This window comes from Daktulosphaira vitifoliae, unplaced genomic scaffold (assembly GCF_025091365.1).
Source record: "Daktulosphaira vitifoliae isolate Bord-2020 unplaced genomic scaffold, ASM2509136v1 Scaffold_1, whole genome shotgun sequence".
In the NCBI taxonomy this organism is placed as follows: domain Eukaryota; kingdom Metazoa; phylum Arthropoda; class Insecta; order Hemiptera; family Phylloxeridae; genus Daktulosphaira; species Daktulosphaira vitifoliae.
In genome coordinates, this window is record NW_026099572.1 from 40,960,638 (window position 1) to 41,084,363 (window position 123,726).

Genomic DNA, 123,726 nt, shown 5'->3' on the forward strand with positions numbered 1-123,726 from the left:
GAATAATTATTTAAATTTGAATTGTTCTATAAGAATTTTTTGGGATAAAGATAGAAGCTATTTTTACCAATTTCTAATAAATACTGTTTTCCAGTCTTTGTAGTGGCTTAAATAATTTATATTTATGCATAGTTTTATGCATTTTTATGTTAATTCATAAAAACTATAATAGAATAAAATTTAATTTTTGTTTCATAATTAATAAAATATATTTAACATTGAAATAACATTTATATACATTTAATTTTATGTTATGTATAAATATATATTTGTTTGAAATAAAAATCATGAATTAATAAAATTAAAAATATTACAATTATTTGAGCATAATATTTCTTTAAATAACTTTAACATATATAAAAACATTTACCCTAGTAGGACTATAGCAGAGGGTGTGGTAATCGTGTAAAATTCCAATACAGACAAATTATTGAACCCCATAAATATTTCATTTTAGACAATTATTATTCTCATTAAACCAGCATATTTGCAAAATTTCACAGCTTGTTTAATTATTACTACAGGTGGAATATAATAGTTATTATTCATAACTGTTGCAATGCTTTATAGGAATAATCTCATACCCAGGGAATTTGTATATAATAAATGACGATTTTTCTGTTTTTTAACTTTCCGGTTAAACACAATATGTGTGAATATATTTTATTTAAGAATATTGAGCAACCAGGGCCGTTCCAAAGTTAAAAAAAAAAGAGGAATAAAAAAATCATTTTTGATCATAAAACAATTTTTTTTAAATTGTGCGACCTTTTTTAATAATTATTTTTTAATTGCATTTTCTTATGTTTAAATTATCGACTAAAACAATTAAATTTTATTTGGTGAGTTCCAAGACATATAGCATCATAGTTTATAAAGTAAAAAAAAATAATGCATTAAAAAAAAAATATTTAGTATTTCAAATGAAAATAAATATAAATAGTATTTAAAAAGTATTCAAAATATATTTTTGTAAAATTATTTAAAAATATTCAGAATAATAATTTTATGTTCAAATAATATTATTTTAGGAACAAATGCATTTTACCACCCCATTTTTTTTTTAAACGTGTATTTTTCAATGCTTTTTTCAAAAGTGTTTGAAAAAATTGTCGGAAAAAATTGGTTCAAAAGTTATAGCTTTTTAAAGTTGAAACGTCAAAAACTAAAAATAGCTCAAAAATTGTTTTTTTTTTGTTAATTTTTGGGATTTTTTCTCATGATACTATTGTGAAAGTATAATGACGTAATTATTACATAATATCCTCATTCTAAAAATCCTAAAACCAAAATTATCTATAAAAATAAGGATTTTCCAAAATTTTTTTTCAAGACTACGCACATCAAATTTACGCAATACGAAATAAAAATAACAAGAAACTTAATTAATTCAATTTGAGCAAAAAAAAATACCACGATGTGGTGTTTTACATAGAATTGTTAATTCAATAAAATAAAAGTTTTTACTGTTTATTATGTACACCAATTAACACTTGTTGTAAACAAAAAAAAAATACTATTACATTAGATATTGTTGATATTAGTTAAGTTGTTGAGGTATCAAAATATACTTACTAATATCTTAATGTTATAATGTTGAGTTATACAAACCCATTTAAATATAAGTTGTGGTCACCTACGCCTGCCGGCTCCGGTGACCGATTTGAGCCCCTTCGGGATTCTCATGGGATGGGGGCTCACGCCCCCAAACCCCCAGAGGATAGAAGTCCAAGCCCAAACCCAACCTATTTAAACCCATACGACTGAAATTCTCAGTGAACCAATAAGTATAAAACCTTGATGTTAAAATGGTGATATAATATTGAAAAAATAGATCAAAAAAAAAATTAAATTTATTTACTTCAACACTACCTTAACACGTTTAATGTACTCATAAATACTCTTAAATTTACTATTCCTCGGTAACTACATCATCGAGAATACTTTTTATAGTTAATTAATGAAAATTATCAAAAAAAAACAGCAGTATATAACAAAATTTGTATATGATTATTGAAATCTTTGAAAGCTCATAACTTTTAAACTAGACTTCGCCGACAAAAATTTTTTATATATTCTTAGTCGGTATGAAAAACTAAATTTATTTAAAAAAAAAAATTTGAAAAATCTCGATGGGGTGGTAAAATGCATTTAAGCCTTATTTTATTACAAGTATCTGAATACATTAGCAAGACTGACAATAATATTTTAAACAATAAATTTATTTTCACATTGAAAAACATGGATAATTAATGAATAAACACATTGAATAAAATGATTTATATTAAAAATTCTTTTATATTATTAAAAGTAATTAATCTATGGTATAACACGTTTATTATTATAATTTTCTGTAGCAAACTAATAGAAATTTATTTCAATTACTCAATAAGCTCTAAATACTCTCTCGTACTAATAAAATATTATTTATTTTGTTTCTTTCAATACATATATTACATCAAAAAATAAAGGAAGTAGTCCGACATGAATTTAAAACGTCTATTAAAATATTGTTACTGAAATAGCTATACGACTTAAACGAACTAGTAAGATATAGCTATAATAAATAAAGATAAAAAAATGTTGTCTTATTTAAGAATAAAAATAAAAATATATTATCAGGAAATGTTAATTATTATTTTAAAGACGAGCTGTAATACATTTGTAATTTATTGTTTGTATAACTACAACTATAACTATAAGTAAAATACTTGGAAAACTATTAGCTTAATTAAAAGTCTAAATATAATTTTGTATTTCATTAGTTGATTAGAGTGCACAAATCTATTGATGTTAATTTAATACATTTCTTTCATTGACTTAGTACCTATTTTGACGGAAGGGTTTATGATGGAACGACAACGGTATTTGCACAAATTATAAAGTGTGTTATTCAAGTTATTTAAGTGTGCAGTAATTGTACCCACGAGAACTTTAGAGAGGCTAGTCCTTTTAGAATCTCATAAACTTACTTACCCTTCTTTAGTTCTCATGGGTTCAATTATAGTTAATGGATGCAATATTAAACCATTATAAAATGCATTTTTAACAAATCTGTATACTCTTAACATCAAGACTACAGACCACCATATAATAACAGCAAAATTTATTATAAAGAATACAATATTCAGAACAAATTAAACATGTATAAAATAATGTATAATAATTAAATATTGAATGACACGTATAAAATGTTTGCATACAATTAAGTAATTTAATATTTAAATTATCTATGTTTTATCTTAATTTTGTTCATAAATTAGTAAGACACTAAAAAGTAATGTTAAAATAAGATATTAGTATTTCATAGAAACAAATTGTCATTTTCTTAAAATATGTCATTTATGCCGAAAACTCACTAAAAAATAATTACATTTACAGTTTAAAGCATTTTATAGGATTTTTCGTTTAGAATTGTCATAAGTGATCTATATGCTTGAACCCATTATAATTGTATTAACGTTTGGATATTTGTATCATAATTTATTTTTGTGTTACTTAGAAACTTTATCACAATTGAAATTTGCCTAAAATAACTGCTCATATATATTAGCTAGTTCAAATAACTTTCGTCCTTTATCCCTTTTTATATTATGAATTACATAAATCCCAATGTTTTGTATACTGCGACAGTTTACTTTATAATAACTTTATATAATATATGTGAACTACTATTTATGTTTTCTCAATTTATTCATTTAGTAATTTTATAGTAATAATATGCTAAACATTTTTAATAATGGAAACTAAATAAAATGTGTGTGATATGTTAATTTAGCAGAAATAGATAATGTGATTTTAAGCGATGGTCATTAAGTAACTTGACATTTGAAATGTATAGCTTTGATATATTTTCATTATCAAAAAATAATAAACTTAATAACTAATACCCAATAACACTTATTACATAATACACTAATTTCTCATTTTAATATTTGTTCAAAGTATTGAATGATTAGTATTTGTAGGTACAAGACATTTATTATCAAAATACCGTTACGTGTATAGTTTTTGTAAATTCATAGAAGTAACTCAACTATTAATGTAAACTATAAAATAAAATACCAATATAGAGAAACAAATGTTAGGGTATTTTAATTTAACTTGTCCACTTTAATGTATTTCAATAATTAAAAAAACCTCTTTTCTTTAATGTACTTTGTAATAAAAACCATAGTAACAAGCGAATCATGAATACACAGGAATTTCGGGATACACAAAATAATCCCTTGGGTTAAAAAAAGGCGAAGTGGAATTTATTTTATGGTTCTCTGCGCTAATCTTATCACTACAAACAATCTGCCGTGCTCAAATTTTCATTTTTATATTATATTATAATATTTTTGAATTACATTTATTTAATTCTTTTTGCACATTTTAGACCTCTTAAAAAACACTACGTATGTCAAAAGCAGACACGTCTTGAATAAAAATGTCCCATACTGAAATAATGAATTTTTTAATAGTGTTCTAATATTTGATTATTATATAAAATATAAAATATTTAATATATTTATAGGGTCTTTATAATTTTTACATCAACTTATTAATTAATCAATTTAATGATTTTGCTTTTAATTAAAAGATACTTGAGATTAAATAATGAACATCAAATAAGTCAATATACGAATAAAATACTAAACTAAAACTTATTAATACATTTAATATTATAAAATATAATTTTATTCTTTCACAAATTAATTGGACTAGATAAATTTATTAAAGCAATTTTTCTATTTCAGAGAAATCCAAAACTATATTGTAATAAATATATAATAGTCTTTAATAGTTCAAAAAATAGAACAAGTATAGAACAAGTTTATGTTATCTTTTAAGCTTGAAACATACTTAGGATAATGTACAATGAATAGTAAAAACGTTTATTTGTCGACTTCATTATTTTTCAGATATAGTTATTTGTAATAAAATCTAACATAATACTTCATATAAATAATTTGAGGATAAAAAAATATGTCTGAAGTACATGAATTATAATAAAGCTACAGTTATATAAGAATAATAATTAATTCTATTTTATTATTAATAAATTTTTATAATTATAAGAAAAAACTTTTAGTGTCTATACAATTTTTTGATAAGATAAAAATTAACATTATCAAAAAAATTTAATCTAATATATTCAATAATAATAATTTAATAAATTTAATTGCATAATTAATATTCTAATTCTTTAAACTTAATTAGCCAGTGATACTATTATATTACAACTTAGATAAAAGAACAAAAAAAAATTGAATTCATAATTTTTTTATGCTTAATTGATGTGGGTAATAACTTCTATTAAGTCTATTTATCTAGACTATATAAGTATTATCTAGGCATTATTATCCGCATCTACCTTATACCCTTATATTGAGTATTTTTCTTACAGTGTAATTGTAATTACAAAATTTACATAAGTTTTCAAATAGAAACTACAACTTTTATATTATTATTATTTTTTTTTTTTGTAAAATAATTCAATCGTTACAGTTATATCTTTGATGTGTACAAAATTACATATATCAATTTTATACTTCAATTTAGTACCGGACTAAGGCCAATATGGAATCCGGAGATCACTTACAAACCCAACCACCTACAAAGGTATAATCGCAATTAAAACAAAAAAAGAAGATTTCGCCATCCAAAAAAATATTTTTCAAAATAATAAGTATTCAATTCTAAATTGTCGAAGGAGTTTATTTATAAAAAAAGTGGCCAGCCCCCTAGGATTACTTTAGTTGCACTAGTAGTTAACTCTAACTGGTTCTGATAAGGTAGTTATTAGTTTTTATTTTTTTAAATTCAATTGTTGCTATGAAAACAAAAAATATAAAGTTGCCTTATGTTTTAAGGTATTATCACTCAAAATCACATTTTTTTTTTGTTTTATGTTATTATAAATAATAATATAAGAATATTTTTATAAAAATACTTTTATTTAAAATTAAAAATTAAAAAGTAAAAATAAAATTGGAATCCAGCAAAGTGGAGTTGTGGTATTTTTAGATTAGTAATGATTAATATCTGACAGTGATTAAAATCACTGTCGTAAAAAGATTAGATATATTTTTAAAAAAAATTATATATAACAAAAATTATACGGTTTTTGACTTAAGAGGACAATTATTCGGTAACCGGAAAAAATGTCAGAAGAAAAAAAATACTCGAGATCAGTGGTGAAAGTGAGAAAAACTAGATGGGGGAACTATAATTCCTAAAAAAACTATAAATGATATTGATTATTTCTTATAATACACATACTTTGTAAAAAAAAAAAATCTCAGTATAGGAATAGATTATTACATTATTATATTTTTTGTTATTTTATTAAAAATCAATTAGTAATGAATATTACTCAAAACATCACAAAGTCAAAATCAAAATTTTAATTTATTATGAAAACAAATGCATAACAGTCTTTTTAAATTTCAAATATACTATAACAGAAACAAGCTGAGAAAAAAATATTAATAGTAAACAATTTAGATAAAAATCTACATAAATATATATGATATAAAAATTATAGTAAAATAATTTATAAAATATTCAACAAACTAAAAATATATTAACAACTGTGAAAGGTTCTATTAATATAACAAATGTTTATATCACTTTAAATTTTTATTTTTATCACTTTATAACCCTTAATATAATTAGTCTTTTAGTTTTATGTGTAGTTATACATTAATTACATGGTTTTTTAATCTTACATTAAATAATTAAACTTTCGAATAATCCAAAAACAAACAAATAACAATAATGACGTCACAGCTGACCATGCTCCAAATACTTTATTTACCACGGTCCAATCATAAAATTTTTATCATTTGATATTTAAGTTGTTCTACAATTATTTTTATTTTTTAATAATTTTTAAAATTTTAATCATTCGAATAATTTTTTTATATTAACATTTTGTACTCTTCAGTACTTATAACTAATTCGTGCCCTCGGCATTTTGATATTTGACTTAAAGATAACACTAAATTGTACTCCAAATAAGGTGTCCTCTCCGTACACCACTGCTCGAAAATTAAAATACTATAGGAAAAAATGACTAAACCATAAAAATATAAATTATAAAACAAAAAACACTAGCCGTCACAATATATCATCTTGACAATTAAAGACCAAATATTTTGTGTATATTTCTACGCCCCAGTTCAAACTGCAATAACTAAAAAGAATCAAATTTTTCAGTATAATTATTAAAAAAAGATTTTTAATGTTACATTATGTAATGTAAAATTCAATTTTATAAACGTCTTCTTTTGGAATATAACTCGGCTATATTGAATTGGATTTATAAACATTAAATTTTAAATAATAAACTATCTATCTGAACTAATTACTATAAGCTATGAAATAATAACCATACCTAAATAATTTTATGTCTAATAGCTTCTAGAAATCGATATTTCGAATAGTTTTTCTTTTTTCAAGTATATTGTATTAGCTTTAAATGAATATAGGTTTGAGGAAGGTAGATTTTTTGGAATATTTTTAAAAAGTTATTCTAATATAAAGTGAAAATTTAAAATATCAGGAATGTTTTATGACAACATCATTTTTTTAGAACATTTCCCTTTATTACTGAGATTTAGAGGAATTTTTCTAAGTCACGGCGCTAATAGATTCATCTAGATATGTTTAGTGATATTTTGACGTATCGTTGAGGAAAATCAGTTAAGTAGGTAGTTCAGGTTGGCATACAGACAGTACATAAAAAAAAAACCCGGTAGAGTAAAACTAATAGCTTTCTTATCTACACGTCGAAGTTAAAAACAAAAAAATCATTTTTAAGGAACAATTACTTAATAGATATATTTTAACATAATAAGTAGTAAAAAGGTAAATAAATAAGAATGAAACAATAACTAATATTTCAAAATGTATTTATTCATTGATAGGATTAAAACTGACAAAAAGTAAAAAATATACGTTTAAAGTCATACTTGAATAGGTCCTCATAACCCGAGAAACTTGGGGAAAGTTCATCCTGAACCCCTTTTTCAATTAAAAAATACTAAAATTGTTGTATATGCAAATCTAGCGAAATAAATTATTTACCAATTTTTGGTATAATGATATTTTGGAACACAAGTGATATGTCTTATAGCTTTGTTGTAAAGCTAAGAACATATTTCAATTTAGGAGTTATTGGTCCTAACAAATTGATGATTATGTTAACAATAATTGTTATTATAATTGTAATTAAATTATTTAATTATACTAATATCTAAAATTGAAAAATTATACATAAGGTTATAAGGTGTCGATATAAAACGAAAATAATTTCACCTAATTTTATTTTAAATGTCATAAAATTTTAAAGAATATATCATAATTAATAATAACACTAGGTTGATCATAAACAGATCAAGCTTTCAGAAATCGCTATTTGAAATGAAGAAATCATATAGCAAATGACAAATATATATTTTGTCAGAATATGTATAAAAGTTTGAAATTAATGATTTTTATAAACTATATACTTCAGAAAAATTAATTTGTATATTATAGTTGATAGGACATAACTTAAAACATCTTCATCCAACTTAGATACTATCTCTATAAGCAATCAGTGGTTATGTGGAACAGTGTAAATAGTGATACAGGGTGGCGCAGGGGACCGGCGCATGGGGTTGATAACCATGCTGTGTGTTGGTTGCCCAATACAAAAACAGTGTGTTGCAAAATGATTCCTGTACGGTCGTTCGTCCGTTGGTTTCGGGTCGCTTCGACGTCGTGATAATCGCATGGACCCTCGGGGTGTTGTCGTATAGGTAACGTAAAGATAATTAATTAATTGTTGAATAATTATAAAAAAATAATCTATATTCTTAATAACTCGATAAATTGATAAAATACAACCAATTATAAGAGCGTCAATTTATATATTTACTCAAATATATGAATATTTTACAATTATTAAAATTATAAGACATAAAATATTGTACTAGTACAATGATTTACTAAATAGTTTAAGCTGTAAAATTCATATATTGAATGTTGAAAAATAATTTTATTTTTATTTTTTATTATATAGTTTAAAAAGAAGTATAAATATCAAATATTTAAATTTATTTTTAGTATCTTAACTATTTTATGTACATATATTTTTTTAAAGCGCTGTATGTTGAAAATAAAAATAGCAATTAATTATTAAACACTAATCACGTCATAATTTTATAAGTCAAAGTAAATAACGCAAAAGTGTTTACTAGTTATAGAAGTTAACAACATTCATAGAGATTTCTTTAAATATTTCAAGAGAGTCCAATTTTATTCATTATTTCCTTTGATTTGTCACTCTATTTTTAAAAGTTAAATTAAAACTTATATTATGTAAATAAAAAATTTTTTTTTTTATTTATATGACTTTTTTACTCAATAATGGTTCTTATAGTTAATTATGAGTATTTTTTAATTGTGTACATAAAAACAATTGTACAATTAAAGATGATAGGAAGACTTGGCTCCTAATAATTCAAGAATATTTTCTTTTTTTTTATTAATTTAAATATATTTTAATAACTTAAAACTCTGTTACTGGTAATCTTGAATTATTTTAGGAATTCGTAAAAATAAACGTTCTAATCATTCACTTCCCAACTCAATGTTCTCCAATGATAAGAATATTTTTGGTAGTGAGTATAACTATTTAAAATTAAAAGTATATTTAAATTAATGCTATAAATTTATTTTTAATTCTAAATAATATTAAGCACAACAAGTGATCAATTTTTATTATAAGATCTGCTATACGATAAAACTAATTGATTTGCTACATTTTTTTCGGATAATTTCAATTGGTCTTTAAACTTATCTAATATATTAGAAACAAATAATACATCTAGTATTCATTTTAATAAGTGTATATTAGAACTTAATAATGTATATATCGAAATTTGTGAAATAAATCATAAAACTTGCCTTGGTCTCAATAAAGTAAAAATATATTTTTTGTGCAATGCAAATTTGTTTTGGCTTTTTATTATATCTATACAATAAACCCTCAGCTGTCGATATTTTCCCTAACCAAACTTCTTATATTTCTCCACTTTTTAAGAATTAGGATTTGAACTTTGTTACTAATTATCACCCTATTTCAATTTTATTTATTATCTCTAAAATATTTGAGGGCATTTTATATAAGAAAATATTTCCATTGTTAAAAAATTGTTATAATTGATGAGTATTATGGTTTTATGCTAGTAAAGTCTATTAACAATCTCTTAATTTTTCAGTAGTATATAATGGATGAATTTAAACTAAATTTTCAAGTTGATAAAATGTATACTGATTATTAAAAAGCTTTTGATAAAATTCATCATTGTGTACTTGCTACCAAATTGTACCATTTAGGACTATGTATCCTTTATACTCCTAGCTCATCTTCTTTTTATCTGGTATGAAACAATATGAAAATCTTAACATCTCAATTTTATTTTACATCATATTTTATTTAATAAATATCCTCTAGAATATTTACTTATTCTTTTCAATATTTTTGTTAATAATAATTATCCTATCAACTTAAACATACTACTTGTTGCTGATGATATTGAACTATTTAAAGTTCTTTAGATTTCAGAAGATGCTGTACTTCTACAGATCGATTTTGAAAATTTTAATAATTAGTATAACGTAAATAAGTTACCTTTAAATGTGTTCAAATGTAAAGTAATTATTTTTTGAGAAAACAATCTTCATTATTTTACAAATATTATTTTAATAGTATTGAATTAGTTCTTGTTGATCACGTTAAAGATGTAGACGTTAACTTTGATCCTACTCTTGTATTTAATAAATATTATACTTTTATGCAAAATAAATCTTCCTCAATTTTGGGGTTCATAACGCGTAGTTGTATAAATTTTGATGAGATACTTGCTCTTAAATTACTTTACTGTGCATTTATTCGCTTAGTGTTTGATTACAACTTAGTCCATCCAAAATCGTTTCTTAAGAAAAATTTGATAGAAATGTAACGTCCAACGTTCTTCCCATTCATCCTATAAAACATTATTATTTCAATTTAAGCTTGATTTTTTAAAAGATAGAAGGAATAAATTAGGTATTTGTTTTTTTTCAAGTTATTAAATGGTTTTATTTACTGTCCGAATTCATTATTTAAATTAAACTTTTTTGTTCCTGACCGTACAAGCAGTTAGATAAACCAATACTTTTTATAAGCCCTTTCAGCGAATAATACATGATAATAATTTCTCTTTAATAAGACATATGCAAGTTTTAAATAATAATTATTAAATATTATGATAACCATTATTTGTAAACAATTTTTTTTAAATTCCGTAGTGAAAGATTTATAATTTTCTTAATGTCACAGTTTTAAATGAATCACTTAAAAATATAATAATTTTTAAAATAATTTTATTTTAAATTTTTTATATTTTCAACAATTATTTTTCATTTTTCGTGTAAGGTTGGACTTTGAAAAATTAAGTGTCATTATCCTTTAGGGACTATTAAAGAAACGTATGATAAAACTTAATTTATAGTAGATAACAAAAGTATATTCTACATGAATTATTCGGTCGTATTGAAATTTTACACGACCACATGCGATTGGCATGAACACGTACTTTAGTTGTTTCGTACTACAAAATCGATAACCAACATGGAATGTTGCTACTACACTATCATAAAATTTTATTGTGGATTTTGCAGCTGTGTACCTTGCGTGATATAAATGAATCGTCCAATTATCCATCTATATAAAACGTTTAGATAAACTATATTGACGTAGTTATATAACTACAACGTTTTCGTGACAGATATATGACGAATAAATGTTTTCAAACGGTCTTTGATTTAAAGGCCAAGAGTCCAATCAGATAATTTAATATAATAAGAATTGATCACTTATGAATAATTTTAAACAGATAATCTTTTCAAATGATAAAATAAATAGTTACAAATTTAAGAAAATCAATGTTTTAATGACAAAATATCATTAAATTATATACATTTTTTAAAAGGTGTAAAAATTCGTATTATAAACAAATAACATAAAAAAACTAGTACGAAATAGATTACATTTTCAATAAAATAATTACAAAAAAATCTAATGTAGAACATATTAAAAAGTATCTTATTTAAAGAATCCATGCTTCAAAATGTACAAATTCAAGTGTGTATACTTTAAATTTAATGTAAATTGAATTTGCCCTTGTCCTTTAAAATAAACAGAAAATTAATATGGCAACTCTCTTTTAGTACTAAATGCTATTCGAACAGTGAGGTTAACCACATTGTAATGGATATCATTAATGACCATTAAAGTACCAAGTACCTTTAAAATAAATTATTCCCATGGGAAATTTTCTATATTCCTATAACCTGAAAACTGTTATTAGTGTTTTAATGTAATAAATCTCGGCAGTTAATGAATCCGCGTTCAACCTAATAGTTCATACGCCGAGAAAGATACTTTTAAGTCAATTTTTATTAATAATCATTGAAGCTAGCAAAATAATAATAAAATGTTTATTCATTACTTTAAAGCTGATTTTTGTTATCAAGTTTTTATTGTACTATTTATCATTCGTTATACCTAATGTTTAATTCATATAACTAAAACATAAATTTATTTATTAAACTTATCGATTTATTATATTAATTTATTATTTGTCTATTAAAGTGGACATGAAAGAATAGGCACGATAATAGATATTTTTATTTTTAACTTTTAGTAATTTTTATTTGCTTCCATTACAATATTAAAATTTATATTTTGTCTAGTTCAATTAAATTATGTTACGTCTCTATTTTTTAGGTTTTATTTATACAGTTTTTTATGTTCTATTAACAGGTACAACAAAAAAAGACTAGAAAATGTTTTGCCCGTTCAGCTCAGGAGCTCCACCTAGAGCAAGCACAACGCTGACAGAACAACAGCCTTTGAATTTGAAGCATCTCAGTGAAGCTGTCAGAACTCTAACATCACCACCAGTAAGTTCAGTAATGACAGTATTTGCCAACAATAGGTTAGATAAAATAGGTTATCCGTTTTGCAAACAGCTATTTAGTCATTGTATGATATATAAATCGTTACACCTCAGATTCCCACATACAAATTCGACTTATTAATATGATATATTATTATGTGAAATGTGTCGGGTGTTTTGCAAAGTTAGATAGGATCAATTACTATTTATCGGGGTAAAATAACTTCAAGTGTAAATTCTATATTATTCAGAATAAAACACTAAGGGGGATTCAGCTTAAATTCTCAACAGTTTGTAATAATTTTTTTTGCACCTTTTTAGCTTTCTTAAAAATCCATCTCATTAATCCGTTAATACATAATAGTAAGCTCATATGAACAGAAATGATTAAAATTATTCCATGTCTATAGTATGGAATATGTTAAAATTTAATGTGTAACATGTATGTGATGTCTGATTTTTCTTTAAAAACTTGATTGCTTTTGAACAATATGAGAAAAATATAAGTTAAAAAATCTATAATTCTTTAAAACCAAATCTAAAAACAAAAAAAACAATCTTATGTTATTTTGTTAAGAACACTTTTATTTTCGATGCGAAAATAAAAAGTTTTTACTATGATGTGATTTTATTTATTTAATTCTTTTGTGTCTATCGCCACAAAATCCAACTTCTATTAGATCAATATTGTGAATCAATTTTAAATTAAATATTGTTTAAAGACTATATCAATAACATGGTACGTACCAACAAATGAGAAATTCGGTTAATCTTTGAACATTGTTTTAAAAGCCAATATATAAAACATAAAATATACCTTGAATTATACTAATGCGCCAAAAAATATCGGCTTAATAAAAATTATTGAAAAAAATAATTAATGATTTAAAAAATATATATTTAAATAGTTTAATGTTTTTGACAGCAATAAAAAATAGAAAAAATTATAATAAAAACTAAAATATGGTATTTTTGCGCATTCTCCGACAAATATATTGTTATAGTAATTATAATTACAAATTAGAACAATATCTCAGGTTTAATGAATCTATTTAACGTTATTTGAATTAAATTATATATATCTTAATAACTTTTTAAGTTAAAATTACTATCTTCTTCTTTTTCCCCGTCTTAATTCCAACTACTTGGGATCGGTTAAAATTACTATATATTAAAGGAAATATTTATCATATTTATAAATATTTTTCTAAAATATAATTTAAAAATAAAAAAAAAATTTTTATATTGTACTTGATTATTATATAGTTTAATTAATTATTATTACTTTATTTAGGAGAAAAATTTAAGTTGTTTTTTATTCAATTAAAGTAAACTTAAGTAAGCTGAGTATCTTTATTTTAAGATTTTAGTTTTTAAGAATCGAATTTGTGGCTGTGATTTTCGTATTAATCCCTCCCTTTCTAACCTTTTTGAATGATTTGAGATAATGCGGAGGGTGTAAGAAAATTCTTTTTTTATGTAAAATCTATTTTAGTATAAAATCCTGGATACTGATCTTAGCACTAGAAAAAAAATCCCATTTTTAATTAAATAGTGAAATTTGAGTAAACTTCCATGATTTTATAACTTTAGAAGAAACATAGAACACATATGCCTTTAAATATATTAAGTTAAATAAAAGATGTTTTCAAAGAAATAGTATTGTATAACAACATTTCGTGTTTGTTAGTAATATATAGGTCATCAAAATTGTATACATAAAAAAAACAATGAAAGTTTTTACATTAGGTAGTGTTTTTACGTTTCTTGGTACTTTTGAAAGAGACAATCAAGAAGAAAGAAAAATCTAATGATGATATATTTAATGGACAGGAATTTGAAAGAAACAAAACTATCATTATTATATATTGTTCTATGATGTTGCTTAGTCTACAGCAGTTATTCAAAATATAAACGAATACTTTAAAAACATGAGTGTCATTGTTTTAGTATGTCGTTTCCAAAAGTATAAAAGCCAAAGTAAAATGACTCAAAATAACATTTGTAGCTCAAATGGTAGATAAAAACGAATTTTATCTTGTCAGGTAGGTTGAAACAATACTATTGCTAATTATTATAACAACAACAAATATTTAAACCAATAGATATTTTTTTATTTTTTAATCATTATTATAAATAAATAAAAATATTGTATTTTTAGTTATCAGAAATTAATTTAGAGGTTATAAAATAATCATTGTTGTGAATCACTTATGTTTAAATAAAGTAGCAGTGGCTTACCTAGTTTAGTTGATAACGCGTTGTGCCTCAGTGCGTAGGTATCGGAGTTCAATTCCGTTGTGCTGGCTTATATCAGGTTTTCCGTCCTCTCTGGCACAAGCTTTTAAAGAGGGCGATAAACTTAATTAATGATAAATAAAAAATATATATATAGCACAAGCAAATGCGCTTTCTGTGTAAATGAAAGATGCACAATATTTATTTTTTGAGGAACGCGGTAGACTGTGCACAGCAGTTAATACGTAAACCTTCAATTTGCCGTGCTAAGTGGGCTAGGGGTAAGTAAACAAAGACAATAGAGATTACCTATCACGAGTCATGATGTACTTAACGGTAATAGTTACAACTGGTTCACTAGTTCTTTGTTGAAATGATATCTATCAAATAGTTTCTGAGAAAATAAGTATCATATATTTATTGATCACTCTGTATAAGGTTTCCTTATTTAGGTCTTATACTATACTCTAAACAATAGGGTAACCTTTAAAACGAATTAAAAGTATATATAAATCTTTTGAACCCCTCCCCAGGAAAATTATGAAAATCCAATACTGATTACATATATTTTAGTTCCATAACACTGTTGTATGCTCAGATTTTTGTCACACAAGAAATACACATGAGAATTTTGCTACTTCCCTTTTCAAAATTGTATCTTTTTAATGTAATGATTATTAGCCTGGTTATAATAATTTAAAAAGCCAAATACAATAGAGATATAGAAAAGTTGAGGCATTTTTTAGATTAATATTAATTGATACCCAACAGTGATTAAAATTACTGTTATAAATTATTTCTATAAGTATTCAAAACACATTAAAAAAAAATTGAATATGTCTAACATATTAATTCACATGGTTTTTGACTTACTCATACAGGATAAGTCACTAGAACGTTTTCTTTTATTACTCGTATAATATATATATAACAAGTTTTAATTTGAAACATATTAGAATAATGTAAGTATTTTGTTACTATGGAGAATATTATAAAATCAGCTAATTTTACCAAAAATGTATGTTTTTTGTATTTAGTTTCTAATAATTCTCAGAAATCAATAATTATTAAATTTAACAGTTTCTATGTTAATATATATTGTATTAGCTTCAATGTAATGTAGATTTGAAGAAGATAAATTTTTTTTAAAGAAAAAAATTTTGATATGATTTTTAAGCCTTCGCAGTACCATAGTTTATGATTGAATTTTCAAAACAACATTTGGTCAGTAAGGCAAATATTTGAAATCATATCAATAAAATTTTCGCAACAATCCATCCATTTTTTTTAAATTTATTTGATTATAAAATGGAAACTCAAAATATCAACATTAACCGTTTTATAATAACTGTAATTTTTTGAGTCATTTATCTTTATTACCAGGACTGGGGCAATTTTTCAAAGTTATGGAGCTTAAACTTATACATTTCGTGATATTTTGACGAATCGTTGAGTTTAATTGATCCAGTAAAACCGGGAGTAATGGCGTATACCGTCATAAAACAAAAGTATAACCAATAACTTCTTAGATACACATCGCAGCTAAAATGCTCTATTATATTTATGTATGCTTTGATTATTCAACTGATAAGTATATAAATCAAAATTATACAAGAACAACAAGTTTTTATAAGAATCGTTGAATTATAAAGCTATTAATTGGAATTTCACAGTTTTGATTCTAAGTGAAGAGATTATTACCTCTTTATATTCTTATACTTTATTTCATTTTTATAAAATGCTATTTATGTACCCTGAGTAAAGCGTACATAAGTTTATCGATTTCATGTTTTTATTTATTTACGATTTAACTTTAATATGTTTAACCAAAATAATTGCCACGTGTCATATGAAAAGCTTTTGTAAAATTTCTATAAGTTCGCTTATGAATTAATGGGACTATGTACATACATATAGTAGAAAAGACAGTTAAAAACTTTTCTGAAATGTTCGTTATTGTTAAGTTAACAAAAGGTAAGCGCGTCCCCGTCATAGAATAAAAGAATATGAACATTTTAAAGGAAATGAATGCAAGTAAAACGAGGGACTGTATACTAAAAAAATTACGACTGTGGTAGAAAATACAATTTTAAAACAAATATGTAGGTAGTTAGTTTAAATAATATTTGTTAAATTTATTAAATTTAGTTTAATGGATATAAGTTAATTAAATTATTCTACACTTATTGTGTAGAAAAATTACGCATTATAATATGTATACAATATGTGATTTACTTCTAAGAAAAATAACATATTTTACGAAGAAAAATTTTATGAGCCAATTACATTTTCTTCCACATTTAATATGTTAATCATTAACATACTGATTATAATGAATAAATTACTGCATTTTTAAACAATTTTTTATTTATGAGTTACAATTTTTAGTATTTTACTTTAGATATAATTCTTATCTTTATTTTCGACTAACAATTTGTAAGTACAACATTTTTATTAAAATAGTTATAATTTCGAAAATTTATTTTTTTGTTCATATTATTTTAGAACAATACACAATCATTTAAATCGCAATTTTAAGGTTCAAAGAAAAATGTAATTAGTTTAATAACTAGGATTTTATGTTTGATTGATTTTGTATGACTTGAACCTAATTAATCTATTCGTAGATCACGAGCACAGTGTCTATGTGTTTAAATGTGTTACGTAACCGTATTATTGTAATGGGATTAAGTTAAGTTGTTACATAAATTATCACATAAATATATAATTCTTAATAATTACTATGGTACTATTCATTTTTATTCATAATAACTGTAATATCCATAACTTGAATTATATTATTGTAAGAAAACACAGACTTTCTTAGAGTATCCATAATATTTTTATAGCCATAAAATAAATTAATAATGATTAGAAAAATTGTTTGAAAAGGTGTTCAAGTCAAATTTTGTCATTTCATATTATTTATTAACTTTACTGAAAACTTAAAACTGTAACGATAAATCTTAGTCAATCTAGAAATCAACTAAATAATATATTCTCTTTTCTACGCTATAAATTTCATAAAAAAAATTTGATGAGGTTAACCTAATTTATTTTAATCCACTAAGGGTCAAACAAAAAATGACACATTTAATGGTACGCTTTCCTGGTTGCATACGAGTCAGACAAGATAGGTAAACTGACGCATCGATCCAATTCTACCCTGAACATAAAACCGTTGACTATGACCATAATGATCATAATAATAATAATAACACAATCGAAAAATATAAAATCTATACAGAGTGATTCCTTAAGCAATCTACCCTTCTTTTTTCTTAAATACGGATTTTTTTCATAAAAACCATTATTTAACGAATAAGTCGGGGTCGTGATTAATAAATCTTCCTGTATATAAATTGACTATAAAAATGGTCTTAGTTTAGCACGCTTTGCACATAATTAGAACAATACAATAACATAATTCTAGCAATATTATTGTTAGCGTAGTATTTAGAGTGCATTAAAACTATTAAAACATGACAATATCTAACTGTAAGGTATAAAAGTAATCTTACATACAAGTAGCATAAAAAATGAGCACAAAAGATGACTGAAGACTTCCTGTGTATTAAATTATAAGACCGTTAGCAAAGGATCTTGGAGGTTTCTTTCACATGCTTTTCTGTGTCCGTTCAAACATGATGTTTTATTGCCATTGCATTAAAGATGGCGTCAGACCTGCTGCTTAGTAGACACTTTTTGAACGATTGTGTGCAATATATATCTGTCAGGTTGTGTTTTATTATTATTGTTATTTGTTATTATTATCATTATCACTCTAAGATGCACCTTTGAGATTTGCTGAGTGCTTTTACCGAGGTAATAACTATCATTAGTCTGACCGATACTATAATATATACTTCTCTAAACATATGGCTGCCAAAATGAATAGTTGCTTTAAGCGTATCATCTGGATTTAATACATTGTACGTGTATAGTGCTACTTATAATGATTTTCTACTGAATGTGTTCATAGACACAAACAAACTGCATTATTATAACCAGATCAATTAATAACCGTATAGAAGTAAATAACTAGAAGTATAATAACTTTATCATGGATTTAATTTAATTAAAATACCGATCATTTTTACGAAAAATTTAACTAAAAAACTTTTAAAATTTAAAAATAGTATAAAAATATAAAAAGTATGTTGAATCCAAGTATACTTCAGGAGGGGTACAGACATTCTTGATAATGCAGCAGCCATGATAAGATAGCTAGTGTTTTAAATTGAAACGAAATGTTTAACATCAGTACTATAATGCGATCCCATATTTAAAAAATAATAGAGTAAAATATAGAAAATGGCAAATGAATAAAAAATCACTAGAAGGTGATCGAAATACTGAGTGCCTAAAATTGTCGAAGTTGATAATTATAAAATTATTAATGATATGTTATAACTTGTTTAGATTTTTTAATATACATGAATTGCTATTTTCAAGAAAAATCGAAACCCTGTTGTTTCTTGTCTCATAAATTATATTTTTCTATTTTTTGTTTAGAAGCGTTATATTTTTAATGAAATACCAACACAAAATTTAGTTGGTAATTTTACATTAAAAATAACATTAAAGAATTCTTATTTCAGGACGAATTTCAATAATTATCAATCAAATTGAAATTACTAAAAACAATATATTTTCTGTAAATTTTCATTGTGAGTCATTTGTTTTACAAAATGTCTGTTAAAATTACAAATGCTTAGACACTTGATTCAGTGACACTTTAAATATGCTTATGTTAAAATCCATAGGAAATTTAGAACACAATTTATTATAAAGTAGAAATAAATGGTTTTATATAGCAAAATCTAAGTCTGTTATTATTTAATTAATTTATAAATTAATATTTATGTATGTTTCTTGTTGAACTTACTATAAGCTTGTAAACTTATTACTTATTGTATTAGTCTATTTAAATATAATTGAACTTTTAATTGTATTACTACTATTGTTTTCTTAATAGTCAAAGTCAACCTTTTCACTTGTAATTATAGGGGAGGTAAGAGTAATTTTTTTCTCGTCTATAATTAACTTATGGATATTATATTGATACATTTTATCATGAAAATCAGATATCAGAGCTAAATACAATACCTTTATATTAATTAATTTCTTTTAATATTTAGGAATTCTGTCATGTCATTTTTATAAAACACATTTAGCATTTTTTTATTTATTCATTTTGTATAAAACACTATAATAACTATAAAAACTATTTTTAATAAAGTGAAAAATGAGTTAAGTTTAATGAATAACCTATTAATATTTTAATATTAACATAATATATTTAAAAGTATTATCAATTTTATAATTGTTTAATACTTTAAAAAAAGTATATATAATGAATATACATTCCGATATTTGTACACTTTTAAAAAACTATTGTTTTCAAATATCTTATGAGAATATTATTTAAAAGTAGTAGATTATTATTTCTTTCGTAGTTTTATTATATCTCAGAGAATGTCCGCATATCTTAAAAGTACAATTCATCGTGCAATAATACCCTGAATTCCAGTAATGGTTTCTTGTTAGATTTTATTGATCCTCATTCCTGACATTTTACTTTATTCTTTTGATGATTATTATAGAACAAGATAAAGAGTTGTTTTTTTCTTTTTAGCCTACTTTAGTATTATTTCTTACAAGATGATTAATACAATCACACATTATCATAATATTTAACACAAACATTATTGTTTTTTTTAGTAGTAACGTAATTTTTTAGCTTCGATGCGAAACTGAAAAGGTATTGGTTTTACTATGATGTGATTTTTTTTTTTTTTTTTTGTCTGTTACCACTTTTTCTCAGCTCTCACCGAGCCGATTTATTTCAACAATATGTCAAAAGATCACAAATCGTATCTAGTCGAAGACATTACTCTCAAAAATTGAAAAAAATTCCCTCGTTCCCCGTAAACCTCCAAAAAATGACAACTTTTTCACAAAAAATTAACTTTTTCAACTTAACTTTAGAAAGTGTTCCGGAAACTCTGACACTTTTATATATATCTTAAATTAAAGCTAATGTAATATACTTTATCATGGAAAAAAATAATTTTGTTGTTTATTTTGTCTTCACGGTAAAAATGACTACTAAATGCTATTTTTGTGTGAAAATTCTTAATTTTATATTTTACATTTTTAACTTTATAATGCTATAACTTATTAAAAAATGTATAGATCAATACAATTTTTTATGAGAAATTATATTTATATCCGTCTTTCATTCGACATACTTTATCTTAATCAGAATATAAAGAAGGAAATAGCAGATCATGTAGCTTTTGGATTAATCCACCAATTTTTTTTAATTAAACACTATCTACAATGTAGATAGTGTTTAATTTAATGTAGATTCTACAGATTTGCATCGAAGCGTTTCTTATGATAGTGATTTTAATCATTGTTAGATTAAATCTACACTTGACCCAACTATACCACGTCCACAGTGTGCCGCAACCCCCCTGTAATGGGTTTTTTTTTAATTTCTTAAGCAAGAATTTAAACTACTAATAAAAATCAAAGAGAGTCGAGTTGACATAAATTATTAAGATTATAAAAATATTTAATTTTAAAAGGCCAAATTATAAAATTAAAATAATTAATTTGATTAAAATATACATTTTGTTCTACTTATGATTTTTCCTTTTGTAGAATCATGTAAATATTGATTAATTTATTCAATTAAATTACCATAATTTTATTGTAATATTGTTTACTTATTAAGGCTAAATTTATTTTAAGTAATAATTTTTCCAGTGATGTTAACAGAAATTAAATATACTCGTGGTTGTTTTTGTAATTAAAAAAAAAACAGAACAGTGGAATCATGGCATAGTTGAAACAATTATAGATTATATCTGACAGTGATTAACATCACTATTATAAAAAACAATTTCTCATTGTAGAACATTTGTAAACTGAATTGTTTTTAATTGTAGTAAATATCAATAGCTTAAATTTGATAGAAATTAAAAAACCTCAATAATTTTGGAATATTTTCAAAAATCGAGTTTAAAAAAAGGTGGTCTGCTTTAAACTCTATATTGTCTAAAAAATTAAAAATTATTTTTTACTATATACTCTATTAATATTTAATTAGTATCATTCTTTTTATAAGAAAGTTATAATTTCTAAAATTGAGGTTGTAATTTCGACCATGATTGATTCAATTAAATAAAAATCTGGTTCTTCTAGAGTATTGATCATTTAATTCGATCCAGTGAGAGCTAAAAATTTTCATGAACAGACATAAAAAAACTCATCATAGTGAAATCTATATATTTTCAGCTTTGCATCAAAGTTAAAATGATTGATTTATAATTAAAACTTCTGTAATTCAAAGTTTTCTATTAAAATTATCCATACTATAACATAATGTTTTAGCTTAATTTTACCCAAATTTTATTTCGAAAATTGATCAAATATTTAACTCATGAAAACATATTCATGTCTAAATTAAAAGCGAAACAACATTTCTCGTCAATAGTACTGTAAAAATATTATATTTTAGTATTTCCTGAATTTTGTTTTCTGAAGGTTAAACTAATTAACCGATGATATGTAAAAATGTATTGTTTGTCAGTGATGTCTAATAAGTAAAAATTTAAAAGCTTTTGTGGTTGTATTTCCTAATTACAAACTTCAAAACATGCAAGTGTAATATTTGGAGACTGAGCCTCGTTTCCATTTTCACCAGTGGATATGAAATTCTTCAACTCTACACTTACCAACTTTATTTTTTGATGAATTATGCAAAGTAATCCTGAATATTCGAGTATAAAGAATAAAATTTATTCCGTATTTAATAAACGTAAGTATATATTTTTTTATCAGTAAGATACCCTACGTGTTCATTTTTTGTGTACCCAATTAATTTTAATTTATATTATTTACAAGATTATATTTACGCAGACTTATCATTAAATTATAACTGAAATTACTTGAAAATAAAGATTAAAAATGTAATATTTCATGATAAATATTAATGATTCTTAATTTTTATTTCCAATAGAAGTATTAAATACATTTTATTTTGTATAAAAAAAATGTGGATTTTTTTGAACTTTATAACTTTAAATTATATAAAAAGATACATCTTAATTGAATTTCCTAATTTACGTCAAAATGAAAAAAAAAACAATTTTTTTAAAAAATCATCGAGATAAGTATGTATTTTTTTCAAGCATATACAATATACACTATAATTATCTATAAAATTGTAGGGTTTTTTATTTTCATTTTTAGAATACCAAACAGGTTATATTTGATAAAATATATTTTCAAAAAAACTTCATCAATTAGATTAAAATGTTTTTTTAATATCAATATATACTGAACTTTGGCTTTTATTATTTGTTTAGTATTTTGAAAAACTGTATATATATATATATAAGGAAGACTAATGTAAAACGATTCAATAAATGAGAAAAAAGTAAATTTAATTTTTAATTTTTTTTATTTATTAACTGAGTACATTAAAGATCTTTTATAATGTGAAACATTATAATGTTTTTTAAACATGTAAAGATTACAGTTTGTCAAAAAAAATATAGTAAATTCATGTTAATGTTCTTGAAAATATGATCGAATTTGCTATTATTTATAATTTTACAACCAAAAAATAAACCAAACTAACTGGTAATAGCTCTTAGTGCGTGAAAATATAAATAAATAAAGTTATTTATGGTTACGTACACACAATAAAGTTTGGTTAGATAAAGTATTTTTTATAAAGACTACTTGCCTCATTCTATATAACTAATATTTTTAAATTTTTATTAGACAGCAATAAGTTACGTTTTCTATACATGTACAATAATTATACTCAATTATTAACCGTTTTCACAAATATACATCACAAATATATTTACTTAATTTTGTACACTGATACACAGAATGATATTTTTTTCATAACCCGCTCAATTACTTACAGAATATAAATAATTTAAAGATTTTTTTTTTAAGTTACATATTCTTTTTGAATTATTAGCTATGTAATACTTTTTAAGTTAACCTCTTATGTATTATAAAGGTGTCTACTTTTTTTTCAAATGGGAACACATATTTTGAATTTAATACATAACTTTATTTATTTATTATATAAATATAAAACTTTTAAGTTTCAAATTTTTGAGTAAATACTCACAAATACAGGTAGCTAATTAGTTTTAAATGACATCACTATCACAGTCACGAAATGTTTATTGTCAATTATGACTATCAATATATATATATGCTTTCTGTATTGCCAGTTAGTGTATTTATAAGTTCACTATAATGTACCTTACTACTATTGATATTAAATATCGAAGTCATAAATAAACAATTAGCTATCTGTACTTGTAATGTCTGGTGTATTATACATATGCATTAACTCAAAAATGTGAAACTTAAAATTTTTATATTTAATAAATAGATAAAGTTATGTATTAAATTCAAATTTCATTTATTATGAAAATAAAATTTTAAATATTTTATTATTAAATTCAATATATGTATTCCCATTAAAAAAATAAAGTTGAGGCCCTCGTAATACATAAGGTATGAATTTAAAAAGTATTACATAGCTAATAATTTAAGTATAATATGTAACTCAAAGTAAAAAAAAAATGTTTAAAAAACTTTTATTCTGTAAGTAATTGAGCGGGTTATGATGAAAAAAATCAATCTGTTATCTAGAAAAGTTTTTACCAAACCATGGTATCATGAATAATAGATTAGGAAAATTAAAGTCTACAAGCTATAATTAAACTAGAGTGACGTATTTTTTTTTTCAACTGAGACAAAGGCTATCATGATTACCCAACTGTCATTAAAGTAGTTGTTTGTATTAAATATGAAAACTTATTGAACCCATCTCACAGACTAGAATAGTTATGTAATCATTAGTTTTACATCCTCTTACAAGAGACTAAGAGGGTGTAAATTAATGACAACAAAAGCTCTAGGCATTATTTTGAGCCATTTGCGAAGATTTAAAGATAGTTAAATATAAACAATAATCGTGTAAATATGTTTGTTTTACTTGTATACATCATTATAACTGCTATAAAGTTATGGTGCAGTGCATCAAATTATAATGAATTATTATCATGTATAACATACAAAAATAATTATTCCTTAATATACAACTAAATAATAATACAGCTGAATATAATTAAATTGATATAATTTAATTATATTGTGTAACATGCATAACCCCAATTAAAAATCTGATACAAGCTATAAATTATAAATTATAGTAAAAAAATGTATTAGTTTTTGTAGTGCTATTACTCCACGATTTATAAACTTTGAGGATACTTGGTTAAAAATTAACTTTATATTGCTAATAAAATGTAGGTGCCACACCTTAAAACAGAAATAATTAGAGCAGTCTAAAAATGTGCGTGCATTAAATGGAATCAATATTTTTTTAACTGTTTTTACATATTACTATTTGGGCTATAAAGTCTCTTATTTTATGTTGATTTATAAAATATAACTCGTTTAAGAATATTAAATTAGATTAATTGGCCTTTAATAATAAAAATAATATTATTATACTTGAAATATTATTTTTAAAAATTGCCAACCTTTTTCGATTGTAATTAATTAATTTTTTATTACATTACTATGTACTAATTTTACTAAAAAAAAATTTGACATATATTATTTAACAATTAAATTCAAAAAATAAAAATGTTCATTAAAATCACACTGATTAGGACAACATTCAATGACAGTGTATGTAATAATTTTAATTATTAATTAATTAAAATTAAATTTCTTTAACGTATAAGTTATAATGTTACATAACATTTTTAGATTGAAATAAAAAATACCATTTCAAAAAAGATTTTTAAGGGATGCAAATTTTTTTTTGGTCCCAAAATTGCTCAGTTAATTTTTCTTTTTAATTAAATAATTTATATTTTGAGGAATAAATATTCATATAGTTATTCCTCAATGAATGTGGTTAAATTTGAACACATTTTTTTAAATTTCTAAATTACCGCGTATCATGTCGACTAAGAATACTAAATATTTTGAAACTTAATATTACCAGAAAATTATGAATTTAAATCATAATTGTTAAAAATAAACATATTTTAATTCAACAACTTTGTGGTGTTTATCCAAATCTTATGTAACTTTTACAAATCATGATACTTACCCTATCAAGCTGTCTCAAAAGTAGAACACACACAAAAATTTCTGTCATAATATACAATAAAAAAAAGCTTTAAATAGTTCTTTCATATATTTATATCTTGCTATATTACACAAGACTAATGCACTACAATTGTAGTCACATATAAAGAACTATTGATGTTTTGTTTGTAAAAAGTGTGTACAGTGTATTTAAATCAATAATATGTAACTACCATGTTTTTAGCTCAAGTATTATTTGTTTACTATCTTTAGTTATTTTTTTTTATAATTTTTATTTTTATTGGCCTGAATACTAAATTAACTTTAAAAACTATTCGACCTGACTAAAAACCCTATAATAATAAAATATAATTTATATACAATTTTAAAAATGTACATTTATAACGAAACTTTTCTTAGGAAATATTTATATTATAAATTTAATATCTTATAGTTAAATTATCTAATACCAGATTTTATAATTTGTATAGTATTTGCATAGTCTAACGATAGTAGTTTTTGTTTATGGACGTTTGTTTAAAATGTATTTAACAATATTTTGGTAAGTATAATGTAAATTAATAATTTATTACTATCGTCCCAACCGTCGTTATTAGCGTAATGGTCTTAAGTTTTCAGAGGATAACTTTTGAACAACGTGGTTAACAATGAAATTTTCGACACATTACAAGTAGTTCTCAGATGTGCCATACATTTATAAACTTTAGATCAACAAAATTTTACTGCATGTAAAATTACAACTTTGTCAAATGTTATGGTCTGTAAATACTTTTATGCAATTTTAAGGTAGTTAGTGAAGAAGCAAAATTTTGAACCCCTCTTGAAACAAAATAAATTTTGTGTTTTTCTGTTTTAAGTGCCAACTTCTTCAATAGTTTTTACTTTTTTCAATCCGCTTAAACGTCAGTTATTTACTAACTCTATAGAACATAATGCACACTCAAAATCGTCATTAAATATATTTTAGTAACATATTTTGTAATCAATAAAATTTGGCAGCTTATGACCCAGAAAATACCACAAAGGATTACTATAGTATTAATGTTTTTATCGACGATTCTAAAAGTTTGGCTGTACGTTAAATTATGAGATTACATAATAATTTGGCTATTTATATAGTAATGTATTGCCAACTCTGTCGAATAGAGGAAAAATTTCATCAAATTATTAAAATAGTTTTTTCATAAAAAAAAAAGTCAACCCATGAACAAAAACAATAGTTGGGTTTAAATAGATTTATTAAACTCATTTTTTATTGTTTACGATATAAAACATAAACAGGAATTTTGTGTAAAGTATGCATATTTTGAAAGGTTACCATAAAATGTCAATTATTGGTTTACAATATATTATTTTTTTAAGCATACAACAGATTTTATAACATCAAAGCAAACGCAACCTCTTACAGAGAGGTTTGGTCTGCATAAGAAATTAATAATAACAATAAACAATATATTTCTTGTGCAAAACGTATTGCTTGTTGAAACTACACAAACGGTCCATATAATAATTTCATATAATTGAAATGAATCGGAATGCTTTGTTCTATAAAAATAAAATAAAATTTGTAAACATATTGAACAAAAACTTTCTTATACGAACAAAATACTGCCGTTGTGTAGTCAAAAATAACATTAATATAAGCCTTTAAAAATCTAAATATTAAAAAATGTATAATATTTAATGAGATACTATTAAGAAATTGAAATGCTATCCAAAATATTTGACAACCTACATTGTTATAGTTTTGTTAAATGAATTTAGTATGTACATTCATAAATTATTCACGTACTATTATCTTAGATACAGAAAACAATTCTCGCTAACATAACATCACATAACATATTACTTATCGGTTTGATAGTAAAGAATAAATATAACATTTTTAGTTTAATGGTATTTACATAGTTGAAAGTAAATACAAACACAATAAAATAGTAAAAAAATAAGTGAAAATTATTATTGAAACTAGAGAAATATTAGTACTAAATTATTTTATTATTATTTTGCAAATGTTATGACTTGAATAAATTTGTACTCTTCCCTAGTGAAATTATTTTATATTATTTATTTACTACTTAAACTATACAAGCCTTATTGTTTACAACATTTAAGAGAATTCTATATAAAATTTTAACACCAATTCCGAACCAATTAAATTATTATAAATAACTGAACATTTTATTTTTCAACTTATATATTATACTTTAACGCAGCGAAGGGTAACAACTACAATTATCCTATGATTACGACTGATCCTATCTAAATCAAATATAAATAAAATATAAAAAAATAATTTGACATAGTTATGTTAACTAACATTTTTCTATGTCAAATACATTATATCATTAGGCTAAGAAGGTACATGTTTTCTTAAAATGGTTTTTTCTCATTTTCAGAAGTGTAGACCGTCCTCTCAACTGTCTTTTCCTACGGTAACGGCGTGTCAAAACTTATTCCCTATTACTCCTTTTCTTTCGTCATGCCTTGCACCATTAATAAGTTAAAATAACTCAGACGCTGAACAACAACGCAAACAATAAACAATAAATCACATTAATACTCACTGTTGTTTCTTATTTAGTTGCTTTTATTATTTCATGTTATTCTAAATCAATACTAGGGGGGGGGGAGTAAAGCATGTCTGTTTATTTTTATATCTGGTTAATTATGAGCCGCTCCACTACTCCCACCCTTAAATAAATGTGCTAATATCTTTTAAATTACTTATTCAAAAGTTGCTATCAATCAGTCATTATATTAATTTGATCATTATCTTTTTTTTAAGCTAATTAAACGTATGTTCCTATTAAAAAAAAACTGAATTTTATTTAATGAAGAGAGATAGTACCATTTTTTTAAATTATAACATAACATATTATTAATTTTCGAAAAGAAAAATTATAATATACTTTATACTTTAAATGATATTGCGCAAGTCATAGTTAATTAATCACCCTATATATTTATAATTATTTTTGAAATTTAAATTATTTTGTTATTTTGTTTTTAAGTCATTTTACTTTAAATTTAATCAAGTACGTAAAAAATAAAGTCAGTTTATTTAAGTTTAGTGGCTGATTTATAAATATTATTAATTTATACTCACAAAATCAAATTTTTGTTTAAAGATTATAGCTGATTATTTACAAACAACAAAATTAGTATCCAATTACAAAGTATCAAAGGAATCTAAGAGTTTTCAGAGGATTGTTTTGAAATTACGAATAAATAGCTTTTGTTTCGAGCAACATATTACTAAACAACCGAGAGCCTATTTCAAATTATCATCACAATGTAGTACAGACTACTATTAACTCAGTACAATTGCATTTGTTAAGTTTAGGTTTTATATAAAGAAAAAGTTCATTCCAAACCAATGATACTGGTATTTATGATGGATGATGAAACTCCTAATTTAATTTCAAACTTACAATTGTACAAAGTTTGAAATTTGTCAGTTCTAAGAAGAGAACTACTTTAGGTAGAAATGAACGCTATGAACACTTTACAAAACTCTAGAAAACATTTTTTACTATTAAAAACGGGCATTTAGGTAACTGTTATTAATGATTAAATTTAAAAATAATTAAAATATAAAAATTGATAATATATAAAATTATTTTAATCTAAAATTTTTAATTAGTTTTATTTATTAAATTTAACGTAATCAATGTCTTGCAAAACATTTATTGCATTTTATTAAAAAATATTCAGTTTTTTTTTTTGTTGTCCAGGGACGTAGTTTATTATTATTAAATAATATTATTATTATTAATCGTGTTTAACACCCTCTCTAAAAGCTATTGTTTTTGTTAGAGAAGACGGGAAAACCTGAAATAGCATAACGATATCGAAAGTCGGTTACTACGCATCGAGATATAAAACGTTACTGAGTTGAGTAGGCCGCCCCTACTTAGTATTTAGAATAAAAAAGAAGGGCTTGAGCCAATGAAAAAGTTTTAAACGCTTTTAGTGTATATCTGTTAAAAAAAATTATAAATATTTCAGTTAATTTATTCTTATGTATAAATATTCTTATTTTATATGCTATTAGATTCTTAAAGTAACGAAAGCTACATTGGTCTTACCATAAGTTGTCTTTTTTTACAACTATATTGCTAAAAATTTGATTCAAGAAGCTTATTTTTCTTTTACTTAAGATGTTGTCGCTTAAGATACAACATCTCTGTCTCATTTTTCAGGAACTTAACTTATCAGGAAAGCGATAAAGTAGTTAGTAAGTGTTATGAATATCATATTTTTGACAAAAAGCTTTTTTTTATTTCTTTCAGACGACAAATCGATTTCCTACGATATTTAATACAAAAAAATGGTGCTAATCAATTAAGTCGAAAAATGAGATATGAATTGTTACATCTTAAGCGACTATGTAAAATTACTCTAGGGTTAATTTTTAAAATACCTAATTTACTTTTATATTTTTTCTATTAATAATTATTGTTTTTAGTTTTTTGACATTTAGATTAAAATCGTGAAAAAACATTTCAGAATTATTATTATGAAATAAGTAGTTAATTTAAGTAACAGTTATTAAAATTAACGATTTATAAACACTGAATTATCTACATCAAAATAGCCGACTAATTTAATAACCTCTCTCTATTGGCTGTGTAAATTTTTATCAATGTCCTTTCTCTTTATTCTTTATTATAGTCCCATATTTTATTTCGTAAATTTGAATAAATTACCTAACGGAAAATTCTATCTCTTCCCTTCCCAAACAATTCAATATTATACTGGGAGCTACAAATATTTGTATGAAGTCTGAATCATCATAGCTCTTATGCAAACGACTTCAAGGTCGTATTTTTTAAGAAACACAATATATTAAAATTTCGAGTTGTAAATATTTTTAATCACTAAATGATAATTAAATATTTAATTTAATTACTAATACATTTCACATAATAACGAAATATATTAACAATTGATTAATAGAGATATATACTTCAAAAATTCAAATACCAAAATAAAAATCATGCTGAAATTTTGTTTTTTAAAGTTTTTTTTTTTAGGTTTCATATGGATCTCGGTTATGACAGATTTCAATTTTCAAATTATTTAGGTTTTAAAAATAGTTCTTAAGGTTTTGTTGCCTAGTTCTGAAAATTATCTTTATTACTGTATAATCACATATATCATTATTTTTAATGTCTAACGGTGCGAAAAAAGGTTTTAGGATTTTCCAAAATAGGCAATTTTTTCTATGTTTTATAAAACTTATTTATAACTAATTCTATTTATTTTATTTTGTTTTAGAACGAGACTATTTACAACGCCTTTAGTTCAATAACGGCGGATTTTCCAGAGTATGCTGAAATATTGTAAGTAAACATATATGATTATTTTAAATAATATCGTACAGCACGTAGTAAAAATATGTAAACTTTTATTTATTTACCAACTCAACATAAAGAAGTAGAGGTTAATTATTAAATTTAATAGAAAGATAATATTATATAAGAGTACTTGTACAATTATATAAGTATAATAACATTTATAAATAAGTAACTTTTGAATTGACAACAAATCAATCTATGGACTAAGAAAAGTGTGCTTTAAACGATTGGGTATGGGTTAAAAATTACCTGTACCTGTTTGCTTATCATTTTTTTTTACTATGAAAATCATAGAATTTTAAAAGAATTATGTGGACATATAAAACTATTAAAGGGAACCTGTATTTCAATAATTCATAATTTATAAGTTTTAAATCTGGATAAAAAATGCATGTTTATTTTTTGTGTTTAATATAAAAATAAAATGTAAAGCTTTAACAAGGAAAATGTATTTCCTAGTGAAAAGTCATCTTAGTATTGACGCGTTTAAGATTAATCTCTGTTTTATCCGAGTCTGTGGAAAAATAAGAACTATACTTTTAGCTTATTTTATTCTGGTAAAACAAGACATTGAAAAAGTGGTTTATTTGCCACAGTAGCCTACATAAATATACTTTATAGGGCCCAGTAGAAAACTCCATCAAACAAAAAATTAACCAATACCCAAAATCCATGATTTCAAAAGATTAATATTACGTCTTTCTTTAACTACACTATCTATTTTCTTAAAACATTTTATATTTCAAACAATTTATAGCCCTCCATTTCCAATGGACATAATATTTTTAAAAATGTGACAATATCGTAAAAATAAAAACAGTACATATTGTTTTGATAAAATTAATTCTTTTAAACATTTACACAAATTTTTTTTTATTAATATTATTACTATTTAACTTTTTTACTGAAAAGATTATGTTAACATGACTTGAAAACCCTTAATGAGTTAACTTTTTGTTAGTTATTTAAATAATTAACTATACATTTATCATAAGGTATTTCACAATTTACATCAAAATAGAAGTTTTGATTTTGGGCAAAAATTAAAACTTATGTTTTTAATATAAATCATTAGCTATCACTTATTTTTAAAGTATTAATTATTTTTGTATAGACAAAATAATATTAAAACATAAAAACAGAATTAGATAAAACGTTGAAACAATTTAATTATTTTAATTATTCACCCAAATTGTTTTATCTTAGAACTACTTTAGCTTTTAAATTGAAAAAAAAGTTATTGAATATTGGTTAATTTTATTCATCATCACTCAAAAAAATATTCCAATAAAGAAAATCTTTTTTCCCTGCTTCTTTCAGATAAAATACAAACTTAAGTTTTATACTTCAATGGTTGAATAAGTTTTTAATGCTCAATTTTGTAATTTACGTTTTGATGTTTAATCCAATTTCCAAGGAATTAAACACAAAAGTATTTTAATAAAAATTGTCGTTCGAAATAAATATATCTATTAAACAATGACAGTTTTGTAATTTAATAATTTTAAACCACAAAATCTAAATATAGGTTATCTTTATTCAGAATATCCTGATGAAATATTGTGGCCTCAGGAAAGATTATGTGATAGCAGTAAAACGAATAATAGCATTGAACGTGTAAGAAGTAATGCATTTGAAAAAGGATGTTCCGTGTGAATTATCTAGACTGCTGTGAAATAATATAGAGATGTTGTGGTGTTAGTTCGTGAAACTAAATAAAACCCCAATTAATTATACTTCTTTCAAGACATCAGCAGATCAAGAACACTTTTGTTGTTGACACTATACATATCCAAAAATTCCAAAAAACAATGACTTATTTTTTCTTTATATATATATATATATATATATGAAGAATAAATTATCAATAATTCAAAATTTACTAGTAATAAAACTCACAATCAAATATACCCAATAATACAGTTTTTTTTTTATAAATAAATTAGGTGATTATTTAAAGACATATATTGTATTCAAGTTGAAAGAATAAATTTAATATTGCGGTATCAAAATGTTGGTGTTTGTTGTTACATTCATTCAGCTTGTATATTACTTATAAAAAATAATTAATCATATATATTTATATGATTACTTTTAATAATCTCCAGAATTCTTTTAAACTAAAAGTCAGTATAAGGTTAAATATCCAATCCTTTAATAAAAATCGATCATATATTTCGAATATAAATTAATTATATTATATTTGGAGAAGTCTGAATATTGAACAAAATAATTCACTGTGGTTGATGACGAAACCGGATATCACTAAGTTGAGGTCACTATAGTTCTAATTGATAAACATAATTTGATTGTGGCATGGTTCTGGATTTATAATTTTCAACGCTTCTACCACTATGAAAATCAATTTTGAAGTATATGACATTTGTCAGTACAATAAGCTGACAAGAGGATTTAGGAACTTATAAAAGCTAGTAGTTATATCTGCTTCGAATAATTGAATTGTCAAGCGTCCGAAAACGAATTGATAATCTAAACGGTCCTACAGTGTTGTTGAGGTAGATAAATATGCTGCAATCAAAATTTCTCTAAACTTTACGTAGAATTTCCATAAATAAATTATAAATTGTTTAAATTGTTACTTCAAATTTAATAGTATATCATTGAAAGTTGTGATTTTTATTATAAAAAAAAAAAGATATTACCAATATACTTTTTTTATTAATCGAACAATGTTTCCAGATTTGAATGAATAAGGTTAACTCAATATATTTAATAAGATTCAATAACTATACATTTAAAATTATAATTTTTTTTATTTTAAATGAACGTTGATAGAAGAAGAGAAAGATCGAAAAAGAGGTGATTTGATGTAATTAGAAATGACATGAGGTGATATGATGTTGTATGTATAAATGATGTGAGAGATGGTTTCAAATGAAAGTTTAGGATACGGATGGCCGACTCCAAGTAATTAGGTAAAAGGCGAAGGAGAAGAAGAAACTAAGATCTTGGGTAAATAGACCCCATATCAATACTATACCATAATCTTCTCTGTAATATAAGTATAATTCATAAAAAAACGAACCTTAAGCGTAGTCTTATTTAATAAAAATTTAAGTTCCATCTAAGAGTTAATGTCAACCATTAGGTTGGTTTATACTAGCAAATTTTCAAAATTAGGCAGGCGTATCCTGGGAATTTACAGTAGTTGAGTACAGTGGTTTTGTGCTTATCTGCTGTACTAGGGTACATAGTGTTTGCCGCCGATAAAATTGATGAGTAGTACGTACCCATACAATAATTAACAGTAGTAGGTGAAATTTAATTTCAGAGCCTGACAGTATATAAAGTATACACTGCATCATATTACAATAGTGGTATGAATAAAAATTCATTTAGTAAAAAATCTTAGTTTTTCTGTTTAAAATGTATAAGTATTAAATTTAAGTAGTTTACTTGTTGAAATTAAATATTTATCTTTGATTTAGGTAAGTAAAAATTTATTGCATTTAAAATATATGGTCTAAACTGGAAAATTACCCGATCCAACAGTTAATTCAATGATAATTTATATACTCAGTAAATAATTATTGATAACAAATAAATATTAAGTCCTCAACATATACAACACTTAATATTTAATTGTTTAATGAGTTATTTTCTTAAAAAATCTTAAAAAAATTAACATCAAAGTAAAGATGTTCACTTTATTTGATATAAATTCTTGTAATAATTTTTGATAGGACATTTTATTAGTCCAAACAAATTGTTACTTGGATTTAGACAGGTTTGTCTGAAATTCGACCTCAGTCGATATTTTATAGCTGAGGTATGAAGATTGTACAAATTAAGTAACTCTTCTCTTAATGCTCTTAAAACAGACTTATAAATCAATTCGCTATACACATTGTGCTCTTAACCACCGTAGTTAATTTTAAGAATATAACAAAAACTAAGCGAATAGCTTAAGAAATGGAAAATTACATTTTGGTTTTTAGGTTATGTTTTAAACCATATAGTGGAATTACCTGTTCAAATACTGCTCATATTACATGTTAATATTCAATAAAAGAGAATTGTAGATAATACTGAGCGCAATAGGAAAAATACACGGTCGAGCGTATTTCAAAGCAGTTAGTATTAAGTTCAAAACCATTTCATCGTTAATGCGTTTGACATACAATGGTAACATATTCCCTGAGTGAATTTTCAAATTCTGTTACATTATATTACGTCACTGATATTTATTATTACTAAATATTAAACGATTGCACATGTATGTGAAACATTTTTACACAATCAAACTTTTTTAATGAAATAGAAATAATGACAAAGACAAACATCGAATTAAAATCCAAATTCCTATATTTTTAAGACATTTAGATCATTACTACTTATTTATATTATACAAGAGAAATTTCTAAAATAAATTTGTATTTTAAATATAATATATATAATGATAATTGATCACTTGTAGCTAATATTATGTAAAATTGAAAAATATTGAAAATAGCCACAAAAAAATTCCTAAAAATTCGCAGATACGTATTTCGGGAACTATGTTACACATCACATGATGTCAGCATGTGTTTAGCGATAATACCGATAACGTGGTTTTCGAAATACGTATCCGCGAATTTTTAGTAATTTTTTTTTTTAGGCTTTTTGAAATAAATATTTTTATTATATTTTACTTTTAAAATAACGTTTTTAATGCAGTTTTTATTTTAAATGAATAAAATATCTTGATTAACCTCTATGGTAATTGGAGGAATATTTATAATTTATCAATATTTAATGCTTTTAAAACATAGTTATATTTATGAATTGGCTAGATGATTGCAAACCCTTCGAAAATTCATCCGACCAGCTATTTATTACAAAAGATGGTACTTTTAGACATTTTTTGAAAAAAAAAGATAAAAGAACACTTATAATAAAATAATGTCAAAAATGTATAAATATATCCCTGTTTACAATTAACTTCAATATTATTGCCTTATTTTTTGATTCATTGAAATTTTTATGATTGCTACCTAGATTATACGGCGATAAATGTATGCAAAAGTAATACACTGATGTATGTAAGCCAAAAAGATGTTGCACTAGGTTTAAAGTATCAAATAAATGAACTGATTTACAAAACAGAACGATGAAACGTTAAAACATTCAAGTTACACTTACAATGTAAAATAGTTCACTATCATTTATGGTGAAAAAATTCAAAGGAAAAGCTTCTAAAGTTAAAACAATTTGCAGTGAGAATTAAAAATAAACCATAATAAATGAGCGAATTCTTTATACTAATTGCATTTATAACGCAACCACACAACAGTGCGTGGGATAACGAATAAATATGACTAAGCTGAGTGAGAAAGAGCTAGAGAGAGATAAATAAATAGATAGTGAAGAAAAACAAGAACCTTCTGACACTGATTGATGATGGTGTTTTACTACATAACAGTTTCTTTCTCTTTCTGACTCGAGATATCTTTCCTAAAACAGTTTCTTTAGAGAGATATTGTATGCTTATTGACATTTTAGGACACCTAGAAATTTCAATAACATCAGTAGTTTTGATAGAAATCTTCTAGTGATAAAACATAGCATAAAATTCTGTTTCTTGCTTAAATGAATTCTTTGAAAAGATTGACAGGTTTCTTTGATGGTCATTAATAGTTAGAACATTTACAAAGGAACACATTGATTTTTTAATAATACATTCTTGTCTTTTCAAAAAGTTCTTTTGACTAAGAAATAAGTAAAACCTTTCCGTTGGTAAAATATTCTATAATGCATAAAATATAACAAATATCTCAAATAAAAGACTATCTAAAATAAAACATGTTTATGAATGAAATGTTACACTCAGTATTTTATAAAAGTTACATTCTATGTAGCGTATGAATTTCTAAATCGTAAGAGTTTTGGTGGAACATCAATTTTTTATACAAGTAGTGGAAAATATTTTCTATGGTTCCTTATTTTGTTTTACTTGTTAAAATGAGATAAAATGTAAACATGAATATAAATATAGCGGGAAATAAAACAGTAAGAATAGTCATAAGTATAAGTCATAGTATAAGAATAGTCATGATTAAAATTATTTTAGATAATATTTACTGAATGTACTAAAATATATAAAATAGTAATTGGCAAGTAGCATTACAAAATTTTTTTTTTAAATGTTAAAATACAGGGCAATTTATAAATAAGTTATAATGTGTAACTTTTATACAATATATAATACATGAAAATTAAAATTTCATATTGCTTATACAGTTTTTCATAAAAAAAATTTGATTTTTACTGAATATTTAACAACATTTGTTTCAGGAAAGAGCTCCCAAATAACTTCACTAGTTCTGATGTCAGGTTATTGGAGATAATACACCTTAAAGCAGAAAATCTAACAGGTAAATTATATCTGTACTATTTTCATGTGAAAATGAATATTTGTAGTTCTATAAATCGGTTAATATATTTTATTTACAGAGAAAATTTATTGTTTAACTTGTATAATAATAAAATAGATTATAACCCAATAGCTTATAGTTAATGATAAAGGATTCATTCATTAGTTAAAAATCAATTTTTAATTGAATCATCATTTTTTGTGAAAACAAAATAGTAGATTGACCTAAATAATAGAGTGGACAAAAAATACATTACTTACAAAAGTAAAGGTATTTCATTTTGAGCAGTTGCCATAGTTACAATTAGGTTTAACATTTATCACGCTGTTTGTAATTAAATAACACGTGTTTCTTGATACTAATACTATTGTTATTCGTAGTTTTGTGATTTTTCGTTTTAGCGCCACAACAAATAAAACTTAAAGTAATTGTGTTTTTAATGTTAGATTTCGTATATGATATAAGACTACAAACAAATTTTCTATGTTTTCAATTTAAAAATAAATAACTATTTAAAACTATTTCCATACCATTTAAATATTTAAGTTAAATGAGTTTCTAACATTATTAGCAAATAAAAATAAAAATATTAAATTATAATTAAACAAATTCTCATTAATTGTACACACAGTATAGAAGAAAAATAATCAAGTTTACTATCGTATGCAAACAATTGGAATAAAATCATATAGACATGATTTATTATAATTTAATTTGTGGTACAAAAGTAATCACACCGTGGGATATTTTACATAGTTTGTTTGGAATTAAAATTTTGATTTATGTTTCAAACCATTGTAGGCTTTGAAAAATATACTCTACGCATATTTTCCAAACAGCTGCTATCCCATCTTATGATGTCATGTAAACAGAGCGACATGTTGTTTCATAGTATCATCATTATTATGATAATATTGTATTATGGTTAATCCATCAAGACAACAAATGACGTTTGATATTTGCGATGTAGAGTAGCAGGTGCTCAACGATTTGACCGACTACGAATATGAATATCTTGTTCTCTATGCTATAAATATAGTAGAGTTAATACTTAGGTGCTTTAGTGTGGGTCGTCCCTACTTTCGGATATCGTAATTTATCGACAACAAAATGCCAAAATAAGGTCGATAGACATATTTAGGCCGTTAGCTGCCAATATGGGTTTGCCAAACTTATAATAATAAATTCAATTTTGTACCTAAAATGGAATTTCATTTCTAACTCTTTGGCCACGTGCTTTCATTTCCATCTCTTTAGTTTAATAACTATTTACTCCTCGTGATGTCTATTGCCTAAAAATTTAAAAAATATTACCGTCCTGTTCGAGAACATAAAATGGTATAATACTATTATTGTTTTTGTATTCTCAAAGAGGATACAAATAGATAATACACGCATCAGTTGCTTTGGTAAAGTTAATCATAATAATGTCATGAAATTTAATAAACAATGGACAAGCATACCCATCGGTGTCGGGCACACGTGGGTGTGTTTGTGGATACATGACAATATGCAGAGTTATGTAAATTGAACAATGTTATCGGGTAAACGTTTTTGCGTCCTGTCTAATGTTATACTTTATTATTTTTAAAATAACAAACTCATATTTTTTTTTAACTCGATAACGCTTACGCCGTAAGCTATTACTGAATATATAACCACAGCCACAAGTTTGTATTTTTTAGAAAAAAAAGCTAAACATGCAAACGTTTTAGAGACAAATGAAATTGCATACATTTAAAGTTTTTTTTATACATTATTTTTGGTAGGATTTAGACAGAATACATTTTTAAGTAGAGCTTAAGATTTACCAATCGATTAAAAAACATACTATTATAAAACTGAAAAATGTAAGGTAAACATTTTATAAATTACATAATTTTTTGCATTAAACGTTATAATTCTAATTAAAAATGTTATAATAATAATTCCATTAGAAAATATTTACTTATATCTGAAATGGTTAAATCACCTTTAGAAGTAGTATTAATATAAAATTAATACTTATTAATAAAAAATAAAATAGCGACATATTGGTTTAATGGTCAGACAAAGAATAATTTTTTACTAATTTTCAGTTTAAATATTGAACATTTCTTAACGGTTTTATACTACATATAATGTGTGGGTAGTGAATAAAAATTGTCAATTACGAGAATACCTACAAAATATTTAGCGATAATAATTTGATTCGTAAAGTTTATTTTAAAAGTATCTTCATAAATATTTCATAATTATTTTAGTGAATTTCATTTTTAACTTTAACTAAGTAAGTTAATTTTTAAATAAAAACCTAATATAAACATTAATATGAATACAATAGTATAAAAAATGTGTTGATGAAATTTTAAGTAAATTTTTAATTGTCTCAAATGGGTTTTCTTATTTGAATATAAGGGTCCAATCATTTTATATTTGTTTGTTTAATTAAAAAATCTCTTGAATAATATGCAGATGAATAATTTTTTTTTTTCATTTCTTCGGGGTTAAAAAACTTAAACTTTAATTTCTTTAGTGGAAACCCCTATTTTTAGTTAAATTATATAAAAGGAAAAATTTAAAAAATATTTTGTTCTTACAATATTCTTTATTTGATGTACCGTTTTTCTGTTACTGCTCATTAAAGTTAAATGATATTTGACCAATTTTCTATTAATATTTGCTTTTTAGCATACAAAAGTCATTACTTCATCATGATGACACATAAGTAAGTTTTTTTTTTGTTGACAATTCTTGTTATCACATCTGTCACTTACGATATTAAGAATGAATACCGATGATAATTTATTGAAACAGATTATTATTAACTCCGGTGTTATGAAAACCAAATTAATAAATAATTTTAATTTTAATCCAAATCATAAACAATCTTAAAACACAAACAGTTGATCGGATAAAAAAAAGTATATGATCAAATATTTTAAGATCATATTAAAATAATCTTAAAATTAAGTTATAGTTTTATATCCTTAAAAGAATGAAAAAAAATGATACAAGTATACATTTTTATAGATTTTTGAATCCAAACAATGTATTTCTTTATAAAAATTGAATATATTCAATAATTCTGGAAAATTAGTGTCTTATATTTAATCGATCACCTTGTATACAGAGTGATTGATTTATTATTTACCATTAAATTTTTCTAAAATAATAAGAATTCAAAGGATTTTTTTTTTATTTTATTTAATATTATTTATTTCTTGATTTATAAGTGGTTAAAAATTTTTAGGTTTATCCCTTATAAGGGACCTAATTTAATTTTTTTTTTATGGAAATATACATATTTAACTAATTTATATAATATAATATAATTCAACTAAGAAAATTATTGGTTTATGTCAGTATATTGGAAGTTATTATGACTTTTAAATATAAACTGGAAGTTAGATGAGTATTATATTATTTTTATCGTTATGCTAATCTTTGCCGCACTAGGAATAAAAATATTTATAATTTGAAGCATTTTTTATTATTATTTAACTGGTTTTATAAATGTCTGTGTTACTATTAAAATAATAAAAGTTTAAACTCATATAACGAAAAGGTGTGGGTATTAAAAGTATTTAACCTCTTAAAATTCGAGAAGTAAATAACATTTAAATAAGCCAAATAAAAATTTTTAAACTTATTATTTTAGAAGAAATCTAATGGTTACTAATAAGTTAATTACTGTATATGTATATATTTTTAATTAAAACTATTTATTCTATTTACATTGTTTTCTTTTCTAATTCAATGAGATTAAATATACTTTTAAAAAGTTGAGTTATAACATTTGAATAAAAATAAAAAATTTTTAAATGACATCTTTTTTATCTGTCAGTCTCACTTTTAACTTTTAAATAAATAATAATTTAAAAGTACATACATTGAATTGAATTTGTGCCTATAAAAAGTTGCAATTATCTTCTCTGTGTAATTCTATCCTATTTGTTCATTTATGAATAAATTGAAAACTTCTCTTTATCAAAATCGAAGTTATTCGATCCCTTTTAATTCACATAACAATTATTTTAATATATTTTATACACTACATAGTGAGTATTTTATTTGAACTACAGATGGTATTTACTTTTGATTATTAAATTCTCTCGAGATATCTACGTTGACTCGATTAAAATTAGTGATTCTCGTGCAACATCTTGCAAATAGAATATTAAACTGTTGGTGAACAAAACGTTTTTTATTTAGACGGATGTACTTCGTTTTTACTTTAGGTTGGAAATATCTTTCTTTCACAATTTTCAAATTTTTACATTTAGATTTATTCTAAAATTGTATGCTTATGATTTAAAAAAAGTAGGTAAAGATTTGCGTTTGTTTTCGATTGATAATTTTAAATAGAAACAATAAAAATAGTGTATATTTAAAATCCAAAGCATAGCTAGAAATTAATTACTTGGCATTTCATGAAAATAAATTTCCTCATTCTCATTATACTTATATTAAAAATAAATAAATTTATTTTCTTTGTCTAAATAATCCCAAGCTTAATCAATTGATACTTTCTTTTTAAGTACCTAAACATGACAATTTAAAGCACTTAATCACAAGTACTCGATTTGGAGAATAAATGTTGCTTATTGTGACATTTTTGATGGATTTTCTACTGTTTATCTCTAAAATAAAAGAGTAAATGAATGGTAATCTTTTAAATGAACTAATTCAATTTAAATTGTTATATCACATTACTTATATAAGAATCGATTAATTACAATTTTAATAGCAAAACGATTATAAGTATTTTATTATAGGCTCAAATTTTATCAAACTTTAAATAATATAACATATTGTTATATATAAAAAAATGTTAAAATTGATAGAAAAATCAAATTACCCTCGTCCAATTTTTTTTTTTGTAACCCACAACTATGTATTTTATAAATATTTATGGGGTATACTTATAACTAGCCAAAACAATGAAGAGGTATCTTCATCAGAGTTTTGACAATACCAGAAATTTTCTAAAACGCGGTAAATAACACATGGGATTGTAGCACAAAAACGACAAAGCAGAGCTTTGTCAGAGCTACCAACTTATTTTAAAAATTATTTTTACCGACAAACTGGTTCCTCCTTCTTCTTTATTTCATTTTCGTTCTGTTATATTATATACTAGTAGAACTATTTAAATTATATAGATTAGTTGTAAGATGATTTATAGATCAATTTGTATTTATATTCTTAATTTTAAAATTGAATATTGATTAACATCTATCGTTATTTATTTATAATAAACCCAACCAAACGTTTTATACACTTTTTATCATACCACGAATAAAAAATATATTTTTGTTGACCTTCAAATTGATTTGTAATAAATTATATTTTATGACAAACATTTTCAAATCATTTTTACTGACCATCAATTATTATATTTATTCTAATTTAAGAGAAACAAACTTTATTTACTTTCAATTTTGTTACGTTTTGTTTAATAATAATAATCATAATAATGGAAATATGAATAAACATTATGTTCATAAAAATTTTACTCTGATATTAATGAAAATAAATGTATTTAAAAATTTTAATTTGACATACTAATTTAGTATTCGTAGAATTCAATAATAAAATGTACAATAATAAATTATTATTTTCTATTAAAACAATTTATTTATACGAGAATGTTTGAAAAATGGAATAATAAAAAATTTTTCAAACCTTGTTTAAACACAATTCTTATGTTTTAAAATGTGTATGCTATTCAAAATTTGTATACATTGTGTTACCAATAGTTCATAAAGTGTTATGAATCCATATTAACAGTTGATATTATAACGTAAGAGGTCACTAAAAGTTCAGTATGTAGTCAGTGATGGGTCTATTAACAAGAAAAGGTTTTGTGAAGTATATGGAATGCTTTGAAGTGTGGTAATATAAAATCAATATATTACCATAGACTTGTGCAAATTTATTCTCTTCTTTTAGTGAATTAATTAAAGACATCTTAACTGATACAAATCTCGAATCAAAGGTTCTTAATGAACAATTTTATTTTGATCTATTTACAATTTTTTTTATTTTTTCCTTAAAGATACATTGCCTTAGTTTGAAATTACAAAAGTTTCTTGTTTATTATACATTTTTGTATTAAAAATGTGTTATTATACAACGTGCATTATTATGAATGAGACTTTGTTTTTATTCAAGAATTAAAAGCTAATTGGCTAATTTTTTTGGCTGGTAGACAATTTTTATAATAATTTTATACAATTTTGAAAAATAGTAAGGATTAGAATAATTTTACCTTTTAGACCATTTATTTTTTTGAAATTAAAATTTATATTTTTAAATGAAAAAAACAAACCTTTTCGAAAAAATGTACTCATAATTTTTTGGCAGATTGATGATAACAACCTTTTTATTACAATATATCTATAAAATTTCAAAAACTATTTTGTGGCATATTACCTTTTGTATAATATGAATAACAGAAGCACGTACAAATAATAAATAAACATAATAAATTAAAGTAATATGTAAATATATATATATGAGATTTTGTTATTAATACAAACATTTTATTTATTTTGTAAACATGTAAAAAGACATTTTATTCTGAAAATGCCAAGAAGTAATAAGATATTCAATAAAATTTGTATGTCAAACACTTTTTTTAATATATAAATCACGTAAAAAGCCATACAACGGTGGGTTAGTGTAAAAATGCATATATAGGTAAAAATGAATTCGAAAATTGTCATCCAAACAAATTTATGATCTTTTTTATTTTTGTGCATGATTCTTCGTATTTTTGTATCCTTCGGCAATCCTCTTGTTTTCCACGACTTGACTTTCTTAATATTTTTCTTTCCTTTTTTTATTCAGTCACTATAAATATATATCACACTAAGAACTTATACCTGCTTTAGATAATTTGAAATATTATTATTTATTGTGTGGTTTTGTTTTTATTTTTTTAACAGGAGATGGAACAAAAGTAATTGAAGCAATAGGTACGAAAGTTATTCAAGATTGTAGTGACGATCGTTTGATCCGAGCTCTAAAGAGCTTGGGAGGAAATCTTTACCATTTTCTCACCACATTAGACGGTGTTCAAGATGTCTTACAGCTAGATGATGGAAAAGTAAGTTTTTCGATTTTCTCAGGTATATGCTTTTATACTATACATAATAAAAAATTTACCTAATATTAACATGTAATTGTCGTAATTTAAAAAAAGATTTGTTGTAATTTAAATAATAATAAGTAAAAGTGTAGTAGAAATCATATGTGGTATTAAACTTTATGGTAAATGCTTTTCGAGACTCTATCGGTGCAGTGTGGTTCGAAGGTCTGTTATTGCTTGCAATGACATGCACATTAGATTGGAATAATTTTACCTGAATTATGTAATCCTTTAATAATGCAGTTTTTACTTGTGGGATGATATTAAATATACAAACTCGAATAATCACTAATTTGTAGACAATGTCTTTAATAAGTTTATTATTATTATCATATAAAACAATGATAAAAGTCTAGCAATGCAAAATTGACATTAGGAAAAAATTATACAATAAAATATTATAATCAGTTTTTACAGGCACGATTAGCATAAAAAGTATTTTTACAATATTCACGGGCAGGCGAAACAGAGCCGGACGATAATCGCGACGTGCTCGAATCGGGGTAAGATCGAAACATGACAAAACTACTAGCCCAGGGAGGTTCTTGATGCATTTTCCAGGTCCCCTTCCATAGATGTGCCTAATCATCGTCCGGCTCTCATTGGGTTTCACATTTTAGGTCTTTTATAATCTGTTTACATTGTGAAAGAGTTTCTTTAACTATGGACAATAAAGAGTAACATTCGACTGTTTGACATTCGATTATTTAGCGTTTGCATGTGTTGGGAAGGAGAGTTGTGTGTTTGGCTGTTTTAGAGGATAGAAAGTGTTAATTGTGTTTTGTTTTTTATATATAGGGCCTATTACAACATAATCAACCCCAAAAAATTACAATTGATTACTTATGACTATGTGAGTTTATATATTTTTACCTTAATATAAATACAAAATAAAGAGTAATTAATTTTATTACGTACTACAAATAAAAATATTGTATAATATATGACAAGTTATTGATCGTCAATAATAATTAATTTTCTGCAAAATGGATCACTTGAAAACATTATTTACCATGGTTAATTATTCCATAGTAAATATTTGATTTTAATGTTGAATATGTACGCAGTCAAAATAGGTAGTTGATTAAATCAAACGGTTATTTTTGTACTTAAATTAGTTTATATTCGCTTTTGTTTTTCCTAGTCTTAATTAATGTACTTTAACAAAAAAAGTTCCTGTAGCTCTGTATATATTTATCATGATTTTTTATGGAGTTGTGTGTCTTTATAATGGTCTAAACCAATTTTATAATTGCATTAATTCCCGAACCCTAGTTACCACTAAATTAAGAAGTGTCCAAGGCCTGATATTGTAATTCTATAAAAATTATATTTTGGAATTCTTCTTTTTACTTATTCAGAACCATTATGTCAGTTATATTATTAACCTAATCACAATCAGTGATACCTTTATTACTTTTTTATTATAACGGTCGCTATTGCAACATTGTGTAAATTAAAAGGTTCAACAACGTTGAACAAATAGTTTAATCTGAAAGCTAAGAAAAGTGATGCTGGTAAATTAAAGAAAAAAGTTCATAATAATACCGGCGTTCCATCATAGTGTGTTAAATTTTTACAGTTTTATATGGTTTTTTTCTTTAAGTTGACCGATGTACTTGCGTCAGCTGTGTGATGGGAATTTAATATGGTTATGGTAATGTTTTCAGTATGAGATTTTTCGTGTTCATTAAATTGTACCTTACCTTCGTTGTTCATCGTACATCGCCGATTAAAAATCGTTTTGTTCGTACTTAGACTTGAGGGAATGTGACACATGTTTTATCTCATTACTTCTGTCAGACGCTTTTTGTGGGTTCGCGCAATAGCTGAAATGAAACTATAACTCCACATGTACTTTAATTAAATTCGGCTACCAGACAGCTAAGACATACTTCCTTATTTTGTAACATTATATAAAAATTGTTTCGACCTTACCTCGGGATCAAAACTATTCACCATGTTTGAATTGTTATGAACTAACTTGTTGTAAGCGTTAATCACAAATTGTTTTTTTTTGTATTAAGCAAAAGTGATCACACATATACAAGTTTATTTATATATTTCTATATTTATTCATTTTATTTTTTAAAATCATTTTTAACGTCATCTCTAAGAGCTATTGTTTGTCTCAGAAATAATGGTAAAATCTACATAGCCCAGCGTAACGGATTCGAACCTACGCACGGAAGCTTGACACGTTAAAGACTGAGCTAAATAAGCCGCCGACCTAGCTAGATAATACTAAAAGTGACCACTTGTTTTCATCCCATAATTTTAGATGATATTACATTTATGCAAAAAAATTAATTTTTACCTTCGACCGACATAAATTCTATTATTTTGAACAAGTATAATTAATTATTTTAGAGCTGCCCACAGAAAAATCGTGCAGAGAATCAAAAAATTATTGACAACAGTTTAAGCTCTACCCCCCGAAAAGCCACTTCTTTGAAATTTATGTGATAAACTAATTTTTTACTTTAAATTATACTTTAAAAGTATTATAAGCAAGAAGAAAAAGGTATGAAAAATAAATTTATTATACATTTTTATTTGAATTTTAAAAAATTTTCCAAACCTTTCTTTGAAAAAAAATTCATGTATGTAATATTATTAACTATTTGAAATAAGCCTAGAAATAAAAAGACAATACATTTCCAATCCATTGGTCGTATAAATCTAATCTGTCTCCCAAATAACATTTCTGATTTCTAGAATTTCGTTAGAAACAGTTGCCGCAGAATCTATTTTACATTGACAAAGACTTAAATTCAAATTAAAAGATTTGGTAGCTAGGCTTGTATGTTTTGCGTTAGTTTTTTTGTTAGTGACACAACAAATCCCTGGAGGTGAAACGACACCTCTTGTCGTCCCTGATTTTATTTTAAATAACCTCATGGAGTTTGTGTTTTATTTTTTTTAATTTGTTTTAAAATATTTAAAAAATGTTTTAAATGAATAATTTGTTTTTGCTAAACTTTGATATTTTTTTCATGAAGTATGCAAAGTGCTCAAAAAGTAAGGAGAATAGTTGCATTGTTCTTAGTTTTGCTTAAATTCTATTTTAGAATCTATTATTGAAAAATAACAATAATGGTAATGCCAATTTATCTCTAAATGTATTTTTTACAGTATATATTTTATTTTTTTTTAATGTATTCATATTTAAAATTTAACTAATTTTCATTAAAACTATAAAAAAGAAAAAAATTAAGTTAATCTGTCGATTAAAAGCTTTATAAATTTAAATGGTAAAATAAAAAAGTTGTTTATTTTACAAATTTACTGTATGGCGTATAACGATATTGTTTATTAATAAGATAGAAATATTAATATAAACCTAACATTTGAATCCTATAAAATTATTTTGTTTTTATACTATATTATTGTATTATAATCCTTGTAACCTCAAATCGTTTTATATTTTGTACAAAGTAACTTTAAGGTAGTCTTACAAAAGAGTCAGTGACAGCCAAATTATTCACAAAAGGTCGCTATGAAAACACGAATTTCCATGGTTGTGTAATTATTTAATAGGGTACTTTATAAATGGCTAATCTTAACCTATCATGAAACGCTTAACATGAAATATGATGTATTTTTTATATTTAACCGCATATTAAATTCAACGCTTAAAAAATGTTGTGTCATAAATTACTTTATTACTAAAGCTGTTTCATATTTTAAGTTAAAAAATATGTTTGTATTTAATTAAATAACCATTGAAATAAAACAATTACGAGGATATAAAAGTTTTATTCATATTTAAATATTTAACAATTTTTAAGAATTTTTTGGAAACTAATAATTCTGTAAACATTTAAAATTTGAAAAATAATTAGATTCATTTTTTTTACATTTTATTGTAAACTTTAAAATATTAATAAAATAATTATTTAATTTCAAATTAAATAAGGAAAAAAGAAGAAATATTATATATTAATTATAAATAATAAAAGTGTATAATAAAAATGTTAGGTATAAAAAAGTTATATTAGTTATGGAAACATGAGAGAAGACAAAACATTATTGAAATAGAACACTGAGGGCATTTTCATAAAAAGTTAAAATAAATCATAAAGTAGACTGTTCTTCGTGCTTTAATGATTAATTGTGGAACGTGACTAATAATTTTTTGCATAGATTTATGTATACCAATTAGTATTTCAGTAAGCTAAAAGCATTACAAACTTGTATCAATATTTACATTTAATAAAATTTTCATAGGTTTAAGTTTCAATAAATATTTTCGATATTATTTAGATTTAAATTTTCAGTATACCATAAAAAAACTAAAAATATATCTAAATAATTAATGATTCTGCAAAATATAAAAAAAAATTATTAATTGTTTAAAACCAATAATAAATTTCATATTTTTAACATCAAATATTATTATCAATTGTTTTGCCAAATTACCAAACATCTTTTATTATCTTTTTTAACTATCACTGCTTAGTTAAGAAAAAATTTTCACGTTGAAGTTTAAATTGTTATTATAAAAAAGTTCGTGAAAATTAATAAAATCTTAACACATTAACAGTTGAAAAATTCCCATAAATAGAATATTCACATGTCCGCCGAATACTGACGGTCATCGAAAATGTACCAGAAATCATGTACTGGATTAGAATTCGTGACCCAAGACGTCCTGGAGACAAACCTTACAATTAGGATCCGCTCATTTATGATTCAAATCCAGATACATTTCTATATATGTTGATAAAGTGATATGTGACTGAGGAGAACATGGTATCATGTCATACTTCCCCCAAGCCACAAATGGGGTACTTTTACGCCGTTAATAGTCCGAATGTTACAGTAATTCTTCTTGTTGGCGAGAGGGACTGTTTGTTAGATTACCCCACCATAGTGATCCCTTTAAATAATGGGAAGGATTGACCGCTTTTAAAAAACCGCTCAATTGAGTAATTTTAGAATGTTTCTGAAAATGACACATATGTTTTGTTTGAAATAAATAGCCCATTCTTATTTTTATTGTTTTTTTTACTAAAAAATAAAGGTACAATTCCTATTTATTAACTGTATGCGTAACCACATAAAGTTCTGGTAAAAATATATAACAATTTTTATGATGATTTATTTTATATATTTGTTTTTCATATCTAATTATAATTAATGGTAAATAAATTCAGAAATAAACTTTCTCTTGACCTTTTTTAACTAAGCTACTGATTTTTTTAACATACTTCATGATGTGGTGTTAATAAGTTAAACAAAAAAAAAATCATTAACTAAATAACTTCAGAATGATTTTTTTGAAATATAATTTTACAATAATTATGTTTTAAATTTAATATTTAGATGATATTACACCACTACCGGTTTTTTTTTTTTTATAAATATAAGTTTATGTTATTACAAAAAAAATGATTTAAAATTAATTTAAATATATTGCGCGTTGATTTTCATTTTTTATGTAAATTATTGTGAAAATATCTTCAATATTATTAACAAATTATACATTTTAATTTGAAAACTCGATGGTGTAAACGTCAAATTTTATGAAAGTCTAAAATATAGTAATAATAACATTTTTTTATTTATATAAATATAGAAGGCCAGTTCAGATTTTACATGCCGACCCAGTGATGAGCCAGGTGTATTAGATCTAAATCTGCGAACTAGTAGGTCCGATGGGAAATGTGTTGCGCACTTATTGGCTGGGACATTGTCTGGTGTAGCAACTAGATTCTATGGTTCGCGGCCAGACGTTGAACTTGGTACACATCCAAGTGACCCTTCTCTCTACAGGTGAGTTAGCAACAGCTTATCATTTTGTTATTATAAGAAAACATTACATCTAAATGAATATTTAAAGTACATAGTATTATAAAATAATTAAGAAACTTATTTAAATACATAAAATTATTATAGCTACGTACAATACATTATTTCTTTAACAAAAATATGTGTTAATATAAATGTCCAATGACAAAATGTAACACATTTTTTGTTTTCTAAGTACTTTATTAAATGCATGTAATTAAACAGATCAAACGTCAATTAAACTTCATTATACAAAGCTGTAAGGTTATAATTTAACATTATAAACCAATAATTACACAATAACTATACTTAATTAAAGTTTAATATAATCAGAAAAAAAAATTGTATAGAATTATCTAACGTCAAATTATTAGTATGTATAAATTTAGTATCGAAACAAGAAACGGGAAGATTCTTTATTGACAAATGAAAAGAAGTATATTTATAATTATATTATTATTCGAAGAAAAAAAAATCCAGGATTTCGGGAAACAAAGGTTATCAAAAAAAAAAAGAACAATAAATTTAATCTTTGATTTATTTATTAATCAGTAAATAGTGTTGTTAATATACAGGGTGATTTTTTTATCATAACCCACTCAATTACTTGCAGAATAATAATAATTTAAATATTTTTTTTTTTTATTATTATCTTTAGTTACACATTATTCTTGAATTTTTAACTATGTAATACTTTTTAAGTTCATCCCTTATGCCTTGGAGGGTGGTCAACTTTGTTTTTTTAAATGGTAACACATATTTTTAATTCAATAAAATGTTTGAGTTTTTAATTTAATAGTAAATGGCATTTGAATTTTTAATATAACTTTATTAGCTTATTAGATATAAACATTTAAAGTTTCAAAATGTTGAGTTAATATACATGTATAATACACATGGGATTGTAAATACAGGTAGCTAATTAGATTTTTATGACATTGCTGTCTCAGTCACGGATTGTTTATTATCAATTATGATTATCAATAGATATACTTTCTGTATTGTCAGTTAGTGTATTTATAAACTAATAACAATGTGCCTTACTACAATTGATAATAACAATGCTGTGTACCTGCTAATATCGATGTTATAAAAAACCAATTAGCTACCTATATTTGTAATCCCTTGTGTATTATACCTGTATATTAATTCAAAAATTTGAAACTTTAAATGATTATATCTAATAAACGAATTAAGTNATTAGGAATTTAATTTATAGTTAGTCACGTAATTAATAAAATATTTTGTGAATAACATAAAACTTTTTAAATAAAAAAAATTAAACAAATAAATTTGTTTAAAAATAAAAATAAATGTATTTTTACAATAATCAAATAAAATACCAATTGTATATTATTCATTTTTTAATTAAATCGTATTAATTAATTATTAAATTAAATTATATGAAATATATATTAACAAACGAATAAATGATTTATTCATTAAGAGAGTTCTTTCAATATTGTCATGAAAAACGTTTCATAGACGTCTATTATTTTATATAATTTTATTAAAAAAAAAAAGTAAAATATAGCATATATTATAATGGATTTGTACTGTAAATATAAATTAAAAATAACCTTTTAAACAATTTATAACATAGTTTAAGTATGTTCATTTTTTATTAGTCTAGTTTAATATAAAACTAAAATGAAATTATAAATAGAAATTACTCTAGAAAAAAAATCCCTGTTATACAAAATAAGAATAATTTATTTTTTTTCACGGTATTTTTTTCGCCATTATTATTTAATGGCTTTTAAAAATATAAATAAATTATTCTATTACCGGTGGCAAAATTATAATCATAACAATCTCGGGAGACCCATTTATTTTGACCGATCCAAATATCATTATTTGTATGTCTACTGTAATGTAATATGATTTTTTTTCACTTATCATATATAAGCGGAGGAATGTATATAGATCATGTATAAATTGTTAATGCAATATTCATTATCTTTCAATTATATATATTTTTAGTAATATTTTATTTTTAAAAGTATGCCCTATTATAACAATACAAGTTTTTACCCTACGTATAAATTAATTTTTATTAAACAGTTTTATATTAATACAAGTTTTAGTAGAAGTTATTTGGTATTTAAATTTAAAATATTAACATTTTAATACTTTAAAATATTTATTAAAAATTGAATAGTGAATATCTTTATGATATTTCTTTAAAAAATAATAACATTTTTCACAATCTTTTTGTTTTCAATTGAGTGCCTTTATTTGTAATTATGTTATTATCGCATGTCTATAAATAATATAAATAAAAATATAATCTGTTTTATCTAAGCTGAATTAGCTATTCGGAAGACGCTTTAGACAATATGTCTGATTAACGTGTTGACATTATGAATGCATTTTCAGATTCATTAACGTCAAACAAATGACAAATGTTGGTCACTTAGTTTACTCCCTTGACCTTTTGATTTTGGTTTTCCACCCAATCACAATCTAGGTCGCTATTATAAATTACTAAATGTTTTCATCTGTCATTAGGCAACCTACTCGATAATATTTTATGACAACACACGACAGCAAATCGTTGGATATTTTTTTGTATGTTTTCACGAACTTTTTAACCTATTGTGGGAACTAAATAAATAAGAAGCTATTTAATAACGACTCTAAGGAAAATGAAAAATTGATACTCAGTGTATTTTATTTTTCGAATTTTAAATAGAATACAAGTAATATTTTTGGAGCGATTTTTACATATTTCTATAATCTTGACATAATATTACGAATTGTTTTTGAAAAATATGTAACAAATCAAGCGAATTCTTTAAAAATACTAATAATTAAATTTATTTTAAAAGTACATTATTACATCAAAATTGTAAATTAACTTATGAAATTATGAATGAAAATACTTGGCTTTAGTTTTAAAACTCATTAGTCGAAATAATATTAAAAAATATAAATTAACATTTATCAACATTTCAAGTAATCGATACCCCCACTTTTTGATGATTAATCTTTAAATTCTTAAAATAAATAATAATTCAAATAAATAAGTATTAATAAGTTTCATTATTATGACAAATAATAGTACTTTAGTATTACTTGATAAATTTATAAAACATTTTGATACATAAATATTTAAAAAAAAGTTGTACGATGCTAACTGTAATTTTCTTAAGTATACTGTATTTCAAAAACCGTTGAAAACACTAACAATTACTTACTATATAATTTGAAAAATGATTTCAGAACACAATTTAATCAACACTCAAGGGTATTTCATCTGACAATGGATTGTCTGTTGAAATATCATAATTATTTTAAAGTTACTTGAAGTAAAATATATAAATTATGAGTTATAGTAACTGTGAAATTAAGACATTAGTCGGAAAATCTTATACTTATGACTGACTCCGTCTTTGACTTATCTTGGCTAATCAATTTAAAACTTTGCGTTAATGGAACATTCTGAATTTTAGATGTATAGTTTGTTTCATCATTGTTGAAAAGTAATTAACGTCTAATCTTCGAATGATCCATTCCATCACACCACTCACATCCCTTCGATTAAGCGACACGTCAACGCTGTTAATTGCTCATGCACATGAATGCTACCTTATTATGCGATAACCTGGAGTGTTTCTCATTAAAATATTCATTAGAATTGGTGCCTTGAGGTTTCGTCCTACAAATTACACTGACAACAATTGTCCGCTTTGCCACGCGCAATGGTTGCATTACGTGAATTTATTAAAAAGGATGAATGATAACGGTTAAATAGAGTATATTTGACTTTCAAAATGGGTTTAAGTATGTATAGCGTATGACTCTAGGTAAAATTCCAGCCATATACCCACTACATAAAATCATAAAGTATTGTTTTGAAAAATAATTGCGTAATAAAAAAGCAAGAGTATTTCATAAATGAGTTTTACAAAAAGTAATTACCACAATCTTTAAACCGTTTAACCTATCCACATATAGATAATTTGAGTAATTAACACACATCCTTCCTTCTTATTTTATTTGTGTTAAAAAAATACAAAATTAATGATATATTTATTAAATTAAACTCTTCTATTAAAATATAATTCTTTATAATTAGTATTTTTTTTTTTTAGGTACACCATACGTACTACAAATGTGACAACAGATACTGATGTGATAAATAAATCAATTCAATCCCTTTCTCAACAAGCCAGTGATCTTAAAATAGGCGTAACAAGTTTTTGTAAGGCATTTCCGTGGCATTTAGTTCTGGATATTCGATTGGAATTTGTTCAATTGGGAACAGGCTTTATGAAACTATTCGGCAAATGTCTGCAACAATTCGGTGAGCGATTTAAAAGAAAAAAATTAAATATTGGTAGAAAAAAAAATTACATTTTCTAAAATTCTATTGGCATGCAAAAATCAATATAATAGTATGTGTTCTCATTTCCTTCTTTGAGTAAGATGATGATATTGTTTTATTAAAAACACCAAAAATAGCCTAATAAAATTATTCAAATTATTAATTAACATTATAAAAAACCTAATTAAAAAAAACATTATTCTTATTTACAATTTTTTCTATCCATATTCCATGAAATAAACTGTAAACACATTAGATTTATATTTTTTAATTAAATGGGATAGGTAATACAGCAGAATTTTCAAATTATATGAATCCGTATAATACAAAAAAAAATTTTATTTTAAAATTTACTATGTAATCGTACATAAAAATACAGGTTAACATCAAGTTTAATTTGATATATATATTTTTAATTCACACAAATATAATGATAAAAAAATAAAATACATTAAATTAAAATATTCATATAAGTAAAATGTTTAATACAAATTAAATATTCGTATAATTTGTTCAAATTATATGGTAAAGACTAATCACTTATTACAAATATTATTTAAAATAATAATTTGGAACTTAAAAATAATTAACTCAAAAATCCACAAAAATACTTAAAAATTACGTGTGAGTATTTTGGGTTAATATTTTCAGCGCTAATCACATACTGACCTTATTAATAATTTTTTTGATTTTTTAGGTTAATTTTTTTTTATTTTTAATTAATATTTTCAATATATTTTTAATTTTAAATTTGTTCAAATTTTCCATAATTTAAAAATAGCCAAATAATAGTGATGGACATATTTTATCTATACGTCATAAAAAACATACTAGTTAATATTCTAATTTATTTTATTTTATTTTGAAAGTATTAATAAAAATACTAACATTTGAAAAATTATCATTCGTACAAATGTCATATTATTGGTATATGAAATAATTTTTTTTATTTTACATGATACCATTTCTTTTATATTTTTTAATGCAAACAGTTAGTGGTGAATTTTTGTGACAGCCGACAGACATAAATGAGATTTCATAAAAGTTTTTCGATTGTAGAAAGAACCCTTAAAATAACGTTTCGGTCTATGTAAGTTTTATGTTAAATTATCTAATAATATTCATGAAATCAGATATTCTGTTAAAATTATAACTAACGTTTGACATATGTCACACTGTTAACGTATTTTTAACATTTCTCATTTATTTTATTAATTGAAATTAAGTAATTATGATACAATTAAAATGTTAACAGTATAATATTATATAGTGTGATTTATCAAGAATACTCTACCCATATTTTACTTATATAATGATTTTTTCATACACATTTACGAATTAAAAGTTGATTTATTTCACGAACCATAGTAAATATCAAGTTTATTGTAATTAAAATATTTTATAAGGGTAGAATAACTTTTGAAAGTTAATTGGGAACTTATAATTATCTTTTAACTATTAAATGGAGAATTATTATTATTAAACTATTTATCTCTCTGAAAAACATTTCTTTTGTGAGAGAGCTCGGGAAAACTTACATACCCATGCGCAATGGAATACAAACTTGGTTCCTATGCATCGAGGTACGTGCGTTTTAAACTGAGCTAAATAGGCCTCTTACTATTGGAATAAATTTTAATTTTAAGAAATTAGCATATCATTATTTTGAATAGTACAATCAGATAATTTTTGAACTAAGTCATTATTATTTTTACTGAATAGCTATTGAGTTTTTAAACAGATGAAATTATCATTACCACGTAAGTAGTCATATTTTAAGTTGAGAGAGTTTAAATTTTTTTAAAATAATTCTGTTGTGATTAAAGGAGATTTAGGAAAATATGAAAAACATTCGCGAATCATATAACACCTAAAAAATAAATTCACAAAGTACAATAGTTATTTAAAGTATTAATATTTACATAATTAGAAAATAATTATTTATCTTTAAGAAAATTTTAATACGGATAATGTTTATAGTAGTATGTTAAACAAAAGCTGTTTAACTATTGATTAGTGTGAGAGTCATTTATTATTTAAAAGTAAACCATCGCTATACTCAATTAACATGATGATTCAATTATTTTATTTTATATCTATTTTTACGAATAAAATTTTTCATACAAAATATTCTTTATTAATTAAAACGTACTTATATAAGTACGTTTATAAAAAATAGCAGTCGATATAATATTAGATCGACTGTTTGCAAGCTAATTGGCAAAAAAACACATTTTTATCAACAATTATTGCTACTAAAACATGAAAGTAACTTATGAATACTTTAAATCAATCAAATCTGAACATTCTTGGTAAAATGGTACTTATGCCAATTAGCCTGCAAATATTCTATATGTGTATTATAAATATTGTTATTTCAAATACGCGTTTTTCATTTAAATGTAAATTACTTATGCATTGTATGTTATTTCCTTGAAGCATTTTTTTCAGTGCCCTTAGATAAAATTTTTTTAAGCTGTTCATCTTAAATATATAAATAAATAATAAACAGAAAATAGTACAAAACTTTTATAAGATTACAAAAAAATTTATTCCATAGCATTTCGAATGTAAAATCTAGCTTTTTATTTACAATAGTATAAACTTAGTATTTTTACTCTTGTTTAGTGAACTTAAGATTTTTTAAAAAGGTGAATTCATTGTGAAGACATTTACACAATTTATCTAAAAGCTTATGAATTATTAATATTACTTATCTCTCATTCACCTCGTAGATTTACACAAACTTATGATAATTTGGTCGATTTTAGATTCTTTATCAGATAGTATAATTTTAAAGCAATTACCTAAAAAAATAAATAACACTTGCACGTTTATTTAATACTACGAAACACGAATTTTATGTATTTTGGCGTAACTGAGAATACTTTGTTTTTTGAAGGATTATCTCTTATTAATATAAATCTCAACGGAAGTGAATATGAAATTTCCTCGAAAGAAAAACGATTGAACAAACTGCTACAATATTAATTTTCATGATTTTAGCTATTAAATGAATTTCATTAAATAATTTAAATGTAAATTCTACAATAAATGAATGCATATCAATATGTAAATTAAGTGAAAATGTAATTTTTGTTTATAACCAATAATAATTGTTTAGATATTCTCTTTATTCAAATGAAGAATTCGAACATTTTATTTTGCATTAACATTAACTGTAGTGTATGAAATAATGAAATCAACTTAATGCCTTTATATCTAACATACAAATTAAAAATATATCCATTAAATACAAAAGAACAATATAATGCACTTATTCGTATCAAATATGATGTTGGATACTTAATTATTGTGTATATTTGATTTTTAGGCCGCTCAGTTCACACATACTTCAAAATTAAAAGACCAAGGAACGTTCGGCTGTCTTTTAAAGGAATTGTGAATAGAGCCAATTCCCCGTTCGTCTTAACCTTATGTCTACCAGAGCCGCTGAATCATCATACGGTAGAGGTACTTATATTTTGATATACATTTGCAAATCCATTCATAGAAATAGGTAGACTATTGCTTTATTTTATGTACGAAATCCCATATTAACCTACAAATAAAAATGAAAAATATGTCTCCGTTTATATTAACTTTTTCGGGCTATTATATATCAGAGCAAAAATTCTCGATGGTAGTAGTCTACGTTATGTGAGTAATAGCTCAAACAGAAGAAAAGCGACGGATTTTTTCTACAGCTTAGGTAGCTCATTTAATAATATCTGTGCGGTAGGCAATCCACGAAATCTGCAAAAACGTCATCGCAATAGTTGTCTAACATTATGCCCAAGGCCGCTACTGTACAAATATAGATGTACTTATATTTCAACATTGTATACTTCAAAAACTTTAGTGTGACTCAAATTTAAGAAAATATACAAAAAAAAAACTTCCAAGAGAAATATTTTCAAGTGTAATTCTACAATTATAAAACAATCGAAATTTTTATGATTTAATTTTCTTTTTTGTTGCATCACTAATAACAATAAAAAAATATATTTGATAAACTAACTTAATCTTAATATGATTTCAAAACAATATTCTAATAACATTCGAATCATATATTTTAAAAACGATTATTCTAATTTAAAGGTATATATAATATATATATATTGATATTATATCAGCCCTATCCGCATGTCGTCAACCATCGTCCCTTCCATGACGAAAATTCGTAATTTTTTATATTTTCCGACTCGTCTTTACACTTTAATGTACGTCTTAACTCGTTAATTGTTTGTTTATTATACCACTTACGATCTAAACGCCTCTGCCACTTTGCGTTTTAAGATTTGATTTTCAAGCTTTAATATATATTCATTAAAATCGGTATACTCATTTTCACTCCTCTCTTCTTCTTTCTTCGTTTCTTAAAATATAAACAACTTATCACATTAGTAGCAGGCAATCGTCATTTTAATATTAAGAGTTGCACGTTACAAGTAAAATAAAAATTTTACTTTTAAATTAAAATTTTAAAATTTAATCAATTTTTTTTTTATTAACATCAATCTGAAAAACACTAACTTTCTTATAATTTATAATTAAAAATAATTTTTATTTAACATTTAGTGAAAAAAATACAAATTAAATGCATAAAAATACTTATAAATAGCTAAAAAATGACATACATAAGTGCAAATTGGCGAATTCTTTTTCTGTTTAGCCCTTTTTGAGAAGTCATCAGTACCCCCAAGCATATTTTGTCAATCTTTTAAAATCTTGTAAGAATAAAATAAATAATTCCTTATAGTATCGTATAATTAATAACTGTTTTTTCTATATATATTTTAAATTACTATATATGTGTGCCGCTCGTTTATATAGAATATGTTATTTACTTTAACCTTAAATATAAGTATTGGTTTCACAAATTGTTGAATTGAATAATAAAATTGTAGAGTAAAAATAAATGTAATGTATAATGTTCTTATTCATTTATAAATAGATAAAAATGAGGTGGGTACATTATTTGAAGCGAAGTATGAAAAAATATTTTGGATCTTAAGTACCCCCTGATTTAAATTACTAATTTCACCTATAGCAAAATAAATCCCACAACATCTTTAAAACAACACAGTGTAAAATTTCCCACCTACTTGAATATTGAAATCTACCATCATAGTATTAAATTGAATACAACGAAAATCCAATTATTTTTCAAATTTTCTATACAATATAACAAATTGGGAATAACAGTTATAGCTGACGTTTCAAACTCGGTACAGAGTTCATAACGTCAGCACAAAACTAAACACATGAGTATATCTGTAAATATTCTAAATAATAACAGATGTAAGTATCATCATTATTATCAATATAAAAAACTTTGGTGAGAAAATGCAAAGCATTGAGAAAAAATTGGTAGTTCAATCAGCTTGTAATAAATTTATATATATATATATATATATATTTAATTTTAATTTAATTGTATGTAAATATTATAATAATTATCAAGTGATGTAATTAAATGCGAAAATCGTACTTGATTTGTACATTAAAGCAAATAAATTATAAAAAAAAAAAACATTTTTTTTTTAATAATTATTAAAATATAAGCCCAAATATTCAATACTGAATATATTTTATAATTATTTTTGATCGCTTATTTTTATGTAGTATTCAGCTACTACTACTTCCTTTTTTGCAATGGCGTTTTGGGTGGGATACGCGGGACTTATATCCACTGATAATTTATTTAACTAATGTATACCCTAGAAAAATAATACTTATGTACTATTTATACTAAAGGGTATATGCTCACAAATCAGTGTTTACCATAAAATAAACTAAAAGAGTTTTTCGCGAAAATAGCACTACTTACTTAGTTGCCAAAATAAAAATATCCGATACCAAATGGTTATAATTTACTATCACATCTATTATTAATAAATATTTGGTATCAAATATTCTACTCAAACATTCCATGTATCATATTATTGTATATTGTTCACTATTTAGCTTTTGAGTAAAATTACATCGGCTATATCTTATACAATAATAAATAATTTAATCAACTTTAATTTAAATTACTGAGAACATACTTATGATTTACATAGACCAAAATTATTTTATTTCAAGTTAAAACTTTCATTATCTTTTTGGAGTTTGATATAGTAATTTGATAATTACAAACTTTTATTATCGTTTAAGTTTTTAACTTTGTTATGGAAAATATTTAGTAAAAAACTTGTAAACTAAAATTTCATTTACGAAATACTTAAAAAAATTAAAACTTTACAAATATTTTTAACAGCTACCTATAAAATTTACTTTCAGGGCTTAGAGTTCAAAGGTCAAATGGTATTGTGCAACGAGTCAGGGTCTCTACTATTTGTTGGTTCACCATTATTAGACGGTCTAGACAGTTTGACCAGTCGCAGTCTTTTCATATCTGATATACCTTTACACGATGCCACAAGAGATGTCATTTTAATAGGAGAACAAGCAAGAGCTCAAGTAAGTCGTTTTTTAATTTGAAAAATTGTCTGATAAAATAAAGCCTAAGAGTACTGAAGCACATCCTATTACCTTAAGTAGTTGCACCACTGGAAATGACTAAATTTTTTTTTATGAGTTATTAAGGATATATTAAAAATATTAATTGAACTCAGAATAAGAGCAAATACATAAACAAATTAAATATAATATTTTCATATCTTTTTCATTTCTATTTATATCTACGTATATTGATTTTTAAAATAGAAATGTAGAATGTAGTAAGGTAAATTTTAATTAAATGAGTAATTGTAAATACATTTTTATAGGAAATACGAAGGTTTTTATTATTTGTTGAAACTGAAGAAAATTACTATGTATTTAAAAAATATAACTATTCAATCTAAAATAATGTTTTCTGGATTTTTCTAGAGAAGTAATGAATTTACAATGAATTATTTTACATTTACCTTTTTTTTACTCTATTCAATATTATTTAATAATTTTTACTTATTTACTGAAAATTAATAAAGTTTTACGGACTACTAATACATGAACTATTATTATACAATAATCATATATGTAATCGATTGAAATTTTACTTCTTTGATGTAGAAACACAATTAACAGAGAATAAGGTGAATAGTTACCCTATAAAACAAAATCCAATAACTCAATTGTTTTGAAGTTTAATTTTTATGAATCAATATACTAGTAATCGTATACACATTCATTATAAATTAATACCAATTCAATAATTAAGTTTTACTTTTATTTCATGAAAATATTCCTATATGTTAACAAAATGCCTATTCGAAACGCCGTGACATGCATATTATATCATTTTCAGCCAATGTACATTTAAATATCAGCATTGACACAAAACAAAAGACTTTACAAGTTTAGTTGTCTAAATTTAGAAATTATTACAATATTTTATAAAAATCAAAGATTCAATTTAACTTAATTGGCTTAGTGTAATCACCAGATGAGTTAATTTATTTTATTTTTTTAGGAAAAGGAATGTTATCAATATTTTTTCATTAAAAGCAATGATAAAATGTTTTTTCTAAATTAAATATTTCCACAAATAATAGAAATATAGAACTCGTTTTTGGACTAAATTATATAATAAAATGATATTTATTCAAAATTAACAAAAAATTATGTTTTGAATCAATTAGACTTATCTGGTTTTTACACCAAGTCCTTCAATTGAAATTCTAAGAGCTCATTCTAACTACCAAGTTTTGTTCCTAAATTTAAAAATTTTATTTCAAAATTACTCTATTTGTTCGTTAACTTTCTTATAACTAATATTGCTAAGAAAGTTTTTGTTCATAATTTAAAAAACAACTGTTTTTACTATTAAAATATTGAATAGCATAAAATACTGTTATTTGCAAAAGGCCTTTTATTATACAGACATAATATAATAATTAAAAATAATTATATTTTGACTAACTAGTGAATATATAAAAAAAAATAAGTCATAGAGGATTTATATTTTAATTGATGCTTGTCTTGTTAAAAAGAAATATGTTTCAATTAAAGTTTATATAACTAATATAAACAGCATATGTATATGAACTTTTTGTTAGGCACGTGTAAATTTACTATATTTCCTGTATAATACGCGTAAAACAAAACATGGAATTGTAGAAAACCCGCTGTAGTCCATTATTGTATAAGACATTAAAGTTTTAATGGCAAATTATGGAAAACAGCCAACGAAAATTAAAGGCATCCATCGATATACACTACACATTAGTTTTAAAAGTTTTAAAATTATGTCAGAATCCTAAATTATTCTAAAACATTCGTTGACTAATTAAATTTATCGTAACATAAAAGCAAACTGGAACTCATTGATTTTGTACGATAAAGAAATATGCCAAATAACTTCTAACCATCATGAATTGGACTTAAATAGGAAAATTATTTCGTTAATAAAATAATTTCTACTATCTAAACTGCTTTCATTGACAATACGCAATATGACGTTAAAAATAAAATAGAAATTAGAAAAATAAGAAATCGTATGAGTTCAACTATTTTCACATCATTTTGATTTACAAACTTCTTATTTGCGGTTTGCTATCCAAAACACTCGCAGCTGAATTAATTCTTATATGTGGCCTTTGTGGTTTACCGAACTGCCTGGAGAAGAGTTTTGTACGTGTATGTATATAACGAAGACGTGTATAACCACAATAAAGGCAGACGAGTTCAATAGTTTGATACGAGAAGCACAATAAAACTGACAGCTGTAAGATATATGAAATCCCAGTTCGAAAACCATTTGTAGTAGCTCGACATTGAATAACTCATGTTGAGTAATAAATTTGATGTTGGGAATTTATCCTATAGTGTCATTTACCCTTCACATCAAAGGTAAAAGTGATAATTATAAAAGTACACTTCTATTCTATGTATGTTTCCTGTACGTTCGATAAATACAGTTATTAAATATACGTTGTCTAATAATCAAATTGCTGAGGAAGACTTTTCATTAAGAGCAAGAGCATTTGAGTGAAAATCCACATAGGACTCACTATAAAAATATTTACGGCTACACTTATAAAATGGGTAATAATAATAAATGGTTAAATTTTCTTAAGGGTCATTATTCGCCGTAATATTAAAAAATGGACTTCAAACGTAGGTTTATACACTGATATTGTTTAAAATCAGAGTATTAAAATTAAAAAAATCTTTTGATAATACTATCGAGGAGAATTTTATTACTATATTCCATGATCGTAAATTTCAATTATGTCTACAGACAAAAATGTCTAAAATAAAAAGAGACCCATAGGTAAAAATGGGAAAGAAATTTAATGTGCAATGAACACCAAGCCATTGATTGCAGATTGTTTCTATTGAACAAACAAATATTGTACGCACATTGGAAGAGAAAAACCCTTAAGCTTTCTTTTAGTATACTTAATTTATGGACACTAATATTTTCAAAACCACTTTCCAAAAATATTTATAATTCACAACGCTTAATTTTTATTAAATTTTTTTTCTTCTGACGGAATCTATTTTTAATAACAGGGATACCGAATGGCTACCACTTTCAGTCTTTACTATTTGCACTAAAATTTAACCAAAATAATCACTAATAATAGAATAAATAACTGATGTAGAAAATAAAGTTGATTTTAATTACTGTCAGATTTGGGTTGTGTATTTATAGTTAACTATTAGTATAGTATTGAGAAATGTGAATTTTTAATTTATTAATATTTTTTATCGACTATATTTTGTTGTTTTTAATAAAATAAAAATAAAATAAAGTTTATATTTTTAACATAATTCTTGGTCATTTCATTGATTTTGTTATTTTTTCCTATTCACTATTACAAAATTACTTTTGCCATTTTTTTATGAACGTCTGAGATCTATTGGATTAATTCCCATTTTTTTGGTTAATATTTCCGTGGCCAATTTTGGTTTGAATATTTTTATCTAGAATCCAAATCATTATTAAAAATGCTTTTGTATGTTGGCTCTATTTAGTGAATGTTATTATACAAACCATATGAAATCATATCTAATTATTAGTTTACTATATTTTTTTTTGCTTTCCTTAAATATAAATTATTAGTTCAGAGAAAAAGAAACATAGAAAAGAAAATACTTTCTAAAATATTTTTAAATTTGTCATAAGTACATAACATAAGTTCTAAGTTATTTTGAATATTAAATAAAATTGTTCCTTCAAATTCGCAGTATAAAGTATAAATAAATTTAAACTATACTGTATATATCTATAATTTTTTTAAAAAAGATTATGCATAAATAAATAATTTCTCAATTTTTTTTAGCTTTAATGTTAAGCTTATATTAAATAAAATAATGTTTTTTAAGCGTTATATTTTAAACTACGAAAACCTTTAGCTTAGTAATACATAAGTATATTTAAAAATTGTGACGGGAAAGAACTCATTAATCTAATGCGGTATTTTTATGTTAAATATTTTATTTATAAAATTAATAAAAGTGTATTAGCGTTCACAAATTTTACTTTTTTAAACTATAACACAACTTGTACAAGCTTTAAATTTTAATCGATAAATACCATTTTAACACTTGTCCATCAACTTATTGCTTAATTTTAAACAATATCAAAAACTTTACCTGGATAAACATTTTACTTACGTGTGAATACATAAAGAATAATTTAAATGCAGTTGGGACTAAGAAAAAATAACTGAAGTTTATATATGAAAATCAGATTACATTGGTATATTGTTTTTCTTATTCGTTTTATTCTTTACTTTATTATTCAAAAAAGAAAACAGCATTGGTAATATATACAAATATATATATCAACATTTTTTTAAATTTTTTATTTGACTCTAATCAAATTTAATAGTTTTATTATAAATATTATTTGTATTTAAAACCTTCAATTAAAATATTATATCCAATCTTTTAACTTTAATTTTAATATATTTAAATATATTTAGTATGTGTTCATAATAATTAAAAAATTAAATGTATGCATTTTAATCAATTTATAATAATATTTGTATACATTTTGATAAATTTATACCACACTATTTGTTGAAATAAAAATTACTTACTTGCATAAATGTGATAACTGATTAATATATCGATTCTCGTGACGAAGGATTTCTAAAATTAAATGGTCAACTTGAAATTTTCAGCATTAGATTTGCTATGAGCCATCATTGCTTATTATTTATTCATCTTTAATGCCATTAGTATTATTTCCTTTTATTAATATAAGTCATATAACATAAATTATTACATGAAGAAGTAAAATTTACTGTATAATCCATTAGAGACAATCAGACACCTATTAAACTAGTTTGTAATCAACTGTAAAGTTAAATTATATAGTAACCATAAATAAAATTTTCTACTATTCATAGCTAATACATAAAATAAATAACACAGAAATTTTCCTCAATTTTCGGTAAAATATTCTGTATTAATTAATTAATGTTATTAGGTAATTAACAATAAAATAATATTAATTATTACGTTAAAATTGTGTACCTATAATGACGAAAATATCCATAATTCACGTAATTAAATTATTCAAGTAATGTAATAAACTGATACTTTATATTAAATACCACCAATGGCGTATTTCGAAAAAAGCACGGAAGTACATGCCTCGCCTCATTGATATAAAAAGGTTAGATGACCTTTTTTATTTATCAATATCTAAGTAAAATAAAGGCAATAAATAAATAAATATTCATGATAGTTTGCCCATAGTAATTTCTTTCGTGCTCTTCCTCCTCGCTATTGTTATGTCTTATCAAAAACAATTCTATTACAGAACAACAATGAAATACTATGATGTTTACTAATAATAAGTAAGTATTTAAAATTATTTATTTCAGTAATAATAATGGCAATTAAGTTATTCTTTATTGTACTATTAGAAATGGTCCGTTTTCCTGATCTAGTGGTCATTGTCTAACATTATGGTAGCAATTAAAACCATAGAATATATTCTATATATGTACATTTTCTATTAGTTTCATTGTATAACTTCCCTCTGCTAATTTCCAGATAAATTCTGCCCATTTAACGAATTCTGATCCTCCTGTAATACTCTTGTCATTTCATAATAATAAAAAAATTACTACGTACTAACAGTTAGATATGAAAAATATATATATTTTTTTAGTTACTTCATTGTGAACTACATTTACTTAATAATATATGTAAATAATTACACTTAATTTGATATATATCAATAATCTCTATTACTTAAGAACCATAAGTTATTAAAAAAAATACAATTTTTTTATTAATAAGATATTTTAGTAATAATTCAACGAAAAAATTTAAATAAAATTGGGAACTCTTTTTCAAATGAAATTTAATAAAAACTTGCATTGTGTTAGACAAACACCAATACCACTAACCACTTTTTTTACGTTATTACACAATACGAACAAATTTACTCAAATTTATAGTTCATTTAAGAATATAATAAACATAGAATCTTTTTAATCCAAATATAATTTTCTTAATGATTTATTAATATTAAGCGACAGTAATACAATGCATATTATTATAAAGAATAAGTTACAGTTAAGTAAATATTTATTTATATAATACATAAAAATGTACAATATATTAATCTTTAACGAAAAAGTCAATAACTTTGAAATAATAATAATTTTTCATAAGACTTATTAAAGTTGTTTTTTGTGTTTTTTGAAAATGTTACATATACGTGACACTTTGAACATGTTTAATATCATCTGTCTTCGAAGCATTGTCACGAATTTTAATATCATCTGAAATGCATACTGACTTTTTTGAGCTTATCACATGTTTATATTATAAAAAAATTTAAACTAATAATTGAAAAACGTCAAGTGTTTTCTATTTTAATTGTATAATATGAATATACTTTAAACAAAAAAGTTTTATGTTGTGAACAAGGTATTGAAAAATTATTCATAAAAATTTTAGCAAACAACGGTAATAAAATTCAATTATCTAAATTTTATTTTAAATAACTCTCAGTAAAATAAAAAACATTTATCGTAAAACAAGAGTTATCATTTAAGACTGAAAAATACTGAATACCTAAAACTGCTTTTATCATAGTTTTTTAAAAAATGAACACTCGTTATTAAGATTATTTTAGTAAGAAACATATATTAAAAAAAAAAAGTATTTAATAAATTCATAAGACGTGATAACGTCAAGTACTTTTTCAATAAAATTTTACCATAAATCAAACTGACTCTTTAATTTTGAATTTATAGTCAAAATAATATGTTATGTGTCATATACGTAATATATTGATTTATATTTTCTCGTTAGAAGTATACATAATAAATTATTGTATTAATTTAATATTTTAGATACAACTACATATAATGAAGTTCATAACCCATAAAAATAATTTGCTTTAACACTTAAATGGTTTACGAGGTAAGACACGTACAACGCTTAGCAAACTTTGAAAATCTCAAGTTTTAAGACGAAGTGAAAAGTTATGCTGTAACAATTATTTATTTTATAACCATTATTAATTTGAAGTTTGAAACTTTGTCTTTGTCACAGTATATTTTTATAAGCTTTGTTTAATAACCATTTATAATTTTATTATTACGAGTTTCGATACACCAAGTTAAGAAACGTATATGCATTAAAATTCTCAATAACCAATTCATTTATTAATACAGATGTTTCCAATATTGAAAAAATCATTAACTAATAACTGAATAAATACTTTTTATATAGATAAATACATCTATATCAATATAAAAATATTATTCTTCTTAATAATGTTAGACGTGATACCTCCATTGATAGATTGAATCCATTGAAGATAGCATAATTTACTAAGTTATAATAAATAATAAGAATTGAACAAATTTTAATAAAAATACATCGATAACCGATATTTACATCAACCGAGTACTAACACAGTTGCATTTTAGATTCTTCTTTTTGGATTTTTCTTGAATTTCCTTTCAGTATACTCGATTTATTTAATAATTACTACTTTTGAAGACTATAGTTTATAGTAAATTTGAGATGAATTTAAATTAAAATTATTACTATTGTATTTTATGAGTATCTTTTTATAATGAGTATTAATCACAACACATTATTCTTGTTGACAAAAATAGAATAAAAACAAAGTATAAAAAATTGTAATGTAAAATAATTATAGTGTAAATGATAATTGAAAATTATTTAAAATAATGTATATTTTATTTCAATTCCAAATAAATGCATAATATATTGAAACTAATGGTCATAGCAGTTTTTAGAATAACAGAAAAAATAAAAATGTTTTTCATATGTCTTTTGACTTGTTCAAATGCAATCAATTGTTGCATTTTTTTTTTTATTGGTTTATGTTTTTATAGAAAATGTTCATCAATACCGTATATCAATTAATCAGATTAGTGAAAAAAGATAACGGTCCAACTTTTCAATATTTGTATGTGTTATATGTATACAAGTGTAAATGACAATCTCAACATTTTACTAGCAATGATTTGATAAAACAACATATTTTACTATATTTTTCATGATTATACTATAAACATACGCTTAAAAGTGAAATTCAATCTATAATGTCGTACTGGAGATCAGTGTTGTTAAAAAAACACTGTTTTAACAGTGCTTGTTTTAAACATAACAATCCTGCTGAAGATATTTCAAGTAGATTGTATCAAGGGGAATCGCATGAACTTCAGTCAAATCGACATTTGACCAGCCGGTTACGCTCGCATTTTATTATCGATAATTTCCCCATTCTTGTAGGCCGAAACCACTACTTTGGTCGTTTAGTGGGTAAATATATAATATATTTTACATCTTGAACTAGCAGAGTATTGCATGTTGATGACAAGTCATTATGATAATATATACGGTCAGCCTTTATCGGTCTGGCGAATACGTCTACTTTACGGTTTCCCAGTAAAATTATAGCCGACTTGATTCTGAATTACGGCCGCAAGTTTTAATTAAAAATGCTATGCGTTTATCATATACTTTTCGTGTACAAATCACACGAAACAAACATCGTAAGCAAATAATTAAGTAGTCTTATGTTTTTTTAATTCAACATTATCGATAAAAATACAACATTGAAAAAAATTCCGCAAGTTTTGTTAAGAGAGAGAAAAAATGTTTATAATTAAACAATTAAAGTGGAAGTATCAATTAAATTTAAGTTACCCGAATAAATATATTACATTATTACAGTTACATGTTTCTATAATTTTTAATTGAATACACATTTTTATCCAACGGTCCAAAATCCATTTTAAATAGCCTAAACAATGTATAACAGCGACTCCGACTATAAATAAAACTGTACATAAGTATATACAACTTTTGTTTCATATCAATAAGAGCCATAACTCAAAAATCCATATTTTACACAATATATTGTAAAGACCGCAGATAAATATTTTACATTGTTTAAACAGTTTAGCATGCAAATAAAACCACTTTTACTTTAATTAATTATATCTTTATTTGATAAGCTAAAAAACCGTGAAAGTTAAATATCGATTTAAAAGTTTCAATTGGCTTTTTAGCGTTATTTGTATTATAATAGGACCCTAAAGTTTTATGTCATATTTCATGTTTATAACTTTTAAAAAACAATTTTGTATTCCTTAAGCAATATTGGAACCATTTTGTAAGTTTTCCAGCAGATTATGGTTTGGAAAAATAATATTGTAACAATCACGAGATAAATGTAAAAATCATTTACATTTTATTTTTCTTCTATTTATTATGTTATTTTTTTGACATTAAAACAATATCTGAAAAGTACAGATAAAACAATATTAATTTTATACTGAACATTGATTGAATGTTTCATTTAGTTGAAAACATGTAATTTTTTTTTATTTGAATTGAAATTTTTTGTTATACTTTAGCTTAATGATCAAAAATTAAAAACACACTCATTGTATCTATGTAACTTGAATCTTAATTTGCTTTGACCTCAATTCTTAGAAACTATTAACTGAACATTATAAAACGTGATCTTTGTTCGAAAGTATTGTTCATTTATGTAAATTCACGATGGTATTTGTAATATTTTTTAATAAAACCATCTTGGTGTGCTTCCATTTAGGTGGTTTATATATATATATCACTTATATAACTTAAACATCTATAGATGTTTAAGTTATACGTCAGTGATGAAATATGTTTTTTACATAATACTAAGGTTATATTTTTCTTTTTTTATTAGAAGCATAAAAAATAATACTCCCCCTTCACAGGTTTGATACATTCATTTATTTGCATTTCATTTTTCAAATTTTTCATCTAAAGAGATTTTAATTTCCGTCGACGTTTGTCCGCTTTTTATTAAGTAATGTATAAAAAAGGTCAATCAAAGTTTTTCAATAGCCAATATTCTATTAAACTTTTTATCAATATCATTTAATGTTTATAAAAACAAAAACTTCAACCAAAGTTTAAAATTTACCATTTTAATTTAGTTTGAAAAATAAATTTGTATTAAAAACCATTTAACATTAGTTTTAATGATTTCAAAATAAAATTAGGAAAACATGTAAAAAACAAATGGTGTCCGACCATTTATTTAATGTATTACGGTCAAAGTACAAAATAGGTCCCGTGGCAGTAGCTTGTTACATTTTTTTTTTTTAGAAAACCACTCACTAATGTTCAAAATGTTAAAACTAAAAAGTATACAATGAATTATAAAGCGGCCCTTCGTACAATATGTGTTTTACCTTAAGGTACTCGCGAGAGACATTACTCTTAACAAAATTGACAATATTTCATATGGTTATATTTTAACCAATGAATTGACTTTTTAGTGTTAATGTGTGAAAGTGTCAATAATCATTACAAAATTACATAACTAAATTGAAATTTCATTTGTGTTTATATACAAAAATATAAATTTCATTTGAAAAGAAACTTCCTATACAATGATTTTTATTACCATATACATTATTATCATTATGTATAATTATATTATATATGTATTATTGATTATAATTGCAACTCAGAACTCAATGAATGGCTACTAACCGTTTTCTCTAGAATACTTCTTACACATTCTTCTCACAATGTTTTATTGCTATTTAATGAATTTACGATGAGACGGCGTATTAAATAGGCAAACATGATACACTTGTTTATCAAAATCTGTAATAATGTATTCACACATCATTCTATAAAAATATCTTTTATGAAGTTAATTATGATAAATAAATTTAAACAACTCAATGACTGTAATATAACATTAAGTGCTTAATTCTCGTACACAAAAATTGATTTTATTAAAAAATGTATTATTGTACTTAGCTATACTCAGCTGTACAGCTATAAATAGTCCAATAGTAACCAACAATTTTTATTTTTTACTGAAAATTGAATTTTCTTTTCACTTATACGCATATTTTATACCATTGCTTTTAGCTCCAAATATAAACTTGTCTTTAAAAAAAAGGGTTTTAACCTTTTCGTTTAAATCACTGAGTATGAAAACCCCTCATTTTATACAAATGCAAATAGTTCTGAAAATATTCTCTTTTCGCAGAGTCATCTCTTTCAAATGAATAACTTTTATTTCATTAAAATTTTATGAGTCCATATTGTATACAACCCATCTTTTACTTTCAACAAAGAGTATTAAATAATTTAAGCGATAAAAAAATAATAATTAAATAATCATAAGGTCAAAAAAATCTAACAAAGTTTCAAATTCTAGACTTGCACATTAAATTATTCGTACTAAAATCAAAATTAATCAAGTAAGTATGTTAAAAAGTGTGACATTTGTATGATAATTAATTTACAACTAAAAACAAAAAAACTACTTCTTGTTATTTTAATTTTTATAATTTAAAAAAGAAACTGTTTTTTTAGATGAAATAATTTTTATAAAAAAAATTAATTTCTATAGTTTTCAATAGTTTTGTAACACCTATCTTCTTTTTACCTTCATTTTCTTCGCCTTAATCCCAACTACTTGGGTTCGACTACCCTTATCCTAAACACCTACGATTCGTTAAATTACATTTAGACTACGTGTTACTTGTAATAGTTTTCAAAATATAGTAGTCACTTTTATTGTTCAAATTACTACAAGGACGGAAATTAAAAAATATTAGCAAATAACTTTCACTAATTTTAATTCTTAATTATGTAGCTTTGAATAACCGTTTCTCAGGTTCTTAAATAAGTTTCAGCTATTAATAATTCAATAAACCAGATAAACTTAAAGGGTATAATTTAACAATAATCAAAGTGAAGATTATAAAGAAAGACTATTAGAAAATAGCATTAGTAATGAATTTTCAAAACATAGAATATAATTAAGTATGAACTATAAATAAATAAAGTAACTAAGGTAAATCGATTAATTAAATTTAAACTATCCGTTGTGATTTATTCAAATTAGAAAAAATACGCATCCTTAAAGATACAATTATTACAGTTAAGTAAATACAATTAAACATTAGAATAAATTAATTTAAATTGTCTTTATAGAATGAAATACTATTAACACTATCAATTATATAAGAAATTTATTAAATTTTAGTTTTCGATTTCACTTTTTAAAATTAACATAGAACACTCTACAGTTATATGCATGTATAGATACACCTATATAATAGTTTATATACTAATACAAGATCTGAGCCCGAAACTTTTAGTAGTTGTTATTCTAAGAATTATACTCAAATCTTCACAAATAAAATAATATAATCATTAACATTTTATGACTTGCTTTCAAATATTTGATACAATTAATTTAAAACAGACCAACCAAAAAAAAAAAACGACGAGATATAGAGTTTACTAACAATATAAAGTTGTTTTTATAATTTATCGTTCTAAGTGCATCGCAGTCAAATGTCAGAAACAAGCTTTGTTGTGTGAGGTCACGACTAACTCCAGGTCATTATGATATTTTTCTCGATTATAGCTTGTCTCTATGGCAAGCCAGCCACAATTGCTCAAATTCCAAAAACCGAAACTGACTATTTTCAAGAACGTTATTTTAGAGAAAGGTAATCGCTTCCCTTGAACGAATGCTATCAATATTTTTCAAAGGCAAAATTTGTGAAATATTTTTAGCCAACAAAATGTCCATGCTTTGGTAAGCATGTATACCTAAGTAAAAAAAATAGGCCAACTTTTTCTAAAGTAAATTTTAAACACGCTCCTGATTATTTTACAAATAAAAAAAAAAAATTTGTATTCACATCAGAATACTTTATAAGCTAAAAAAATATTTATAAAAATAGTAAAGAGCAATTCTTAATATTTACATATAAATTGTTCACGAGTAACAAATTAGTTTTATACACATACAGAAAATCATACAATGTATTAATTTTATGACATAAATGAAACTCTTATTTTAAATTGCGGTATTTTATTTGAAATAATTGATATCAAAATTAACTATTGTAAAGTTAACTATTGTATCAACACAAATTTTAAGTACTATTCAAGTGATGATAGCATTAAATATTTGAGTAATAACCTTTGTATTTTTTTTTTTTTGATATGTTTAATGATTATACATTGAAAAAATTATACGTTAAATTATTATACTTCTTTAGTGATATGAAATTCTTTCTAATTATTTATTTTTAGCATTCATATTAAAATAATGAAACAATCGGATGAGAATATTCACGAATTTATTAAAAGTCACTATCCATATACATTAGCATAATAAGACTAAAAAAAACTAATTTTATAGAGTGCTAATTAAACAAAACACAACCATAATTTTAATAATTATATTTTAAATAAACTTAAATGATTTTTCAAGGATTCTCGGTAATTAAAATTTTTAGGAACTTAAAAAAAAGTTCTTTACAACAACATGACTCACGGAGCCACTTAAAGTTAAGAAGCTCATTAAAAACAAGACTTATGATAAATGTTATTTCAAAAATATACTAACCAAAACTTTTAAACATTTTAAATGTTTATCTTCCACGCCATTAAAAAGGTAGTGTAATATATCAAACAACTTGTACCAGTTCGAATTGTATGTAGTTATATGAATGTACTATTTTTTATGTAAAATAATGCCTTGAGTTAAAAAGTTACGTACTAATTTTATTGGAAGAAATTAGTACTCAATAATTAGTAAAAGTTCTTTTGAAATTTAATAAAGCATTAATTTATTTTGATAAAAACAAGAATATAATAGGTCCCTTGTGGCTAATAGTATGTACATCTAAAAATATATTTAAATATTTAAATAAATAAGCCACAAAAAATAATAAAAAATCGAGTATATTATTTTGAAAACTATATGACAATCATCAACGCTAAACACAGTATATGATAATATATTAAAATATTTGTTGGGTATAAAAAATGTACAATAACTTATTCACAAAATGCAAACATTGATGTATTCCTTCTTCGTATAAAAACGTATATTTTAATATTTAATACATGGTATTTTATAGTATATGAAAACGTTTTACAATACACTATGATTTCTCATGTACGAACTTTATATCTGAAAACATTTATTCATCCATGAAAATTTAATGACATTTCCCACAAACCACAAAATATCCTGAAAACACCTATTTTGCTTTATCCAATTTGTATGTAATTACTTTAATATCAAATAAGAAAACTTAACAAAAATTTGAACTTTTTATTTTGTTAGATAAAATACTGTTATATTCTTAATCAACTTATAATTTGGATGCCAGCTATTTTATAATAACACTCAATATTTTTGATAAAACCGTTCAGATTAATAAAGTTATTTTAACATCCTATACAATAGTATAATTTTATATATCACTACTTCCGAATTTATTAATTTATATATAATTGGCTTCTAAATGCCTTTGTTAATGCGTTACTAAGGTTTCCAAATATTTATGAATTTCTATTGTGTTCTTAGTATTTTATCATTTCTATAACTCCTTTATTTTTATGACGTCCTATTTATATATTTAATTTACTTCTATAGTTTTTTAATTGTTATGCATTTCTATGGCTTCTTATTTATTTAACTTTTCATTTCTATGGCTTCTTATTTATTCAATTTTTCATTTTTATGGCTTCTTAATTTTTATGCATTTCTATGGCTTCTTATTTATTCAATTTTTCATTTTTATGGCTTCTTAATTTTATGCATATCAATGGATTCTTAATTTTTTTATTTATACATAATAACTTAAAAAAATGTATTGATGAAAAACCGAAATTTTTTTTATTAAATTTAGGATTTTTATTAACTTTACATAAAAAAAGTTAAATTCGTATTTTGAAATCTTGTGGTAACATGAAACTTTAATTAAATTGTTCTTAAATTTTGTATAGTTCCTTTTTTATTAATTTAAATAAACAAAATAACAAACTTCCTAATGTTTTGTTGTGAAATAGATGAATCCCTATTTAACTCAAGAATTGTTAAATCATTTTATATTAAAATATTTTAATCTATCAACAATGTAAAGAAATATGTATGTTATAAACAACAAAATTATTTTTTTAGAATATTTTTAGTAAGTTATAAGATATTAATAAAAATTTAATGTTATTGTATTTCTTTGTTTGAAATACATGGAATAATATTAGGGTATGAAAAAGATAATACACTTACAATACAAGCATATAATAAAAGTGAAAATAAATTGAGAAATTACAGGTAGACATCACAGCTTTCAAACGCACTCAGCTCATTTTGCATCTTTTTTATACCGAATATTTCAGTATATACGTATTTGAAACCAAAAAATCATACTTTACAATCACATTCGCATTCAGAACTTCAAATAACCATTATGGTTGGATTCTACTGACATTCTTTATATTACCGAAAAAGTATATACTTTTTTATTACCATAGCTTTCTTACGAAAAAAATTGCAACCCAGCAAAGTGGAGCGTAGCATAGTTGGGACTAGTATAGATGATGTTTGACAGTGACTAAAATCTCTATCATAAAATATGCATTGATGCGAATTTGTTAAATTTTACTATAATTTGTATATAGTTTTATAATTTCTGTGTATTGTGAAATTTCTCCTAAATATACTCATAGAAATGCTTGTTAAATTATTCGTTTATTTAAAAAAAAATTTTTTTTTTTAATTACGATATTTTTACCTCAATAGCCAATTTTAAATAGCAGAACAATAGTCAGAAATTTTTTTTTAATTTTTTAAATTTAAGAGCTTAAAATTGATGTAAAATTACATAAATTAAATTTCTTTTAATTATTTTGATACTAAAGAAATATTTTTTGTTTTAAAAAAGTAAAAAATTGATGAAAATTATACGATTTAAGTTATTTTACTTAAATTTATAAATAAAATCATCAAGCCAATTAACTAATGCATGCAAATAATATTATTTCATGTGTTATTTAGTATGAAAATAACTAGAACACCCACCATTTATTCATTTATTTTTTTCAAATAACGTTTGAAATACATTCTCGATTATATAAAGACTTGGTCAGTATACAATCAAATATTCGTTAAGAATTGCGATAAAAAAAAAGGTTCAGAACTAGAATAAAATGTAGCTTATTTAAGTATTTGTAACATTGGAAGAACTATTTCACCAACTCACGTTTAGCAACAGAAATTGATTCGATAGTTTTTCTAGAGATATTTTTGTACCTCTTTAATGTAGGCACTCGTTTGTATTGTCTAAAAGAGCAATGCGAACAGTCAAAAGGGCACAAGCACATTAATTTTCAACGCACTAGCCCATCGTCATTTTCATTACTTCCTAATGATAAATAATACCTATACAATTTAAAAGAGAACGTTAATAAGTGTAGATCTATCAAAGTAAAGTGTCTCATATAACTTAGCCTCATTTATAAGTGTAACACTTCTTATTTTTATGATATTTCTTAAACTCAAATATAGAAAGTTATTTTTAAAGCATATTGGTAATTTTTTACACTACAATAGGATTTAATTTATAATCTGCAATCTCCAACAACTATATATAGTTTAATATTTTGACGAAAATAATTTTTTGAGTTTGAAACAGAATTCAAATTCAACTTAACAAAAAAAGGAAATTTTGNAGCATGTCAAATTCAACTTAACAAAAAAAGGAAATTTTGATGATGAAACACAACATTTTGAATTTGAACAATGTTTAACTGTCATACCAAGAGAAAAGAAAAATGTCATCATCGTAGTAACATAACAAGAAATAAACATTAAACATAAAATACTCCGAATAAAACACTTTTTTTATTTTTATAAATTTGGTGTAGTGTAACGACCTTTATTGTTGAAGACCTCGCCTAAATTCACTGTGCATTGTTGATGATGGGAAAAGCAAAAACATTTTCTTGTGAGAGTAAATTTAAACTAACCGACCTTTTATAATTAATTATTTGAAATTCTATTGTATAAATGAAAGTAAAAAGTATGATGATTAAAACTACTTTAGTCGAAAATAATAAACAGTGAGTGCATTTTTATGTAATGCTTACAACTTATTTATGAAATTAATTTATAGAATTATGAGCTATACTCAATAAAAAAAACTTACGATTAATCAAAATTATTTTAATAAAAATATCTAATAGCCATTTCTAAAAACATTAAGGTTCGCGTTTTTTTATTATTTATTTTTTATAGCTATCAATACATAGCTCTACAATTATCTTTTTGTTACTTTTATTATTGGAAAATGATTTTTGTTAAATAAGTTATGCCACGATTTTCTAAAAATTTGCCTTAAGATAAGTATGTGGATTTGTTAAAAAGTTGGGTGGACGCTATTTTAAGTGTACAAAAATTCATACATTTTTTTAAGGGTATACATGTAGCACAAGTTATGGTAATGATTTTTTTTTTTTTTTGTAATAATAATATCTATGAAAATATTATAATATAAAAACGTATCTAATAAATACATTTATTCATATAAAAAATAGTCAAAAAGATGTAATTATTTAATAACCTAAGATTTTAGATCACTTAAACATTTTTTACATACATGTAATGGACATTTTTAATGCATGCAATGTAAAAGAAAACTTTGATAAATAGTAATAAAAATTTTATGTTCGTGTATGAATTTTCAATACTTTATGATAAAATTATACTTGTTGTGTGTAAAGTTAACATGTATAATAAAAATATCACACTCGCGTATGAAAATTATTAGATCATTTCTTATAATGTACCAAAAAAAAGAACATTTCTGTGTGAAAAAATTTTAATTACCTTTGAGACAAAAAGATTATTTTTATTTTCATTGCTAATGAGCAAATTTTTATCTAGTATAATTTTAAAGATTTAATCACACTGACTAAATAAAATAATTAACATTTTCATTATTGCATACGGTCTTTTCATTAAGTTTTTAGTGAAGTATCATATTTAAACGAAATGATGACTACATAAGCTCTACGAAAAACAGTGAAAAAATAAGTGAGATAATTAACACTTGTTGAATATTTGCTTTTGGAAAATTTTAATTATACATTAGTATCATGTTATTAAATCGGTTAAGATAGCACATCATTAATAAGTGGATTATTATTGATTTTGCTTTGGACTTTCTTCAAGAGCTAGCTAATTTAAATTATCATTTAACAATGATTTTTTTTTTTACAACCCATAATAATATAGATACATAATAATCTAACCAGTTGTTAGATTATTATGTATCTATCATTATACTGAGTGATTCGCTTATCACAAACCATTTAAAATTAATCGAAGAATAAAAATAATATTAATAATTTTTTTATTTGTTTCTTTTAGTTTAATGTTTCTCTCAATTTTTCACTCTTTTTTATGTTCATCAGTTATACTTTTTAATGGTGTCAACATCAATTCCTTCAATACCAACACCCCAATTAACTAAAATATTTAATGGATAATGTTCTAATCAAGAAAATGGCTAATCGATAACAATTTTTGAACCAGTATTTTGGAATTTATTAAAAACTTAAAGTATTAACTGGAGGTGAAGAATGGGTGCTGTTTTTTTATAGCTAAACATTTACCAGCCGTACTCATCCTCTCATCTACATATAAATATGTCAAAAACTTCTGAAATACAGGTTCAAAAGTTTTTATCGACAAGTTATTTTCTTAATTATATTACCTATAGAGTTAATTAGGCATGTTACATTTAAAAAATTAAAGTTGTCACCCTTATAAGGTATAATGATACTATAATAAACTTAATGAGNCCGTACTCATCCTCTCATCTACATATAAATATGTCAAAAACTTCTGAAATACAAGTTCAAAAGTTTTTATCGACAAGTTATTTTCTTAATTATATTACCTATCGAGTTAATTAGGCATGTTACATTTAAAAAATTAAAGTTGTCACCCTTATAAGGTATAATGATACTATAATAAACTTAATGAGCGTAATATTTAAAAAAACATTAAACTAAAAGAAACAAATAAAAAATTACAAAAATTATTTTTATTCTTCGATAAATTTAGTGGATCATAAGTAAATAACCCTGTTTATAGATTATTATTTATAAATAATAATCTATTGCACACAATGGACCTACATTTCTAAGAGCATTGACAGTTCTTGCTCCCCTCAATAACAACTATAAATAATAATTTTTGAAGTTCAAAAAAATCTATTTCCTAAATAAAAAATTATATTAAATAATAAAGAGTGTAATAAACTTTAATTTAAATTTAAATTTATACTTCTAATTAAATATTTCTATTATTTAATAAAGCTTTATTAGGAAAAAATTCTATTTTCTTATAGTTAATTAAGACTGATATATTTTTTAACGACAGTACAATTTTTGACAGTTTTTTTCATTGGAAAAATCTCTTTCTTGATAAAAATTACGGCCCGCATAAAATTTCGAAAAATGATAATACATTTTAGAAATACTCATCCCTGGTAAGTAAATTACCACGTATAAATATTGTATAGTATATGAATATTGCAAAATTTTCAGTCATTTGTAATATCATTGTACTATTATCAATATATTTCATAATAAAATCATAATGTTTACTGACACTCAGAAACAACATGCATTTTTTGTAGTTTTTCTGTATAAACTAGATTGACATTAAACTGTGTAACATTCCCTTTAATAAATAAAAAATTAAGTGCAATACGAAACAAAGTACCGTTTCGAGGAACTAAAAAAGTTATTTCCGCCTTTTTTCTTTAACTATAGAAACAAAAAAATATAACTGTAAACTCTATACTGTATTATCTAGATACTAAAAACTCATCCAAACGCTCAAACTTTCTATTTTATTAAAACTTTGTTTTTTGAGAACACTCCTTTAAAAACTTTTGAATCACATTCGCCGACCTGAAGGCTACAAAAACTGACTCTTGGTTATTAACCTACGTGGATAGTATCACGATGATCAATTTGTCTTTTGCTTTAAAAAAAACTAAATAATCGACACGTTCTCAGTAAGGTATACAGCTTGGTTTTGTGACTGGTCATGAAATCATGACTTTTCCTTTCTTTTATTAATAGGACACAATAAATAAAATTGTCAATACACACACTGCACAATACGAAATCTGATCAGATAAAGTATTGTAACATAAAATAAAGAAATTTTTATAACTGAACTTCCAATCAGTAAGACTATTTACAATCTTTTAGATTGCCTATTTTAAATAAATTAAATTTATCTACTCAGACTCATTTAAATAGGAATTATAAAAAATCACCATTTAAAAACTGTTGTCATTACTAAAGTAGAACTGTTAATATTTACCATACAACAAAGAATTTTGAAAGTAAATAATTTCCCAGTATATATATTTTTATTTTACTTTAAGGATAATATTCTAGATTACCACGATTATTTTAAGTGTTTTTCAAAACTATACAATTTAAAAATTAAAAGTACAAGTATAAATATCCACATAGAACATAAATTTATTTAAGTAAATGTATCAGATAATTTTGAAATAATTCTCATCGTTCAGTCTTATTTAAAGTAACTAAAGTAGATTATTACAAAAGTAAACTATTACTTTGTAAGCCTGTCAATGGAAGAAAATGAACGGTGCAAAACATCCAATATAATGCATTTTTAATGTATTTGCGATAAATTTATATTTATAAATTAAATACTTATAAATATAAGTCAAAAATAATTTTAGTACTTAGTACGTGAAATAGATTTTTTTGTTATAATTATTATTGACGAATATTTAAGAAGTCTTATATAAAAGTACAAGTGGCGAAAAACTTCTAAAAATTTTAAAAATTATAATTAATGTTTTACAAAAATATTTATTGATGTAAGAGAACTATTGAGTTTTCATTAATTACGACTCCCTCAATCCCACAAAAGTTTTCTAGTTATGTCCCTAAGCATTTTAATGTGTTGAGTTTTGTATTAATGATTGAAATATTAATAAAAGGTAGTGGAAATTATATATATTTCAGTTATCTCAGTTTACATTATTAAATTGAATGACCATAAATTTATCAAAAGGGTAAAGGTTGTAACATTAACTTATAACTTTTTACATTTGTTTGTTTTTGATGAAATAACACAAACGTCAAGATTGATTAATACGAAAATATTTATAAAAAATATCCATGACACAAATAGATTGCGTTTTTACTTCTCTTTTTAAAAATAAAATGGACGGTTAATGATGCTGACTGAAATTCTTTCATTTATTTTAATTATATAAATAATCTGAAAAAATATTTTAAGATGTAGAATAATAAATATTTAAAAACTCAACGTTTACCAAAATAAATTTGAATGCGTTTTTTGTTTACTTCTAGGATGGACTTCGTAGAAGAATGGACAAGTTAAAAAGTTCAATAGAGGAAGCTAACTTGGCCGTAGGGAAGGAGAGGGAAAAAAACGTCAGTCTCCTACACATGATCTTTCCTCCTAACATTGCTAAACGGCTTTGGCTGGGTAAGTTGCCAGTTGCATTATGAAAATAAACATAGGCTATTTTTATCACACTTTATACCTAACCTTTTTGCCAAATCAAACGGAAATGGCTCTTAACGCCACGATAGACTATACGCGGGTTAAATACTACACTTCGTATTATCCCCAAGGATGAATAGATACTTCAGGATATCACAGTTTTTACGAGAATGAACATTTAAGATACATCCGCTAAAGGAGGAATATTGGGATCTTACACAAAATAGTATTACACTAAAACTAGATTCTTTTAAGTTTCTCTGAGTTTGTTATTTATTGTCAATATATCCATGTCATGACTTGTGTTTTATACAACACTGGAAGAACTAAAAACAAAACTAATTTTTTGAGTTTTCAAACTGTCGAACTGTTGATACGACAACAAGGATTTGTAATTTAAATACTAATTTTAAAAATCTGTATTCTAAGAATGACCTAAATTTATTCTGATAGCTCAATTTTGATACAACATTAATAAAAAAAAGTAATACTATTTTTATAGTTGATAAATACAAAAATATTGTTAGCTAAGTACTTGAATAAAATAAAATTTTTGAAAGTAAAACATATTTTGATTTGAAACTTACTTTTTTACCCTAAATGAAATATATATTACATTATAAAAATAGTATTATGTTTAGTAGATTAAATAATATTCAAACAGCCTTTTTTTCAAAATGAAAATTAATTATCCAATATTCTACTTTAATTTTTTAAAATATATTTAGAAGCAATATTAACCTTTAATTTAATACTGTAAGTTACTTACAATGAATATTTAAGTTGATACTTAAGCTACGAACAAAACTATTTTTTTTCATTATCTTAATCATTTAGCCTTAACAAGGGTGATATTAATTATTAACTTGATGGTTTTTTATATCACGTCATTCCTACCTTATTCGCTAATAAATATCGCTTTAAATAAGTAATGTAAATAGTTAAAAACTTAACAGATTTTCAGTGCATTTAATCAATACTTTTTATGTAAACACCATACTATAAATTCGTGAGATTATAAAGTTCTTTCATATTTTTAACAATATATTTAACTCATCAAAAATAGTATTTAAGGTTTATAACGTTGCCTTATACTATTAAAATATCTTTTATCAATAATAACTATAAAATGTATTGTATTATACATTGTTTCATATTACATTATAACGTTTCCCTTTGTTTAAATTAAGTTTCATAAAATACATCGCGCTACAACCTATCTATATTAATATAAACTATAAAGAGTCTTAACGGTTAATTCTTTAACAAAATTTGAAAGTAAACCTTATATAATTTTACGTATATTTTAGTAAGTCGAATTCACCAAGTCGTACATGAAAATTATAGTACTGTTGAGTTCTTATAAACTCTGATGTCTATGTGACTATGTGCGTAGTACTTTTTTATAGGATTTTCACAATGGAAAAAGTAATTAAGATGATTACACGTATAACGCCATGCCATACTCTTTGGCTAATAGCCAATACAGCATGTTTTATATGTAAACTATAATGTGACAAAGCACGTTAGGTATATTCGATACTAATTTAAACGCAAAAACTAAAATAACTAAAAATACTCGCTTTTAATAACTATAATAAATATATATATATATATATATATAAATAATCAACAATGAACTAAAAAAATATTTATTAGATAGTAAATAACAACACTGGGCATAAACGAGTTAATAAGTTAAAATTTTTAGCTTAACAGAGATGTTTAAATTTTACGTTAGGTTAATTTTAACTTAATTTATTTTAAAAAATACCAGATTAATTGAACTTTAACTCGTCAACTTTTTTAAATTTAACTTAATTTTAAAGAGTTAAAAAAATCAATAACTTGCTCACCCTTGGTGACTAATAGTAAAAATATAACTGTTATATTTCAATGTATTAATAAATAAGTAAAAAATATATATTTTTTATTAAGTTAGAATAAATCTATTAGTTATATAAATCTAATAAATGTTTTTAGCAGTCAAATAGTAAGAAAACATATAATGATAAATTTGAATAGCATATAAAATATGAAAATAATATTTATTTGTTAAAAAAATTATTAAGATAAAATTATGACCTTACTGTATATTTCGACATAAATTATCCAACAGTATATTTTTATTTGGGTACGTATCTAACTCCAAATTTTATAAATACTTTAATAAGTCAGAATTATATAAATATAAAAAAAGGCTGTATAATTATAAAAATACCTGCTATTTTATAGTGCATCTTGTTAATTATAATATACTCGAATATAACGAAAATTTGGTTAAAGAATCATTTAAAAAAAATTTTTCAACAAAATCATTATTCTTTCAGGGTTGTTGTAAGTAAATATGTAGTATTATTTAATAAAATATGTTATTTAAACTTTTAAAAAACTTCTACTGCTTAATATAAGTTTGAAATAGTGTATTGAAGTATTCTAAAAACTACTAATATATATTTTTCATTTATCTATATCTTTATGGTAAAAAAATTCACTATATCCTTATTTTATACAGGCATTGTTATCGAATGCTCTAAATATTAATAACAACAACTCTTTATTAAAAGATTAAGTCTATGAAATTTAATAGAAGGTTCTCTTTAATAATTTCTCTCTAGTAATTTAGTCATCATAAATGAGATATAGCATCAAAATATATTAAATAACACAACATAAATCTTTATACGTGGTCAACATGCCTAGTAGGTAAGCGATATTGTAAAATGTTTAAAGCAATAGATCATTTCACAGAAATAATATCCGTTAAATTTAAGGCGATTTATGACATTTAGGTATGTTTACTATACTAGCGAGTAAAAATGCTTTTAATGCTTTTCGTTCCGTAGGTACATACTTGATAACACTAGTATCATTTTCATCAAAAACCTTTGTATTTTACTCTATTTTATACTGAAAATATACACTCAATAAGTATTATACATAAGTTTTAATTTTTTTATGCAAAAAATTGATTATTTTTCTTTAGGAAAAAATGTATCTTTCTTTTTTAAAAAGCATTGTTGATATTTTTTTAATAAGTTGAAAAAAACAAACATTTGGCTAGAGGAAATGTGTTATAATTTAATAACTTTTTTCATCTTACAATACATACCAGTAATTTTTATAAAACTTCGCCGTATACAAAAACAAAATATCACTAGGAAAGTATAGAATCGTTATTTTATATCATTTGTCTTCATACTCATAGATTCTCAAGGGTGAAAAAGGTATACCCTAGATCCTAACAAAAAACGAAAGTTAACATACATAATACATCTTCTAAATTACAAAAACTCGTCCATTTAGATTCCGTTTCGGTGTATTGTCTCATCGTTCCCTTTCAATTATGATACTATTCGTTTATAAATGGATTTTCATTGATCAATTTATGGCCATAAAATGTCATTTGTTTAAATTTAAGGTTTAGTCCATTGCACTGTATAATTCTAATAAATATTTTCTTTTTGTTTACTGATGGAAGGAGTAAAGTAAAAGAACCACAATTGTACCTTAGTACAAATTAGCATAGTAAATAAATTTTCTAAATTAGTTCACTCAAAGGAGTAATATAATTATTTAAATTAAATTGACTGTATTAAGAAACATAGCATTTCAAATCAACAGTGTCACATTAAAATATTAGTTTACCGATTTTGGAATGAAAGTAATTATAAAAAACCATTCCCTTTGTATTTCTACATAAATTAACTTTACAGGCAAATGTTTTGAATGAACATAGATATTTAAAACTTTTAAGTCCTTACTACAATCGTCGACCAACCAATTATTTATTTTATTATCCGGAGTTTCCGGTCCCTTTACAAATGTTTAATTACCCTATTTTAATTAACCATTAAAATTAATAATTCATAATGAATAATTACTCTATAGATTATCAAATTGTTTCATAGAATTTTTATATTTGATTTTAAACTATGATTGTTTTATACAAATCAGGGTAACCCTAATAGTAAACACTATTTAATTTTCACTTTAGTTGATTAATGTTTGAATATAAAATGAACAAATGATTGATTAATTTTTTAACAAGATATACATCTTTTAATTATTTATTGAATTTTAAATTATTATTAAATATTTTGATATAAATAGTTGTAGAGAAATGCGGGGTAATTGTTTTTCTAAGCTAGAAACTAATGATTTTTAGCTTAGATGTTAAAAAAAACTGTAGCAAAGTGTGGATGTGACATAGTTGGGACAAGTATAGATGATATCTGACAGTAATTAAAATCACTATCATAAGAAACACTTCGACGTACATATGTAGATAGTATTTAATTATAAGAAATGGTAGATTATTACAAAAGCAAAATTAATTCCTATATTTTTGTTTTACTTCGACTGCCATTTGCTCATAGAAAATAAGTACATAGAATAAGATTTATTTTAATATATATTTAAAAGACGTAGTATTCCCGGAAAATTTTCAAAAGTTAAATTGAAAAAGTTGCCATTTTGAATCCCCTCTGTGCCTGCTCATAAAGGGTCAGATTTTCAAAAATATTATATATAATTTTATAAAATATAATATAAAATAAAAGGGAATTACTTAAGGTTTCAATATAAAAACAAAATATTTTGATTCGTTTATTTTTTAATAGGTTATGGCAATTTAACAAAAAAAAAATTTTAAAATAATGTCGAAATTTACTGATTTTAAAAATCGTAATTTTTGGGGAGGTTTCCACCATTTACGGGAAATGAGGGGAAAATGTTTAATTTTTGAGGGTAATGTTTTTAACTACAGACAATTTGTGAATTTTGACGTATCATTGACAAAAATCGATCCAGTGAGAGATGAGAAAAAGTTTTGACAGACACAAAAAACAAAATGGTAAAATTAAGACCTTCTCGATTTCGCATCGAAGCTACAATAAGATAGTACTCTGGTTCTCTTTATTGTATGTACAAAACTGAATAACAGTATTATCATTATGTCAATGTTAACGACCAAAAAAGTATAAAACGGCAGTGAATTATATAAAACTAAAAGCTTTTCAAAAATATTTTAACTAACAGTAATATTTTTAACGTATATTTATAAATAATTTTTTTATCCTTAATTCAAATAAATATTTAACTAGCATAGTAAACTGTAAAATTCATAGAAAACTATTTTTTCAAAAGAAGTAATTTGGAATAATGTTTCATATTTGCTTTGGGAGAATCACACATATTAAACATGGATTTTCATAAATTATAAAAAAAAAAAGCTTCTCAATAAAATTGAAAAATGTGAAAAATTTTTTAAAAATTATAATAAAAGTAAAATTTTTAAGGAATAATTAGTAATTTTCCTTTATCCTGGGTTGAATGGCTTCAGGTAATTTTTAAAAATCAAAAAGGGGTGGATAGTAGGGTTAAAGTACTTTGTTCCTCTGAACGTTCCTACTATAATACGTTTCATCAAATAAATGAATTAAAAATAGCTTGTTAAGATTCTAAATTAAAAAGATCGCTGTCATATCCCGCATCATTGTCCCGCATAATTATTAATTATGAAAATGCATAATTTCTTTTTTCAAAAAAATACTAAAAATCATTACATTTTACAAATTATCGTCAAAAAGTTAATAATAAAAAAAAATTTGGTTAAGAGATTATACAAATAAATAACGGCTTGAAGTATTCATTTTTCTTAAATACGTATCATTCTCCATGTTTCCTTAAAATTCATGCAAATTTTACTATTATTAAACAATTAATTTGTTTAAAATGGGGTTTGTGAATTACTCGATATTTGTACAGATGCATACTAAAAAAATAAAACATAGAGTATAGATGATATTAAAATGAATAGAATTATTATTTTGCTTATTAATATAATAATCCTGGGAAAACAAACGGAGAAACATCAGTTTAACCAAATGTCTTGGGAGGCACACTCTGCATATTTATTACTTAGTAACCTCTCGAAATCACTTGGGATTCTATATAGACGTGAATAAAAACAACTACTAACTCTATTACAACTGGGACGTTAGAAGTCCAATGTTTAGATACATTACTTTCTGTTTTTAATAATATAAATGTTGAAGGTTATTACAAACATTCTTTTATTTATGCAATTATTTTGTATTTCACTTTAATATCACAATCTTTATAAACATATTTTCTGAATTTCTATAAAACCTAAAAGTAAAAATTTTTATCGATGAAATATATTTTTTATACTTCAAAAATGCTCATTTAAAATATTGCCATCTAAAAATTTTAAATGTTCTCGCCCTCAAAAAATTGCTGAAATTAACATATCAGCTTTTATAAAATAGCCACAGACAATTTTCTTCAACTTAATTTTAATATATATATACAGGTGATTTTTTTATCATAACCCACTCAATTACTTACAGAATAATAATAATTTAAACAATTTGTTTTATTATTATCTTTAGTTATACATTATTCTTGAATTATTAACTATGTAATACTTTTTAAGCTCATCCCTTATGCCTGGTAAGGGTGTCAACTTTGTTTTTTTAAATGGTAACACATATTTTTAATTTAATAAAATGTTTGAGTTTTTAATTCAATAGTAAATGGCATTTGAAATTTTAATGAAACTTAATTTGTTTATTAGATATAAACATTTAAAGTTTCAAATTTTTGAGTTAATATATAGGTATAATACACAAGGGATTACAAATACAGGTAGCTAATTGGATTTATATGACATTGCTGTCACAGTCACGGATTGTTTATTATCAATTATGACTATCAATAGATATATTTTCTGTATTGTCAGTTAGTGTATTTATAAACTCACAACAATGTGCATTACTACCATTGATAATAACAATGCTGTGTACCTGCTAATATCGATGTCATAAAAAACCAATTAGCTACCTGCATTTGTAATCTCATGTGTATTATACATGTATATTAACTCAAAAATTTGAAACTTTAAGTGCTCATATCTAATAAACAAATAAAGTTATACTAAAAATTCAAATGCCATTTACTATTAAATTAAAAACTAAAACATTTTATTAAATTCAAAATATGTGTTCCCATTTAAAAAAATAAAGTTGACACTCTTACCAGGCATAAGGGATAAACTTAAAAAGTATTACATAATTAATAATTCAAGAATAATGTGTAACTAAAAATAACCAAAAAAAAAAAAATGCTTAAATTATTATTACTCTGTAAGTAGATGAGTGGATTATGATAAAAAAATCACCCTATATATTATATAAATACATATATTTTTTGAAACTATTGAATTACTAACTTTAAGTTCTATGTTTTTATTTTATTAATTAATATACCATATACATTTGAGTATAAAAAATGTTATTTATATTTAGTTAATTTTAACATTGTGTCTTCACGAATCAAAACCGAAATTTCTTAAGAACAACAAAAAAATCATTATTAAAATATATGAAATACTGAAACTTAAACTTAGCCATTTCTACTGACATAAATTTTTTTAAACTAGCAATGGATTTCTCCATAATGAACTGAAAAAAATTCTCCAATTATGTTATAAATAATTTGCGACTTAAACAACAAAAGAATTGGAAGTAAATAAACTTTTAACACCATCCCCTTCAATTTTGATGTTAGAAATTATTGTTGAAACAAACTTTAAAGTAAAGAGATTTCCATTTACCTTCTAGCAAATATCTGTAAAACAAGCTGATTATGAATGAAGAAACTTTGACCACAAACTTAAGCAGCAGTAAAGTGCGCCCCTTTTAAATACCCTCGTATACCGAATTTGGTTACTACATCTTGGCGGGTTTTCGAATAAACGGTCGAAATTTTGCAACTAATCGTTATGATATTATAATATAATGTATATTTATATAAAGTACACTCAAGCGAAGTATCAAATTAAACCGTTGACACTAAAAGTACACCGTCATCCTCAGTTTCAATTATTGTTGCTATAGCTTAGTTAGGTCACGCGTTTATAAATTTTATGCGCATTTGTAATATGCTTAGTCTCATCCTAAACCACCTGCTACCTACCCTACTATTAGACCTTCTTACACCGATGGTGTTAATAGAATTACAGGATATGTTGGTGGCCATCACTTTAACCCAATGGTATTTAATTTTATTAAGTCAAAATGACAAATGCATATTACTTTGACTAGGCTATTTAGTGCTTAGCTGTGATAATGTAATTATATTGATCCTTTGATTATATTGCAGGAGAGACAATAGAAGCCAAAACACATGACGAAGTAACAATGTTATTCAGTGACATTGTTGGTTTCACATCTATCTGTAGTACAGCTACTCCTTTTATGGTAGTCAACATGCTAGAGTGCCTCTACAATAAATTTGATGCTTACTGTGGTCATTTGGATATATACAAGGTAAGTTATATACATTTTTAGGTGTAATTTTTTAGTTACGACTATTAGAAGCTATTTATTTTTAGTTTTAAACTATTACAATCTATTTTGTTAAAACATTGAACTACTGTAAAGAATATACTTAAAACACCAAAGAAGGTCAATTATAAATAGTAAAGAAGAATGCAAGGCTTTCAATCCATTTTATTATTTTTTTTTCTATTAAATATATTCGCATTTATAGCTAAAATTAATTTAATACACAAAAAATAATTTAAATATAATTTATCATTTTATAAAGCTTATGCTGTTATTTGTTAGTTACTTATTTCAAACTGTTAACAATAATATCAAACTTAAATACGATACATATTCAACATTAGTCAGTTAAAAACTATATTCTAATTTGATATGTTTATAACACCTTTCTCCTTCTTCTTCGATAATTAGATTTTGAACATCGTTTAAGCAAGTGTATGATTACTAATATTTCTCCTACCTTCCCGAATTTCTATGTTTGCATGATTTCTGCTTCTGACCTGATTCCAGTTAAATCTTTGATTTAGTCATTAAATCAAGTTTACCTTGTATAATTATTTTTTCTAGATCATCTTTTCTTATAATAGGACCAAAAAAATTAAAGATTTGACATTGTAATGAGGATAGAAATCGTTTGTTTTCTTGTATGTTTAATTCTTCTTATAATGATGCATTTGATCTGTCAACTGTCCATGAAATATACAGCATTTTCCAATAAGATATTATTTCAAACGATTCTATTTTCCTACGGTAAAAAGTCCATGATTCTGATCCGTATGTCGCTATGGGGAAAACCAGTGTTTTTTTCAAATATTTTTTAGTTTCTTTCATTAAATCTTTCCATATCCTAGAAAGTTTGATAATTGCTGTCTTGTCTATTCCTAGTCTACGTTTTATTTCTTCCTTAGAATCTTCTTTGTTTGATATTCGTGCTCCCCCACGTTCTATGTTTGTAAGTGGATATTTGAAGTGTTCAAGGTGTTTCTGCTCTATCAACCGTTAATATTGAGCACTTCATTCTATTTAGTTTGAAACTAGCCTCTGCACTAAATCTCTCTAATTTTTAAAGAAACTAGTAAATTCCATTTAATAGTGTCATATGCTTTTGTGTAGTTTAGGAAACAGTATAGCTAGCACATTATATTCATATCGCTTATTACATCTTTATATACCAGAATTCTATCAAAATTGAAATAAAATATTTTTGGTACAGTAATAAAAATTTAAAAGGTGTCAAAACCAAGTGCCCACGTACAACTCATTTGATTAATGAATAGTACTTTAAATTTTGTTTTAAATCAAAAAACTGCTTTCCGTTAATAAAAAAGTCATTCAGAATTTCGCTACCTAAATTGGATAATCTATGAAAATACGTGTGAAGATTACCAAATTGGGCTATTGGCAGACTAATATAAATCTAAAGTTATCAAAAACGATTTAATACATTAGATATGTGAGATTCTTATGATTAAAATATATCTCTAGAAATGCAACAACTATATTTATCTTAAAATTTCAGAAAGACCTATAAGTGTAATTAGAATGATTCGATAATAATATAAATAATAGGTCAAATATTTTTTAAATGGAAACGTGAAAAGTAAAGCGAAATTTTCAAAAGTAAAACGTTAAAGCGTGGAATCTGTATTCCGCACACGTACTATAAGGGTGGCCTCTCATCCCTAAACCCTCAGGTTTACCAGCTCCTGGATACTATGGTGTAGATAATATTTCTCCTTTAGATTCTTTTTCTACTAAAGAATCGTCTTGTTACATTTCTGTATTTTTTTTCATGCAGAAGCAAAAAAATTATAGCAATATGCATTATATCAATTAAAAATAATTCGATTGAATTTTATTGATGCTAATATATTATGTTGACAGTAAACATTATTACAATGTGTTTTTTTTCAATCACATAAATATTTGATATTACACATTGAATATTTTTTAATTTTAAACTATTAGGCGTTCCGATATAAAAAGAAATTAGCTTTTACTATCACAGAAAATGTGTAGTTTCAGTTTTTCTCAATTTTAACTAACCACAGATTCACATAATTTTTCGTATTTTGTTATGAATGTTATGTTCATATAATTATGCGTATTTAAAAACAGCTAACTTCAAATCATTAAATTTAATAATTTTATACTTTCTTAAGATAAATAATTGTTAGGTTATAACTGTTATCAATTTTAACCTTCTTGAACGTCATATATTTCAACTAAGTAACATGTTTTAGTGAAAACTTGTTTTTTTTTTTAATATCAAAAATAGTATAAAGTATAAAAGTTTCAATAAAGCTAAATAATTTCAAAAGTATTAAAAACATGAAAAAGAAACTTAAATTTAAAGCGAAACTGTCACTTTTTAATCAACTTTTTTTTCTAAAAAGCATAACAATAATTGCGAGTGCTTAAATATTTCTACTACTAAAACTTTTTTCGACAAAAGTACATTTTTAATCTGATTTGCGCAGTTTGACAAGTAAACAACACTCCACTTTCACATTTTTTAACTTAGAATTATAAATTATAAATCGACGGTCATGCTGTTGTTTTTTTATACATTGTATCCATGAAAAAGTAACAATAAATTATTCAAAACCGATAACAAAGTCATATTCAAAGTTCAATTCGCAATTGGCAAGTCTATTGAATTTCCCTAAACAAAGGTAACCCGGTTCAGGTATAAACTTCATGCTAGTAAAAAAGGAGAAAGAAGAAGCAATGGGCTAAAATATTTGAATAGCTCTAGCGTGTATTCACACACACACACACACACACAAAAGACGATAATGTTTGCTATCGACAACTTTAGTATGGTATATCGAGGCCAGCATCAAATAAGCTTTGCTTATTCTCTTGAAAAACAAACATAAGATGTTGTTTTAGAAAACGTTTTCATTGCCCAAGAACTTAAATACAACAATTATTTAAATATTTAAGTAAAACACTCAAGTATGCTTTAAAACTCTGTTGATGTAAAATTATATGTAATGTTTCAGTTATTTTTGAATATTGAACAATGCAGGAAATTATTTATGCTATGAAAAAAGCGTCTTAATTACTGACATATTTTCCATTCTTCGGCATATTTTCTGCAATGCAAATATTTATAATTAGTCAACATTTTTAAAAATTATTTAATAATTTGTTGAATTAACTATGTGAAATAAGGTATAATTTAAAAATTTAACAAATATATATTTAAGCTGGTATGAATTGCTATAATGTCAGTTTAATTAAAGTCACGTCGTTAGAAATTTAGAGCTTTAAGATTTCGAAAATCCTTTAATCGCCAAACTTGCCAAAGGAGTTGCTTTAGGGAATACTCGAGGATTGTTCTACCGGCCAATTTCAACAGAAAAAAGATAATAAATCCGACTAGTAGTAACAATAATAACCGTAAAACTTGCTTTCGTAGTGTTTACACAATGAGAAAACTTGTGGCGCAAAAGACCGTTTTGTTGTACCCCTATCCTTTTCGTCAACCCTTTCTTAACACACAAGCCAACGTACATTTATCAGAAAACGAACCAAGCTCGACATGTGTATAATATTATATTTATAAATTATGTACGCATTGTTTACACTGTTCACCGTTTTATAACACTGATAAAGCTACATAATGACAACAATTGCCACAATTCTCATATATATATAGGAAGCTCAAAACTTTCCATTTCCCGCTTTTATATCTTGTTTTAGAGTAACTTGCACCAAAGACACTTAATTCCTTTATACATCTTGTATACATTTTTTACCACAATAAACCATGAACAAAACTAACACATTTGAGTTAAAAACGTTGTTTTTTTCGCTAGACAAAATTTATTAGCATAGAGTTGAAAATTGTGTAACTTATTATGTTCTTAACGCCATTAATAAAAGTAAAGATCTTGAAAATATTTTAACAGTATAAATTCAGTTTCCCAAGTTAAAACTTAATTTATTTTTCATGTAACACAGAGATATTTTCTATAATGTAATACTTCTTGGATTTTAATACATTTATGTTATTAAACCAATAGAAAAAATAAATAAAACCTTGCTTATTATATGTACTTAAATTTTAATCACATTAAACCCTTCAATAGTTCTTTCAAAACATATCTTTCATCTGATGTCAATTTCATTTAAACTCTAGATTTTCTAAGATAATCTTAAAATAAATCACGCTATTTACAATATAAAAAAGATAGACAAGAAATATTTAAGTTATTTATAAATTTGCAAAAATCTATTCAAGACTGTAAAGTGTTCATGATTATTAAAGTATTTTAATGATTAAGTTAAAAACTATTAATTCTATAATTAAAAGATTTGACCGTTATATATTGTGAACATATGTTTACAATTTACACCAATAATTTCTAACTATGAACACAATATAGTGTTCATATTTAGATGATCATATTAACGCATTTATTTTTTTATACAAATTACATTCTTTTAACCATAAAAAAATATGATTTTGTTAAATATAAATTATAAAAATATACCTTATATTTATTTACCTCTATATAAAAATTTACCTTCACATTATTAAAATATTGCTGCTTTGAGAATAGTATCTAATAAATATAAGAATTTACAATAAATATGGATAGCAAAATTTTTTACTGAATTTTCTGTGTTTAGAAACTACTCATAGCTTCTCAGAAAAAAAATTATTTTATTTTAGGGTAATACTTAATAGTCTATTAACAACAATTACTGAGCACTTTTTTTTTTTTTGAGAAACCAAAGTTTCGTATTAAGTTAAAATTACTCAAAAAAGACCCATGATCTCCAGTTAGTGTAAAAAATCGTACTAATGAAGTTAAAAAGTTAAGCTAACATACCCACGGTACCATCGATCAACTAAAACATATTTTAGATATATTTAAATATAACATCATTTGAAGACATTTATGTTGTAATAATTAGACGTTTAAAACAATGTCAAATTTAACTTATAAAATAGACATCTTTATAACGTTTGGTATAGTATCACGGATTAATTAAAAGATCTTTAGGATGTCCTGACGATTTACACTTTTGAAAATCGTTTATGTTATAATGAGATATTATTGATTTACCATATTATTTGAGTTCTTAAAAACATCTATGTAATGTATCGATACCATTAATCGAATGTCGGTAATTCACTGTGATTTTGGATAATAAAGAAAGTTCTACAAATATGTATAAAACAAATTTAAATATTAGATCGCTTAATACGTTTATGTTATTATTACTATGATTAATTATTATTATTATTATTATTATTATTATTGAACAGAAAAACTTAACTAAGAGATTAAAATCCATTAATGCCACTAGTGTTGACAATTTCTTAATTATAAATTATATTGCCGACACTAGGGCGCAATTTGTATTTTGTTGGTAAACATGTGGCGAGCAGTGAGCATTCGTCGAGTAACGCTTTTAATGGTTATAATTAGTTAACGCGTTAGTGCTCTGCCTTTCCATTTGATATGTACACAAATACGATAAAATTGTAAATAGTTATTAAAATAAGGGAAAAATAGGGAATAATTTTTTCTTCATAAACGCTTTAGTAATTAAAGCAACTACTAAAGTTTTGTTCTGTTAACACCTCCTATAATGCAATTTTTAATTGTATAAATCCCTCCGCTGATCTCTCTTCAATTAATCACTAAATGTTCTTCATAGATTCTCTTAATAAAACATAAGTACACTTATGTAAGTTTTGTGTATACCATACGGTAAATTTCTCACAATTAATAACTGGAATAATACCCGTATAAATTTTAATCCATATAATCACTCTTAATTATTTACAACCATAGAGTTTTAATGTTTAGATTTAGCATACACTGTAAACTTAAAACAGTTAGTAATTTGTAAAAGGATTTTAGATAGAAATTTACTTAGCAAATTGATGAAATAAACCTTTCAAATCAGTGGCTTCAAATTCTAATTTTTAAATGAGTAACATATTTTCAAGGTAAAAAATTGTCTTTACTAATTAGATAAGCCAATTTTTAAAATTTTATCAAATTTTTAATCTAGAAATTAATTTTGTCGAAACCTATCATTATTAAAATAAAATGCAAATTAAAATTCAACTATTCTACTAAATTAACTCTTTTTTCATCTTCCTGTAAAATCTGTTTATCTTATTCTTGAATTTGCTTTATAAATTTGGTTGAATTTTTAACAATTCATTTAGGATTCATAAACCAAAATTAATTAAACTTATTTTCAATAATAATGATAGATCAGAGTTGACGCTGTATAAAATCGTGCACCGTAAAACTTAATACTGGGTGATGACACTTATTGAAGTAAAGCTTATGCTTCCTTCTCAAAAAATAATTACGCTATTATTTGATATATGGTTTCATATAGAGTTACACATTTTAATTTCTTAAATATTTTAACCTAATCACTTAGAAAACTAATCTATTTACGACTATGTAAAATTATGTTTTATCAGTGACGTTAATGGTTATGTATAAAAGGAATTGCACAAAGCTAGATATATTTATATTAGTAAAAAAACTCTAAAACATGATACAGCAAGTTATTTGAAAATCAATTAGTATTAAAAAAATATATAAATAAAACAATAAAGGTTGATAAATATTCTAAACGCATATCTTATTATATATTCTTGACGAAAAGAATTTAAAAAATTAAGAAATACAATTAAATTCATATTATATATATAGACGCTTTATTGTAAACTCTATGGGTTCATTAAAATGCACGGTCCATTGCGTTTTTATTCGAACTTGGAGAATCTTTAATGAACTGTAAAATGCATTACTTTACATTCTGTTTCTATAACGTTTGCCATCCTCTATGTTATAAATCTACGTTCTATGTTTTTGATCTATATATAATAGATAAACAGCTCTATGTTTTTGGTAAACAATATAAATAATAACCGTAACCCAGTATCGTACATTTTTTTTTTTTTATAGTCGTTGTACACATATTATCGTCATTTCGGTACTATAACGTCTTCCGGATGAGTCCAAGATGGGAATTAAAAAACAATTGAACTATCAAATATACAGTCCTCTATAGTAATCATTACACAATTTATTGGATTGAATGTTTGACCAATAAGATCTGGATTTTTACCGACGACCAATGAACAGTCGAAACTGGTCGTCGAGCCTTATAAACTTTAAACGGCCACAACTATGAAAATATTGAACTCATTTAAACCTTAATGTCTTTAAACTTTATCTATATGACATAAATGTTTATCGATGAAAAATATATATTGTGTAATATAGAAGGAAGATTTTAATCAAGCGGCCGAGAACTGCGCAGCTACTAGTATAATACAAAATAAATAAATCCCTGCAAAGAAATTAATTATTCATTTTTAACAAAGAACTTTTCTAGTCCTTGTACAATATAATCATTAATCATTAGCCAATAATCAAATTAATTTACAATTTTTACCTATTTATTTGATTTTTATTTCTGTCATGATACTTTATTATTATTATTATTTATTTCCGTGTTAATTTTATAATCATATTGTGTTACTTTAACTTTTCATACGAAATATTTATAGAGTATAACACCCTGTATATATATATATATATTATATATTGCATAGCAAACTTAATAATTAATCAAGAATTTCGTTGTATTGTGACGTTCTTACTACTAATTATTTAACTCATCGGTCGCGTTTATTCACACGTATAATATCTTATAATTAATAAGATATTCTGTAGTACAAAGATGAAATTGGTAATTAAATTAATAAAATACCTGAGTCAGTACTAAAACAACTTCAAGAATCTCAATAGGGTTAAATCTATTAGACGGAAAGAAAAATTATAGTCATAGTTAATATAACAACATTATTTTATAGTTGGAACAACTATCGTACATAGTTGCCCAAACTATATCAGTTGAAATTACTAATTAAATTTAGTTACCTATTTTTTAAAGTTGGCTCTATTGTATTATATAATTATTCAAACTATGTAATTATTTTATCGTTACATTAACTATAATTTCGGTTTGTCAAACTATATAGTTTCGAAAAATCAATAACAATATCAAAATTAAACAAAACCCAATAAATCTTAATGTTTATCATAAATTTCAAGAAAATACACACCAATTCATACCATACATTTATCTCAAAATTATTTATTACTAATTGTACTCGTGATATGATTTCATTACAATTTTTTTTTTTTTGAAAACTTTCTATACTTTTGATAAAATGCTTTTAGAACTGTTGATAGTGCTAAATTTGCCTAAATTCAACCTTAATTAGTGTCAATTAAAACAGTGAGGATAAGGATATCTCAACTTTAATTACCTCGAAGATTATACGGGAATGTTACGCCAAGAATTAGATGACCGCCAATGATACTAATCTTATTTAAGTACACCATCGTTCCTCACATCCTTCTCTACTAACTTATTGAAAACGTCAATGATTATTACTTGACAAAGCAACTTACCGTGTACTACTAGAAAGTTACATAATTTGTCAGAAATCACTCCTACGGGTTATATGAAAAACATAACGACAACAAGCAAAACATCACATTTTTCTAGTAAAAGAATTTGTTACCGCTTGAATATAGATTACAAATAAAAATAAAACTGACTTCTGGTTAGTTTAAGAAGAGAAGATACTGACGAACACCATACTTAGACTTGTAAGTAGTTATATACTTTTGCAGCTAACTATAACCTAAAAGGTTATCGTAAAAACTCGGGACGAAATTACTTATAGAACATATGTGTTTATATATATATATAAATTAATACATAACATTCAGTGTACCGATACGAATTAAAACAAAGTATTAGAGAACATTTAATAAATTGTGCTAGTTTACTACCATTGCCCAAGCTATAACAGTCAGTATATGTAGCAATGAAAACACTATTTTGATAGGTTTTCAAATGGGACTTGGGATAGATATAAAGACACGTTACACGGAGTTAGTTTTTAAAAGCGAATATCGCACATTAAAATGATACATTCTTATGTTTTACTGACTCTTAAAAGAGCTTTAAAAACAAATAAACATTTTTTTAACTTAAAAATAAATAAATTCAATAAACGTATTGAAAATTCTTAATATTTAATTAAATAAGTAATTTGATATTTCTAATTTTGACACAAACAACCATTTTTTATCAGTCTATTATCCAATACACTTAAGCATATTGTGAGCAAAAATATTAGACATTTTTTGGATTAATTTTATTACGAGCTTCAAATCAAGTCGTGGATTAATTGTTCTGATTAACAAATTATATGATGTTTTAGATTAACGTCTGTTAACAAATATAGTAAAATTATTTTACTTATAAATAAATATTCTACTCTAACGATCAAACAGAGCTAGTCAAAAATTAACTTCATCAAATTATTCATTAGATAAACCAGTTAGCAACTGTTGAATCCAAAATTACAAAATAAAAATAACGATTATATTGAATAAATACTAGTATACGATTTTATTTATGTAAATATTTACACCAAAAAAAATATTGAGACGTTTTAATATTTATGTCGATCAATAAAATTATAAAATTTAAGTTTAACGTATTTGCTAAATAAAACACGACATAAAAAAATTGTTTTATATTAGTAATTTTGTGTTGACTAATTATAAAATATTATTTAATCACTAAATAAAAGCTTTACGTGTTATAGAACAAATTTATTGTCCAGATAACAGAGTATTTTAGTGGAAGGGAGACTTTAGGCACTATAGCCCTTCTCATTGGCCAATTATTACTATTAACAGTATATTACTTTGTAATTGGTAAGAATATGTGATAAGCAAAAAATAAGTTTTAGCCTTTCCAAGCAAAAATCTAAGCTACGCCACTAGAGTACTATATACAATATAGATTCATATAAAATGAATTGTTCTCTTATAAAACTTAGCAATTTAAAATAGTAACTTTGTACCTTTTATGTAAAACTAACGACTGTAACTAATTTTCCCTTTTTCTAAAAAAATAAAATACAATGAAACTAAAATCATTTGTTTCTGAAATATCGCTATTCAAACAACTCTTGAGGACCTAGCACTTTCATTTTGTCTGTTTATATAAGTTTCGAAATGAATTTAATTTTAAATTAGTTATTTGTAGCCATTTAAAATACTCGGGGCGGATATTACACTGCAGTTTAAATCAATTACTACAACTGGCGAGACAAACATACATATTCATGCACTACTAAGGCGTAGTCTGATACTTTATAAAACGGTTTAACTAAAAGCATTCACAGATGCTACGATATTGCATAACCAAAACGCCTACTTTTATTCAATGCCATCCAATGAACTATCCATTTATTTATTTATTTGTTATTGTTTAAATTATATTTTCATACAAAATTAAATTTTTATATACAATTCATCATGTTTATAAACGAGTTTTCAAAATATATCAAACGAATAAAATTTAAATATCTCGATTAAAACGTAGTATAATAATATTAAAAATTGTGTAGATTTTTTTTTTAATTACTTAATAAATGATGAAAAAATGGTTAGACGTAAAAAATTTGTTGATATTCAATGCAATACAAAGATTAAATAAACAATAACACAATATTGCTCTTGTTTTTGGGTATCGGAGAAAATATTTGACGAGAAAGAATAATAAATAAAAAAGAGCAGCGAATAATTCAGCTTTGTATAATGAAAAACCCGATAACTAAAGAAAAGCGTCCAATTGTATGTATTTAAAAAAAAATGTGTTCTGGACTTTCTTTGAATTAATGAACAATAAAATGCCGTTAGTATAAAAATAAATAGATTTCTACCAAAAAAAAGAAGCCCCACAATTTTTATTTTGATAGTGTCACTGCATCATTGATTAAAAGGTTTCGAGTTTGCATATTAAAAGAATACACAGCAATCAAACAGATTAAGCAAGCGTATGTTTGTTTAGTTCATTCAAAAGGATTTAGCTTACTTTTTTTAATTATCGCGTTTCCTTATTTATTATTTTTTGCAATTATATTGCTTTCTTTTTCTTCATTTCCTTTCGTTTTACATCTTGCTGTATTTTTTCTATGGGTTGCAGAAAAAATCCATCAAACGAACATTTAGACTATCTGTCAATCAGCTGTGCAATGCTATTGTTTAATATTTTGTTCATTTTTATTTTTTTAACAAACAAACAAATCTAAAGGCATTTTTCATTTGTGTATCAATATTTGCATAAAATACCTGCATACTTTTTCTGCGTAACACTACCATTATCTACAGTTTACACTCATTCTCGATAAATCTTTTGTTGTACAATAGTTGACATCGTGGTGTAAAAAACAACCCAGATTTTCTGGGTCTCATTGTAATTCATAAAATTAAAATGGATTGTTCATCGATCCCTTGAGAAATTTTAGTTTTACTAAAAACAATAAACTATGTTCTATCCAAAAACAAAAACTACCGAGAATGAGAGTAATATTTTTTTTTTAGTAAATCTAATCGAATTACTCTTATAAAACTAAAATTGGAAACATCATTAATGCTTGTAAATCATTTTAGTTTTGTAGGTGTAATTGAGTTATTAAAATTCACAAACACCACGAAACAAAAATATTTTTTAGTTTTAAATAGTAAAAAAAAGCAAAATAGTATTTCTATAATCACTCAACTTCAAGACAATTTATTATAGGTATTTACGGTACTATAAAAACATTTTTTTGTTTTACGGGAGGGGTGATTTCCGCTCATTCAATTACTAAATTTCTAATTAGTATGCAGTAATTGGTTAAGAAAATAGCATTAATTTTTATTTTTCATTGCTGTATTCGGATGACCAAACAAACTTTATAAATGCATAAAATCCCGAACTCTATTAATAATCCTTAAAAAACAAGCGTTTAAAATCAAATAAACATAACATGAAGATAATTTTTAGCATCTACAATAATTATACAACTTGTTGATTATTTTACACAGGTAGAGACTATTGGCGATGCTTACTGTGTGGCATCAGGTCTACATAAATACAGTTCAATACATGCACAACAGATAGCCTGGATGGCTTTGAAGATGATAGAAACATGCAAAACTCACCACACTCACGATGGGAAACCGATTAAAGTAAGAGCTATATATTGTAAGCTAAACAGTCAAATATAAACAAACATCAATTTAGATGTAATCGATAATGAACATTTGTACTATAACTATTTGAGCGCTTTAGTTTTCAGCACAACTGAAGTGTAAAAAGCAAATAAATAACATTTTTAGAGAATGAGCATCTTGAGTTAAGTTATAGTTTCAAAAGACCAGTAATTTATTATGAACTTAGTTTTAATATGCAAGGTAATTTTAGAAGTTTAAAAGTGGCTAATAAAATTCAACGATAAACAAAATCTTCCTATTAACATTTAGCTGAGACGCGTTTAAACGGAAATAATATACAATGGCATCACCAGTGGGGGTATCTAATAACGTGTGCGGTGTGATCTCATTTAGGAGATAATACGGACAATTTTCGAACCGAGAAAACTTACCCTTTGAACTTAAAGCTATTAGTTTTAACTTTTAACACGAAAATTAAGAGAATTGTGTAAACGTTACGCGTAAATGCGTCGTAATAAATTATCACATGGTTACATTAAAATTTATAATCAACATTTAAACATAAAAAACAATGTTAAAAATATTATTTTATGAATTTGATATAAAAATGTTTAGATGAGAATCGGTCTGCACACCGGATCCATACTGGCTGGAGTAGTAGGCGTGAAAATGCCCAGGTACTGTTTGTTCGGTCATAATGTCACTATTGCCAACAAATTTGAATCAGGCAGTGAACCCCTACGGATAAATGTCAGCCCAACAACTCACCAGTAAGTACAACCTATTATTAGAAAAGTTTACAAAGAATTAGTTTATAGGTAAAATAAAATAAGAATAAATTTTAATTTTTCGGTTAAAGTTTTTTTGTACCCAAACTACACAAAAAAAAACCTTCACTTACTTAAAACCTTATTAGCGAGCTTGACACGTTTTTTTTGTGTAGTTTACAATTCTACCCATGTATTTTAACGTGAGTCAACAGATGACTGATCGCAATCGGTCTTTTTACATACTGGTAGATTATTCGTAAAATAAATCAAAGTTAACAACAAAGTCTCATCTACTCTTCTCTCCCATCTAACAATTACTTACTCCATTTCCCCTAAATACCTATACATTAAATATAATGTCTGAAATCTTAAAATCTTTGCAACGTTTCATTATAGAAGTGTTAATCATCTCCATAATTGCGCGCTGTTACATTGACATAAAAGCCTTATCTTATCTTAGCGTACCAGTGTCTGTCTAAGCGTTGTGTAAATTATCAAGCATTTTTTTTCATCTCCAAACTCCATACAATTTTTGCCTCTGACTTATAGGTTATAACTTATAATAAATGAGTTAAATCGGCGGTGGTTTTTGTTTATCAATAAAAACTCAGTTAGTAATTTATTCTTATCTTCTACAACAAATATAATTTTAGTGTCATTTATAATTTACGACGAAAATAATTAAATGTCAAAAAGTTTATGCTATTGTATCAAATTTTAATTAAACAATATTTTTTATTCTAAATACAAAACAGATTCAAAAATTATATTCTACTATTTTAGCAAATAGATAATCAGATTATGACTAGTTGTCATCATTTTTGCTTTAATGACTTACATGAGCACATCAATACTTAACATGTATTAATGACTTATGAATTGTTAAAATCTATGAAACAACAAGAGTAATAGTGATTTTAACTATAATCATCTAAATCTCAAAGTAAATTTCGCACATCATATGATCGTCTTTACTATTACTTAGTTTTTATCACGAAATCTATTTGGCTCACATTCAAAATTTTCTCAAGTCCTTTTATCGATTCATAGTTATACACTTGTGTTGAAATCCTAATAACATTTCTATTTAAGGTCAGTAAAGTACTGTTAACTCAAGATTGAAAAACTAGTCCTCGTTTATTTCTAAGAGATAAAATGTTTTCCGAATTTTACTCAATCAATAAGTAATAAACGAATTATTTTTTTACAGTCTAAATTGAAAATTAATTTTTATCTACAGCAAACTTCAAACTATTAACCTATTTGTTTCGATTATTACAGGCTGTTAATGAAAACCCCAGGTTTCTCATTTGAAGAAAGGAGTCGATCATGCCTACCGGCAGGTTTTCCAGAACACATTCCCGGAACGTGTCATTTTCTTTTATCCTTTGTTCATCCCGAAATGACAAATGAAGATGGCGATTTGGATGCTCACATCTCAACAGCCTTAAAACAGCTCACACTGAATAGCTGAACTTAAGCAACATAATACTCATGTCACATATCTCTGTGAAAGTAGAAAATAAAGTAATAATAAGTCTTACCTTCAGCTTTTATAGTGCAATCATACGGTCTATCAGTACAATTATTACACAACTCGAAGACAGTTTCAATGTTGTAAACTAGATTTAAATCTAATTAATATCGATGTAAAATTGTATTATTGAGATACCTAATAATAACTCGAAACTCGTTTAAGGCAAAATGTAAAGAATTTCAATATACGCAAACAAATGCGTTTTAGTGTAAAGTGGATTTTTCTCCATGCATAAGTGGAAAACCCAACAATGTAGACTAAATGTAAAATGTATGTTAATGTAAAACGTATGAGATGTGTTTGAAACCTGTGTTGAAAAAAATACTAGTTTTTAAGAAATACAATTTATAAAAAAAAACTTTTTTCCTTTGTGAAGAGCTTTAGAATATTTCTTTAGATCTGAAGTATTGTTTCCGGAAATATTTTAACCGATCCGACGATATGGAATTGATACATTTTCTCATCATTCGGACTCTCGGTCGAATGAGTAAAACCGTAAGACAATTATTTTCTTTATTCGCGAGAAAACCAATTCGAAAATAAATTATAAGTCCTGTTTACGTTTGTTTAGGAAAGTAGCGTAGGTATCTCTTTAATGTACTATCCAACTAAATCAATACTAGAATCTTTTGTAAAATAAATATCTTCCTTAGTAAAATAATAATATAACTGTGACCTCCCCTCTCGGGCCTATGGCTTATGTTATTTTTAGAATCTCACAAGCTATTATTAACACATAAAAAAACAAATCAATTTTGAAAAAAAACAACTATTGTGATGTACGTTATTTCATAACGATTTTTGTGTTCCTAGTCTATAATGATTCTATCGTTGTAATACATTTTAATTATTGTACGTACTAATCGTAATTAATAATACATGTAGTATTTCTACTATTTCGTTAAGATTGTATAATGTATATTGATCCAATCAAAATCACTATTGTTTTTGCACTTATAAAACGAAACTTGCAAAAATATTATAATATATGTGTAATATACATATAAATAACAGTTTTAATGATTTTGATATTTATTTTAATCTGTTGCTTCATATTTTATTCCGAAAATGTTTATTAAATGAATATTAATTTTATTCTTTATTGTTACAAATTTATTTTACTCGACAAATTTTGTTTTAATCTCAACTATAATCTATACAAATAGAGTTGTTAATTCTTTTTTATTCCTCATAAGTCATATAATTACTCTTTGGTCACTCTAAACATTCAAATATCTTTTATTATTAACAATATTGTTTTGATAGTACAAGCCATAAATGTAAACACCTTATTTTTGTTTTACTATTATGTTAAATAAATTATTGAATTAATAAACTTATGATTCTCACTCATTTAAGATATTTTTATTTAACAAGCCTTTTTCTCTGAATTTTTTTATTAACATCAGGAAGTATACATTACATAAATATACACAAACGTCTGACTATGTATAAACGCTTTAAGTATTTTCAACTTTTCCCATTAATATATAAATATATATTATTATATTTGATTACTCTAAAGTTTTTGCATTTTTCTAACTAAAAAAATTGAAGTACAATCTAAAAACATGGTAAAAATGTTGAGCCTTAAGGTAATAAAAAAAATAAATAAGATTTTATAATTTCAACAGAATTGACAGAATTGTTTTGCAAAGTTAAGTTTTTATCTAATTAAAAAGGGAGATATATCCACTAATCGTTGTAGTGATTTAACATACTAGTATAATACGTACAACTTAGTTGTTATTAATTACACATTTAACAAAAAATTAATTTATAAGTGTTAAACAAAAATATTGAAAGCATACAGTTACAGTACTACTAACTTCGATAGTTCAAAAATATTAGTCATCTTGCATTAAAAACCTAAAAATACATATAATGTAATTAAATATTTAAAAAAAAAGAACACTTAACAACTATTTAAATATCATAACCAAATTAATTAGTTTAGATACATAATAATCACATTATTTAAGCTTCCAAGCGAAATTGAGAAGGTATTGGTTTTAATATGATGTTTACATTATTTTTTTTTTTAAATAACTTAAATATTTTCATTTTGCAATAAAAATTATACAAAAAATATCAATACATTAGAAAGTGAATTAAAAATTATAATTAAAAACGGATCTAAATGGAAATAACAAATACTGTATAAAGATGATATCTCAAGACTGTAACTAAACCGAGTGGTTAAGAAACACATCGTTTTTATACATTTTTAATTTAAAATTAAATTTTAGTTTTAATCGATATATACCATATCATCAATAAAAATTTATCAATTATAGTTCCTTTAAATAAAAATTGATACTATAATATATTTAAAACGAAAATAAAAGTGTATTTAAAATTTTGTTAAAATATTTCTTTTTGTAAATAAAAAGATGTTTAAATGCACGATACAACATAAACTCAACAAAAGGGAACAATTTAAAATAATTTTATGTACTAGAGAATATTAATACCTCAAGAGATATTCTAAAGTTTAAAAAAACATTACATTTTTATTAGGCTGAACAATATGTTTCATTAAAATAATAAAAGTAACTATAAAATTAATTACTACAAAATAAATTGGGTTATTTAATTTTATAATATATATACATATATTATATTATTTGTTCCACTGGTTAAATAAATAGACATTTTTTATAAGTCCTTTTAACATTGTTCTTTCACAAAAACAAGTGTAATTCTTAAAAAGTACATATTACCCATTAAAAATATTATAAATAATCACTTTTTCATACTATCTGTGAACTTTTATAATAAAAAACGCTGTACGTAAAAATGATAGGGTAGAAGTGACAGGTAGTGTGTTCAATAAAATCAATACAACTAAGTGTTTGACAAACATAAAAATTCATTCTAAGGTTGGTAATAGTTCTTAATTTTTATAAAATACACACATAAGCCGCTAAAGGTATAACAAAAGACCTAAAAATAAATCAGTACTGTATACTTATGGCCCACTTACATAAAATTGAATAAACTACTCCTAAATGATAATTTCTTAAAGTATATTACGAAAAATATAGCAATAAGAAAAATAAAAATATTATGAAGTAAATAAAACAACCAGCACAGTGGGGTGGCGGCATAGTTGGGTCCAGTATAGATGATATCTGACAGTGATTAAAATCACTATCATAAGAAACGCTTCAGTGCAAATCTGTAGATAGTGTTTAATTAAAAAAAAAAATTTTGTTAAAATAGCATATTTTTGAATACGGTAGACATTTTCGCATAGAAGATAGGTCGTCGGGACGAATTTTTTTTTTCATTTAATAATACATAAAATAAGCTTTAATTTGATATATGTTTAAAGGACGCAGTATTTCTGGAACATTTTCAAAAATTAAGTTGAAAAAGTTATTTTTTGTAAAAAAGTTNAAAAATTAAGTTGAAAAAGTTAGTTTTTGTAAAAAAGTTGCTATTTAAAAAAAAAAACACATCATACACCCAAAGAAAAACCTCAATCAATTTTAATAGAGAAATTTTATCAGGTTTATGATAATGTTTTATTAATACGAACAAAATAACTATTCTTATGAATAATTATTGTTCAAGACAAGAAAAAAATTATCNATACAAAAAAATATTATTATTATTTGTTCATTTTTTAAAAAGTTATGGCAGTTTTAAGTACAAAAAACATCCCAATAAAAGATGATTTTTATCACAAACATTACATTTTTTTTTAATTTTCGACAGCCATTTGCACATAGAAGATAAGATGTCGGGATAAATTTTTTTTTTCATTTGATAGTATATAACATAACCTTTGATTTGATATATGTTTAAAGGACGCAGTATTTCCGGAACATTTTCAAAAGTTCAGTTGAAAAAGATCTATGTTTTTTACAATATTTTAAGTTTTGAACGCCCCCTATATAAGGGGAAATTGTCCAATTTTAATAAAAAGTATGTCAAATGAAAGATGTACTTATAATGTATTTAGAAAAAAAAAATTTGTGCTGATATATACATTTTTCAAAAAGTTATAGCATTTTTAAGTTGAAAATTAAAAATCGAAAATCGAAAATTTTAACACAAAAATAGTGTTTTTTTAACTACGGCAGCCGTTTAAATGTAGAAAATAAAGTGTCGGGACAAAATTTTTTTTTTCATTTTATAGTACATAAAATAAGCTTTAATTTGATATATGTTTAAAGGACGCAGTATTTCCGGAACATTTTCAAAAATTAAGTTGAAAAAGTTAGTTTTTGTAAAAAAGTTGCTATTTAAAAAAAAAAACACATCATACACCCAAAGAAAAACCTCAATCAATTTTAATAGAGAAATTTTATCAGGTTTATGATAATGTTTTATTAATACGAACAAAATAACTATTCTTATGAATAATTATTGTTCAAGACAAGAAAAAAATTATCATGTTGATAAATATATCATAGGTTCAATAGTAATGATATATTTATCAAATTGAACAATGAATTTATTATATAGATCGAGGTTTTTCTCTGGGTGTAGTAAAATTAATACCTTCTCAGCTTCGCATGGAAGATAAAATAATCATTTAATAGATACATAAATAAAAGAGTTTATTTAATACATACTATTTAATATAAATAAAAAAAAACCTTTTTTTTAAGAATTAAAAATGATAAAAAAAATATTTTTGTAATAATATCGAAACTATTTTATTTTAGAACTGCAATGAAANGCTAAAATAATCATTTAATAGATACATAAATAAAAGAGTTTATTTAATACATACTATTTAATATAAATAAAAAAAATCTTTTTTTTAAGAATTAAAAATGATAAAAAAAATATTTTTGTAATAATATCGAAACTATTTTATTTTAGAACTGCAATGAAANTGTTTAAAGGACGTAGTATTCCCGGAACATTTTCTAAAGTTCAATTGAAAAAGATCTATGTTTTTTACAATATTTCAAGTTTTGAACGCCCCCTATATATAGGGAAATTGTCCAATTTTAATAAAAAGTATGTCAAATGAAAGATGTACTTATAATGTATTTAGAAAAAAAAATTTTGTGCTGATATNAATATGTTCATTAAACATCAAGAAATAATAAAGAAAAAAGTAATGAAGTTTACACTTTTTTCAGGATAAAGCTATTCTAATTTTAGCACGTGTAAAATGAATAATTGTGAAAATTGTATTTCTTATTTTAATTATTGAAATTGAATAAGTTTTTCCGTGCTCTGGATTTCAATAAATATCTACAATAAAGTACATTTTATCTAGATAGAAATTTAAAGTATTTATTGTTATAGTATAAAATTAATTCAAACAACAATCTTAATTATTATGCAAAACTATTAGTTTTGCTTTGTGAATTCATGTTTAACTAAAATTGAATTACAAACAAATTAACACCAATGGACGAAAATTTTTCCAGATATACTGAAGTACTGGGTCAATTACTTTACCTCATTATGTATTTTTCAGTTTGTTGAACAAGGTAAAACATATTTGAACCATTCAAGATAATATGTTTAAAAATCATTCAAACTCTTTATTTTTAATTAAATAAACATTAAACACGCTAAAGTTTAAAAATATTTAAACTGTGTTATGTACTGTAAAAAAAGTATTTATTGGAATTGTATAGATAGGTTATTATGTTGTCATACATAATCGTAAATTCCAACACTATTTCAATCATCGGTTATTTAATATACATCGTGAATAACTAAATGACAAAATTAATCGAATATTCATCAATTTAAAAACTTTAAAAACTGATGAAAGAGTTTCATTCAATAATCAAGTTTAAATTAAACACTTATTCGTGTGTACATTGTGTACTAGAATGGCAATTTCGTCAACAATAATTACAAGTGGACAACACATTAAACTTATTGCTCTTTTTGACGTTCTCAGTGAACCGTATAGTAAAGTAAGAAGAGAAAAAATAAGTAATAATGAAATTTAAAATTGTACATAATAACATCAAGCAGGACATCCTTTAGACAACCAACCGGCTGTGATGCAATATCTAGCAGGCTGCGCACAGGAAACAATTGGCCATCTATTCGACTCTTTTAAGTCAACAATTGGCCGTAGTTCCTCTTTTGGTACTGCTTCCGGTTCACCGATAAAACGAAGTACCCTCTTAAGACAACAACGTACTTAGATGTAAAGTATATTTTAACAAAATAAAAAAACAAAGAAAATAACATATAAATTAATAAAACCCCGCTAAAAATTATTATTGTAAGACCTTGCTCAAAGATCTGGTCTATAATTACAGAAAAATAGTTTAATTAATTCGACGAGTTGCCTTTTCACAATGAAATAAAGGAAATCACCTAACATTTTTATGTAAAAAAATTGTTTACAATATTTTCTTTTTGTTTCGCAGAATTATTCATAGTTCTAAAAAAAGAAGAATAAAAATAATTTAAAAATAAAACATGAATCTTTAAAAATATTGTTACACAAAGTAAAAGAATTCATATAAGTCTTTAATTGTCATTGTTTCAAAAAAAGCGGACAAATAATTGAAATATCAAAAGCCGAATACAAAAAATTATAATGAGTATTTTTGCCTTTTTCCAGTAGAGCAATTCGAAATTTGTTTTTACAATTATCACTTTTTATTTCGATACGGTGAGTGACTTTAATATTCAGTTTTTTCATCCCAAATTTGTTCACGATAAATTTTACTCCAAAGTTAACAAAATTACGCAATGATATGACGTTACAGAAAAAATTAGCTCCTTTTGTTATCATGGGTACAGAATATTGAATATTGTATGATATTGCAATATTTAATACTTTTTGTTACCCTCTCAGGTACTGAAGGTGTTATCGCGACGGCTAATGAACACATAAATCTCTACTCATAGCCCGAAAAAGGTCATAGGTATCTCCCATTTAGAACTCAAAATTCACTAATAGAGTGTAAACCATATGGTATTTTTACAAAAACACCACTGATTATTATTAACATTTTTTTAAAAATATGTTTAATACACATAGCATAGTTAGATTATGTTTTCTCTGGAAAATTACTAAAACAAATTTTAAATGGTTATTTAAAATATTCACAGATATATTGACATATCAGTTTTTTGCTGACATTTCGAACCCGTTGCAGAGTTCATCATCAAGGCGATGGTTACAAGTCCGAGGTTATAACTATACTGTCAGTCTACCTTGTTATCTGTTTGTTTTGATATCGGTATTCAGTTGATAACCAATAACATCAATATGATTATTTTTTGTTATTATTGATGTTGTTTTTGTCTGAGTTTTTACTTTTCTTTGTTATTCTTGACATTTTACTCTTCCTTTTCTGCATCGACAAATTTTATACATGTCAATTATGGCTTTTTACATGTTGGGTTTTTTCTTTTTGTATTATTTAGTCTATTTTTTTCTTGGTATACACATAACAGGTGACCAATTCTTGATAATTTACCAACCGTCTATTATAGTTTTCTGGATATTTTTTAAATTTTTATTGCTTTCTTATACATTTGTGTACTAAAATAAGTTTCTTTATTCAAAATGTTGACCTTGTCAAATCGAATTTTGTATGTTGTTTTTAGCATGTTCCACTAACGCGGATTTTTTCACTTTTTGGTAGTCTATGTCTTTTTTGTGATCTTTTATTCTTAATATGGATCCTGTTTGTCTAATGTACGAATTGCCACATGAACACGGTATATAATGGAGCCCTTGTGTTTGAATATCAGGTAATTCGTCTTTCAGGGTTTGTAAGATAAAAAAACCCAGCACAGGGGGGTCGCGGCAAATTGGTGACGTGGCATAGATGGATCAAGTATAATGATATCTGACAGTGATTAAAATCACTATAAAAAAAAAAACGCTTCGATGCAAATCTTTAGATAGTGTTTAATTTTAAAAAATTGGTGGATTATTCCAAAAGCTACATGATTTGCTATTTCCTTATTAATAACCTGATTAAGATAAAGTATGTCGAATGAAAAATAGATTATTAAAAAACATTATTTCTCATAAAAAAATTGAATTGATCCATACACTTTTCAATAAGTTATAGCATTATAAAGTTAAAAATGTAAAAAATAAAATCGAGAATTTTCACACAAAAATAGCATTGGTAGCCATTTTCACCGCGAAGACAAAATAAAGTCCGAAATTTTTTTTTTTTCCATAAGAAAGTATATTACATTAGCTTTAATTTAAGATATATATAAAAATGTCAGTATTTCCGGAACACTTTCAAAAGTTAAGTGTAAAAGTAAATTTTTTGTGAAAAAGTTGTCATTTTAAATCCCCCCCCGTGGGCAGGTAAAGGGTCAGATTTATAAAAAAAATATACCAAATGATAGGTAGACATTAAGCATCTATAAAAAAAAATTAAATTAATTTGGTTATTTTTGAAAAAGTTATGACAGTTTTAAGAAAAAAAATTTCAAAAATTTCAAAAATTGGCGATTTTTAAATTTGTAATTTTTTTGGAGGTTTCCCCCATTTACGGGAAACGAGGGAAATTTTTCAATTTTTAAGGGTAATGTCTTCTACTAGATACGATTTGTGATCTTTTGACGTATTGTTGAAAGAAATCGGTTCGGTGAGAGCTGAGAAAAAGTGGTAACAGACACAAAAAAAAACACATCATAATAAAACCAATAACTTCTCAGCTTCGCATCGAAGCTAAAAAGTTTCTAAAAATTTTATGTGAAACATTTCAAGAAATTTGAAAATATTCAATATTGTTGAAATGAAAAGTTTTGAAACTTTTTAATAAACTTTTATATTAATTTATAAAACTTTTGATAAATAGTAAATTTATCATTATTGAAATAAATTTCTCCTGCTTCAACTTCATTAAATTAAACAAAACAAAAATCACATAGCAACAGTGTAGAACTAAGCAACTCTAACACTGGCAACATGTTTTATTATGAGTATAGCTTCAGTAGCATTGAAGTACTTGATTGTAAAAATGAGTAGTGATGAAAATGCTATTCTTTTGAAGTAGACAATGATTAATAATTAAGTATTACGATTATTTTAATTAACAAGGGCCTTTAAATTGTCAAAATCCAATATTATTCATATACATTTATAAAAAATTACTATCTTCTGTTGTTATTGCCATAAATAAATTTTTTTTTTATTTTGTTTTTTATTGATCTCTTAATTTGGTGCATACCAACACAATATGTTTATAAAAACCTTATATATTTTTTTAATTTAATATAAGGCTATTTAATTTAGGACTGCAATTTTAAATGAAAATTAAAATTATCAATGTTTTGTGATATTGTCATAAGTAATGTAATCTTTTGAAAGAAACAAAATTTTTTTTTATTTATTTGTTTGTTCTATTGAATTTTTATAATGAATTTTATTAATCTCTTAATATTACAAATACTTAAATGATATGTTTATAAAAGCATTATCTGTTTTTGATTTAATACAAGACTATTTAATAGCATAAATATAATTAGTTTTAATTGAAATATAAATTTACCAATGTTTTGTTTACTTATGATTAATAGTGTGATATTGTGAAGAAAACAAAGTATGTACACTTTACCTTCACACGTATTTTTAATACATCTTGAACAAAGTAAAATTTTATTTTATATGGACTTGATAATTTTTATGAAAATATTTGTTTTGTTTAAATTTTAATTGGTTTTTTTTTACCTATTAATATGGTAAAACCAACATAATATTCTCATTTGACAATAAATACTTTTCTGTTTAACATAACCCATTTGAAAAAAGGATCCACCCTTCCATAATTTAAATACATCATGTTTTATCTGTAAATATTCTAAGTAATACAACAATCCACGAAAGATATAACACATTCGTAAAAATTGTTACACAGTTATAATAAAAGCAAACAAACTATTATTAACTGACGTTAATATAACTAATTCAACGGGAAGAAGTGATTCGTAACAGGCTAACACACCAGACATCACATATTTAAATAGGCTAGACATTGAGTCTTAATTGGCTTGATAAGACTTATGGATACATAAAAAACATTTATTTAATTTCATAATCTAATATGATGTATAAACGCAATAGTTTTTATGCCATTTAAAAGATAAATAATAATTACTTAAACAAATTTTCTAAAAAAAAAAAAACAATGTAGATTAATAGAAAAATATAATTGAATGAAATTAATAAATTAAATACTAAAATTTATGATAGATTCAATAAAACTATAAAGTTTAACTTGAATAAAATATTACTTAAAATTTAAATAAGCTCTTACGGAGCAGTGGAATATTATTATTTATTTACTTTGTCCTATTTATAAAAAATATTGATAGATGAAAAATGTCTCAAATTGCTTAAACCTCTCGAACCTCATACCTATGCCTATGTAATTATGCATCATTCATTAAATAATTATAATTAAATTATTGATTTTCATAAACATTTTTATTCATAATATCAAAAAATATATATATATTAACGTTAACTTATTATCAATTTTATCACTTTGAAATAATAATTAAAATCATAATTGTCAACTGAACCCTATTACTAAAATTAAAAATTAGTATATAATATTAATATATAAGTTTTAAGACAGTGAAAATATTCTAAAGTTTTCTATTTTTGTCGTTTTACTTAAAAATATAGTAATAAATTCGTGTTAATTAATCATTGAATATCTTAATTGTTGCCTGTATTGACAACTGTAGTTTAAGTACAACCTTTTTTTTATTTTTCGAATACTTTTCATAAATTTTTATATTTATTATGATTAGGAATAATTATTAAATTATAAATAATAATGGGTTTCTATTATTTTCATTGTTTGTAACAATTGATCCGTTTCCATACTTACTGAACACCCTCTATAATTATTAATGTAATAAATATCATTATTAAAAAATTACCTATTTGTAACTCAAATAATCTATACAAGTAATTTGAAAAACATTTTAATTTTACTTTTTTCTTTATTCTGTCAACAATGTATTATTGAAGTATACAACTTTATTAAATTACTCTATAAAACATTACTAATAAAAATTCAATTTCTGCTTGGGACTCAAAAAATTAGAATTTATACAGCTTTTATCAATATAAGAATTTTAATGAAAACATCAAAATATACTTTTTCGAAATACATTTGAATACTGTAAACAACAAAACTCAAAGGAAAAAATCAATATCTTACTGAGCATAATTTATATTAATATAATATAGTATCTATACTATATTCTTTTACTTTTCTGTCTAGGGAAATTTGGGCGAAGTAGTCTGCAGTACCACAAATGTTCAATTTCTTTTTTAATCCAATTGTTTTAAGGAAAAATGTTCATTTTTAATGGACAATAAAAAATCACGGAATATACTGAAATTTTAGTGGAATTATATACCAATCATATTTTTGTGTTAATCTAAAAAATGTTTTACTATTTCCGGTAGTTTAATAATGATAAAAGGTGTTCACCATTGTTTTAACTTATCTTGAACAATATTTTTCTCATTAAACGCATAGAAAAAATAAATAACATTAGATCTGTTTAATTTGTAAAAAAAATTCAATTTTTCATTAAACACAAATTACAACATAAAACCACAGTGTCGTGTGTAAATCTTTAAATGAGATTATTCAAAAAGGGATAATCAAGATAAGTGCGTTTTTTGTCTCCGCGACTTCTCTCCTCTTGCCTATTACTAATAAGTATACTAGTTAGGTCGGATATTGTTTACAGGCGGTTGTGTTCCAGTGGGCTCAGACAAATCCTTATGTGTTCGCACCACAGTAAACGCATTATATACGACCGCCGTCGTAGCCGCTCTTCGACTTCCCCCTGCACACTTGTTACACGCCTAACAACAACAGAAAAAAAATAATAATAAATAAAAACTCGCACGGACACAAAAACGTGTGGCGCACTTGTCTCGGCGACGGAACGGCCCCGGGGGTCCCCACTGCAGCTCATGCGGTGCCTGTCATCCTCTCAAAAATCTCGTGTGACGCGGGTGCGTTCCAACAGAACGATATACGCCCTCCTCAGTTGGGTACGAGCAACTTACCTCGTTTGTAATGGCCATTATGATTTTATCTGATTTTTTTAATCAGTCTTGATACATTTATTGCACTTTTTATTTAATAGTATTGTCCATAAATATTTATGTACTGTAATTAAATCGATAAAACATAGTTGAGTTAAAATAAAGCTTTGAATATTTATTTCAAGTACAATTAATTACATTTCGATTTTAGATCTGTTATAATAGGTATAATTTTAATAATTATTAAAAAAAACATTATCGAACAATTATTAAATGTATATTTCGTTGCCTACCGACATTATTTAAAGGCATAGATTTATTACATTCATAATGTTCTTATATTTTAAAAACTAACCATTTATGGACACATGAATTTTATGTAAAATATTAATTAGTAGATGCATTTTTTTTTTTTACTTTGGTAAGAGCCAAAGTGTTGCAAATAAATTTTCATAATTTTTCAAAATAGCCGTTTGAATTGAAGCCCAATTTATACTTTAAAAATATAATAATATTGCCTTACAACCCAATTTTATTTCAATAGTTGATACCAAAGAGAGTATAAAGTTTGAAATTTTCCTAAAAATTCAACTAGAGAAATCATAGTTAATATTAATTAAAGAAATTAATGTACTATCAATAACTAGAAAAATAGCTAAGTTTAACCAACTTTAAATTCATTTAATTTATAAAACTAAATAATTTAATCTTAATCATTCCAAAAATGTTCAATTATTTCACTATTATGATAAAACTTATATTCATAAAAAAATTGTCAATTTCTTCAAATACAATTAGAATTGGAAGTACTTTTAAACAATCCAATCCAAACATTATACGCCATTAGCATTAATTAATACACTTAATACTTGTATGTTATGAAGCGTAAGTCATAATGAGTTATTTATCAGATATAAGTTACTTATGATGACAAACAAGGTTTTCTTTAAATTCAACACGGAGTATTATTTAAACAACTCTTTGGAAAATCAGTTATATCAATTACATAACCTTCGTAGCAAATGAAAATATTAAAAATTAAATTGATCGAGATATTTAACTAGTGTTAAAATATATATATATATATATATATATATATATNGTGTCAACCGTCTGAATAAATAATTATGTAACTTCAATGTACCATGACATAACATCTGCGGAAGTCTATATACAAACGTTGTCTATACAATTGTCTAAAACCAAAAAAGATCCTAACAAAAGCAACAAATCATCGTCTATTTGCTTAGAATTTTGCTCTAGTTTTTAATACTCTTGTAGAGTATACATTTTGTTCTTGGAAAAAAAAATAGCACTTAAACTCAATTTTTCAATCATATACACATGAACGCAATTTCATCAAATATTTGATGAAATATACTAAATCTAATTTCTTTCTCTGAAGTTTTATAGAGGTTTATTTTGAATTTGGAGGTGGTTTTCCGCTCCCAATTTGCGCCTATGTATGTACAGTTTTTTAATACTTAGTATAAACAATATGATTTTATTAAAATTTCATACCTCAATGAACAAAAAAAAATAACAATTACAATTGATATTTTATTTTAACTGTAACGGTCTAACTAAAAGAGTGATAAGAAAGAATTATTTTAATATCGAATTAAAATCCTAAAGTAAATATTTTTACATTAAAAAATGAATATAATTTAATAATTTGGGTAATTTTTATTAAGCATGGGATGTGAAGAAGTCGACATTTTTATTAATCGCATAAATGCGGTTGGGATAAGACGAAAACGATAAAAAAAGATTAAACGTGAGAAGTATTATGCATAATGAACAACTATTATATTTTATTGTGCGAAACTGTCGAGGCTAATTTTAAACTTTGTCATATATTTCATGACTGTGTCATCATATGTGCTGCTATTCTATTTTTTTTTTCACGCTGCTCCGTCTCGTCAAACCAATGATGATGTTGCAACAAAACCTATAACAGAACCGTGTCCTAAAACTTGCCCATCAGACAGATGTGTTAATCTAAATTAAAACATAGTGATTGATGAAATAAATATATATGAAAAATGTGCACATAGTCGTAGAAAATATTAACGGAAAATCCACTGAGAAAAGCGAGAAATTCGCTTTTTCTCTATTTTGTAACCTATAATCTCATCCCATTAATGGACGATTGCAATCAATATAGAGCAAAAATGACGAAGTATATCAAACGGAAAAATGGCGTATAGATTAATGTTTGCCTTTAAAAGCAAATATAAAATAGCTTACAGGAAATTGTGTATGTACGTGCACGCCTTACGGAGTAATTCAAGTGTAAACAAGTTTGTATACTAAATGGAAATGTCAGCAAATATTAAAGCTACCCGACGACGCTTTATAGTTTATACAAGAGAAAAATGAAATGGCTGTTAAAAAACAATAATAATATCGACTATGGCTGGTGCAGGACTACGTTGGGGACCGTCGATCCGGAAATAGTGACTGCAATAGACGGCTGTTGGACACATGTTGGTGTGAGTAGTCTCCAAATGATGTGCACACACAAACGTCATGTGATATTCTCTACGCTACACCGTACAGAGCTATTATTATTATAATATGCTATGTAAAGTAGTATATGGCGTTTGCTTTGTGCGTACACTATAATAACAAAATGCACACTAAACGCAAGGCAAGACGGTCGACGACCTCTGAACGTCCCCCGCAAAGGATTGTGTCATTCCAAACGCACGTCGCCCATACCGGAAGCAATTCCTCGAGGACGGGCACGACAGTATGCGGCGAGTACCCACTTTGGAATTCGATTTGAAAAAAACAAGTTTTGGTGCTCCAAACGACATATTATTTGACTTGGATAGAACATTATATTGATCTCGCTGGATGACGACGCGATTAAATCCTCAATTTGTATTTTTCAAATTGCACGCAAATAACAGTGTTTTTATTTTTGTAAAAAAAAAAAAACATTTTTCATGAGCAAAACTAATTAACTCTCGTAAATCAAAATTAAACTTTTAAGAAGAAAAAAGTTATCAAGTTTTTTTTATGTTTTTCTTTAAAACTATCCTCTAATATTAAACCGTTATGAGATACTCGAGATGATTATTTTATGCTAATACTTGTACATTTACAAACTCATTTTATATGAAAACCATAATTTGTAAACATGGTTTAAAAATATATGATCGAAATACACCTTGAACGATTTTTACAAACGTATTTTATATTAGTACTCGCATTGAATAAAAACAAAGAAAATTAACTGGAAACAGTGAAACGTGAAAATTTAAAACGCCGTTTTAAGCAAAACTTCTTAAACTTTATTAAAAATTATATTCCGTGTTTTGTGAAATATTTTACAATTAGAAACATTTTGAAGGTCCAATTTCCTTAATTTTATAGTGAAGAATAAAATAATATTTTTTTTTATTCAAATGAGTTTCCACCATAATGAAAAAAAAAAAAAAGTAAGAGAAAAATTAATTACATATTTAAGTTATAATTAATGTGTACGCTTAGTAATTGTGGTTAGGAATCTCTTAATTAAATGTTTATAAAATACAGGGAAAGATTGTTTTTATAATGTATTAACCGCGATTGACGATTTTAATGCGGGTAGTTAATTTAATAATCAATTACGGTATCGGAAGCACAAAAGTAATTTCTGTAAGACAAAAGGAACACAATGGTAATTGACAGGAAATCAAAGTACTCATGAAATCGATCGAAAATTATGCCACGAAAATCGTTTGAAATTGAGGTAAACATTCAATTGCATGAACCAAATGACTTAAAAAACACTCAAGGCCTCAGAATGAGAAAAACAAAACGTATATTTAAATTTTTATGCAATCCGCTCTCGATTTCCCTACTACCGCATTATTTTCAATACGTAAGTCGAGTGTCTGTTCAGTGTTTTCTTCCGCCTGTACACTTAATTCCGACAGACTAATTCTACTAAACCGCGATGATTGCATTTCTATTGTTACTTTTTTACGAGTCTGATAGTCGAATACATAGAATACATTCTAACTACAGTTGAACGCATAAGCCATCTGAAAAATCGATTTATGAAGAGTTACTCGAATAATACGACCATAGTCAGCAATGCGGAATTTATTTTCGACACATAAAACTACTCCATTTTGAAATGCTAATTAAAATACCGTGTACTTTCAGTCTCCTTTTTGGGAGATAAGAAACATAATTAAATATAACAGCGAACTAATCCAAGTTGGTATTTAACTTGTTGTGTTGACCTATGGAATTGTACGCGTTTTAGCTGCACGATAATTTCCTGATACATTTATTACATTCTTCCTGTACACTTAACATACTAATGCAGACCGACTACTACATGCGGGTACAACATCAAAATATCATTATTCAAAGGGTACAACGAAACCGTTTCCATTCGTCACTTATGAGCTTTTTCGAGTAAGATTTAAAATGGAAATGCGTGAACACTGAATAAACTCTAATTATTGTGTTTATAATCATCATATATTATGAAAATAATATCAATTTCATAGTTCCGTTTAAAAAAAATGATGCACTTGTTGTTTGTTTACGATTTTGACCTGTACCCGTAAAAACGCGGAAGTTATTGTAGGTTATGTCAAATGAGTCAAGTGCCAACTGTACAGTGTTTCAAGTAATATACAATAAGGGCAGTATGTCACAGCAGAATACTTATAACTATGACATATAACTACAATAAAGTCAATCTATAGGCTTATATAAGCAATGATTACATAATATTGATACTGAGCGAACTAAGATAGTATTTAAGTACGCGTACCGCGATAGTAGTTAAATTACTTATTTGATGAAACTGAATTATGTAGTAGTAATAATCCATCTATTGTGTACTATAATGTAAACACGAGACCAGTCCACTTTTCAACTTCGGAAAAACGATTAAAAAATAACATAAAAGCGAAGTACCATGACACTGTAATTATAGTAGTGCGTGCCAAAGATCCACAGTTGACGTTAAAACGGCCAAAATTTGTTTGCCATCACTCGTCTAAAAAAACCAGACGATGAAAGACTCTTTCAATATCAGTGTACCATAATTTAATTTTATCGAATCATTAAAACAAAACTGATCCTTTATTGATTTTCTAAGCATTTTGGTTAGTTATTCGCCGTTTATATTAATTCAATATATTTACAATTATTTCATAATATCAATGTTGTTTACAATCAAATCAATCGTTATAAAAGTTCAGAAATAATGAAAAAACTGTTTTAAGCACAATTTTTATTTCTAAATAATATCGATTATATAAAATGTTCAAACATTTATATACAGAAGGCGCAGTATAAAGAGAAAGAATTAAACAGAGTAATAATAGTTAAACAATACACCATGTTTAAAATCAACATCAGGTTATGATTATGTTTTAGATTGAATCCGTTTATGAAAACCTGTTGCGCTTTGATAATTAAAAAAATCTCAATACATAATGCCTAATGATGTTGAAAATTTATTATTAATATAATTTGTGTACATCACCCAATTATTTAATATAATTTTTAACATATGATTTAAAATATACTTGTATTTTCATCTTATTTGAATTGCAATACCAACTTCTTCCACTTCCTTCGCCCAGCCAGCGGAGTTGACCTAACTAAGCCCCGCCCGACCAACACTTAACAAACCATTTTTTTAATGTAACACCTACATATTAATTAAGTTAATGCA

General features: G+C 24.4%; 1 protein-coding gene across 3 annotated transcripts; it reads left to right on the forward strand.

Moving 5' to 3' along the window:
* The first annotated feature begins 8,679 nt into the window (after positions 1–8,679).
* LOC126903896 (head-specific guanylate cyclase) lies at positions 8,680–107,237 on the forward strand. 3 transcript variants are annotated; one of them, XM_050682470.1, is made up of 14 exons: positions 8,680–8,792; positions 12,845–12,984; positions 31,677–31,741; positions 38,054–38,133; positions 45,066–45,226; positions 50,850–51,046; positions 55,159–55,370; positions 58,726–58,865; positions 61,680–61,859; positions 83,109–83,247; positions 91,453–91,619; positions 103,598–103,741; positions 104,342–104,496; positions 105,778–107,235. In XM_050682470.1, the coding sequence occupies exons 2-14, from the start codon at positions 12,868–12,870 to the stop codon at positions 105,968–105,970; spliced, it is 1,950 nt and encodes a 649-aa protein (XP_050538427.1). In that variant the 5' UTR covers positions 8,680–8,792; positions 12,845–12,867; the 3' UTR covers positions 105,971–107,235. The 3 variants fall into 3 exon arrangements, with proteins under 3 accessions (XP_050538427.1, XP_050538436.1, XP_050538444.1); XM_050682479.1 differs by lacking the exon at positions 8,680–8,792 and adding an exon at positions 9,566–9,656 and having other exon boundaries at positions 105,778–107,236; XM_050682487.1 differs by lacking the exons at positions 8,680–8,792; positions 12,845–12,984 and adding an exon at positions 30,702–30,786 and having other exon boundaries at positions 105,778–107,237.
* The last annotated feature ends 16,489 nt before the right edge of the window (positions 107,238–123,726 follow it).

What these genes read in the sequence shown, in the direction of transcription:
- LOC126903896 (XM_050682470.1), top strand. Translation starts at nt 12,868, where the DNA reads ATGTTTTGCCCGTTCAGCTCAGGAGCTCCACCTAGAGCAAGCACAACG. An exon ending in CCAGAGTATGCTGAAATATT is followed by an intron (nt 31,742 to 38,053) that starts GTAAGTAAACAT and finishes CATTTGTTTCAG; the next exon opens with GAAAGAGCTCCCAAATAACT. An exon ending in AGTGACCCTTCTCTCTACAG is followed by an intron (nt 51,047 to 55,158) that starts GTGAGTTAGCAA and finishes TTTTTTTTTTAG; the next exon opens with GTACACCATACGTACTACAA.